The sequence below is a fragment of the Orcinus orca genome, chromosome 6 (genome assembly GCF_937001465.1).
Source record: "Orcinus orca chromosome 6, mOrcOrc1.1, whole genome shotgun sequence".
In the NCBI taxonomy this organism is placed as follows: Eukaryota; Metazoa; Chordata; class Mammalia; order Artiodactyla; family Delphinidae; genus Orcinus; species Orcinus orca.
In genome coordinates, this window is record NC_064564.1 from 31,334,704 (window position 1) to 31,459,809 (window position 125,106).

The window sequence follows — 125,106 nt, forward strand, 5'->3', positions numbered from 1 at the left end:
GCAGAAGGAAGGAAATAATAAAGGTTAGAGCAGAAATATAAGAAATAGAAAATAAAATAGAGAAAATCATTGAAACAAGAAATTGGTTCTTTTAAATGACCAGCAAAATAGATGAACGCTTAGACTAAGAAAAAACAGAAAGAAAAATCATATTACTAAAATCAGAAATGAAAGAGGGGATATTACTGCCAATCTTAGAGAAGTAAAAAAGATTATAAAGGCATACTATGAACAATTGTACACCAACACATTGGATAACCTGGAAGAGATGGACCAATTCCTAGAAAGACACCAAACTGACTCAAGGAGAAATAGGAAATCTGAATAGACCCCTGACAAATAGAGAGATTGAATCAGTAATCAAACCCATCCACGTAGAAAAGCCCTGGACCTAATGGTTTCACTGGTGACTTCTACCAAAAATTTAAAGAATTAACACTAATTCCTCACAAACCCTTCAAAAATTAGAACATGAGGGAACAATTCCCATTTCATTCTGTGAGGCCAGAATTACTCTGATACCAAAACCAGAAAAAACTATCACAAGAAAACAGAACTACAGACCAACATCTCTTATGAATATACAGTCATCCTTCAGTATCCTTGGGGTATTAGTTCTAGGACACACTCCCTCCAGCCCCCCAACCCCCATGGATACCAAAATCTGAGGATGCTTCAGTCCTGTATATAAAATGGTATAGTATTTGTATATAACTTACACACATCCTTCTGTACACTTTAAATCATCTCTAGATTACTTATAATACCTTATACAGTGTAAAGGCTATGTAAATAGTTGCTGGTGCAGCAAATTCAAGTTTTGCTTTTCAGAATTTTCTGGAATTTTTTTCAAATATTTCCCATCCTCGTTTGTTTGAATCCACTGATTCAAACCCTAAGATATGGTGGGCCAACTATAGATTCAAAAATTCCTCAGTAAAAAACCTCATAAACAGAATCCAGCAGCACATTTAAAGGATTCTACACCATGACCAAGTTAGACCTATCATAGGAATGCAGGTTGGTTTAATATACAAAAATCAATCAATGTACAGTCAATCCTCATTATTCATGGATGCCATATTTGCATATCCACTTGCTTGTTAAAATTTATGGGTAACTCCAAAATCAACACTTGCTGTGCTTTTGTGGTCATTCACAGAAATGTGCCGAGCAGCTGACATCTGAGTGGCCAACACAAATGTTCCCAGCTGAGGTCAAACAAGGGGACACTTTTCCTTCTTATTTCAGCTCTCATACTGTAAACTCCTTTTCGATGTCTATTTAATGCCACATTTTAAGCATTTTTGTGCTTTTTGTTGGTGATTTTACTGTTTAAAGTGGCCCCCAGAGTAGTGCCGAAGGGCTGACTGGTGTTTCTAAGTGCCAAAACACTACGATGTGTCTTGGGGAGAAAATATGTGTGTTATACGAACTTCATTCAGGCATGAGCTATGTTCTGGTGACTGAGAATTCATGAACGAATCAACAGTATAAATTAAATCAGGTGTCTTTAAACAAAAATACATATAAAAAAGACTATGTATGGATTGGTTGATGGAAAAGTGTCATATGAGACTAGTGGGATCCTAACCCTATATTTCTCTTAGGAACAGCAGTTCCGTATTTGCTGATTCGGTGTTTGAGTTGACTTTGTAGAACATAACCAACTGTAAGTAAGCAGAATTTTATGTCTTAGTTTATTCAGGCTGGTGTGCAAAATACCATAGACTGGGTGGCTTCTAAAGAACAGATATTTGGAAATTTCTTATAGTTCTGGAGGCTGGGAAGTCCAAGATGAAGGCACAAGCAGATGTGGTGTCTGGTGAGGGCCTATTTCCTGCTTCAGAGACAGCTATCTTTCACTGTAACCTAACCTGGAGGAAGGGATGAGGAAGCTCTCTAGAGTATCTTGTATAAGAGCACTAATCCCATGAGGACACAGCCCTCATGACCTAATCACCTTCCAAAGGCCTCACCTCCAAGTACCATCATACTGGTTTCAACATATGAATTTCAGTCTACGGCATTTCAGTCTGAGGCATTTAGATGGGAAAGGAAGAAGTGAAACCATCTCTATTTGCAGATGATGTGGTTTTGTATGTAGAAAATTCTGAGAAGCCTACAGAAAATCTTTTAGAACCAATAAACACTATGTTTTTTGGGTTTTGTTTTTTTTTTACTGGAGTATAATTGCTTTACAATATTGTGTTAGTTTCTACTGTACAATGAAGTGAATCAGCTATATGTATACCTATATCCCCTCCATCTTCACCCCCCCTCCCACCCCCCCATCCCACCCATCTAGGTTGTCACAGAGCACTGAGTTGAGCTCCCTGTGCTATACAGCAAGTTCCCACTAGCTATCTATTTTACACATCATAGTATGTTTATGTCAAACCTAATCTCCCAATTCGTCCCACCCTCTCCTTCCACCCCTGTGTCCACATGTCCGTTCTCTACAGCTACATCTCTATTCCTGCCTTGCAAATATGTTCGTCTGTACCATTTTTCTAGATTCCACATATATGCATTAATATACAATATTTGTTTTTCTCTTTCTGGCTTACTTTACTCTGTATGACAGACTCTAGGTCCATTCACATCTCTACAAATGACCCAATTTTGTTCCTTTTTATGATTGAGTAATATTCCATTGTATATATGTACCACATCTTCTTTATCTATTTATCTGTTGTTGGACATTTAGGTTGTTTCCAGAATTAGAACTAAAGATTTTACAATTTGTATGGAAACTCAAAAGACCATGAATAGCCAAAACAATCTTGAGAAAGAAAAACGGAGCTGGAGGAATCAGGCTCCATGACTTCAAACTATACTACAAAGCTACAGTAATCAACACAGTATAGTACTGGCACAGAGATAGAAATATAGATCAATGGAACAGGATAGAAAGCCCAGAGATAAACCCACACATATGGTCACCTAATTTATGACAAAGGAGGCAAGAACATACAATGGGGAAAGGACAGCCTCTTCAATAAGTGGTGCTGTGAAAATTGGACAGCTACATGTAAAAGAATGAAATAAGAACACTCCCTAACACCATACATAAAAATAAACTCAAAATGGATTAAAAACCTAAATATAAGACCGGACACTATAAAACTCTTAGAGGAAAACATAGGAAAAACACTCTTTGACATAAACCACAGCAAGATCTTTTTTGACCCACCTCCTAGAGTAATGAAAATAAAAATAAACAAATGGGACCTAATGAAACTTAAAAGCTTTTACGCAGCAAAGGAAACCATAAACAAGATGAAAAGATAACCCTCAGAATGGGAGAAAATATTTGCAAATGAAACAACGGATAAAGCATTAATCTCCAAAATATACAAACAACTCATGCAGCTCAATATCAAAACAACAAACAACCCAATTAAAAAATGGGTAGAAAACCTAAACAGACATTTCACCGAAGAAGACATACAGATGGCCAAGAGGCACATGAAAAGATGCTCAACGTCACTAATTATTAGAGAAATGCAAATCAAAACACCATGGTTTTTTTAAATAAATTTATTTATTTTATTTATTTATTTTTGGCTTCATTGGGTCTTCGTTGCTGCATGCAGGCTTTCTCTAGTTTTGGTGAGTGGGGGCTACTTTTCGTTGCGGTGCGTGGGCTTCTCATTGCGGCGGCTGCTCTTGTTGCGGAGCACGGGCTCTAGGCACACGGGCTTCAATAGTTGTGGCATGTGGGCTCTAGAACGCAGGCTCAGCAGTTGTGGCGCATGGGCTTAGTTGCTCCACGGCATGTGGGATCTTCCTGGACCAGGGCTCGAACCCGTGTCCCCTGCATTGGCAGGCGGATTCTTAACCACTGCGCAACCAGGGAAGCCCTCACCATGGGTTTTTATACGTCCTTTTCAAAAAACAAGCTTGGTAAGATCCAGTCTTCAGAATGTCCAATGCCCTTACTCTTCTAGACTTTCCAGATATTTCTACAACTTAGAATTTATAGGTGTTCTAAAGGGAAGTTGACTGGGGGTCCCTGGGCCTTTAAGCTTGGGGTTAACCTTAGGACCTGCGGTGCTAAGGCCTTGGTTCTGTGATCCTACAGGGGATTGTGAGAGCATAGTCCCATTTGGGGGCGAACAGTCCCAACCAGGTGGAGTTAAATGCTAGGTCTGGGCACTTCATTAAAATCTGTGTTCAGAGAATTTTCACTTTTTGAAAAGGTAACATGACTCACACAGATATGAAGTGAGCACATGCCAAAGATCTGATCTGAGAATCACAAAGACACTCCAGCCCTCTAGCTCAGGCACCGCCCCACCCTCCACTCCCCTGAAATATCCCAATGGAAATGGTTCAGCAGCATATGTTTAGGCAGTAAGGGGAGCCCAAGTGAATGTACAGATAAGTGCAAAGCCATCTGTCCACGGGGCAAAAATCCATTGCCTTCCACCTGCAAGGTTCATTTGTATTTCTATGGAAAAGGATCGTTTGAATTATTATTAGTTGTCTCCTACATTCACAGTTTTCTACAGTCTTTCCATAGATTTTCCTCACACTTCATCAAAAAGATGAAATAGCATAGATTCTGAAGAAAAATTGTTTGGGGGCAGGAGGGATATTCATTATCCCAGCCCTTTTTGGCCATCTTTGTGAGATTTTCAACATAAACGTGGTGTTGAACTGTGGGTTTGCATTTGGATTTTCCCCCTATTCTATGTTAAATCTAAAAACTTTATACAGACTTTGCCATGATTTAGATTATTTATAATGTTGCATCGCAATTATGTATACCCTGATCAGCTGGTGCTAAGACATTTTATTCAGATGTGTTTACTATTGAAGAGGTGCTGCAGGGGTAGAGCTTTGCTGCTGTTGATTTTCACTGAGAAATCTCAGGGGTGCAGGGTTGGGGGTGCCTGGGTTGAAGGGCAGGGATGTCCTGCCCTTGGCGCACGTTGGCAGGCTAGACCAGTGGCTGGCTGCTGTAGTTACAAATGGCCCTAGTTCATCTGTTTCACCAATCTTTCCTGGCTTGGCTATTGTTAAAAACAAACAAACAACAACAACAAAAACATTTAAAATAATTCAACAGGTATGAAATGAAGAGGAGGTGTGTATGAATTAAATGATTCTGGAGACCTCTTAAGAGTTCTGAGATCATTCATTCCACAAATTGTTTTTTAGACATATTCATGTTTATTTTGCTACGCATTAATAAACATATCATAGCTTAGTATATACAATGAATGAGTCTGCGGGTGTACCTTGCATCTATCAACGTAGGATTTGGTTTCTGAGACAAGTACAAAGCACTTTAGAATAGATAACATCTATCTGATTCCTCCAAAGGATTGGGTTAAGGAATTGGATTAATATTGATTTTTTTTTTTTAAAGAAGATGTTGGGGGTAGGAGTTTATTAATTAATTTATTTATTTTTGCTGTGTTGGGTCTTCGTTTCTGTGCAAGGGCTTTCTCTAGTTGTGGCAAGTGGGGGCCACTCTTCATCGCGGTGCGCGGGCGTCTCACTATCGCGGCCTCTCCCGTTGCGGAGCCCAGGCTCGAGACGCGCAGGCTCAGTAGCTGTGGCTCACGGGCCTAGTTGCTCCGCGGCATGTGGGATCCTCCCAGACCAGGGCTCGAACCTGTGTCGCCTGAATTAGCAGGCAGATTCTCAACCACTGCGCCACCAGGGAAGCCCCAATATTGACTTTTTTTTTTTTTTTTTTTTTGCGGTACGCGGGCCTCTCACTGTTGTGGCCTCTCCCGTTGCGGAGCACAGGCTCCGGACACGCAGGCTCAGTGGCCACGGCTCACGGGCCCAGCCGCTCCACGGCCTGTGGGATCTTCCCGGACCGGGGCATGAACCTGTGTCCCCTGCATCGGCAGGCGGACTCTCAACCACTGCGCCACCAGGGAAGCCCTGATTTTTTATATTAATAAACTTTACAAATTTTTGAGTGACTGCTCTGAGCCCAGTGCTGTTCCGGACCCACTCTCCCCCAGAGAGCCTGTGGAAGCTTTGTAAACAGGCTCCAGGGTCACTCAGAAAAGCAGCCTTACCTCCTTGGGGGTGGGTTTTGTGCAGTTTCTGAGTTTCTGACAACTGAAAATTGGAGTGTTTTCACTTCGGGTTTACTCCTAGATGTATCTGAATGCGAGCTTAGTAATGTTAGGAGTGATGTGAGGTCACATACTTGCTCCAGGGTGCCTAGGATGTGCTGTGGTCTATTTAAATTCAGTTCCAGGTTCAAAGGCGTTGTGATGGTGGCCTGGGGAGATGTTGTTAGGTGCCGTCCAGACAGTCCCAAGGACACCAGCTCCAAGGAGAGATGATATCGTTGTGGCACCAATAAGAGGCGCTGTACTAAACCTTTGCCTGTGCTGCCTCTTTTAATCCTTCCAGTAACCAAAAGAGGTTGGTTCTTTTATTGTTCTTATGATATAGATGAGGAAATGGAGGTTCAGAGAGGGTATCTTGCCCAAGGACACACAGTCCCTAAGCGCTCCATCTTCCTGCCTCTCTAGATGAGATGTGGGCACAAAGAACAGTCAAGAGATAATCACTGCTGTTGGGCATCCACCAGGGTGCCCCAGGGCTCAGACAACAAGGAGTCTTATCCAATGTGTGGGTGGTGGGGCAGGAGGGTGTCCCTGAGGACAGGCCTCTGAGCTGGATGGGTGTGAAGGGTCGAGGAGACAAGGTGTGGCCCTCGACCTTACTTTAACTAGAACAGCTTTCCTCCTAAAGGCCAAACTAAATGCCCGGTTACTAGAAAAAAGAAAATGTGTTTCTGGTCCCAGAGAAGGCTGGAGCCATACTGAGGAGCCTTGAATGCCAGGACTTAAAGAAAAGTTGAAACACTACTACTGAGTTCCCAAGTACACTTCACCCATCTCCCCCTAATACAGACTCTTAATGACCATAGTACAATGATCAAAACAAGCACATTTACCATAGAATGATATTATCAACCAAATGCCAGAACTTTTCTGAATGTTGCCAAACTGCTCACTGACATTTTTTCTTATTTTGGGATCCCACACTACATTCGTTATTTCTCCTGAATCTCCCCCAGGTTGTCATGATACCTGGGGCTTTCCTTGCCTTTCTGATCTGGATTAAAGATTAAACCGATCTCTGTTTTTACAGAATGTCCCTCAATTTGAGCTTGTCCTCCATTTTCTCATGGTTGGAGTGAGATTATGCATTTTGGCAAAATATCACAGTCACGATGTTGTGTCCTTCTCAGTGCATCCTATTAGGCTGTGTTCACACAGCCAACCCCAGTCCTCTCACTGGGATCTGACCACCGAAGCCTGAGCCTCAGCTCCCAGCCCTCACCCACCCCCGGGCGGTGAGCAGACAAGCCTCTCGGGCTGGTGAGGTGAGTGCCGGTCGGCACCGATCCTCCGTGCGGGAATCTCTCAGCTTTGCCCTCTCTGCACCCCTGTTGCTGCGCTGTCCTCCATGGCTCTGAAGCTTCCCCCCTCCTCCACCCGCAGTCTCCGCCCGCGAAGGGGCTTCTAGTGTGTGGAAACCTTTCTTCCTTCATAGCTCCCTCCCACTGGTGCAGGTCCTGTCCCTATTCTTTTGTCTCTGTTTTTTCTTTTTTCTTTTGCCCTACCCAGGTACATGGGGATTTTCTTGCCTTTTGGGAAGTCTGAGGTCTTCTCCCAGCATTCAGTAGGTGTTCTGTAGGAACTGTTCCACATGTAGATGTAGTTTTGATGTATTTATGGGGAGGAAGGTGATCTCCATGTCTTACTCCTCCGCCATCTTGAAGGTCCCTTAGTGCATCCTATTAGGGCATCTGTGACTCAGCATATCCCTGGCAGCATATCCCTGGTTACAGTAGCTTGATCACTTGGTTAAGTTGGTTAAATTTCTCTGCTGTAATGTTCCTCCCTTGCCTTTGTAGTTGATGAGTATATTGGGGGAGACGGTGCACATCCTGTTTCTCTTCACATTTTCCCCATTGCCTTTTGCCTCCACTGGGACATTTTGTCTACAGCATTTGTTCCTAGTGTTTGCCTGATGGGGATTCTCGTGTCCCTCTTCCCATCTCCATTTGTTGCTTGAAATTCTAGAAGGAAGATCTGTCTCTTCTCCCGCATTTGTTTATCGACTTCCTCAGTTTTTAGTATCAGTACAGATTCATGGATATTTATTTTATTCTGGGGGTTGAAATCTGACACCGTCATTAATTTTGTTGCTCGAATTATTCCAGCTTTGGCAAGTAGGAGCTCCTCCAGGTCAAGTCCTGAATTCTATTGACAAGCCCCATCTTGTTTGTTTGTTTGAGCTCAGGTGGTCTGCACTGGGCTGAGATGCACTGGGCTGCAGGGTGAAAGGCTGGCAGCTGGAGGCCAGGTGGGATTGGCTGCCCTCAGGTTCAAGCCCCCAGCCCCCCTGCAGGTACACATGGAATCTGAAGCTTGGGGACATCAGGGAAGGGTCTAAATGGGCTTCTTTGTCCACTGGTGCTCTTCTTGGCTAAGTGAAGGAAGTGTCCAAAATCGAGATTTGGAATATGCTGTTTTTTCCAAGGAAGAGTTGGTCCGGGTTTTAAACACTATATTCTTAGAGCATTAAACTTCCGTGGCTGAAGTTGCACTTGCCATTGTTTAAGTTCATGGTGAAAACATGTCAGCGGTGGTGGCAGAGGACCCCCAGCCTGGAGCAAACTCTCTGTGTTTCAGCAGCACAGAGAGTAATGAGAGGATCAGAGACCTGGGACGCATCACCCAAGAGCTCGGAGCTGAGGCCAGAGCTGGGAAGGGAGCAGGAGGGCCTGGGGCAGCGAAGCACAGACCTGAACTTCAAAACTCCTGTGAAGGTGTGCATGTCGTTCCCACTGAGGCACTGTCTGGAGCAACGTAGAGTGTCCGTCTTTCCCATGTTATGGATGAGGCCTTAGCAAACATAACAGGCTTCCCTCATCTGGGCTGTGGTGGCCACCTCCATCCATCCATCCATCCTCAGGCCGCAGCACCGTGCTCCAGGGACCACTGTCACCAGATGGAATGTAAGGGCATCAAGGGGAGGGGGTCCAGGCTATCAGGTGTGGGGGCACTCCTGAAGTCACCTGGGGAAGGGCTTCTTACTTAGAGACCCTGGTGTCCCCAGGCTGATGGGTTGAGCAGCTGGGCCTGGGCCTCCCTGGGAGAGAGGGGCTCACCAGGTCCTGCCCACTGGGGACTGGCCAGCCTTAAGTCATGTGGCCCAGGGCAGGAGGGGAGCCAGGCGCTGGCCTCCGGCAGCCGTGCTAGGAGGCTGGCTTCACATCAGGGCTGTTAGGATCAGATGGCACAGGACGTGTCTGTCCTGCTGCTTCTAGGTTTCCTGTGTCAGTTTGGCTTACCGCTTCCTTCCGAGCCTAAAACAGGCCTGGCGCAGTTTGTCTCCTAGTTTCATAGTTACCATCCTTTAGAGAAGTCTGGGTTTGTTGTGGTGGAACCGAGAGATTGAGGAGAGCGCTATGGCACGTGGGGTGGGAGCACACATGTGCGTGTGTGTGCGTGTGTACATGTGTGTGGGTGTGCTTGTGGCTCCTGCTCACCTGCTGTCAGGATAGGACCCAGGTGGGCCAGCCTTGGTGCCCCCGCCGAGGTTGGTGAGACCAGGAACTCAGGAAGGAGGGCTGAACTGTTGAGTCAGGAGGCGCTTACCGCTATCTCACCCAGAACTGCTCTTCCTGAGGCATTTTACACGCTTTGCCACGTCTTCATCTGTGAATGGAATTAATGATGCCCACCTCTCTGGGGGCAAATGATGATATCCTCATGTGAGGGCCTGACACGCACCAAGTGTTCAAAACGACTTATTCATTACGTATTCAGTATGTAAATATTTAGTAAACAGTTTTTATTTAATTTATATTTGATATACAGTAATAGTTTATTCAGAGTTCCTGTGTGTCTGGGTGGTTGATTCAGCATGTCCAAGCGAGGCTGATTTCTGGGCTGTCGGCCCGGCAGGTCTGACACACACCCGATGCTGAAGGTGTGCGTTGTGCTAGCTCATCCCACTAGCACAGGAGTTTGGAATGCACTGGTGCCACCACCTGTTCTTTCTCCTCCAGGATCAGACCCATGGGGTGGGGGCTGGCAGGAGTGGGTACGAGACTGAGTCTGCTGAGTGATAGGAAGCTTTGATTTGTGCTTCTATGAAATGTCAAAAGCTTACAGGCAAACGCTGCAAAGAAAAGAAAGCATGTCAAGGGAAAATGCTTTCTGGGGACAAAGCATTTCTGCCCTTTATTCTCCTGGTTAGCAAAGGAGAAACATTCCATTGACAGGACAGCTGCTTGGATATTTTTAAACCCAGCAGATAAATGCTTGGAATTATGGTATTTCTGCCATTTTTTCTACATGCCACAGGAAAATCACACTGCTCAAACCTTACATAAAAGACACCATTTTTTGCTGAAGTTTTTTTTAACAAAAAAGTCAACCATGTGTCCAGGCCCCTTGGGAATGAGTTATCGGACGACATCTGGACGGGCTTGCATGAGGTCGGCCCTTCTTGGTGGGGTGGGGGGTTCCTCCCAGGGAAAGACTTGGGGTTGAACCCCAGAAATGTTGCAGGGCTGGCCCCCTTTGATATTTTAGATTGCAAAGAAGCCCTTCTCTGAGAGACATCTGGGTGCTAGCTTTGGGTGAAAAGACCTGGATTTGTATGATTAAATGAAGCCACCTGTGGAAAGCACGTCAAACATAATTCCTGCTCAGGAAACAGAGGAAATTCCCTTCTTTCCTGGTTTTTGTTTATTACGTAGTTTTCATCACAACAGCATGAGAAAAAAGACCATTTTTGTACAATCCACTGTTGCTTCGTCCCCTCCTCATTTGCAAAAGTTGGTTTTACAAAGTGGTAATTCAGTTTCTACGACTCTGCCTTTTTCCCCATACTGCTACACAACCCTCCTAATTATTTTAATGGCTACACAATTGTGCATCAGCACTTCAGGAGCAAATGAGCATTTAGTGAAACAATGGCATTTTTCCTAGCTCACAAGTCTGTGTTTTTATTTGTGGATATTCCGGGCACAGTAAAGACCACATTGGGACATTTGGAGCTGTCTCCAGGGGATGAGACAAGAAGAGCCGTGTTACCTCCTGTCCCTGACACTGCATGCATGTCACTCACATGTGAGCACACGTGTGTGTGCATGTCCCTCACTGACAGTGACAGTGGCCCCAGGAGGCTGGCATTCTGGGTCACAGGCATCATGGAATTGGAGCGAAGAATGCCTGCCACGCTGCCTGTCCTTTTCCAACATGAGAACTGAGAGCACACCAGAAACGTGGGACTGCAGGGAAGCCCAACCTGACAGACTTAGACTGTGGGCGTGTGATGAACCATGAGATCCAGAGGGTTTTAGGCCTCCATAGTCTGGACAGCAAGTGTTATCCTGACTTCAGAGTAATCTCTCCATCCATGTGAGCATGTAAAATGGGTCATTGTTCGTGGTGTTATGAAAGCAATTAAGGCTGGGTGCGTTCTGTGGTTCAGGGCTAGGGGAGAGAGAGGTGCCCATCAGAGAAGGAGAAATCGCTTGATTGCTAGTTTCCACCCATTTCCACCCTGTGTCGGGCTGAAGGGGCAGAGGGTGGAGAAGCAGCAGGAGAGAAGCTCTCCATCGCTCTCCACCAACTCAGCCCAGGGGAAGCAGCGCTGGCTGGGGCAGAAAGAATCACATGGCTATAGGAGAGTATTTACAAATAGGGGTACGTTTGCAATATACTGTGGGGTGAGGGAACCACTTTCTAAAACAAGATATTGTAGATTCTGGTTGGAAAATAAAAAAACACACGTAAACGCTGGCATGCTGGCATTAACTGGGTAATTGCTGTGAGCTGGGCCCTGCACTGAAGTGTGATGCATCAGCACCCCATGGAATCCTCCGGCAACTCTGGAGTGCGCCCCACTAGCAAGATCTCCGCTTTACAGATGAGAAGATGGGGTCACTGGTCAGACAAGGGGCGAGCTGAGACTTGAACCTGGGTTTCATCTGCACTCAGGGCATCTTTTTCCTTTAAAAGGTTTTCTCTTCATTGCACTTATTTATAATTTCGTAAGTAACATATTAGCACATTCTCTTTGCAAGGTGTTGTAATGCTACTGCACGTGTATATGTATAGATAAATTCACAGGGTGAGAAGTGAAGACTTTGGGGTTTCAGACCCTCTGTGTCCTGCCAGGTGCCTTGCCAAGGGGACCTCAGTGGGCATTTGAAGGCCTTGGACATTGAATTACGAAGATATTTAGTGAGATCGCAGGCATGGGGGGTGAAGGACAGACCTGGTGGGAAGCTGAGGCACAGCTGCTCAAGGCTTCAGGTACCAGGCCAGGAACGATGGCTGGCCTGGGCCGGGCTGCCTGCTTCACGCCCACGCCCTATGTCTGCTCAGTGCTTGCTGGTCGTGGTTTCGGCACTTACAACAGTGTGTGACGTGGCCATTCAGTCCAGGCTTGTCACTTACAGAGGGAATGACCTCAGGGGGGCACTTATCTCCTTGGCTTGCTTGGCAGAAAACTCCGTGATAACAGTACTCATCTTACAGGTTTGCAACAGGAAATAAACAAGTCTGTGTCACATTCACAGACAGGGCTCAGGGGAGCTGACATGCCCTAAGGATCAAAGTTTCAGTTAGCATCCCCCAAACTGACAGGTGCAGGCAAGTGTGAGGGTAAAATGTGAGGGTGGAGGTAAGCCTGAGTGTGGGACACACACACACACACACACACAGACACACACACGCACACACACCCCCATGGTCTCCAAAGAACTCTTTAAGCAGATGCATATTCCCTGTATGCTTACCTAGGCATGTATTAAGTGTCCACACACTACAAAAGGGGGTTCATTGTGGTGATGAAACATTTTAAATGCCCTGTTGCCTCAGAACTTTCTAAAAAGTCTGCAAGAGGGAGGGTGGTGGTTCAGAACAAGAAACAAGGCCCCTCCCAACCTGCCGGGGCCCCCTCCTTAGCCCATGACTGTATGGACTCCCTGGCCCTACAGGTCCCACTAGCCTGTCGCCCACCCCCCCACACACCCTTCCTTGTTGCCATGGTGACAGTGGGCATCCCAGGCTGCGGGCTGCGGGCTGCACTCCCCTCACCCCTCCTGCTGGCTCTGGAGGAGCAGGCGGGCTTTGTCAGGGCTCAGCGTCTCCCTGCAGCTGCAAGACGGAGAAGAAAAGAGGCTGCCGTGGGTGCCACTGAGGCCCCTTGAGGGTCGAAACCGGCAGGCAGGGCCACTCCAGACCACCAGCCCCGAGTTTGTGGGGTCCCTGCCAGCCTCACCCTGGACTGACTGCCCACAGCACAGCGTGCCCAGAGGGAGGAGGCCAGCCCCACCCCAGTGTGGGAACCTGGGGCGGTGTCCTGCTTCTTGGTGATCTGCCTGGGGTCCCCTCCTGCAAGCTGTCCCAGGCAGAAGTGGCTGATGGCGCTGCACAGGCCTGTGGAGAACCCCTGGCTCTGCTTGTTTCCGTGTTTCTTGGTTTTCCTCCTCAAGGGAAGGTGGTGAGTAGACGGGTGTCTGAAAAGGGGAGACTTTTTCTCTTTTCGGGTGGTGAAGTCCTAGGTGGGTCACTTCTCTGGGTTCCTTGGGTGCTCCTTCTTCTCCAGGGCTGTAGGGCTGGGGGATGGAACACTGCTGCCGCGTGAGTTGAGGAGGGGGTCCCCCTGCATCTCAGCACACTGGGTCTAGGCTGACGACCCGGGCTGGCTTTGCTAAAGGGTCCCTGGCTCTTGAATGGAATTGTCCAGAATATTTTTTAAACAAATGCAAGATGTTGGATTCTGTAATGGGATGTGGTCTAATTCTGGATTTCCCTCAGTCTTCTCCTTTCTTTTTAAATGGATGGGAAAGGAATAGAGTGTGTGCTTTAGAAATACCACTTCCTGAGGTTGCCATGATAACAGGGACCCCATTTCAGATGTCAGGATTGTCTTTTAAAAAAACATAGATTTTATTTTTTTTAGAGTCGTTTTATGTTCACAGCAAAATTGAGGGGAAGGTACAGAGATTTCTGATATACTCCCCTGCCCCTGCTCCCTGCCTCCCCCATTATCGTCATCCCCCACCAGAGTGGTGTATTTGTTACAACTGATGAACCTACACTGACACATCATAATCACCCAGAGTCCACAGTTTACATTAGGGTTCACTCTTGGTGTGTACATTCTATGGGCTTGGACAAATGTATCATAGCAGGTATCCACCTTTATAATATTGTACAGAGTAGTTTCACTGCTCTAAAAATCCTTTGTACGCCACTTATTCATCCCTCCTGCCTTAACCCCTGGCAAGTCCTGAACTCCAGTAGTTTTTCTGAAATGTCACACAGTTGGAATCATACAGTTTGTAGCCTTTTCAGATTGGCTTCTCTCACCTAGTAATATGCATTTTAGGTTCCACGGTTGTCTTCTTTTTATTTCTCTTACTTACTTACTTTCTTTTACATGAGGAAAACCAGCCGTTCAGATAAATGTGGGCAAGGGGACTTTTTCTTTAAAGAGGCTGTAAGGTGCTCATTCCCAGGTCCTTGGTGACCCCAGGCTGTCCCTGGCTCTTTGGTGATGTGTTTCCTGCTCTATATCTGTGAATCGGGACAGTGAGAACTTCTTTACTGTTGTTGTGGATTTCTAGGGTGACTGGGTTGAATCAGCTTGCTTGAAACAGCTTGAAGTGAAAAGAATGCTTATGTGTGTTGTGTCTGTGCACACATGTACACAGACTCAATTCAAATGACAGCACACCCCAGCTCCAGAAAGGTTGTTTACGAGAGGTTACATTGTGCAGAAAAGTTAAACGTGTCTTGGCAGGTGTGGCTTTTCCTTCCAGGCCCCTGTGTCTAGCCAGTTGGTCAGCTGAAGGCCAGCTGGCTTTGGACGCAGGGTCTGCTCTGTGTAGGCGAGGGTCTAAGCCTAGTCGGATTGGGCTGGATCCTGACAGAGACCCCATGAAGAAGAGCTTGGGCTGGGCCTCGGTTTCCTCATCTGCACTTCAGGGGGTCTTGACAGTTGGTCCTCAGGCCCTTAGTGGCTCACTTGGTGACCTCAGCTGGGGCTGTGGGGGGCCTGGCCCTGCTCTAGGCACTGGGAACAGACCAGCTCACACAGGTCTGGGGGGCTCAGAGCAGGACACGTCTGCCTGCCAAGCGAGTTGGTGGGGGGGCACACAACCAGGTGATGGTGGCCCCTGCCACCGCATGACCTTAGGCTAGTGCTTCAGTTCCCCCAGCTGTCCAGTGGGGCTTGCTGTGTGTAAAAGGAGCTGAGGGGTACAGTCTACGGCAGGTGGAGTCTGTCTGACTGAAGTACCTGCCAGGGCTGAGGGGACACCCAACCCAAGCTCCTGGGCTCCAGTTCTGCTTCAGTCCAGTAGCTTCGGGCCAGCTTTGGGGGTATCCACCTTCTCCAGGACACCCAGAGGAGGGGTTCCCCAGAACCAGGTTTGTAGTTCGGCCATAGCTCACTACTCCCAACCCACCCAGGGCCGCCAGATGTCTGCGTGGGCCAACTGTGTCCAGTGAGCGGTGAGGCACCAGTGTTTGCAGCAATCTTCCCGGGAAGAACCGAGAAGCCATCCCTTCTGAGCCAGCACCCTCCCCGTGTGCACTGCTGCGCCCTCACCCTCTGTGTGCTGCCAAGGGGTGTAGTCCCCCCTGCCCTCCCTCTACTCTCCCTGAGAGGCTCTCAGCCATCCTCTGTCCCAGAGCCACAGGCAAGATCCCTGTTAGGGTTTGACTAACTGACCAGCCAGCTACTACCCAACCACTAACCAGCTAGCTGACCTCCCTCCTTCTCATTTCTTTCCCTTTTCCTCCCTTCTTTCCCTCCCTCTTTCCCTCCCTCTCCCCCTCTTCCTCCCTCTCTCTCGTCCTCCCTTTCTCCCTTCCTTCCTTCCCATCTTGTTCCAGAAAGGATTTGGTTTAGCCTAAAGTATTCAGGATAAAGAGAAGCAGGTCGGGGCTTCCCTGGTGGTGCAGTGGTTGAGAGTCCACCTGCCGATGCAGGGGACACCGGTTCGTGCCCTGGTCCGGGAAGATCCCACATGCCGCAGAGCGGCTGGGCCTGTGGGCCATGGCCGCTGAGCCTGCGCATCCGGAGCCTGTGCTCCGCAACGGGAGAGGCCACAACAGTGAGAGGCCCGCGTACTGAAAAAAAAAAAAAAAAAGAGAGAGAAGCAGGTGAATACAGTGTAAGAGCTGGTTGTATTTGCAGACAGAACTTGTGCGGCGGGGGCGAGGGGCGCGTGAAGCCCCATGACCGAGTTCTGTGGGAGTTCTGGACTTGAGCCTAGCCATCTGAGAGCCCGGGTGTTGGAAGAAGGCAGGGGAGAGAGAAGGCTCTGTACCTGTGAGTTCAGTGTTGGCCAGTTTACTCCGAGCCTCCTCCCCACTTCCAGGTCAGGCCCTTGTGAGCTATCAGAGCTTGTGAACATTCTTCAGTCTAAAGAATGGAACCCAGAAACAGACCCAAGGAGCCCACTCAGAGGGGGTCTGAGGAGTGGGAGCCCCTAAATGACCATCCTCCTGGCTGTCCCTCCCAGCACTCTGTCCCCTGTCCCCTGCAAGAACAAGGGAGAGGGGACACCGTGGGGGTGGACGACTCGCTCCCCCTTGGCCTGGCTGGGAGATAAAGGCTAAGTTGAGAGTGTTTAGAGGGAATTCCAACTGGCTTTCTAGAGATCCACCTGGGGCTTTTAAAATGAAAAGTTACTAGTGATATATGCTTGAATGGATAAGTGAGGAAGGCCTGTGTTCTCCTAGTACATAATTTTGCATCTCAGAATATTTCACGTGGACTAAGCTGGATGAGGCTAGAATTTTTTGCTGAATGCATCTTACACTGAACTTATAGCATCCTAAAAGAAACTGCTGTCCCATGCAGATGTGGGATTATATCTGTCGACTCCCATGTTCTTAACATCGTGTCTAAAGGACCCCTCATAGCTGGTGCTCAGGCTGCAAATTGGATAAAACCGCTGACCTCTGAGATGTAAGCTTCCTGGTCAACAGGCTGTGACTTTTCAGCAGCCTGTGCTGCTTCTCCGGCGTGGGTCCAGGAGAGTGTGGCTGTCGCTTTTTTGTCCTAGGTGATTGGTCAGGGAACCCTGGTGTAGGTGGGAGCCTGGCCTGTGTCCAACTGTGCGTGTGCATCGTTCGCAGGGAGTGTCTGCAGGAAACCATTGAAATGGTAACCTTGCTAAGGTCAGGAGCTGCTGCAGAGAAGGTCCTTCCTCCCTTCCCCATTCCCCACGTGTATGGGAGTCTAAGATCTTCCATGGCAAAGCGGGCATCTGTTCTCTATTCTCTCCCTGATCCTTTGTCTTAAACCAAGTTCCAAAAAATTTTGTCTGCAAAATAAACTATGCTGCTTAAGAAATAATCAATTGCAGGGGGGTGGGCAGATGCTCCCAGCCTGCTATCGCTTCCTGACACTATCCCTCAGCTTTAGACCTCTGTTAAGGGACACTCAGGTCCTCTCCCCTTCCCCTCCCTTTCCCTCTCCCCATTCTTCCCTCCCTTCCCTCCTTTCTCACTAGGACAGTGGTGCTGTGAGTAGATTCCAGTTCTCTCTAGTTACCTCCTCCCAGAGTCTCCAGCACAGCAGTGCCCTGAAACAAAGCCCTCTAAATAAGCAGAGCTGTTGATTTCTGAATTGCCTTTGGTTAATCAGGAGCGGAGACTAAGGAGCTGAACAAGAAAGGAAGGGTCCAAGTGACTGTGCAAATGCCACCTGGCTAACTCTAATGTGGGTTGATCTTGAGCACACAGGGGAGACCCCGCACCTCTCTGGGCTCCGCCATGCTCTGGTTGAGGCTGTGCAGTTGCCAGAACAATGTTGGAATCACCCTGTATCCAGACACCTGGACCTGAAGAGTGGGGCAAAGCCACTCTTATTGTCTTACTCCTTTATATAGTTCTCTATTTACACAGTGATATTTTTTTCTTACAGGATTAAAAAAAAAAAAGTACCCTGGACACAGCACTTTCCTTTCAGTGTAGATCATCAGAGCTCTTTGTTAAAGATAAGAGGTTGCTTCCACTTCAGGCTTGAATGTCATTGCAGCCCACACCAGGGCCTCTCTGTAATTATCCTGTGCTGTCTGGAAAGCTCTTAAATGCCACTTCATCCAAGGGTTTGAGGCTGAGATTGCTTCTCCAGTGCAATGCCAAAGGCTCCTCTTGGCTGAGATGGTTAAGTTTCGTCTCAAATATTTTTAGAGCAGTTCTTTTTTTTTTTTTAATAAGAAAGTAAAGCGAATGATGATTAATCAGCTCCTCACTGCCCACCCCGTAGCCCTGTGTTGGTGTGAAGGGGCTCTCCCACTGTCACCTGCCCAGGATGTGGCCTCACAGACTCCAGGTGCTGGCCTGTTCACCCTCCTATCTGCCTGACTGCTGGTGAAGGTGGGTGACGTTCAAGGCAGTGCCCAATGTAGGAAATATTTTAGGCCTTTGAACAAAACACACTTTCAGTTTAGAGCAACATAGAAAATTTTTTGTAAAAATGTGTTTTCAGAAAGCAGAATTACACTCAGAGTCCCTTCTTTTGGGGTTTCTTGACCGCATTTTTCCTAAGAGAGATTTAGGACAGCTAAGTAGAAATTAAAATTTCCATACGTAAACAGACGTGGAGACAGCTGGCTCTGACTATGTAATAGCTGGAGGTTGGGAATATCAAAAGAGCAATGGAGAAGCCTTTATTCTCTTATTTTTAAAGAGGTTGGCTTTTCTCCCAATTGCAAATACAATTAATGTACTTCGTAGAAATTTAGATATTACCGAGAAGCATTAAGAGGAGAATGAAAATTCCTAGAAGCTCACCACCCAAAGATGGCGAGGTTTTTGTGGGTCTGGAAAGATTTCCCTTTTCCTTTCCTGGGTCTTTTCTATTGATAAGTAGAATATTCATTAGGATTTGTCTTGGGGCCTGAAAGCTAAGTTGCCTCCCCATCCAAAGCCTGTTGGATTCTCATCCCAGCCTCCCGCCCGGCGAGTTTATCATTTCTGTGGCTCTCGCCTGCCTTGTGGAAAGGAGAATGACAGTGCTGGACACTTTGTCCTATCCTTGAAGTCTGACAGGTGCCCCCAGTTCCTGCTGCATGTGTACCCCATGTGACCAGTGAGTGGAAGGGGTACGGGCACAGGGCTCACTTGTGCAAGTGTTTGTCTTTCTCTGTCCAAATGATTTCACATAGCATAATACCTTCAAAGTCCAACCATGTTATTGAAAATGGCAAGATTTCATCTTTTTTTATGGCTGAGTAACATTCCATTGTGTGTGTGTGTGCGTGTGTGTATGAAACATCTTCTTTATCCATTCATCTATCAATGGACACTTAGGTTGCTTCCATATCTTGGCTATTGTAGATAACACTGCAATAAACATAGGGGTGTTCAAATTAGTGTTTTTGTTTTCCTCAGAAAAATACTCAGAAGTAGAATTGCTGTACAATATGGTAGTTCTATATTTAATTTTTTGAGGAACCTCCATACTGTTTTCCACAGTGGCTACACCAATTTACTTTCTCACCAGCAGAGCATGAGGGTTCCCTTTTCTCCACATCCTCGCCAACACTTGTTGTTTGTTGTCTTTTTGATAACAGCCATTCTAACAGATGTGAGGTAATATCTCTTTGTGGTTTTGACTTGCATTTCCCTGATGATTAGTAATGTTGAGCATCTTTTCATGTGTCTGTTGACCATCTGTATGTCTTCTTTGGAAAAACTGTCTATTCGGGTCTTGTGCCCATTTTTTTTTTTAAACATCTTTATTAAAGTATAATTGCTTTACAGTGTTGTGTTAGTTTCTGCTGCACAACAAAGTGAATCAGCTATATGCTACGTATATCCCCATATCCCCTCCCTCTTGCGTCTCCCTCCCACCCTCCTTATCCCACCCCTCTAGGTGGTCACAAAGCACGGAGCTGATCTCCCTGTGCCATGCAGCTGCTTCCCACTAGCTAGCTATTTTACATTTGGTAGTGTATATATATCAATGCTACTCTCTTACTTCGTCCCAGCTTACCCTTCCCCCTCCCCGTGTCCTCAAGTCCATTCTCTACATCTGTGTTTTTATTCTTTTCCTGCCCCTAGGTTCATCAGAACCTTTTTTTTTTTTTTAGATTCCATATATATGTGTTAGCGTACGGTATTTGTTGTCAGAATGGCCATCATCAAAAAATCTACAAACAATAAATGCTGGAGAGGGTGTGGAGAAAAGGGAACCCTCTTGCACTGTTGCTGGGAATGTAAATTGGTACAGCCACTATGGAGAACAGTATGGAGGTTCCTTAAAAAACTAAAAATAGAACTACCATATAACCCAGCAATCCCACTACTGGGCATATACCCTGAGAAAACCATAATTCAAAAAGAGTCATATATCACAATGTTCATTGCAGCACTATTTACAATAGCTAAGACATGGAAGCAACCTCAGTGTCTGCCTGTTTTTTAATTGGGTTGATGTTGAGTTGTATGAATTTTTTGTATATTTTGGATATTAACCCCTTATCAGATATATTGTTTGCAAATATCTTCTCTCATTCAGTAGGAGGCCTTTTCATTCTATTGATAGTTTCCTTCACTGTGCAAAAGTTTTTAATTTGATGCAGCTCCTTTTACTTATTTTTGCTTTTGTTTCTCTTGCTTGAGGAGATATATCCAATAAATATTGCTAAGACTGATGTCAAAGAGGGTACAGTCTATGTTTTCTCCTAGGAATTTTATGGTTTCAGGTCTTACATTTAAGTCTTTAAACCATTTTGAGTTTATTTTAGTATATGGTGTGACATAGTTCAGTTTGATTCTTTTGCATGTATCTGTCCAGTTTTCCCAACACCATTTATTGAAGAGGCTATCTTTTCCCCATTGTATATTCTTACCTCCTTTGTCATAGATTAATTGATCATTTAATTGTGGGTTCATTTCTGGGCTCTCTATTCTGTTTCATTGATCTATGTGTCTGTTTTGGTGACTGTAACATACTGTTTTGATTACTGTAGCTAGGTAGTGTAGTTTGAAGTCAGGGAGCTTGATAACTACAGCTCTGTTCTTCTTTCTCAAGGTTGTTTTGGCTATTCGGGGTATTTTGTGTTTCCATACAAACTTTAGAATTATTTTTTCTCGTTCTGTGAAAAATACCATTGGTATTTCGATAGGGATTGCTGTGAAAGTGTAGATTGCCTTGGGTAGAATGGTTATTTTAACAATATTAATTCTTCTAATCCATGAGCACAGTATATCTTTCCACTTGTTTGTGTTGTATTCAATTTCTTTCATCAATGTCTAGAGTTTTTTGAGTACAGGTCTTTTACCTCCTTGTTTAGATTTATTCTTAGGTATTTTTATTCTTTTTAATGCAATTGTAAATGGAATTGTTTTCTTAATTTCTTTTTCTGATAGTTCATTGTGAGTGTATAGAAATGCAACAGATTTCCGTATATTAATTTTGTATCCAGCAAATTTACTGAATTCATTCATTAGTTCCCATAGCTTTTCAGTTGCATCTTTAGGATTTTTTATACAGTAAGTCCCCAACATGCAAACAAGTTCCATTCCAAGAATGCATTCGTAACTCCAATTTGTTCGTAAGTCCAACAAAGTTAGCCTAGGTAACCAACTAACACAATCGGCTATATAGTACTGTACTTTGATAGGTTTATAATACTTTCCACACAAATAATACATAAAAAGCAAACAAAAAAAACAAAGAAAACACTTTTTAATCATACAGTAACTGAAAAGTACAGTACAACAGCTGGCATACAGGGGCTGGCATCAAGTAAACAGGCAAGAAGAGTTACTGACTGGAGGAGGGAGAGGAGGTGGGAGATAGTAGAGCTGAAAGACCATCAGCAATAGGAGACAAAGAGCAAGCTGCAATTTCACTCACACCTGACATTGGTGGAATGCACGTTCTCATCTTTGAAAGTTCGCATCTTGAAGGTTCATATGTAGGGGACTTACTGTATATATCATGTTATCTGCAAACAGTGACATTTTTATGTCTTCCTTTCCAATTTGGATTCCTTTTGTTTCTTTTTCTTGTCTGATTGCTGTGGCTAGGACTTCCAATACTATGTTGAATAAAAGTGGTGAGAGTGGGCATCCTTGTCTTTTTCCTGATCTTAGAGTAAATGGTTTCAGTTTTTCACCAGTGAGTATGATGTAGATTCTTGGAATTTTCTTTGTAGACAATCATGTCATCTGTAAATATGGATGTTTTTATTCCTTCCATCCTGTTCTGTATGCATTTTAGTTCCTTGCCTTGCCTTATTGCACTGGCTAGAGAATCCACTACTCTGATGAATAAGAATGGTGAAAGCAGACATCCTTGCCTTGTTCTCATGCTTAAGGGAGGTTATGGGCTGTATTGTGTCCTGCAAAATTTATATGTTGAAATCCTAATCCTCAGCACCTCAGAAAGTGACTATATTAGGAGATTGAGCCTTTAAAGAGGTAATTAAATTAAAATGAGGTCTTGCAGGTAGACCTTAATCCAATATGACTGGTGTCTTTATAAGAAGAAGAGATTAGGACATAGACACACACAGACAGAAGGAAGACCATGTAAGGACACAGAGAGAAGACTGTCATCTCCAAGCCATGGAGAAAAGCTTCAGGAGAAACCAGCCCTGCTGACACATGAATCTCAGACTTTAGCCTCCAGAATTTTGAGATAATAAATTTTTGTTGTTGTTTCTATGGAATTTTGTTATGGCAGTTCAAGCAAACTAATACCCACCCTCACCACAGAGCCCCAGATAAACCACACTTCAACTTCATAGACGAGTTCTGCCTGTTCTTGAACTTCATCTAAATTAGTCTTTTGTGCTTGGCTTCTTTTGTGATGCATCCGTATCACTGGTATATCAGTAATTCATTCCTTTTAATTCCATATTATGGCTATACCACACTTCACTTATTCATTCTCCAGTTGGTGGCCATTTGGGTTTTTTCCAGTTATGAATTATTATGAATAGGGCTGCTATAGACATTTGTGACCAGGTCTTTGTGTGGACAGATGTTTTCTTTTCTCTTGGGTGGACTCCCCTAGGAGTGGAATTGTTGGGTCACAGGGCAAATGTATGTTTAACTTCATACGAAAATGCCAAGCTGTTTTCCAAAGCAGTTGTACAATTTTATGCTTCCACCAGCACTGTGTGAGTTTTGTTTGCTCAGCATTCTTGTCAACACTTAGTATTGTCAGTATTTTTCATTGTAGCCATTCTGGTAGGGCATGGTGATATCTCATTGTGAATTTAATTTACATTTCCCTGATAAAGGTGATGCTGAGCACCTTCCCATGTGCTTTTTGCCCATTTAGATAACTTTTCTTAGTCAAGTGCTTCATTTAGTCTTTTCCTCAAATTTATTTTTTTGTTAGATCATTTGTCTTTTTTCTTATTGATTTGTAGGGATTCTTTATATATTCTGGACACAAGCCCTTTGTCAGATAGATGTATTACAAATATTTGCTTTCAGTCTGTGGCATGCATTTTCATTTTCTTAATGGGCACAGGTTTTTGATGAGCACAGGTTTTTCATGTTGATGAAGTTCAGTTCGTCAAGTTTTTCTTACATGGCTAGTGCCTTTTATAGCCTAAGAAATCTTTGCTTACCTTGAATGCATGAATGTTTTCAACTATTTATTTTTAGAACCTTTTTAGTTTTATTGTTCACAGTTAAGACTGTGATTCATTTCCAGTTATTTTTATGTGTGTGGTGTGAGTGGAGGGTCAAGGTTCATTCTTCCATGTAGATAACCACTTATTCCAGCTTGTTGAGAGGGTTTTCCTTTCCCATTGACAAGTGTTGGCACTTTCACTGAAAATCAACTTGATCATGTGAATGTGAGTCTATTTCTGGACTCTATTCTGTTCTATTGATCTATTTCTCTATCCCTATGCTAATATCACACTGTCTTGATTTTTTATTTAATTTAATCTTATTATTATAGTAATGATTTTACTTAATAAATTAAATCATTTTATATTTTATAGTAAGACTTGTGCTGTGGTAATCTATTGAACTGGTTCTCTATTGTTGGACATCCAGAACACCTCCAATTTTCCCCTATTACAAATATGACTGTACTGCATGTCCTTGCTCATCTGTGTGAACATGAAGGATTGACACCTGGAGCGGGCAGAGCTGTGTGGAAGGGGGTGACCTGTGTATTGTCATCCTTGTTTTGGTCGAGGCTCCAGACTGCCTCCCACAAGGTGGTGGGGGGTGGGGGAGTGGTGCACCTCAGGCACTACTCTGACCCTTTCCAAGCCAACCTCCAGTGTTTGGTGCCTGTGGAGTGCTATCTCATGTCTTGGCTCTGTGCTTTGTCATAGAGACAGCCATGAGAGGAAGTCGAATCTTTTTGTTTGTTTTAATTATCTTAGTCTTACAAAATGATTAAAATAAAATTAGGTTATATGGTTATATGGCTAAAAAAACAAAAAGCTACAAGAGAAATCTCACTCCCACCCCTATCTTCATTCACCCCTTTCCTCTTGTTCTCTATAGACAACCATTTTAAACTGTTTTTAAACATTTTCAAACTTACAGAAAAATTGTAAGAATTGATTCACCAAGTGTCAATATTTCCCCATATTTGCTGTCTCTCTCTGTATACATAGGCAGACTCCTTTTTGTCAGAACCATTTGAAAAAAAAACCTTTCAGAGCTCACGGATGGAACATTTTGTGGCTAGGTACTTCCCATTGTGTCACTCAGGCTCTGGTCATCTCATTTTAGTGACTAGCTGCATCATCCTTTGAGGTCGCTTTGCCAGATCCCCCCATTGTGTAAATTTCCCTCTGCAGTTAGCAGGTGGCCATGTGATTTATTAGCAAGTCCTCTCTAGGTGGGTCTTTGTTGTTTCCAGACTTGCTCTTACCAACCCCGATGCAGGGAACCACCTGGCACACTGTTGTTGTGTACCTGGGCAACACTGTGTGCCTGCAGAACTGATTTCCGGAGAGTTGAATTCAGGGCATATGTGTCCTTTCACCCTCCCATCCACCATGTGGAAGGAGCCTCTTCCCACAGCCTCACCTCCCCCCTCCTCCAGTCTTTGCCAATCTGACGGGGAGAAAATGTATCTCAGTGTGGCTGTAATCTGTAGTTCTCTCATTATGTGAGAGGCGTTTAAGAACCACTCACATTTCCTTTTCTATGATTATCTATTCCTGCCCTTTGCCCAGAGTTACTGGCTTCTGGATCATTCCACAGTTCCACTCACCACCCCCCACCCCCAACACCCTTATTTGGACTAAATGATGGAGAATGACTCATCTCATGGCAGATCAGCCATCTGAATCTTAAAAAAAAAAACAGAAAAAAAACCTGAACCATTTTGGAATAAAACCAAATTTAGGTTTTGTCAGATTAACTCATCTAACTCCACATGTATAAGTCTGATAAACAGCAAACAAATTACTTTACATCTGGTAGCTGGTTTTATCATCCTTTTGTCCCTCATGCTGCCTCACTGATTGACACATGAGCCAGGAAGTTATTTAGAATGTGAAATGCCATAAGAGACAAGATTTTGTGAGAAAGCCTAACTTGCTCATGGCCTCGCAACAGGACTGTTCCATCTCATTGAAATATCCAGTACTGAATTTATAATCTCTTTATTATGGAGTAATTTTAGATATACAGACAAGCTGCAAAGATAATACAAGTTCCTATACCCTTCACCCAGCTTGCTCCAGCACGGGCATTTACAAAACCAGGTTCCATTTGTCAAGAAATTGGCATTGGTAGAATACCATAAACTGCAGTCTGTAGTCAGGTTTCACAGCATCCAATCTGGGGTACCATATTATATTTAGTGTATTGTATTTAAAAAAATTTTTTTTAAGCTTTTATTTTTTAAGAGTAGTTTTTCTTTCACAGCAACGTTAAGAGGGAAAAGGGATATTCCCATATACCCCTTGTCCCTACACATACATAGCCTTCTCATTAACAACGCCCGCACCTCCCCCAGAGTGGTACCTTTGTTGCAATTGACTAACCTACATTGACAGGTCATAATCATGCAAAGTCCATAGTTTACATTAGGTTTCACTCTTGGAGTATATTGGATTTTAATGTTATACGTGCCCAGAGTTCTACTAAATGATAGAAGAGAGAATTAGGTTCTCTTTGTATAAGTTTTTATACAAGGAAATAAAACACCTTGTCTTAATGTTTCTAATGTCTTGTCACGGCATATTGAATAAATGTTGGTTTTACCATTTTTCATCTTTCTATATTTATAGCAACAGTGAGAGATTTTCAATGTTCTGAAAAACATTTTTAAAGGTCCTGGAAAATGGTAGTTTTCCCCTTTGGTCAGGACCACTTTGCAGGCCATTTTCTTGGTTCCATACTGCTGTGCCGTGAGGACTGCCTGCTGCCTGGCCGGTGAGGAGGGATTTGTTGATGCCTGCTCTGGGTCATTGTGTTGGCACAGGATACGCCATCAGGGACACTGAAGTGGTGTTGGCGTGTGGTTTTGGCCTGATCCCCAAGGACACAGAGAGGACCGTGGGGCAGGGAGTGCATGCAGGGGCCAGCAGCAGTGCTGAGGGGCTCTGATGGGAGACCAGTGGGCTGACAGCTCTTGGAGGACCCAGAAGAGTGGCTGCTCCGTGTGTCTCCCAAGTTGCCCAGTACTGAAGCAGCAATTGCCCAACACCCTTGGTCCAGAGTGTCCACCTGATGGTTCACAAGAGTGTCCTGGGAGAGGTCGCTGGCACCTACAGTACTGAAGGACAGCAAGAGCTAGGTCATCTCAGATCAGCACAGGCAAGAAGACAGGGCTACCCCCAGCCCTGCCACTTCCTGGTGACAAGGAGACTGGAGGCTCTGTTCTCTGCTCTGCTTAGAGACAGAGGATTTGATGGGATCTCTGAGCGTCCACTCAGAATGTACGCAGGTGGGTTAGGCACCCCCTTTTCTAACAGGGGCTTTTCCATTGCTGGCGGCTATGAGTAAACTCTGAATTTGTCCCCATGGGAAAGAGTCTCAAACATCAGAGTCTCATACGGGGCTTAGATATGATCGCAAAGCTCAATGACACATACAGTATAGGTGAGAGGTAACTTTTGCCCAGAGCTAGTGCCTTTGCCGTCCCCTGGCCTCTGTGTCTGCAGGAAAACCTCAGTGAGGCCTGGCCACACATTTGATCCTGCACATTCTGGGGCCATCTGATGTCCACAGCCAGGGACACCCTTGCATGACCGGAGGATGCACCCTGGTGGTTGATCTTATTCTGAGCAGCATTTGGGGTGGGCCTGTGGGTGCCAAGTTACCCCACAAATCCAGCCCAGGAAGAGTCTGGCTCAGGCATGTGCTTACTAAATACCAGCTGGGAAAGAAGGGTCCTACCAGCAGACCAGAACCATGAAGGGGGACTGGTGGAGATACTCGAGGAAGGCTGTGACCCTGCTTCTGGGGCTGGGTTGATGGTGGTTGTTGGGAGATGCGGAGTGGGACAGAGAGAGAGAGGAATGGGGATGAGCTGGAACCTGCTAGCACTCCTGTTTGGGTCTCTCTCATCTAATCACAATGACTTCCAGAAAGGGAGGCACCGTTTCGCTTTCATCTCCCGGATCATGGGCAAATTTCCCTTGTGACCAGCCCTAACTCAGGTCCCCAGGGAGAATGGGTTCTGGGGGACAAAGGTCCAGCTTAGCTCATCGACAGTCTGGGGTCCAGTCCTCTCCATCTGGTGGCTCCTGGCCTGACTTCCATGCATTTGCCTGGCAGATGGGGAAGAGGGAGCTGGAAGATTGTGTGGGCATTTTTTGAGAGGCCAGGCCTGAAGGGGGCATGTCGTTCCCATTGTCCAGTGTTGACAACATGGCCCACCATCAGCCGGGGAGGTCGGGAGTGATAAGATGTGGTCACTTCACTCTCCAGAAGAAAGTGGAGGCGGTACTGTCCTGTACTCCTCACACTCAAGGAAGTGCAAATAAGAAACAACCAGATGTGGCCATTTCATGTTCAATATTTTATACTATAAAAATACTCATTTTCGGGCTTCCCTGGTGGCGCAGTGGTTGGGAGTCCGCCTGCCGATGCAGGGGAGGTGGGTTCGTGCCCCGGTCCGGGAAGATCCCACATGCTGCGGAGCGGCTAGACCCCGTGAGCCATGGGCGCGGAGCCTGCGCATCCGGAGCCTGTGCTCCGCAACGGGAAAGGCCACAACAGTGAGAGGCCCGCGTACCACACACACACAAAAAATACTCATTTTGGATGACCTCTGTTCCTCAAGCTGGGACACAGCACTCTCGGAGTGAATGGAGAACCAGGGAGTTCAGGGTTGGGCAGGAAATTAATGTACAGATGTACAGAGAGACAAACAAATTTATAGAGAGACTCCATAAACCCTGGACTTAACCCCCAAGGCCTCTTTCTTCACGCTTTCCACTGTTCTTCGTACAGACCTGTTTGTTGCAGGGCACAACAGGAAAGTCAGGTAAGAATCACGGGATTGGAGATACACGAAACGTAGCTAACATTCAATTCACGAATCACTCGGTTTTTTGCACACAATCAACACACAACAGAGCTTAGTCAAAGTAGGGAGAAAACAGGAAAGGGGGTAATGAACCACTCCAGGGACAAGTCCCGGAAGGAGGCATCTCAGCACCAGCAGCAGTCTCTGGTCCAGCAACGGGTGTCTTGACAAGTGTGAGTGGAAAGTCGCTTCTGCTCCAACAGAGCCTCCGGCAGGTCCGTCTGGAACAGCTCTCAGCAGCGTGGAGGCGGGTCCTCCAGCAAAGAGCCTTTAAGTCATTTGGTTCAGTGGTCTCAACTTTTAAGAAGTCAGTAAGGTGTCATGGTTACACCCCAGGGAGTTTTGTCTCTATTAGTCACCCCTCTGTTCCTGAAATCTTTCCAAGGATGTTGCCAAACAAGCTCCTTATCTATATTACACTCTCAGTGTATCACGCTCACAGTCCTGTATTGGACATTTCAAAACAACCAGTATGGAAATTCACGTTCACCACTGTGACTCCATCTTGAATTACTTAATGTAGCTTAAATCTTATGCGTTTCACACAAGATGAGTAGGAATCATAACACAAAATAAATCGTATCATAAGACCTTCCAGGGTTCCGCGCCGGCCTGTCCCTTATTCCAAGAGACTGCCCCATACTCTCCTCTGTGAGGGCTGAGAGCTAGGCAGCAGCCCCACCTCGGGATGTGGGCTCTGCCCCATTCAATGTCCCCAAGACCAGTTTCTTATGGCTGGCCTGAGGCACTCTCCCTTTGGATCACCTCTTGAGTGAAATGAGTGAACATTCCCCCTGGTAGAAAGGTCTCTGCTCACCCGTTCTCTCCAGCCTTTGGTTCCACACAAGTCCCTTTTGGTGACTGCTTTCAGGGTTCTTCTGCCTTCCTCAGACCTAGGGCCACCCCCAGGTCCTTGCCAGCTGTCCTGGTAGGTGGGGCTGGGGGTTTCTGGGGCAGAGCAGGGGCTGTAGGGGGAGCCCTCCTGATCAGTGTTGCCCACTGTGCAGTGAGCTGCTTGGGGGAGGAGTGAGCATCCCCTTTGGAGGATGGATGGGCAGAGGGATGACGGTTTGGGGCACTTGGCCTTCCCCTGAAGAGCCTCTGATTTGTGAAGCTATTCAGGGCCATCGAGAGTGAATGACAGAATCTTCACCATTGTTACCAGGGAACCCTTCAGGGTTGAGGAAACAATTTGGACCATTGGGTCACTGATGAAATAATTGGATAGAGAAATAGGAATGTTAATACCCTGTAGTCACCATTAATACCCTGTAGTCACCTCTTCACTTTGGGCTGATGCCCCCTGACCTTAAGGTGATGCCCATTTCCTGATGACCATATTATATCATTGCATAACAGATCTATCTATTATTGCATAACGAAATGCCCAAAACCTTAGTGGCTTAAAAAGACCGTAAACACTTACCAGTTTGGTGGGTCAGCAATTTGGATACAGTTTATCTCTGGCTTGGGGTCTCTTGTGAGTCTGCAGTCTTACCCAGAGACTTGACTCTGGGTAATTCACTCCCTCATGGCAAGTTGGTGCTGGCTGTTGGCTGGGGGCCCAGCTCCTCCACACATGGGGCTCTCCTCAGAGATGCTTGAGCACTATCATGACATGGCAGCTGGCTCCCCCAGAGCAACTGACCCAGGAGAGAAAGGCAGAAGCTGCGATGTGATGGGTGACCTGGCCTCAGAAGTCACCCTCGATATTTCTGCAGTGTCCTATTGGCTGCATTACTGTGTCAACCCTATTCAAAGGGGGCGTGGCTGCAGAAGAGTGGGATCACCAGGAACCATCTTGGGAGCCGACTGCCACAAGCACACTTCTTGTTGGATGGTGTCACCCCCCAGTGGAGACCCCCATCTCAGGGTGAGAGGGTACTTCACCCCAGTTCTGCTTTTTGGCCAAGCCCTGCCACCACATGACCTTTGGGTCATTATACCTGGTCTGATGCTGTGCTGCCAGGGTTCATCTCTGCTTTCTTAGGCCAGTTCTGTACAGCAGAGTCTGGGCTTGGGTCTCCATGTCCTGATGGAGTCCCCCTGCCACTCTCTTGTCTGAGGGATGTCAACAAGGGGAAGGGCTGTGCTGGAGGATGGTGGCAGGCACTGTCCTTCCCAGCCTGGGCTGGAAGCATTCCAGTGATCAATCTGCCACAGGCCAGGCTCTCGTTCCTCACAAAAACTCCAACCACGCATCCTGTATTATCTCCATTTTATGAGAAGAATTGGAGCTCCGAGGGGCTCAGTGATGTGTGGAGGTCACACAACCTGTGAGCCAGGATGTGAAACCAGGTGCCCCTGAAACACAGGCCACCCTGTCTTCTGTCACCTGCTGGCCAGGCTACTCTGAGTCCTCAGCAATGGCTGGGGGCCAGATGGAACTCATCCTCACCTTGGTCTTCAGATTCCTGGAGGGAGATGCACCTAGGTATCCTAGAGCTGGGCCTGGGTCCAGGGTGGCCATACTCCTAGGGTCTGGCGCATGGTGGCTTTCACTGCAATTATTCATGGAAGTGAGTAAGAGCTCATCAGTGTCCTAGCTGTACAATTCTTCAGATCTTTGGTTGAAAGGAAGAGTATCTGGAGGTGAAAGTGGGTAGCATGTCTCAGCCTACCCCCTCCCAAACAACGGGTAAATATTTAGTAGAACTGAGGGCGGAAGCAAGTCCCTTCTCCAGCTGGTGTGGGCATCACTTAGGAACTCATGGAGAAACATGGCTGTGTGCCCTGCCAAGGGAGGTCAGGGTGGGCTGGAGAAATTATCTCATTAACTGGCCCTTTCGATTGTTTCATTCGTTACACTCACATGATCCCTGTGTGTTAGGTACTGCCTCTGAGGGGGGCTCTATGGTGACACCCCTGCAACAACAAGGAAACTAAGGCCCAGAGAAATTGCTTTGTTTTTTAAAAAGCATGTAAGCCTGGATGAAGAATCCATCAATTAAATTAGGTCAGAATTCGTGGTCTAAGCCTTGTAGGAATCCTGTATCTTTATATATTTACTTTCACCCTAGAAGTCATGGAGCCCTTCCTGTGGGTGCTGGGGTGGGGCTGGAGCATCCGTTGTGGAACAGGTCTCCTCAGGAAGTGGCGGGAAGGTCTCCACAGGAAGTGGCGGGAAGGTCTCCACAGGAAGTGGCTTCACCCCGGGAGCATCTTGAAATAATCTGTTTTCAGTGGGACCTCTCAATTTTCCCACCGTCTGTGGCCATTTTCACCGTTCCCACCAAAGAAGACCTGAAGAAGCCTCTGGGGGCCCATTGGGCCCTTTCTTTGATCTAGGGGCCACTGCCTGTGTGGTCTGGGGCCAGCCCCACCGCTCAGGCACTGAACCCACTGACGACCCCTCTCTGAGGGTCTGAACGACAGGCGCCTGGAGGTCTGCTTAGAAAAACCCACAGAGGCAGAGGCAGAATGGCTGCAGCCTCCACGCCCAGAACAACTCAGGGACACCCAAGCAGTCTGTTAAACTTTAAACCAACACAGGCCAGGATGGCCTGGGCCTTGGACAGCGTTCCAGCCGGTTTGGGCTGTATTTTTGCAAATAAGGCAGGGGGAGAACCAGTGAGCTTGGATGTGTGATAGTGCGGAAATGCAAATGCACTGTCGTTTAGTGACCCATATTGCGAAAACCAGCAAAAGGAAGTTGTGTTTTGCTGCTGTCTGAAGTCAGTCCTGGAGGGAAGTGTGTGTGCCGCGGAAGACAGGTGAGTGGTGCTGGCTTTGGGGTCTTCGCCAGCCCTGAGAGCCTGTGCTGGTCCTGTAAGGGGTACTTTCAGGGTCAGGGGAAGTTCAGAGCAGGACCCATTCGGGGTCGGATGTTTTCAAGGCAGGAAGCTGCCGTGGTGGCGCTGAGTGATGTCTTGTGTCCCTTTGTTTTCCTGTGGTGCCTCTGGCATGATTTGTAACAAGTCAGGTTATTGTGGGCATCATCGAACAGCAAACAAGCACACTTGCCAGGACAGTGTTGGGTGTCATCTGCAGTGGCTTAGACTCTAGCAAAGATGAACCTGAGGCCAGGGTCCCTGAGTAGGCTGGGCCTACGGAGGACAGATGAATGGTCCCAAACACGGTCCCTAGGGGTCTAGGCCTTTCCACATGGTGGGGCTCCAGAAGATTCCTCTGCAATCTGCATTTTAGGTACTGACAGACAGGGCCTGTCCATGATAGTGCTACTAGGAAGGAAGGCCAAGCCCATCAGGGGCTCCTCAGAATCCCACACTGTGCCCAGACAGTGCAGGGTGGTGGGCGGACCACCTGTGAGAGGCTCGCGGACTGGGGGAGGCTCATGGGCAGCCATGGGGTACCAGAGGCAGCTGTGTCTGTGCCCGTTGTACAGAGCGGACATGTTCTAGGGCACGACTGCACCCAGAGCACTTGGCTCCCAGGACCCTCTGGGGTTTGTAGTGTGGGAGTCCCTGTTGTTGCTGACCACCAGCCCATTTACAGCTTCTTGCAGTCGGTGAGGTGCTGTGGGGTCCCCTTGGGAGGTGGCAAGTTGGGCCTGGGGTTCTCTGAGACCCCACTGGAGAGGGGAAACTGAGCATGGGGCAGCAGGTGGCTGGTGCCCTGCTGGTGTTCGTGGCCAACTGGGACGTTTGGCTTGCAGCCCCTCCCCCAGCTTGTGACTTTGGGCAGATGCTTCGACCAGTTAGCTTTCCTGTATGTGAACTGGGGTCTGAGTGGTGCCGGGCTCGGAGGTGAGCACAGCCCCCTGGAGGCTGGATGTGCTTGGGGCAGCTCTGCTATTATTCGGATTAGTCCTCAGACAAAGCCCAGGGTGACCTCGCTCCGCCGTTCTTTCAGGAGAGGAAGCTGAAGGTCACAGAGAAACTGAGGCCCACCGTTTGCCCTAGACCATGGACTGCAAGACGCCAAGCCGGGCAAACTCAAACCTTTGGAGCCTGACAGCTTGACTGGCAAGTGGCCCTGGGGCTGGGTGGGGCCGGGTGCGGAGGGGGAGGAAGTGGTTTGTCTCCAGCTGGTTGGGTGCAGGAGGCCAGAGGCCCTGGTTCCGCTCCTCGGGCTGATGTCTGTCTCCGCACAAAACCCAGCACCTCCAAATATGCAGTGCCTCGCAAAGCTGGACAAGACTGTGTGCTCTGCACACACAGAAGCCTGGACTGTGGTAGGTCTGTTGGGGTTAAAGCTGAGATGTGGTAGTGAGGCCCCAGAGGAAGGGTGAGACTTTGCTGCCCGGAGCCCCTTGAGAACCTAGGGTGGCGGGTGTCCCTGGACCCAGAACAGTGACCATGGAAGAGTTGCTGATCCAGTGCCAGGAGCACCTGCCTTGCTGCCTCATTGCCACCTTCTGCAGATGGGCTCTGATGACCCCACTGACAGATGAGGAAACAGGTCCATGAAAAAGTGGGTGAACATAGGGGTAAAAATGTAACCTTGGGGCAGTATTAACCATAGCCGACATGTGAAATCCAAACCTGGATGGGGTGTCACTCACTTGCATGACCCCCTGGCTACCCACAGCTATGAGATCCATCCTGGCTCCAACAACCAGGTCCCATCCCCTCCCTTTCTGGGCTCACCCACCTAGGCACACTGTCAGCTCTTCAGATGGCCTGGCTGACTCTTATTTGCGTTGTGCTCTTCCCTCTGTCTGATGGTATCTGATGCTGTTCCCTCTGTCTGGGACACTGGTCTCTCTGCCTCAGATACTGTTCTTTCTGTCTGAGATAATGTTCCCTCTGCCTGAGATGCTGTTGCCTCTTCCTGGGACACTGTTCCCTCTGTCTGAGACTCTATTCCCTCTGTCTGGGATGCTGTTTCCCCTGTTGGGACATTGTTTCCTCTGTCTGAGATGCTGTTCCCTCTGTCTGCAATGCTGTTCCCTCTGTCTGAGGCTCTGTTCCCTCTGCCTGAGAGGCTGTTTCCTCTGCCTAGGATGCTGTTTCCTCTGTCTGTAATGCTGTTCCGTCTGTCTGGGATACTGTCCCCTCTGTCTGAGCCCCCATGTGTGATGACTGGTCACCTAGGTCCCCAGTGAAGTGGATGGTGGCTGTCCTTACACATCAGCTCTGGGGGTTTTGGTGGGGCCCACTTGGAGCCCCTCGGTGCCCAGGACACAGAGCTCTTGCTGGTGCAGGTGTGTGGCTTTAGGAAGGTGAATCCATTGTCTGGGTGTCCCTTTCGCTGTAATTACCTAACAGGGTCACTGTGAAGTTAGATGAGACGACCGTGGGGCTGTCGAGTGATGGACTGTAGGAGGTGGGATTTGACCTTCTGTAATATTGATTTGCATTTTATATTTTCAAAATTTGGACTCAGCCAGAGGACATTTTTGTATGGTTATGTAAACGTACATATTAGAAGGGAAATAAGACTGCTTGCGATGCCGATTCAAATTCATCTATTCACTTCCTCACCGAACATGCTTACTGAGTCCTGCTGTTTGCCAGGTGGGGCCATGTGAAGGAGGTGAGATTTCCATCTGTGTGGGCTGCAGCCAGTGGGGAGTGGAGGTGGGAGGTGTGGGTGAGCCTGGAGGAGTAGCGGGGATGGAGGAGGGGCGGCCTCATCTGGGGAAGGCCTGTCACAGAGCAGGGAGTGAGTTCAGGGAGCTGCGCCAGGCTGTTCCTCTAGAGGGAGCACCTTGCAAAGGCCCCTGAGGTGGCTCAGTGTGGAAGGAGCGGCAGAGTTACATCTGTGCTCAAGGATTTCAGTGTCAATCGGAAGCTGTTGGAAAGTTCTTATCTGTTTTGTTTCATTACTTTTTTAAATAAAAATTTCAAACATAATCAAAAGTAGAGAGAAGTATGTAGTGAGCCCAGGGTGCCCAATGGAGGAGGTCAGAATGGAACAAGGAGCCCCCCTTGCCCCACCCCAAGTGTGGGCCTGGAGGTCTTGGGTACTGCAGAGATCAACTTTTTTCCCCCAAAGCTTTATTACAAAACATTTCAAACATACAGCAAAGCTCCAAGAATTTTACAATGTCCCCTCCTGAGATTCTATTTGCTTTATCACACATCTACCTGCCTATGCAAGGAAGGATTTATTTTTTATTTCAAAGGTTGTGACTTTATTTTTATAGTTGCTTTTAATGTATGGTAATGTACAGTGTCTGTAGTGTTTATATTTATACTCCTTCTAGATGAAAGTAAAAACAGAAACAAAATATGAAACAGAAATAAGTATAGAAAATTTAAAAATAGGAAATAAGAAAAATATTAAGTAAATACATAAGTAAAAAGATTAAGTAGAAACACTGCAGGGACTTCCCTGGTAGTCCAGGGGTTAAGACTCCATGCTGCTAACGCAGGCGGTATGGGTTGGATCCCTGGTCAGGGAACTAAGATTCCACATGCTACGCAGCGTAGCCAAAAAAAAAAAAGAAAGAAACAGTGCAGTGGTCTGTTTCCCAGGCACAACCACCCTGCGCACAATGCAGCCCTGCATGTAACCCCTCTTGTCATAGCTCCTTACACTGCACCCAGTGCGTTCCCTGAGTTTCTGTCCATCCAGCTCGGGGCACACGTCATCACTACTGGGCTCATTGTGTGATTTCACACAACTCCTACGGCAGCTGAGCAGGCCCTGTGACAGGGGACCTGGGACCTTCAGGCGATGCTAATGGCTGAAGGCCATCACCCTGGTGAGGTGTCCTGCCCATGTTTGTCATTTAGGGCCACTAAAAATGTATGACATGGCCAGTTGAGGGTAGAGTGTTGTGCACTGCCTCAAGCTTTAAGAACCTTTGCAGGACTGTTGTTGGGTCCAATTTTACAGACAAGGAAACTGAGGTTTGGGGAAGTTGAGCTTATCTCTGGTTACCGGGTCAATAAGTGGTAGAAACTGATCACTCTGGATGCAGGGCCTCAGGCCCACTGTGCTGCTGCCTCCCTGGATCCACGCAGGAGGGCCAAAGATGCATCGTGCAATCCATGGGGGCTGTCATGCCCCCACAGGCCCAAGAAGACGGCCTGGGGTCAGAGCAGGGAGGAGTCCAGGCAGGGCCTCCATAGCTGGAGTTGGCTGACCCTCCCTGGGGGGCAGGGGGCTCTAGCCCTCCCACCTCCCTCCCAGTGAGGCACCTGTGGTCTCAGGAGTGTAATCAACCGGGAAATCATCCTGCATTTTCCCCACAATCATGTATTGAGCCTCTAATAATGATGCCCATGTTCTGTGCTGGGCCATGAGCCGTCTCTGAGCCTCACCTCGTCAGGTGGGGGACCAAAAGACGGTCTGGAGGCCGAGGTCAGAGCCGGAGCCACACAGAGCGTGGGCCACAGTCCAACCATCCAACCACCCCCCAGGTCTGTTCGAGGCCCTGCCCTGGGGGCCATGTTTCCTGAGGAGTAGCGTGGGCAGTGCAGGGTGACGATGCATCAGCAGCGGGGTGAGAGGTTTACAGGCAGCTCTTGCTCAGGGCCAGGCCTCGCCACAACCGCACGTCACTGTGGGCCTCGAGGCTTCCGGGTGGGTGAGTGGAGAAAAAGCCTGGGTTTGAGGCCCAGGGTGACAGGAATGCAGGGCAGGGAGTAAGTTTTCAGTGCTTTTGAATCACTGTCACTTTGACCCTAATTTACAGAACTTTCTATGCAAACCTTTCTGAAATGCATTCCTTTTTTTAAAAGCTTTTTTATTTTTTACTGTGGTAAAATACACATAACATAAAATTTACTATTTTAACCACTTTTAGGTGTACAGTCCAGTGGCATTAAGTACATTCACGTTGTTATGCACCATCGCCACCATGCATCTCCAGAACTTCTTTAGCATTCCAAAATGAAAATCTATTCCATTCAGTACTAACTCCCCATTCCCAGTCTCAGCTCCACCATTCTGCTTTCCGTCTCTATGATTTGCCCCCTCCAGGTGCCTCACACAAGCGGAATCTTAATATTTATCCTTTTGTGTCTGGGTTGTTTCACTCAGCACTTCCTCGAGGTTCATTCATGTTGAAGTGGGCTTCCACCTTTTGGCCACTGTGAAAAATGCTGCTCCGAACCTTTGTTCACATGTGAACAGGGGGCAAACATCTGTTTGAGTCTCTGCTTTCAATTCTTCTGGGAGAAATGCGTTCTTGAGGACATAAGGGATTCATGTTGGAATTTGGTGTTGAAACAAATGCAGCTTCTCTAAGAAAAGCTGCAGCACACCTAGGAGCGTTAGGACCCCCACCTACCTCACACCCCCGCTGTCCAGCCCACAGGCCCCTGCCCACTCACCAGTATCCCAGTACTAGAACGGACAGGTAACTTTTGCTTCTTTTTTGTTTTTCCATAATATCTAGGTTTTCTTAAAAAAAAAAAAAATGACCCATCACTCATGAGGTTTAAAAAAATAACAGTAACTTTTTAAAGTGATGGTGTGAACTGTTTGGGGAACATCTGCTCAGGACGTCCCAGCAAGCTGGGATGGTGCTGTGCTGATCCGTTTCCTTTCCTCCCCACTCTGCTGGCCCCATCCCGCCCCGAGGTCCCACTGACCCCAGCGAATTTTGAAGCATGTGGCACCCCACAGTACCTGTGTCCATCTCTGTGTTCTCAGTACACAGGATGGAGAACGCAGACTGTACCAGCTGCAGCCAGAGCGCTTCCCGGGCTGAGGCCCCAAGGCAAGTATTGTGCTTCTGGATCCTGACACTGGAGTGCAGGCACCCCTGGGTCCCTGGGCAGCTTTGCTGACATGTCATTGATTGTTACATCTGGCATGGCCAGCGCAGCCAGACCTTTGTCACTGCTAATACAGCCTTGTGGGTTTCTGCAGCCTTGTCTCCCAGCCTGCAACCTGCGTGCAGGTGTGTGCAGCACAGCAGTTTCTGGTATTGCCCTATGGTGCTTCCAGTATTGTTTGAATTACCTCCTTCACGTAACCAACCACCTGGACACGGTAGGGTAAAGAGCAGCCCCACCAAGGATTGTCATCTCTCATGATTCTGGGGCTCGTGGGGTGCATTCCCATGGCTCTCACTCAGGGTTTCTCTGGGACTGTCGCCAGTGAGGGCTGGAACTGTTTCAAAGTCTTCTTCTCAGGCTCACACATCTGATGGCTGCTGCCAGCTGTCAGCTGGGGCCCCACGTGCCGGGGCCACTAAGCCATGTCAGTGACAAGACAGCCGAGGTCTCTGCCCACGTGGGGCCTCCAGGGTACCAGGTGACAGGCAGCAAGTGAGATGGGCATAATGGTGGTTTTAGTGGGGGTTCCTACACTGTTTCCAAGGTGGGGACGTCCAGCGGCGGGTGGAGCGGACTTGTGGCCCATCTGTAAGACTATCCCTGCCCGTCTCAGGCAGCTACCAAGTGGCTCAGAGACTCCAGGGCAGGCACCACAGCATTCATGCCACCCCATCCAACTGGCTACTGTGGATGGAGTCACTTAACAGTCCACAACGCACTGGAGAGTGGGGCACATTTAATTTCTCTGTACTTCTCCAGTCCCCACACCTCCCCCAGTCCCAGGTTTGGGGCCTTTGATGCTGGGTGGTGGCAGCCTCGGGTGTCAGGGGCCCTGGGTCCTGAGTTCGGCAGCAGGCTCAACTCACCTAGGGTGGGCTCCCTCAGCTCAGGGCTTCTAAAGGGAGAGCTGAGTGGCTGGGAAGACAGAAATGACAAATGCTCCTTGGCTCCTCCGTGATTACACGTCCCTGGCCTTGGGCATGTCAGAATGAGCCCGGAGCCCAGTCCAGGGGGTTCAGAGCAGCATGTCTGGGGGACCCAGCTCCTGGGTGCTGATTACCCCAGGCCAGCATGGCCAGGGTCAGCCTTGGCGTCCTTGTCTGAAACATGGAATGTCACCCACCTTGGTGATTGTGACTGAGCAAGGGTACAAAAGCATTCAGCACATCTCCTGGCACATGGGGTGTGTGGCTGTGTATGTATAATTGGATATATGTTTATAGGTATTTGTGTATGTGTGCATGTGCCTATGTGTATACACGTGTGGAGGCATGTGTGTGTTTATATGTGTGTATGTTGGGCACCTTTGAACATGTGTTTCCTCTCCCCCAACCCTACCTTAGCCCCCGGCTCCTCTGAGCAGTGTGGAGGGGAGGCTGGAACTGGACTGGCCTGCCCTGCACTCACGTTGGCCTTGGACAGGCAGCAGGGAGACCAGTCCTGAGGTAAGCGAGGCTGTGGGCTGTATCCTGTGGCTTCCCAAATCAGATCAGAGGGTCGTCTGATCTTTAGGAAGATTGCTCTGCAACGAGGACCTTCCTCCACCACGTACTCTGCTCCCTGGAGGATGTCTTTATGCTGAGCCCTGGGCTTCCCAGTCTGGCCGAGCATGGTTCAGCTGCCCTTGCACTAAAACCCTTGGAAGATAAGATGGTCATGGCTAAAGGGCCTCCAGAGGAAAGGCACACTTCCTCCCTTTGAAGGGCATCCAGGCAGACCAGCCTCCCCAGCCTCTGGGCCTGCCACACCCCTCACCACCCTCCTCTACATGATTTATTGTCCCTTCTGTAACAAGGAAAATGACACTTGGTGAGTGTCAGCAACTCACCAAGTTTGCACAGCTCGGAGGTATCACCTTCCACAGGGTATAATCAACATACAATTAACTGCATATGTTTAAAATGTACAATTTGACGTTTCAACATACACATATACACCTGTGAAAGCGTCGCCACTGCCAAGATGATGAGCATAGCTGTCAGCCCTTGAAGGCTTCTCTGTGTTCCGTTGTAACCCCCACACCACACCTACCCCTCCTTCCAGGCAACATCCCTGTCTGCTTTCTGGCAGCACCTGTTAGTGTACATTTCCTAGAATTCTATGTAAATGAGAAAAAAGTAGGTGCCTTTTCTTTTGTCTGTCTTCTTTCACCTGGCACGATTATTTCTGGATTCATCCATGTTGTTCAGAAGTATTCTCTTTTCCCCTCAATGGTTGAAAGATTTGTGTAGAATTGGTATCAATTTTGGGCATTATTTTTCTCAAATATTTTTCAAGCTCACTCCTTTTTTGAGACTCCACATATATATTCTGGTTACACAGATATTATGCTGCTTAAAGTTGTTCCACATCTCACAATTCATCCTCGCTCTTTCATTTTAGATAGCTTCTATTGTCTCTCTAAACTCACTAATTTTTCTTCTACAATATCTAATCTGCCATCAATCCCTTCCAGTGGGTCTGATCACACACTTTGTGGTTTTCATCTCTGGAAGTTGGATTTGCATCTTTTTTTTTATTCTTCATGTTTCTACTGACCTTTTAAATATAATGCGGGTAACTGCTGCTGCCTTAATGACCTTGTCTTGTCTGGTAATTCTAACATCTGTAACATATGTGGTTCAATTTCAACTCACTGCCTTTTTCTCCTCACTCTGGGTTGTGTATTCCTGCCCTCTGTGTCTGGTAATTTTTGGTTGGATGCCAGACACTATAAATCTCACCTTACTGGATGCTGAATATGTTTGTGCTCTTATAATTGTCCTTAGGCATTGTTTAGGGAGGCAGTTAAGTCATTTGTAAACAGATGGACTTTCCTGTTAAAATTCATCCGTATTTGTTAGGTGGGACCTGAGCAGAGCTCACCATGGGGCTAATTATGCCCCACACTGAGGCAAGACCCTTCCAAGTTCTCTAACTCCCTGTGGATCTTGGGGTTTCCAGTCTAGCTGGTGGAAACAGGCATAGTCCCTGCCCTGTGTGAGCACCAGGTAATGTTCCCTCTGACCCTCTCAAGTAGATCTTTCTCCAGCATTGCAGTTTCCTCACACATGCACTGAGCCATCTCCGAGGGCCCTTGTCAGCTCTCTGCGCTCTCTCTGTGCAGCTCTCTCTCTAGTGCTCTATCCTCTGACCTCCAGCTGCCTTCGTATTCCTGGACTCCCAGCTCTGTCTCCTTACTCAGGGGTCTACCTGAGATCCCCTTCTCTGGGCAGGAAGCTGGGGTGAGAGAGGGATCACTGCACTTGTACCCACCTCTCAGGAGCACCGCGCTTTGCTGCCTGGTGTAAGGTGTCTGTCAACTGTTGTTTCGTATGTTTTATCCATGATTTGGTTGTTTCCAGTGAGAGAGTATCTCCAGTTTCTGTTATTCCGTCTTGACCAGAAGCAGGAATCCCTGAGGTGTGATTGCAGCAGGCTCCACCTGGCACCAGATGGCTGCACTGGACACACCAAAGCTGAGCGTGGCCTGCATTCCATCTGGCATATTTTGACTGCTGTGTCATGTCTGATTTCCAGAAACTGGAGTTTATCACCTGTGCTATGAGAAAAATGTAGCAAAGCATGCATTTTCTGTTTAGAAATCTTGATATTTCTCCCCATTAAGCTCTTTAAGAATGTGACAGTAGCCAATACTAAATGTGCACCCTGCACTGGTTTTGGTGTCACTTAAAGAAAGGTCAGGGCTTCCCTGGTGGCACAGTGGTTGAGAGTCCGCCTGCCGATGCAGGGGACATGGGTTCGTGTCCCAGTCCGGGAAGATCCCACATGCCGCGGAGCGGCTGGGCCCGTGAGCCATGGCCGCTGAGCATACGCATCTGGAGCCTGTGCTCCGCAACGGGAGAGGCCACAGCAGTGAGAGGCCCACGTACCGCAAAAAAAAAAAAGGTCCACTCAGAAGAAATCTGACTGCACTGGAAGGCAAGAGCGTAGGAGACTATCACAGGGGCTGGAGTTGGTGCTTGACTCCTGGGGCCTCGCCAGCCCTCAAGGCCATGCACGCACAGAGGTGGCTTATGCTCCTCTTCTGAGCACACTCTGACCAGAGGCCCTTCTGCTGCATGGGTGGCCGAGGGTCAGGCTTCAGGACACCTTTTTGGTTGTGTGTGTTGCAGGGAGGGGAAACTGCATCTCCACTGATGGTTCTTTATTTTGTTTAGCAAGGGAGGAGGGGAATGTGTGAAGAAGCCACTGGCAGCAGAGCTGAGTGAGTGCCTGTGTCTGGGAGGGCACGTGTAGATGCCAGCCAGCTCTCCTCAGACACAGTGGGCACTGCACACTCAAGAGGACCCTTTCTCCCTGAGTCACTGCATGACTGGGGACAAGCTCAGTTCTGGCCCCAGTTTTAAGCCAGGGCCTAGAAGCTGCTGCACGGGGGCCAGGGACTCAGCCATGCTCCATCCACCTGCAGACCTCTATGACCTGCCCGGGGGTCTCCTGCACTGGGTGGTGGCATGAAGATGCCCTTCCATGTTCTCCCTTGAGCACTGGGTCTGTCACCCATGCTGCTCCAAGTGCCAGTGGAGAAGGTGGTTTTCATTCTCCTTTCACGTTTTTTTTTTAGAACCTCCTGAACTGCTCCACTTCAAAACTGCTGGGCAAGAAAAAGATTTTCAGCAAATCCTCCCAGCCCTTCAACCCTGTGCAAGGCCTGGGCTGGCCAACTCAAAGGACCCGGAACACAGCCAGCAGGGAGCCTGGCACCCACCCTTCCACCTCAGTGTCCTTGCAGAGTCTGACAACCTCAGGTAACCTACCTATTGCCCAGGAATAAGTGACTGCCGCTCCTGGTCCCTGACCTCCTCTGCAGCTCCACTGGGGGTTCAAGTGGAAGATTTGGGGGAATGTCAATCTCCTCCCAGTCTAGTCTCACCTTTGACCCTCTCTGTGCACCTAGACTGACACTTGAAGGTGCCTTTCCTCCACGAAGGTTTCCAGAAGAGGCACCATGTGAGGGCATGAAGTAGTTCCGGTGCTTAGCAGGAAGAGGAATTGGGAACCAAGATCCAGCCTCCTCAGCCTCCAGGTCTCTGGAAAATGACAGGTTACCTGTCAGACAGAATATCGACAGTGATATTGAGGGAGGGTCTCGATGGGGCTCCTGCCTCACCTCAGAGCTACATGGTAGGATAGAGTGCCACGGACGCCCAAGCACAGTACAGACCAGATTCACTGTGCTCACGGTGGTTATTGCTGTTCGTTTACACATATATTCTGAATTCACTGAGGGGCAGGTAGCTTCACGCTACAGAATTCATTCCTCCCTCTCCTTTTTTTTCTTTCACTCTCTCTTTTTTCTTTCTTTCTTTCCTTCCTTCTTTCCTCCCTTCTTTCCTTCTTCCTTCCTTCCTTCCTTCTTTCTTTCTTTCTTTCTCTCTTTCTTTCTCTCTCTCTTTCTCACTCTCTCCCTCCCTCCTTCCCTCTCTCTCTTCCTTCTTTTTTTAATGAAGAAATTTATTTTTAGAATAAAATGCTTTCCACTTGCCATTGCCCCAAAGCCTGCCTAGTCAGGACCCAGCTGAGGCTGACCAGGGTGTTCACTTCACACTCAGCCCCAGCCCCCCTCCTCCATGTTGATTTTCTCCAGAGGGCCCCACCTGGGGGTTAGTCCATGGCCCAGCTGGCATTGACTATGCTCATTTCTCCCTGACAGGAAGACCCCGGCCAGCCCCTCACAGAGCTCAGAGAACTCAACTTTGAGGATGGAGCCAGGAGGGGTGTCCTCAATGCCCCCAGCCCCCATTGCCACCCGGGGGGAGCCAGATGCTGGGCCTAGCAGTTCCTCCCTGGAGCATCCAAGCACAGACCCGGGGAAGCTCCGAGCGCTCCCTGTTGGGCCTGGAGCCCACTGTGGTGACCCTGCCTCCGGGAGCCCTGGCAGCCAGGCCTCTGCGGGGGACGTGGGCTCTGTGAGTGAGCCCAGCAGCGGCACTAAGATCCCTAACCGGGACAGCGGGATAGACAGCCCCTCCTGCAGCGTGGTCGGCGAGCACTTCTCCTGTGAGGACGGCAGCGAGGCGGGCCCAGGCCCCACCATCAAAGGGCTGCACCTGGAGACAGCCCCAGGTGGCAAGGCCCCACGGGAGGAGGCCGATAGCGATATGGGCGAGGGCAGCAGTGAGGAGCCAGACCCCGAGAATAGCCCCTTGAGGGCTGACGCGGATCCAGCCAAGGTAGGCCACCTTCCCGTCCCAGGTGTCAGGGGCTGCAGAGCTCTCCTCTGAGGGTATTTGAGGTTTACAGTGCCATCACCCAGGCCTGGTGCCAGTAGCAGGGTGTACACTCAGACACCATGCTCAGAGAAGCCCCTGCTATGGGTTGATGGGCAGGCTCTGGGGAAGGACCACACAGGCAGGGATCTCCCTGACATATCAGACAATGATCTCACTCCCAAGCCCTAGTTCCATGGTCCCACGGTGGACAGGGACCCCACCCCAGGGTGGCTGTGGCGGTCCAACTTAGCGGAAACAGTGCTGCCACCACTCTTTGCCAGTGCTTGCTGCCTGCCTTGCAGAGCCCCCATGAGGAAGACAGCATGCTTGTCACCTTATTTTATGAATGGGGAAACCCCAGGGTTTCCCATGGTGTGTGGCAGAGGCAGGAAGGGAGCCCAGGCACGCGAGGGGAGCCCCGTGCAGATGGCTCCGGGAAGCAGGTGTGCCCACCTGTGGGGGCTCGGTCTTGCAAGAAAGCTCATCTGTGTCCCTTTAGCGTTTTGGGCTCTGGGCTCTACACTGGGTCTTGTGGGGACATGGAAGTAAAGCCGACAGCCCCGGCTTAGAGAGACCACCTGTGCATGGGAGGAGAACAGCGTAGGTAAGCTGCGAGTGACTGGGTCCCAAGACAAGCACAAGTGGCATTTGGCCAGGGTCGGACCTGCTGGCTCCTGGTAGAGATGGTATGGACTAACACGGCCGCATCAAGAGGCGGGCTTCGTGGGCAAAGGGCAGCCACAGGCCTGCACTGTTGAAAGCCAAATTGTCAGCGAGTGGGCTGGGGGCATGTTTTAAGCTAAGTTTTATTATTATTCAGGAATGGTGAAGCCCACAAATCAGGAGATGACTGCCATTTAAAGACAGTTTATTACTCATAGTTCCCGAGAGGAGGGGGCACACCACACCATGGGGAACCAGAGGGAAAAGCACCAGGGTAGGGCAGGAGGCAGAGGGAGTGGAAATTGTGAGCAAGAGTCTTTTTTTAATCATGTAATGATTTTATTCTTTTAATTGAAATATAGTTGATGTACAAATACTATGTAAGTTACAGTAGAGTCTTTATTGTGGTTTCTGAGGAAAGGGATGGGTGAGACAGGGTAAGCAGGCTTAAGATTGGCCAGTTTGAATAATTTCAGTGGGTTCTGTGCACAGGGGCTGTCCCTGGATAGCTCGCGTAATTAGGGCAGGGGAATAGGGGAAAGCAAGTATAAAGAAGGTGGTTAGGTGTGGGCTCTGGATGGGCTGGTTTGCACTTGAAAAACATTCTTGCCAGCGAATCCTTTACATCTCTAGGAATCCGCGAACCCCTGGGAGGGAGAGTCCCTCCAGGGTCAACAAGGCCCCAAAGTTTTGGTATCAGGATAATGCTGGTCTCATGGAATGAGTTAGGAAGTGTTCCTTATTCTTTAATTTTCTGGGAAAAATTTGAGAACAATTGGTATTAATTTCCCAGTGAAGCTATCTGTTTCTGGGCTTTTCTTTGTTGGGAAGACTTTTATTGCTTATTGAACCTCCTTACTTGTTATCGGTCTGTGCAAATTTTCTATTTCTTCGCGACTCAGTCTTGGTAGGTTGTGTGTTTCTAGGAATTTATCTATTTCTTTTAGCTTATCCAATTGTTGGCATTTAATTGTTCAGAGCCGTCTCTTCTGATCCCTTGTATTCAACTGTAGTATCAGTTATAATATTTCCTCTTTCATTTTATTTATTTGAGTTCTCTCTCATTTTTTTGGTAAGTCTAGCTAAAGGTTTGTTAATTTTGTTTATCTTTTCAAAAAACAACTTAGTTTTGTTGGTTTTTTCCCATTGTTTTTCTACCCTCTGTTTCATTTATCTCTGTTCTAATCTCTATTATTGACTCCTGTTTAAGTGCGTATTGTCTAATTTCTACAAATCTGTGGATTTTCCAGTTTTCTCTGTGCTGTTGATTTCTAGTTTCATTCTGTTGTGATTGGAAAAGATATTTTATATGATTTCAATCTTCTTGAATTTGTTAATACTTGTTTTGTGGCCTAACACGTGGTTTGACCTGGAGAACGCTCTGTGTGCACTTGAGAAGAATGTATGTTCTGCCGTTGTTATATGGAGTGTTCTGCATATGTTTGTTAGGTTCATTTGTTCTACAGTATTATTCAAATCCCCTGCTTCCTTATTGATGTTTTGCATGTCCTATCCAGTATTGAAAGTAGAGTACTGACATCTCCTACGATTCTTCTGTTGTTATCTGTTTCTTGCTTCAATTCTGCCAAAGTTTGCTTCATATATTTAGGAGCTCTGAGGTTTGATGAATAAATATTTATAACTGTTATATCTTCTTGGTGAATTGGTCCTTTTAACATTATATAATGTCTTTCTTTGTATTGTGTAATGGTTTTTTTATTTAAAGTTCATTTGTCTGGGGCTTCCCTGGTGGCGCAGTGGTTGACAGTCCGCCTGCCGATGCAGGGGACACGGGTTTGTGCCCCGGTCCGAGAAGATCCCACATGCACGGAGCGGCTAGGCCTGTGAGTCATGGCTGCTGAGCCTGTGCGTCTGGAGCCTGTGCTCTGCAATGGGAGAGGCCACAACAGTGAGAGGCCCGCGTACCGCAAAAAAAAAAAAAAAAAAAAAAAAAGGTCATAAAGTCCATTTGTCTGATGTAAATATGGCCACTCATGATCTCTTTTGTTTACCATTTTCATGAAATATCTTTTTCCATCTTTCACTTTCAGCCTATGTATGTCCTTAAATCTAAAGTGAGTTTCTTGTGGGTAGCATATAATTGGATTTTATTTTTAACCTGTTCAATCAATCCGTGTCTTTTGATTGGGGAGTTTAATTCATTTACATTTAAAGTAATTACTGGTAGGGAAGGACTTACTATTGCCTTTTTCATTGTTTTCTGTATGTTTTGTAGCTTTTTTGTCCCTCTCTTACTGCTTTCCTTTTTTAAGTTTAATTGATTTTTTTGTAATAATATGTTTTGTGTCCCTTCTCATTGCCTCTTGTGTATATTCTATACATTTTTTCTATTGCAATTACATAAAATAGTTATAGTATTTTATTTTTTTAAAGATCTTCCATCTGCTTTTTATTTTTTATTGGGGTATAATTGCTTTACAATGTTATGTTGGTTTCTGCTGTACAACAAAGTAAATTAGCTATATGTATACATATATCCCCTCCCTCTTGCACCTCTCTCCCACCCACCCCCATCCCACGCATCTAGGTCATCACAGAGCACTGAGCAGAGCTCCCTGTGCTATACCACATGTTTCCACTAGCTATCTATTTTATACATGGTAGTGTATTTATGTCAAACCTAATCTCCCAATTCATCCCACCCTCCCCTTCCCCTCCCCCATGTCCACACGTCCATTCTCTACACCTGTATCTCTATTCCTGCCCTGCAAATAGGTTCATCTGTACCATTTTTCTAGATTCCACGTATATGCGGTAATATTTGATATTAGTTTTTCTCTTTCTGACTTACTCCACTATGTATGACAGACTCTAGGTCCATCCACATCTCTACAAATGACCCAATTTGTTCTTTTTTATGGCTAATATTCCATTGTATAAATATGCCACATCTTCTTTATCCATTCTTCTGTCGAAGGACATTTAGGCTGTTTCCATGTCCTGGCTATTGTAAATAGTGCCGCAATGAACATTGGGGTACATGTGTCTTTTTGAACTATGGTTTTCTCAGGGTATAAGCCCAGTAGTGGGATTGCTGGGTCATACGGTAATTCTATTTTTAGTTTTCTAAGGACACTCCATTCTATTCCCCACAGTGGAGGTATCAATTTACATTCCCACCAACAGGGCAAGAGGGCTCCCTTTTCTCCACACCCTCTCCAGCATTTAGTTTTTGTGACTTTTTGCTGATGGCCATTCTGACTGGTGTGAGGTAATACCTCATTGTAGTTTTGATTTGCATTTTTCTAATAATTAGTGATGTTGAGCATCTTTTCATCTGTATAACATTTTATTTTAAGCTGAACAAAACTTAATTTCAATGATACACAAAAACTGTACTCCTTTACAGCTCCCCCTCCCAGACACTCTATGTTATTGATGTCACAAATTATGTATTTATATATATAGTATGCACTTTCACATAGATTTATAGTTTTTAAATGTTTTTGTCAAAATTATGATAGTACAGGTTACTATACTTGTTCATGCATTTACCTTTATTGAAGAACCTTATATTTTTATACAGCTTCATGTTGCTATCTACCAAAATTATGATAGTACAGGTTACTGTACTGCCAAAATTATGATAGTACAGGTTACTATATTTGTTCATGCATTTACCTTTATTGAAGAACCTTATATTTTTGTACAGCTTCATGTTGCTGTCTACCATCTTTTCACAACTTGAAGGACTTACTTTAGCATTTCTTGTATGGCAGGTCTAGTGGTAATGAACTCTTTATCTTCTATTTATTTGGGGAAGTCTTAATTTCTTCTTCATTTAAAAATTTTTTATTATTTTTTTATTTTATTTTATGAATTGGAGTATAGTTGCTTTACAACATTGTGTTAGTTTATGCTGTACAGCAAAGTGAATCAGCTATATAGATACATATATCCCCTCTTTTTTGGATTTCCTTCTCATTTAGGTCACCACAGAGCACTGAGTAGAGTTCCTTGAGCTATACAGTAGGTTCTCATTAGTTGTCTATTTTATACATAATATCAATAGTGTTTATATGTTAATCACAGTCTCCCAGTTCATCCCATCCCCTCCTTCCCCCTTGGAATCCATACGTTTGTTCTGTACATCTGTGTCTCTATTTCTGCTTTGTAAATAAGATCGTCTATACCAATTTTTTCAGATTCCACATACATGCATTAATATACGATACTTGTTTTTCTCTTTCTGACTTACTTCGCTCTGTATGACAGTCCCTAGGTCCATCCATGTCTCTACAAATGACCCAATTTTGCTCCTTTTTATGGCTGAGTAATATTCCATTGCACCACATCTTCTTTATCCATTCATCTGTCCATGGACATTTAGGTTGCTTCCATGTCCTGGCTATTGTAAATAGTGCTGCAATGAACATTGGGGAGCATGTATCTTTTTGAATTATGGTTTTCTCTGGGTATGTGCCCAGTAGTGGGATTGCTGGGTCATATGGTAGTTCTAGTTTTAGTTTTTAAAGGAATCTCCATACTGTTCTCCATACTGGCTGCATCAATTTACATTGCCACCAACAGTGCAAGAGGGTTCCCTTTTCTCCACACCCTCTCCAGCATTTATTGTCTGTAGTTTTTTTATTCTTCTTCTTTTTGGCTGCTTTGGATCTTCGTTGCTGTGCACAGGCTTTCTCTAGTTGCGGCAAGCAGGGGCTACTCTTCATTGAGGTGTGTGGGCTTCTCACTGTGGTGGCTTCTCTTGCTGTGGAGCATGGACTCTAAGTGCACAGGCTTCAGTAGTTGTGGCTCACGGGCTCTAGAGTGCAGGTTCAGTAGTTGTGGTGCACGGGCTTAGTTGCTCTGCGGCACATGGGATCTTCCTGGACCAGGGCTCGAACCCATGTCCCCTGCATTGGCAGGTGGATTCTTAACCACTGCCCTACCAAGGAAGTCCTATTGTTTGTAGATTTTTTGATGATAGCCATTCTGACCAGTGTGAGGTGATACCTCATTGTACTTTTGACTTGCATTTTTCTAATAATTAGTGATGTTGAGCATCGTTTCATGTGTTTGTTGGCCATCTGTATATCTTCTTTGGAGAAATGTCTATTTAGATCTTCCACCCGTTTTTGGACTGGGTTGTTTGCTTTTTTGATATTGAGCTGCATGAGCTGCTTGTATATTTTGGAGATCCATCCTTTGTCAGTTGCTTCATTTGCAGATATTTTCTCCCATTCTGAGGGTTGTCTTTTCGTCTTGTTTATGGTTTCCTTTGCTGTGCAAAAGGTTTAAGTTTCATTAGGTCCCATTTGTCTATTTTTGTTTTTGTTCTCATTACTCTAGGACATGGGTCAAAAAAGGTCTTGCTGCAATTTATGTCAAAGAGTGTTCTTCTTATGTTTTCCTCCAAGAGTTTTATACAGTCTGGCCTTACATTTAGGTCTTTAATCCATTTTGAGTTTATTTTTGTGTATGTTAGGGAGTGTTCTAATTTCATTCTTTTACATGTAGCTGTCCAGTTTTCCCAGCATCACTTATTGAAGAGGCTATCTTTGCTCCATTGTATATTCTGGCCCCCTTTGTCATAGATTAGGTGACCATAGGTGCATGGGTTTATCTCTGGGCTTTTGACCCTGTTCCATTGATCTATATTTCTGTTTTTGTGCCAGTACCATCTGTTTTGATTACTGTAGCTTTGTAGTATAGTCTGAAGTCAGGGAGCCTGATTCCTTCAGCTCCAATTTTGTTTCTCAAGATTGCTTTTTCTATTTGAGGTCTTTTGGGTTTCCAAACAAATTGTAAAATTTGTGAAAAATGCCCTTGGTAATTTGATAGGGATTGCATTGAATCTGTAGATTGCTTTGGGTAGTATAGTCATTTTCACAGTGTGGATTCTTTCAATCCGAGAACATGGTATATCTCTCCATCTTTTTGTGTCATCTTTGATTTCTTTCACCAGTATCTTATCGTTTTCTATGTACAGGTCTTTTACCTCCTTAGGTAGGTTTTTTCCTAGGTATTTTATTCTTTTTGTTGCAATGATAAATGGGATTGTTTCCTTAGTTTCTCTTTCTGATCTTTCATTGTTAGTGTATAGGAATGCAAGAGATTTCTGTGAATTAATTTTGTATCCTGCAACTTTATCAAATTCATTGATTAGGTCTAGTAATTTTCTGGTGGCATCTTTAAGATTTTCTGTGTATAGTATCATGTCATCTGCAAACAGTGACAGTTTTACTTCTTCTTTACCAATTAGGATTCCTTTTATTTCTTTTTCTTCTCTGATTGCCATGGCTAGGACTTCCAAAACTATGTTTAATAATGTTGGCGAGGGTGGGCACCCTTGTCTTGTTCCTGATTTTAGAGGAAATGCTTTCAGTTTTTCACCATTAAGAATAATATTTGCTGTACATTTGTCATATATGGTCTTTATTATGTTGAGGTAGGTTCCCTCTATGCCCACTTTCTGGAGAGTTTTTATCATAAATGGGTGTTGAATTTTGTCAAAAGCTTTTTCTGCATCTGTTGAGGTGATCATATGGTTTTTATTCTTCAATTTGTTAATATGTGTATCACATTAATTGATTTGTGTATATTGAAGAATCCTTGCATCCCTGGGATAAATCCCATTTGATCATGGTGTATGATCTTTTTAATGTGTTGTTTGATTCGGTTTGCTAGTATTTAGTTGAGGATTTTTGCATGTATGTTTGTCAGTGATATTGGCCTGTAATTTTCTTTTTTTTTGTGATATGTTTATCTGGTTTTGGTATCATCTTCTTCATTTTTGAAAGATGGCTTTGCTGGATACATATTCTTGGTTGACAGTTTTATTTTTCTTTCAGCACTTTAAATATATCATCCCATTCTTCCCACCCCCCCCCTTTTTTTTTATTATAATGTGTCCCAGTGTGGTTCTTTGGATTTATCCCATTTGGAGTTCTGTGAGCTTCTTGAATTCATATATCCATTTCTTTCCTCATATTTGGGACATTTTCAGCCACTAATTCTTCAAGTATGCTGTACTTGACTCCCAAAATGCATATATTGGTCCCTTGGGTAGTATCCCATAAGTTTCTTAGGCTCTCTTTGCTTTCTTCATTGTTTTTTTTCTTTTTGTTTCTCTGATTTATGATTTCAAATGACCTAGCTTTAACTTTTCAGTCTAGTTATTGCAATTTTCAGTTCTAGAGTTTCTGTTTGGCTCTTTTTTTTAAAATAGTTTGTATCTCTTTATTGATATTCTGTTCATGCATCACTTTCCTGATTTCACTTAGTTGTCTGTGTTCTTTTTTAGTTCATTGAGCATCTATATGACAGGTATTTAATATTTTTTACAGGCAGCTCATAGGGCTATGTTTCTTTAGGTTTGGTTTCTGGAATTTTATTTTATTCCTTTAATCACACTATGTTTCCCTGTTTCTTTGTAATTTTTTGCTGGAATTTGGGCATCTGAAAAACAACCATCTCTCCAGTCTTTGCATGCTGGCTTTGTGCAGGGAAAACCTTAGCCAATCAGGCTGGAATTTCTAAGACCTATTAAAATTTTTCTGATCTCTTGCTCCCCTGGCATCTGCCTGCAGAACATCAGCTCTAACATGCTGCTTGCCTGTTTTCAAACTCTGGCGCTGGTCATGACAGCATTCCAAATCAGGCAAGACAGAAACCAGTCCCTCAGGCAGCTTCCAGATGAGCCAAAATTTTGGATGCACAGTTCACTCCTTTGTTTCCATCCTGAGGGAGGAGCCCTAGTTGGGGGGAGGGGCGGTTCTTCCCAGTTGTGCTGTGCTATGCTGCATGGGGGAGGAACACAAAAGGGTGTTCCAAACATGCCAATTTTCATTCTCTATTTGATAGAATCTCTTCTTAGTTTTACAATGCCTTGGAAGCTGTAGCTTCTCAGCTGGTCTCTAAAGTTTCCACAGAGGTATTCTTGTTTGTATATTGTTAACTCATGTGTGGGGGAAGGAGGGCCTATAACTTTCTTTTTTTTTTTTTAATATATTTTCTTGAAGTATAGTTTATTTACAATGCTGTGTTAATTTCTACTGCACAGCAAAGTGATTCAGTTATATATATACATATATATATTTTTTAAAATATTCTTTTCCATTATGGTTTATCACAAGATATTGAATATAGTTCCCTGTGCTATACACTAGGACCTTGTTGTTTATCCATTCTATATATAGTAGTTTGCATTTGCTTATCCCAAACTCCCAATTCATCCCTTCCCCCCCCTTTGGCAACCACAGGTCTGTTCTCTATGTCTGTGAGTCTGTTTCTGTTTCATAGATAAGTTCATTTGTGTCATATTTTAGATTCCACATATAAGTGATATCATATGGTCTTTCTCTGTCTGGCTTACTTCACTTAGTGTGATAATCTCTAGCCCATGTTGCTACAAATGGCATTATTTCATTCTTTTTAATGGCTGAGTAATATTCCATTGTATATATGTACCGCATCTTCTTTATCCATTAATCTTTTGATGGACATTTAGGTTGTTTCCATGTCTTGGCTATTGTAAATAGTGCTGCAATGAACATTGGGGTGCATGTATCTTTTTGAATTATAGTTTTGTCTGAACGTATGCCCAGGAGTGGGATTGCAAAATCATATAGCAACTCTATTTTTAGTTTTTTGAGGGACCTCCATAGTGGCTGCACAAATTTACATTCCCAGTGTAGAAGGTTTCCCTTTTCTCCGCACCCTCTCTAGCATTTCTTATTTGTAGACTTTCTAATGATGGCCATTCTGACCAGTGTGAGGTGGTACCTCATTATAGTTTTGATTTGTATTTCTCTAATAATTAGCAATGTGGAGCATCTTTTCATGTGCCTGTTGGGAGGGCCTGTAGCTTTCTAATCTGCCACCTTGCTGATGTCACTCCACGATATATTTTGATGTGGCTATTGCAGCTCCTTTGTAGTTAAAGCCCTGGGAAGATAGAGTTCTCTCTGGGCTGCAGAAGGTTTGGGGGGGGTTGGTAGAAACTATTATGTCTTCCCCAGAAACCTCCCTGGAAATTCCATCTGTGAGAACTGAGCCCCACATCCCAGTCCCAGCAGCCTCCTCTGGTCTTTTGGGGCCCCTGGTCATCCCTGGCATACAGCGGGTAGCCTTTGTCATATCATGCCTCCCCAAAACTCATCTTCCCTAGGTGAGCTATGGCTCTTCTCTTCACAGTGCGCTGAGCCCCAGAAGCTGCTCCACATTGCCCAGGAGCTGCTGCATACTGAGGAGACCTACGTGAAGCGTCTACACCTGCTAGACCAGGTAGCCCTCCTGGCTTGGGCCTGCCTTTGTCCACTTCCAGAGTTTCAGTGGACAGTTTCAGAGGCAAACTTTCTCTCTTAGCATTGGCTAGGGCTTGCAGTTGGAGTATGACTGACATGAATACTAAAACTTGGACAAATTTAAGTCTCCTCCAGAAAGTCTTAGTTTTTGCTTTCAGAACTTGTGGCTTTGGGGCAATTGTCTCATCCAGTCACCTTGGGGTTTTTTTCTTCTTGGCAGTTAAATTATCTGAGCATGTAAATGGCCTCTGGACATCTTTCTGCATAAATAGTTGGGAAAGTGGGTGGCACTCTCCCTGTCCACCTGGCAACGTAGGGTTTATGAGCACAGGAAGTAAAACTGCAACAGAAACTGGGTTTTGACAGGTGCTTCTTCTGTTTGTAGCTCACAAAGCAAAGAAAGGAAATCAGGACCATCCACTTCCCTTGATGGGCAGATGGAAGAAAGATGGCCTGTCCCCATCTAGAGGGGACTGTCCCTGCCTCACCCCCAATTCTTAGCCATAAGTTAGCTTGCTTTAAGACCATAAGGTTCTTTGAGCCAGTTTGATGAAGTGGAAGGTTCACTAAGAAAACATAAGGCAATGGCAGCCTCTCTTGAGCTCCCATACCTGCAGCAGAAGCATGATCGTAACCATCTGCAGTGACCCACACTCAGTGACCACTGCATGGGCTTCTCTGTGCCCAGGTTTTCTGCACCCGACTGATGGAAGCAGGGATCCCTTCGGAAGTCACCACAGGCATCTTCTCTAACATCTCCTCCATCTATTGCTTCCACGGGAAGTTCCTCCTTCCTGAGCTGCAGACACGGATCACGAATGAGTGGTAAGTGCAGCTCATGGTGCCTGGGAAGTGTAGGGGCTGGCATCTCCCAGGGAGTTTGGCTCCAATGCCCTTGGTGGTTGAGGGTCATGGTGACACTATTGCAGTGGTTTTGTTGAATACTCTCTGCCAAGCAGCCTCTAAATCTGGGGTTTGTATGCCCAAAAGCCAGGAGACACCTGGGGAGCCTGTCTCATAGTGCCCTGGGCTCTCTTTCGGTAGGGTCCTGGGCCAACCCTGACCCCAAGCCCTCTCAGTGTCTTAGCTTCTTCATCTGCAAATTAAAAGGACTTTAATACCTGCTCAGGGCTTTGTGGAATTTAAATGAGGTTTGCCATCTGCAAACACCAGTGAATAGACAGTGCTTATTGGTTTATTTTCCCTCCTAGTGTATATTGCACCTCTGCTTTAAAAAATGAGATGTTTTTCTTCCTCAGCAGTGTCCCCAGAGGGCTGTCCCTCTGTCCCTCTGCCGCTTCCGTTCATTTGTAGCAGAGGGACTGCCCAGCTGTAAGAAATGATAATAAAACATTACAGGCATGGCCCCCAGCTTGCCATTCTCCAAATTATGTGCTTCCCCCTCTGTTCTGGGTGCTGCTGCAGCTTTGCTTTGGGGTCTCTGCTGTCTCCCCTCTTCACTGGCCTGGCTTGAGCCAGTGTGTGGTTCTGTGGTAAGAGAAGAGGTCATTTCCAAGCTGCAGCCAGGCCAGGGAGAACACAGAGGCCAGGGGGCTTGATTGGGGGTTGTCCCTGCACCTGCAAGGCTCAGCAGGGGTCCAGGGCAATTCGTAAATATTTAGAAAGACATGCTCCACCTGCAGAGCAGGTTATACTGTGTCCAAGGCCATGAGGTTAAAGCGCAGGGCTAGATTGGCTTTCTGGCTGATGCAGTGCACACCTGCTAGATATAAGTTTTCTCCTCAAGGCCCTGGAGAGACTGTCAGCACACAGACACCCCTTGTATAATAAGGGTGAGAGAGTCCAGCAGCTTGCCCATCCGTCTTCACAGGTGGTGGGCCTTTGAGTGCATGTTCCTAGTAATGCTGCAGAGGATGACTTTATGCATATGCCTTTTTTTCTTCTTTTTGATTATTTCTTTAGGATAAATCCCCCACAGTTCTAAGGTCAAAGGTTATTAATATATTTTCTGCTCCTTGAAATTTATTTCCAAATCCCTGTCCAAACCATTCATTATTACACAGTGCTGCTTTCCCGTGACACTGCCAGAGTTAGATTGCCCCATTGTTCCTAATCTTCGCTCGTACAGAAGAAGTATAATGGGGTTTTCTTGATTCTTTTTGATAACTGTGGCTCATCATTAAAGTGATTCCATTATTACTAACAACTCCTGGTTTTGAGCAATCGTTCTATGACTGCATGGTTGAAGTACTTTACATGATCCTCTAGGTAACACACTATTTTCCATCCCATGTGATACAGGGAAGGAAAGTTAAGGCTTAGGGAAGGTGACCAGTTTGCCCACCATCACACAGAGCTGGGAGTCAGGCCATTGTCCCATAGCTCCCTGGTGAAGTCCCTGTCTCACCCTGGCACTTCAGTGGAGCTGTTTGCCTGACGATCTCACTCACTCCCCCACAAAGGGACACAAACCCCCGGCTTGGAGACATCCTGCAGAAGCTGGCCCCATTCCTCAAGATGTATGGTGAATATGTCAAGAACTTTGACCGGGCCGTGGAGCTGGTGAGCACCTGGACCCAGCGCTCACCGGTATTTAAGGACATTGTCCAAGGCATCCAGGTAGGGCGGTCCCACCTCTGCTTCACGGGCACAGTGCTGGCTTTGTGTTTCAACATGGAGAAAATCAGTAAAATTGTGGGATGTGTCCAGATGCTCTATTGATGCTTTGATCCTTAAGATAACTTCCAGGGACAAATCATCATTCTCATTTCATGGGTGAGGAAATCGTGGCTCAAAAAGTTTGTGCGGGGCTTCCCTGGTGGCACAGTGGTTGAGAGTCCGCCTGCCGATTCAGGGGACACGGGTTCGTGCCCCGGTCCGGGAAGATCCCACGTGCCGTGGAGCGGCTGGGCCCGTGAGCCATGGCCGCTGAGCCTGCGCGTCCGGAGCCGGTGCTCCGCAACAGGAGAGGCCACAACAGTGAGAGGCTCACGTACCGCAAAAAAAAAAAAAAAAAAAAAGTTTGTGCGATCTATGTCATCAGAAACTATTATTCAATAGGACCTGGATCCAAACATGCTGGTCTCCCTCCACAGCATCTCTCAATGGCTAGTGGAAGCACTTAGGAAAATGTTGCATTGATCTTTTCTTTCTCTTTTTCTGCAAACAGCCTGTTCACACCTCTGGTTGCTGTTGTCTACTGCCATGTTGGTCTTTTTCTTACTGATTCATGAGGTTTTTGTATGTTAAGAATGTCAGCTGTTAACTGTCAAATGTGTTGCAAATTATTTTTCTCCATTGATGTTTTATTTTTTAACTTTATGTATGATTTTGTTTTCCATACAAAATTTTGGGGTTTTAATTAGCCACATTCACCAATTTTAAATAAAGTAATTCTTTAAAAAATATTTCAAGTATGTGCCACATGCACATACATGCATACATGTGCACACGTAATACATAGGCACATGTGCACATGTGTACATACATATGTGTTCACACATGCATACGTGCACCTACATTCCTCACTGTACCCTGAAGGGTTAATGGGCACAGAGTCCCTCTGTGCTGAGGGTTTGGAGGCCAGGCTCGGATTTGGGGTGGCCCCTTGATAACTTTCTGTGTTTTCCCCAGATCCCACTGTAATCAGGTCACCCATGATTTCTCAGCGTAGGGTCCTAGATCCCCCTGCATGTCTCAGCATCCCTGTCCCTCCCCAGAGAGGATAGCTCTGATACTATCAGAGTGTTTCCTTCTCCCCTTTTGCCTGCACTCCTTGCACGCTCACCCCTCCCAGCTGTTCCCACAGAACAGCCTCCAATGAGGATGTGTATAGAAAGGCCAGCGCTGGGTCTAGAGCAGGCCTGCCTGGGGTCCAGCTCCTTACTCCATCCTTCAACCTCTCCAAACTTCAGTTTCCTCTGCTGTAAGATGTGGTCTGCAGTCAGTTGGGTACAGTACTCCAGGCAGCCTCCTGGGGGATACACATGTGTGTCCATGGCTGCCCCACACTGCCTCTATCTCCCCCACAGAAGCAGGAGATGTGCGGAAACCTGACGCTGCAGCACCATATGCTGGAGCCCGTGCAGAGGGTCCCCCGCTATGAGCTGCTGCTCAAGGACTATCTGAAGAGGCTCCCAGAGGATGCCCCAGACTGGAAGGATGCAGAGAGTGAGCCAAGCCGGCCACAGGCTGAGGGGCTCCTGGGCAGTGGGAGCTGGGGCCCCTGCTGAAAACCCACATTGAGAGAGACAGAGAGTCAGGGACAGAAAGAGAGAGACAAAGAGATAGAGAGAGACAGAGACAGAGAGACGGAGAGAGCTCCAAGTGACCCCTAAACAAGGAGGTGACTGAGAGTCTGAGTGTAAGGGAAAACTGCCCCTGCCCCCATTGCAGTGCGAGGGGTGGATGATGGTTCTGTGGAGGGGGCTGCTAAGTGTTGGCAGAGCTTAGCCCTCACGGAGGACCTTATGGGGCTGGCAAGGCTGCTCCTGGTGCATGGGGAGCAGCTGGCAGGCAGCATGGGGCAAGGTCTGCACAGGGGAGTGGCATGCCAGCCCCAGCGGACCCCCAGCAAATGGGATGCATCTGCAGGGTCACACCTCCACACCCAGGGCCAGGTCTCATGAGCAGCCTGGTACAACCGTGGGAAAGGGCAGGAGCAGGGCAGAACCTGACACTAAGCCTCGTGGGGCGAGGAGCCACCAGGCGCCCTGCAGCTTGACTCTGCCTTCTCCCTGCAGGGTCCTTGGAGCTCATCTCCACAGCTGCCAACCACTCCAACGCTGCCATTCGGAAAATGGTGAGTGTGGGCGACCCTGGAAGATGCCCAAGGGACCAGTAGTTTGGGGCAGGGAGGGCACAGGGTGGGCCAGGTACTGTCAGCATGCATACTCACCCACCTGTCCCCCAGGAAGACAGAGACTCCACTGAGAGCCAGACAGGCCTGTCCCTTACTAGCTTGGTGATTGCTGGTAAGTTATATAGCGCTCCATGCCTCAGTTTCCCCATCTGTAAAATGAGGTCACTGACAGAATCTGTCTCATTGGGCTGTTGTGGGGATTAAATCACTCTACGTGAAGTGCTCAGAACAGGACCTGGCATAACTTAGTGTTAGCTCTTGGCGTTAGCATCATTCATTTGTTCGTTCATTCACTCACTGAAGCTCTGTCAGCTGGGGCTGCTCTAACAAAGTATTGTAGACTGGACAGCTTAAACAGCAGACATTCACTCTCACCGTTCCGGAGGCTGGAAGTTCAAGACCAAGGTGCTGGCGGATTTGGTTCCTGGCTTGTAGACAGCCACCTTCTCGCTGTGCCCTCACATGGCAAAAAAAGAGAGCAAGCTCTCTGGTGTCTCTCTTAATAGGGCTCTAATCTCATCATGCCCCACCCCTCCCCCACCCCATGACCATGACCTCATCTAAACTTAATCACCTACCAAAGGCCCCACCTCCAAATACAGCCTGAAGGTGGAGGAGATGGTGTCCTCTTGTTGATCTAACGCCCCCAAGTAATAGGCTCTGCCGATGGGGAGGCCTACTGGCCCATACCAATGCCTTTTGACTCAGTGGGCCCTGTCTTCAGAGGCCCTTGTTTGGCCTGCACACTGCCTGGACATGGTGTAAGAATTTCTAAATCCTTGCCCAGAATTAGAGATCAGGTCATTTCACAGGAGAATCCAAATTCCTGGCTTTACTGGAAAACTCTGAAAACCCCAGGCCCACACTAAAACCTGGGACGAGGCGAGGTGCCCCCTAAGTGGGCCGGCTCTCCAGGCCGCCACAGTCCCTACCCAGCCCTGGTTGCCTCAGTCCTGAGACCTATTCACTTTCACATGGGCACTGCTGTTGTTTGAGAGGAAAAAGAAAGTGAAATATTTCTTTGACCCCACATCTCTCAAAAAGGAGAAATGAGAGACGGGCCGCCTGTTTTGGGGCAGCTCTTGCTATGTGTGGTCCACGTCCTGTGTCCTCATTACCTGCCTGTCCCCGGGATTGGGTCTGGAGCCCCCAGACCAGATGCGCCTGAGGTCAGGCCCACAGTGGGGCACCCATGGCAACCTAAACAGGTGACATTTCACTCTAGATACTTTTTATCTAATCTCCCCTTTTCTTCCTCCCCAAGACTAAATCTAATGGAGGAGAAAGAGCTGCTTCATGGAACTCTGTGGTCATGAGCTCACACAGAGCCCATGGAGGAGCCCCCATGGGCCTACATCTCTGAGGGGCTTGGGGTGGACTCCTGTCCCACAATAGCATGTCCACTGTGTGGCAGTTCTCGCTCCAAGTCTGGTGAGGCCTCTGTGACCGGCAGGGGGCTCTGGTCAGGTGTGGGGGAAGGCTTATCAATGTGTGCTCATGGGACCCTCTTCATGCTTCCACCTGTCCATCCCTAATCCCCTCAACCTGGACCAACCCCCCAACCTCCCCACCACCAATCTCCCTGGTCTCCGGTCCGTACTTCTCTACTAAGAGCTTTCTATGGGTTGCTTATTTTGTCACTCCCTGTCCAGAAGCCTCCTGGCCTGCCACTGCCTCACAGGTACACACATTAGCTCTCCTACATGTCCACTGCACGCCCAGCCCCCAGTACACACAAGGCCCTTTGGCCCTGCCTAGCCTGCTCTTCCTCACTCTCCATGCTGGCTCCCCCTCCTGCTCCCATGCCCACATCTACCACCTGTTTCCATGCCAGAGGCAGAAGAGCTACCAAATCAGCCTGCTTCCAGGGAGTGCAGGCTAAGATTGGTCAGGTCCAAGGGCAGTGGTGCTGTAGCATGGTGGATCCATGCTCCTTGTTGCTGGGTTAAGGTTCCTGTAGGCTCAGCTCTGCCTTTTGCTGAGTTCACTCCTTCACTCTTGGCTCAAGCCCCTGGTCAGGGCCTATGGCCTCTTGGCCCAGAGCTGGAGCAATGAGCTGCCTACCCTCTCCCCTCACACCACAAGGGTGCTGGTTGGCCATATGACCACACAACCAGTCTCGAGAACAGAGGGCGATGACCTGCGGGTAGGCAGAGGTCTGGTCTCATCATGGCCCTGGGCCATCTGAGGGTGGAGCAGGAAACCAGGTAAGGCTACCACAAGAAGGGATGACTGTCCAGGGCAAAAGTTGCAGCTGCCCAACGTATCTCCTCTGACCCAATGCCCTTCACTGTGGAGGCTAAGAGAGCCAGTCCCAGTTCTCTAGCTGAAACATCTCCAGCAACTCACTTGATTTTCCTGTGCCTCGGTTTCTCTGTCTATAGATTGAGGATAGTAATGGCATCTGCCTCTTAAGGCCGGTGCTAGAATTAAATTAATTAATACCCACATTGTGTTTAGAACAGGGTGTGGCACATAGCAATGGTGCTAACTGTTGTTATTATTTATTACTCTCTGCAAGGTGAACCTCTGTTCTACAAGGCCCGTGTTTTCCCTCCCACCGTTGTCAGCAGGATCGTGGTCCCTCCTTGGTTCTGGACCACACTTGCAGGGCAGGGTTCCACACACCTCTGGGTCCCCAGCCCTGGCAGGCCTCCAATCCCTGTGGTTGTGCAGCTGCCTGAGCCCCGTGTCTCTCTCAGGAGAAAATGCACAAGCTCTTGGAGGTATACGAGAGACTGGGTGGGGAGGAGGACATCGTCAACCCTGCGAACGAGCTGATCAAGGAGGGCCACATCCAGAAGCTATCAGCCAAGAATGGCACGACCCAGGACCGCCACCTCTTCCTGGTGAGCCCCCAACCGGTCACACCCAGCCCTGCCCAGTCCTGCCCAGCCCAGCTGCAGAACCACGCCCCTGCCACGCCACACCCAGCCCAGCGGCAGAGCCTGGGCCTACCCAGCCACTCAGCCACACCCTCACCCAACCCAGGCCCAACCAGCTGCAGAGCCCCGCCCCACCACTAAGCCACTCCCCCAGTCCAACCCCCAGCATGCCCTCACCACTCCCACATTCAGCCCAGCCCCGCCTAGCCCGGCCCACTCTTGCCAGAGCCACGCCCCACCTCCTCCTTGGGGTGCTCCTCTGTGGAGTCAACCGCCCCTCACCCCATACGTGCCCGTCACTATCGCAGTTCAACAGCATGATCCTTTACTGCGTGCCCAAACTGCGGCTCATGGGCCAGAAGTTCAGTGTCCGGGAGAAGATGGACATTTCCGACCTCCAGGTGGGTGAGCCCCTCCCACCGATCTGTTCCCCTGAGAAAGCACAGAGCAGGTGTAGGGACACAGCGCTTTAGCCACCAAAGTACTCACTGCTGTGCAACTGGTTGCCTGACTACTTCTCTGAGCCTTACTTCTATCCTGACCCAGGCATGGGGGAACATCTCTGAGGGCGCCTTGGCCTAGCATCCTGGGCTGAATGGGCAGGATCCCCTGTCCCTCCACTTGGCCTACCTGACAGTGCGCTGCCGGCTTCATGTTGGCAGGATGAAGGGCAATGCCAGGACCTGGGCCATCTCCTGTCCCCTGTGAAGTCAGCCCTAAGGGCCCCACTTACAGACTCTAAGGGAAACTTGGGGTGAATGCAGATGGGGTGCCCATCCTGCCTGTTCCCTGGTCCTTGGTCCATGCTCTCTCCACTCCTGCACCAATTTGGAGCCCAGATGAGGTTCTGCAGGCACTTGTACCCAAGGTCCAGATGACCTGTTGTCCCTGCTGTCCCTATTCCTTGCCTCCATTGATGTCTCGTGCTGTGGGGCTGCTGGAGCTGGAGTCAGTCCCCCTCTTCTGTGGGAGAGTGCTTTGAATTAACGGGCACTCCAAAAATACTGGCTAAAGCAAAGTATTTCTTTATTCTAAAAAGTGAAGGGTTGCATTAGTGATGCAAAAACAATCCCTTCTGACAGTGGCCAGCCTGTGGGCCACATCTACTCCCAAGGGCTGTGGGAGTAGAGTGTTGAGGGGATGAGGGAAGGCTCCCTGTTGCAGACACCTGCAGATAGAAGGTACCTGCCCATGGGGCCTCAGAAACCCCGGCAGAGTAGTGGAGATCCTCCTGGCTCTTCTCCTAAGATTCCCATCCCTGTGTCGGGAGTGCCTGTGGGTACCTTTGTGGGGAAAGGCACTGGGGCTGACTTCCTGGGAAGCCCTGAGAGCAGGCAGATTTGGCCGGCAGTTCCAAGAACAGTGAATGAGTGGTCCCAGCCCTGCCTGAGCAGGTCGGTGGTCCACCCTCCACCATGGACTGACTCACGGAGTGGCCCGCAGCAACCATGACCCTAAGCTGAGCACTCCCCTGCAGACTCACTGGGTCACCTCTGCCCCCCCTTCTCAGGGAAAGGCCTCCAAGTCTCAGAGTGTGAGTCCACAGTTCAGGACCTGCTAAAAGTGACCTACTGTTTTTGTTTTGTCCTTTGTTGTATGCCTTCAGGTGCAGGATGTCGTCAAGTCAAATGCAGCCTACACATTCATCATAACTGGAAAGAAAAGGTCCCTGGAGCTACAAACTCGGTAGGTTTCAGCTGCCTGGGTGTCTGCCGCTGTGTGAATATGTTTGACCTGAAATTTTAGCAGATGGCTTCCTTTTCTAAACTGCATAAATTTTCGATGTGTTTGTGTTCATTTTACTCGCTTATTTGTGGTTTAAAATGTAACAGTACTAAGGGGAAGTCAATGAAAATTAAGCCTCTGCCCACCCCCTGTTCCCCACCCCCAGCAGACATTCTTAACCATCTCTGAAGTATCCTTCCGGAATTTCTGTCCCCATACATATGTATCTATTTTTAATTTTATTTATTTATTTTTAAAAATAAATTTATTTATTTATTTTTGGCTGTGTTGGGTCTTTGTTGCTGTGCGCAGGCTTTCTCTAGTTGCAGCGAGCAAGGGCTACTCTTCGTTGTGGTGCGCAGGCTTCTCATTGGGGTGGCTTCTCTTGTTGCAGAGCACGGGCTCTAGGGCGCATGGGCTTCAGTAGTTGTGGCACGCGGGCTCTAGAATGCAGGCTCAGTAGTTGTGGCGCATGGGCTTAGCTGCTCCACGGCATGTGGGATCTTCCCAGACCAGGGCTCGAACCCTTGTCTCCTGCATTGGCAGGTGGATTGTTAACCACTGTGCCACCAGAGAAGCCCTGTATCTATTTTTTAAATCACAGATGACCATTTTCTATCTAGTCTGTTCTGCATCTTGCTTTTTTCATTTAATTTATCAGAAATCATCCCATATATGAGCACCATTTTCTAAAGCAGCATAATTTTCCAATATGATCGTTGGCTGGTTCCCATTGACGGGCACCTAGGTCCTCTGGGGTCTTGCTGTCGCAAATGGTGCTGCAAGCAGTGTCCATGAACCAAGTTTTGTACATATATGTCGTTACGTCCATCTGGTAGATTCCTGAAGTAAAATTGCTGGCCAAAGGGTAGCATGTCCACTTTAAATTTTGGTGGCTGTTGTCACACTACCCTTTAAGATGGTGCATGACTTGTGGCGGGGCTTGGGAGAGCCCATCTCTCACTTCCGCCAATGACGTGAGATCTTTGCAATGACCCATTGTGGCCCACCGAAGTGTTGGTTTACATCCACTGCAGAGGGCTCTGCATATCAAGCTTACCACATCTAGCCACATCTGACTTCATCTGGTCACACCTGACCCCACCTGCACCCACAAGGCCACACTTAACTCCACCTGGCCACACTTGACCTCGCCTGACTGCACCTGGTGATGCTGGCCACAGTGTTCCAGAGCCTTCGGGGCCACTCTCCCAAGCCGTGAGTTGCACTTCCAGGCAGTGAGCAGCACAGGCATGTACTTCAGGGCTGAGAGGAATCAGGTGGTTTAGAGTCAGTATCCAAGACTAAATGAATAAAATACTCTTTTGGCTTTTATAGGACAGAAGAGGAAAAGAAAGAATGGATTCAGGTGAAGCTCCTAAAGTTTTAAAGTAACCAAATGACCAAATTCTTGAGTGGTATGGCCATTTCATGTTGGAGCAAGGGATGGGATGGCCCCGTGTCCCCCCCAGGTATTACCCACCCATCTATCCACCTTGAAGTGATGGGGTGACCAAGTTTATAAGCACCTTCAGACTCCACAAACCTTTGAATCCATTCTCTTATTTGGGGCTCCCCAGTAAACAAAGAAACATAAAGGCCTGGAGGTGGACATGCGGGGAGGTGCCCTCACCCTGGGGAGGATCTCCACTGTCTGGCAGCTCCAAGGTGGGTCCGTGTTGTCCTTCCCTCCATGGCTGGCAGGAGCGGTGGGTCTTGCAGGACGAGGAGCTTGACTTCCAGGACGGAGCCTGTGCTTCCAAAGACAGGCCAGGCAGTGTCCTGGGGCAGCCAGAGCAGGCTCAGCTCAGAACCAGCCATGGTAGGGACACAGGTCAGGAGGGCCACGTCAGAGCGGAGGCCAAGGCAGTGACTGGGGTTGGCAGACCACCACCAGGCCAAACGCTAACCATTAGTGATGGTTAGCCACCATTCGTGGCTCCCAAAATTCATAAGACAGAAATCTGAGTGAGAAGAGAAAAAGGAAATTCAAACAGATATTAGATGGGAATGCTGTTGCAGGAATGGAAACGTGGCCTCGAATCCATATAAACTGTTCCAAGAGCATCTGCCCTTGGCTTGGAGAACTGCATGTGGGGTGGCACTGGGAGCCATGGAGATTGGAGTGGGGACCCGGTCAGTCACTGATCACATCCCTGAGCCTTGTTTCCTCATCTCAGAGGACATGTGAGGCTGTTGGTCAGGGGAGAACGCAATGACCACGGGACCCTTGTCCTCACCCTCCTGGAATGCTCTCTGAGGGCCCTTGTTCTCTGTGGTTTTGTTTCAGGTCATTGAGGCCACCATTGAGAAGCACAAGCAGAACAGCCAGACTTTCAAGGCCTTCAGTGGCTCCTTCGGCCAGGATGAGAATTCCTCCCTCACTCCAGACCCGCCTGTGAGTGCCAGTGTCCCTGGGGCAACCCAGGCCCTTTGCACAAGGACTGGTGCTTGGGGGGGAAGCTGGTCCCCATGCTCTCCTCATGCCCACCTTTATTGGGCAGCCATGTGGGGACGCCTGTACCTTATAGCTGGGGTGGTCAGCGCTTGGACAGGAGGGAGGGAAGGACAGGCCTGGATACAGCTGCTACATGAGGCATTGTCCTATCACATGCACCTAGGGGCTGTGATCTTATCAGCAGGGGTAGCTTGCTCCCCATGGGAAGCTGTCCCCAGGCCTGGGGGGAGCCAGGAAGCAGGATCCCCACCCAGGGCCAGATGGGTCCACCCTAGGCCTTGGCCATCCCCTCTGTCTAGGTACAACCAAACATGACTTCACAGTGAGGGTCCCTCACTCCATGCCTCAGGGACATCCCTGAAGCTAAGAGATACCCAGCCCAGCCTGGTTGAGCAGCCCTGAGTCCCAGACACCAGGCCGGGTTGGCCCTCCCTGTGGTCTCACTGGTCTGTGGGCCACAGGCCACCTCATTATCCACTTAATATTTGCATCAAATCTCCATTTTGTCTGCTTTCTGGACTATTTTAGAAGAAAACTTTGTGTTGTCCCCGGGCAGGGAAAGTACTGTCCCCTACCTTGAAAAGAGGTGACCTGGAAACAGAACCCCCCCACCCCACCCCATACCTGCCGTTAAAGTTGGTGCAGAGACAGAGCCTGACCGTAGAAGGCAGGGCACCGAGCTCTCCACAGATGCCTGAGGACAGCTAGAGGCCAGGGCCACCTCACATGGTGTGATGCAGCTGGTTAGGCCGGGTGGGCCTCAAGGAGGTTCATACCTGCCCACCGCCCTCCACCCCAGCTGGGAAATGATAACTCTTCTGAGATGCCTTCAGGCCAGGGAGGACAGATTCCCAAAGTCATAGCAAACACCAGGCCCCGACAGTCTTCCTCCTGACCCTGTGACCAGACAGAAGGAATGGTGGCATTCCAGCACTGCCTTGGATGTCAGCATGTGGCCACAGACCTCTGCTCATGCCAGCTGTCTTGTCCCCTCCAGATGGTGAGCGCCAGCTCAGAGGTGCCTGCAGCGGTAGCCACTGGTGGAGGGGGTGCTGCAGGGGTGAGTGACCCCCCCCAGCTTTGACAGGGGTGGGAGGTGGAAGTTGGGGTCAGACCAGGGTGACCTGAGGGTGAGGGTTTAGCCTCCCCCTTCCGTGTGACCTGGGTCCTCACAGTGATGGCCTCTGGGGCCTGTTGGTGGAGGGCTGGGGCAAGCCCGCTGGGACCCAAATGTCCATTTCCTTGGGTGGGTGAAGGTTACACAGCTGAGTTCTTCTGAAGACTTGTGCTCTTTACCACAGGTAAAGTATGCCTGGATGAAATGTGGATCAAGGCGGTACCTGGCCCTCAGGAGGCTCAGTCAATGTGGGCGGAGAAGGCGTGGTCCGGGGTCAGATAGCCTGTGTGCATGTCCCCACCCCGACAGGGCCAGGCCATGGGACTATGCCCGAGTCCCTCCTGCTCTGTCAGTTTGGGAGATTAGTAACAGGGTAAATGTGTGCGCCTCGCATGCAGTGAGTATCCAGTACAGGGAAGCATCATTATTAACCACTGGGCCTAATAGTCGTGAAGTCTGATGACAGTTATAAGCCTAGACTACCAAGGAGGTGCTGTACCCTGCATCCTGAGAGGGGATTCTCCTGGGCATCTTCGCTTTGCCCTATCCCTCAGTTTTCCGGGCTCAGAAGGAATGAGTGGAGGCCTGAGCCCCAGCCTGACCCCTAACAGGGGCTTTGCTCCTAAAGCGGAACTTCTTCCATGGGTAGGTTGGTCCAGCCCCCACATTCTCTCCACTGGGCCTGCCTCTCCTTCCCTCCCCCTGACTTCTCTTTCTCACATCCCTCATCTGGGCCAGCACTCCCTTGGTGGCAGGTGCTCCCCAGTTGGACAGCAAAGTCTGCCTGAATTTCGCACCAACTTGCAGAGCTCCTTCTTTTCTGGCTACGAGGGCCACCCTGCTGGTCATCACAGCCATTCTGGGTTGGCACTCGTTAGGGTCAACCCATTTTAGGAACAGGCTTGATAGGTGAGGAGACCTGGCCTTTGCCTCAAAGGCCTTGTGGTGGGACTTGACTTTCCTGGGACAGCAGCAGAGGGAGGGACGGATGTCTAGCTCCTCACGGGGAGTAAATGTTCCTGTCCTGGCTTAGATTTTTAGTAAGAAAACGAGTCCCCTCCTCCCACACAATCCTTGCTGCTGGGTAGCATTGGGCCCCAGCTGAGGCCCCAGAACAGGTGTGCCCAGATGCTCCAGTCCCCTGCTCTGTTACAAGAGCAGAAGCTTTGCCAGGTCACCACACGACCCCTGACCCGACGTGTCTCTGACTGCCAGGCACTGGGAAAACCTTGAGGAGTTTTTGGGCTCCCATGGAGGGATGGAGCATTTCTAGGGCATGATGGGCTTCAGAGACCAAGTGAGAGGAGGGAACCCCCTTATCTGAGTGCTACTGCTGCCACAGGGTGGCACTGCGAGAACCAGAGGGAGCCTGTGCTAATTTGTTTGAACTCAGTCAGGAAATCTGAAAGCAGCATTATCAGCAGGGGAGAGATGGTATTGTCACAGCCCCTCAAACTCCCTGAGGGGCTTCCTGCATTGTGGCTCTGTCTGGCCCTGCCTTCCTTCCAGCCCACCCTCCCCCACCATGCCCTGGCCTACCTCACCTGGCCATGTCCCAGGGCCTTTGCACCTGCTATCCCCTCTGTGCAGAATGCCTCAATTATGCCTGCTGTGCCCCAAGGCCTCATCTGTGAAGCCCTCGCAGCTGACCCCAGAGTCACTGACAAGTGTTTCTCACATGAAGCAACCCACCATCAGCTTTCTGAATCACCAAACTGTGCGTGTGAGGCTGGCAGTATGCTATTGGGCTCCTTTCTGGAACGTCTAGGAACATCATGAAAAGCAGCTTGCACACTCAAGCTTCATCTGTGTAACTAACTGCCCAGAGAAAAATGACACATGGGGCCTCTTCAGCTTTCCAATCAGCTCCAGGGTCCCTTGGCCAGGGTCTCTGACAACCTCCATGATGGCCCTTTGCATGAAGTACTGCTGCTCCCTGTCTCTGCAGGGGAGCTGAGCTGGACCCCCTGCAGGGCCCTCTGCTATCCGACCCTTGGCCTGGGGCATGCCGGAAGGCATCAAGGGCCATGAGCAACCCCCACTCTTTGTAGGGTGAGTCCACGGGCAGGCCTCAGTCCGTGGGTGCGGGGTAAAGTAGAAGTGGCTGTGGGCTGTGTGGTCAGGGAGACAGGGCTGAGGAAGATCCAGTGCCAGGGCAGAGACAGAGGAGCGGGAGGTGGGGCTGGCACACACGACAGGCAGTGCCCATCGGAGAATGTTCTAGCTGGAAGGGACCTGAAGGTCCCATGTTTAATGTTTTAACACGTGGAGTGGGTCCTGACATGAGGCCTTGGGCAACTCCTCCCCCTCTGCCCTCGCCTTCCCTTGGGTGGGGAGAAAAGAGAGAGAAACCGTGTCAGGGGTCTGTTGGCCACTCGGGTGCCCCTCCGATGGGTTGCCCAACTCCTTTGACAGGTGAAAAGGTAGCTGAGAGTCCCTGAGGCTCAGGGCCTCAGCACGGTCCAGGGGTCTGCCCAGGCCAGGCCGCAGACTTGCTGCGCATCGATGGCGACGCCCAGCCAGTGGATATGCGGGCCACCCCACCTTCTTCTACCCAGGGGCTCAGCCTTCCGAGGGCTCTGCAGCACCATTGACTTGCCGGTTGCTTGGGATCACAATTCAAGTTCAGGCCTCCTTGTCCCAGTCCCTTTATCCACCCCAAGCCAGGCCCAGGCCCTACAACAGACAAACGCTCATCAGCAACAGACTTGCAGCTCCGGCCCCAGCACACGTGGCCCGGCCATGGTTTTTCTCATTTGTGTTTCTGATGAGCACAGGTTTTGGTGGACCCAGGAGGGCAGCTCAGTGAAGCTCCTGCCATACAGGGCGAGTCCGAGATGTGCTCAGTGGATATTTGTGGAAAGTACCCCAAAGTGGGTTTTAATTCTGGCACTAGAAAGAGTGATCTTTGCTACAACATGCCAGATGTAAGCTTTTGGAGAGGAAATGTAAACTCACTCTTGGTGTGCTCATTTGATTTCCTGGTGTTGTCCTCAGACGCACAGTTCCCACTAGGCCCTCTTTCCTAAGAAAAGCTAAACCCAAACCAGGAAGTTTTGCAAGGGAGTCTTGCAGAATACAAAGACTTCCCCGTTCTGCAAAAGTTGCGTCTCTCTTCACGGAAGCACAGAACTGTCAAGGCCTCCCTGGGCTCCAGAGCCACCATGGCAACATATGGACCCTTCCACGATGTCGTGAAAGGCCCCATCCCTGCCACCCGTCGTTCAGCATGCACAAACTTAGTGCCGCCCTTCCACCCCAAGCCCAGGACAGGGCTGCCTGTGAAGGGCAGAGGGCCTGGGCTGCACCCACCACAGGGCCAGGCCTAAGACCCGGGCCTATGTCCACACCCTTTAGGACCGATGATAACTGTGGCTCCATCTTCTGACGCTGGTTGGCAGGGCCACTGTTTGGGACCCAATTCTTACCTGAATTTTCCTCCTGCTTCCCTGCTTTGTAAGTGAATCTGCTGAAGAGAAGACGTTGAGTAAAACAGGCCCTCGGCACAGACCTCCCACGCCCACGCTTGTGCATTTGGAGCGCTTTGGGTGAAGTCGCTTGGCTGTTACTAGGGAAGCCACGGTTCCACACCTCCCTGGTTAGACTTGGCCCAGGCCTTTCCAATGTCTCCACATCCAAAAAGAAAATCTGAGCCCCTCCCTTTGGTTGACTTATTCTATATCCTCATCCAAAAAGGAAGTATGGTTGGCCAGGAAGACCTGTCCTCAACGATGCAGGTGGGCTCACCTCAGCCACCTGGTCACCAGCCCTCGGTGTCGGGAACTGCCTGGGGGAGCCGCATCAAGCATGGGCCATGGTGGCTTACGGTCTTCAGCACCGAGGAAGCTGGTACCCAGCCAAGAAAGCTGGTACTCAGACCCTGTCTGATCACCGAACTGCAGCCTAAAAAAAGGAAGCCAGGATGGGTCGCTCTTCCAAGCCCCAGCCCCAAGATGCCCGGCTCTAGGAACTGTCCTCTGGTCCCTCTGGCCAGGACGGGGTCCCTGCTGACCTTCAGCACCTGAGCTCTTGGCCACATACCCCTGACCCGCTACAGCCTCTCCTCCATCTTGTGGGCAGCCCTGCCCCTCAGGGATGCCCCAATAGCCCCCATGGCCTCCCTGTGTTCTCAGCAGTTGTGCAGCGCTGTTCGCAGGGTCTGGAGAGCCCAGGTTCTGCAGCACATGTAAGTGCTTGAAGGCAAGACGCAGATCCAGCCACCTGCCACTGACCACTCCCACCTCCAGTGCCCTTGGTGTCCTCACCTGGAAAACAGGCATGGCAGGGTCACCATGAAGGTTGGTAGAGGGCTGAGGCTCCTGGGCCACAGCAGACCCAGGGATGGCCCCTCCTCTCTCTTCTCATGTCTGAGCCCCAGCAGTCCTGAGAGATGGTCTCAAGGGAAGGAGCCCTGAGTGGGGCAGACAGATGTGCCTCAGGGCTAGAGTGTGGCTGGCAGCCAAGGCCGGGTGACAGGGGTGGCCTCCAGTAAGGCATGTGGCTGTGGGGAGCGTCAGTATTGCTTGTCGGGTCTGTGCCACCCATTTTCCACCCACAGGGCTCTGTGGTCCTGAGCTGCATGGAATAAACTGAGAGGGGGCCCAAGGTTTTCTTACACCCAGTGTCCATGGGGTCAGGGGTCATGAGATGGAGGAGGAGGGTGATGGGGTCTTGGGCAGAGCAAGCGTCCCTATCACCCTCAGAGGCACCAGCTGGTCCCAGGGCTCCTCGTACCAGGGGTCCAGCACTGGCCTCACAGTGGTGGGGCCCGCAGTGGGGTCTATGAGCAGAGGCAGCAGAGCTTGGAAGCATAGGCCAGAATTAGCGTGCTCAGGCTACTTAACAAAGTGCCACAGACACTTATTCTCTAACAGTTCTGAAGGCTGGAAGTCCAGGATCAAGGTGTTGGTAGGGCTGGTTTCTCCTGAGGCCTGTCGACTTAAAGAAAAACACTCAACTTAGAGTTGGGTTTAAGTTTTACTCAGGATCTTACTGAGGACTATAGCCTGGGAGACAGCTCTGAGGAACTGCTTGTAAGAGGGAGGGGAGGAGCCAGTATATGTACGAATTTTTTGGCTAGGAAATACATGTAGTCAAGCATACATTTTGGTAAAAGATTCCTGCTATATCACAAAGAACAGATATCTTAAGTTAATACTTTTAAGTGATTTTCTCTGCATGGGAAGATGCAAGAATCTGGGGTCACTGAAATTCTTTCTGAGATGTGCCTCTATCTTGGGGCCTGTTTCTCCAACACACAGAATGCCTCATCTTGTTTTTTTCATCCTGAATTCCCTCCCGGGTGCACTGTCGTGGGTGACTGCAGTGGGTGCATCTTAACCCTTATATAACTGGATGATGAGTGGCACTCTTTGTTCTTTTTTTGTTCACAGACCTCTCTCCTTGGCATGTAGATAGCCATCTTCTCCCTGTGTCCTCACATAGTCTTGCCTCTGTGTGTGACCATGTCCTAATCTCCTCTTCTTATAAGGACACCAGTTATATTGGATTAAGCCCCACCCTAGTGACCTCATTTTACCTTAATCACCTCTTTAAAGGCCCTCTCTCCAAATACAGTCACCGTCTGAGGTGCTGGGGGTTAGAACTGCAAGCTATGACTTTTGGGGGACACAATTCAGCCCGTAACAGCCTCCAATGCCCAAGCCCCTCCCTTCTGTCTCCCTCACCCCCAACCAGTGCATCTCTTTCTCCTTAAACTTGCAGAGTTTATATTAAACATATTTTTAGCTTATTTTGTTCAAATTTTTATTAGGGAAGCTTTGGACACACACAAGTAGAACTAACAGACAGCGAGACCCCCACACCAGCCTGGAGCAACTTCAGCTTTGTGCTGTTCCTGTTTTATCTGTCTTTCCACCCCTATCCTCACCCCACCCCCACATACTCTTCCTTCTTCTGGAATATTTTAAAACAAATCTCAGACGTCATTTTATTCTGCTCAGAAACACTAATGTTAAACTTATTTTAAGTGTTTCTCTTTTAAACAGAAAAAGTGTCTCTGGGCCTCAGTTTCCCCATCTGTGCAAGGGAGAGGTTAAGACAAGCACTTCCAGTAGCCATTCTAGTTCTGACATCCTGGGGAATTTGATACATATCTGTGACATTTCTTAAAATCTTAAGTTTGTGGTGAATTGACTGTGTTTTCTGCTGGGACCCCAGCGCCCCCTACCCACACAGAGAGGAAATGCTAAGGGGCTGGGACGGGGCATTTCCTGAGAGCCATGGTAACATAAGGGCGATCAGCAAAACCAGTCAGGATTCTTGTGCTGTGACGGGGTTCAGGGCCAGGGGCGGTTCCTCACCCCACTTTACAGATGAGGAAACCAAGCTTGGAGAGGAGAAGTGACTCGTGCAGGGTCTCATGGCTGATGAGGGGCAGGGCAAGGGCCTGGGAGCTGTCCCCCAAATTGCACCACTCCTAATCATATGGGGAAACCTAATCAGACAGCGCTACTGAGCCCCCACGCCAGCCTCACCCTGCATGGTCGGTGCCCACTCCCACCTTCACTCCCTCCTGCCTCCTGCTCACCTCCCAAGCCCTTGCATCTGGTGGGGCTGGGGTCCTGGACACGACTGATGTCACTAGGGCCAGGGGTAGGCAGTCAGAGTGGACCACATAGGTTCCCTCACTCAGCTCTCAAACCGCTGTCCACAGTGCAGAGGGAACACAGTCCTCAATGGGAATGTGAGGCAGGAGGTGGGGGGGTTAGGGGGGCTGGTCAGTGAGTGGCTGGTTTGCTTTTCTACGTGTCTATTGGTTTTCTTCCTCTTTCACAAGCTGTTCTCGGTGAACACTTGAGAAAATCCAGATAAGAGAGTCAGGTAAGAGTTACTCTACCCCAAACAGCCAATAAGATCATCAGGTGTGCTTCCTTCCAGTCTTTTTTTCATGCGCGGACTCTTTTTGGCATAAACACTATGCGCTACTGTACATTATTTTGCAACTTACTTGTTTCCCTTAGCAATATAACTCGACACCTTTAAACAGTCTTCCGACATGTCGCCTTGACATCTACCTCCCGTGCATGATTTATATACCTGTTCCTTAGTTTTAGACTGCATTAGATTTTTTAAAATTTGTAAATATGTTTAACTAAAAAAGGAATAAACACTTTTTTTTAAAAAAAAAGTGAAGTGATAGAATAAAATGAGAACCTCTCTCCCACCGCTGCCTGCCACTCTCCAATTCCTCTTTGCTCCAAGGAGTTTGATGTGGTTCTTGTAAAACTTTTTGAGAAATCTTACACAAAACAGCTTGTTTAAACGTACAAGAAAACAAACAAACAAACAAAAAAGAAGTAAAAGCATTTCATAGTGTGTTTTTGTGACTAGTCTTAAAGATCTTCTAACCTCTCTGAACACACACCATGTTTCATGACTTCCCGTTGTCTTGCTGAAAGGACTCATCACTGCCCTCTTTTGTGGGAAATTCAGGCAGCATCGGAGGAGATAGAGAAGGGAGTCCAGCCCCTGACCCTGCTCCCACCCCTGGAGAGTGCTCTCACACGTGTTGGGCGGGCAACTGCACACCTCTGAGTGCCTGGCATGGAGCAGGGACCATGCTCTGGGGTCCAATAAAGGGCAGAGCATGGAAGCAAGGGCCACCTGGCTGGATGCTGGGTGCAGACACCCCAGTCCTTGGCGTCTGGGCTCCTGTGCAGAGCAGCCACCGTTTCCCCCAGTGTGGGTTCCGGTGGTTATCTTTGCAGACACGCAAAGTCACTGACCTCCGTGGTGGGACAAGTCATTCCAAGCATAGAGTTCCTGTTCCCCTTGGGATCTCACCCCGTGTGACAGCAGGGCAGCTTCTGGGGAGTGAGGCTGGGCAGGGGGCCATGGCCAGTGTGGCTCCTGCTTAATTCCCTTCTGCACATCTGGCTTTCTTGCCCTGCGTGTGCGTTGCCTGTGTATCGCACAGCTGCCACTCCACATGCGCTGGGAAGCTGACTGCAGCCGTTTGCCTCCCACAGCTTGAGCCCAGGAGAGGGTCCTCTAAGACCAGACGTGACAAGGAGAAGCAGGGCTGCAGCAGCTGCGGCGAGACCTTCAACTCCATCACCAAAAGGAAGCGCCACTGCAAGCTGTGCGGGGCGGTGAGTCCAGGTGGAAGGAGGCCAGCTGCTGGGACCTCCATGTGCTTAGTTCCTCCTCCAAATCTTCTTTCCATGCACACAGACCCCTGGATCCTGGAACTTCTGAGCAAGAAGGCAGGCTCTGGAGGCCCAGCAGGGGCCAGACTTGGGGTCTCTGCCCTGTGGACAAGGCTCCCGACTCCCATGTCTCACAGACAAGCCCTTCCCCTCCACATGCCGTTACACCTCTCCTTCCAGCCTCCTTCTGGATAGTCTTCTGTCCCTGGGCATTGGGGTCACAGGTGCCCTTGTCTTGCAGGTCATCTGTGGGAAGTGCTCCGAGTTCAAGGCTGAGAACGGCAGGCAGAGCCGTGTCTGCGGAGAGTGTTTCCTGACCCAGCCGGTGGCCCCCTCGAGCCCCAGCCTCGAGGAGCCCTTGGAGCCCAAGCAGAGCACAGAGGTGGGTGGGCTGGGTGAGCCTTCCAGACACAAGACCCCAGAAACCTTGACAGACTGTGCTCCTAGTGCTGTCGCCTTCCCTGGGACCAGGACTGGTAGGGCTCAGTTGGGTCCATAGGCCACTGAGAGCAGCTAGCAGCTGAATGCCAAATGTCACGTGTGTGCGTGTTGGGCTCTTAGGATCCAGTCATGGCCGAGAGCTTGGGAACCGTTTGCACTCAGGAGTTAGATGGTGCATTAGTCAGCTCAGGCTGTATAACAAATACCACAGGATGGACAGCTTAAACAACAGAAACTTATTTCTTCCTAGTCCTGGAGGATGTGAATGTGTGTGGTGTGTGTGATGTTACGTGTGAGAGGTGTGTGTGTGTACAGGGAAATCATCAACAGCCGCCACATTCTGGTTCCCTGCTGTTCCATTTTTTCCTACCTTATCTTTATTTCTGTCCTGACCCTTCTTGTGGTCTCACTGCCTAGAAAGTCCAGCCCAATCCCAAGTGGCCTTGCAGTGACCCTGGGGAAGCTCAGGCTGGCCCAGGCCTTGTCCAGTCTGTCTCCCCCTCCTCTCTCCCCCCAGAGCTTCAGCCTTGGTGCTTCCTGGGGAGTGGCTCTTACAAGGGAGACTCCACCTGACTTGTCCTCTGTGTCCCCAGAAGCCAGCCACTGTGGACCCCCCGCCCAGCCTGCTCTGTGGCCCCCTGCTGGTGTCGGATGGCGGCACAGCCTGGAGCAAGGTGTGGGCTGCCATCTCTGAGTCGGACTCCCTGGAGTTGGTGCTGCACCTTCGAGGAGGCAGCCAGGTGTGTCCTCTGTCCGCTGGGCCACACTGGGGGTGGGGGTCCACCCTGCTCCGGCAGCCCACAGCCTCAAGCCCGCGGCGCCCAGATAGGCCTGGGCCATGCAGCCTGGGCCCAACCCCACGTGGTGGGTGGCTCATGTGACCCTAGGGCCTCAGTTTCCCCGGCTGTCCAGAATCACCCTTCTGCTGCCCACTTGTGGGAGATGGTATTTAGTGATGCCAGGACTCCAGAGGCCGGGGTGCTGACGCTCCTCTCCTTTCCTGCAGGATGGCCAGCTGCTGCATGCCATCCCCCTCTCTGGCTGCAGGGTGAGTGTGCCAGAGCCCGCAGAGAGGCTGGATGCTGGACACATGTGGCAGCTGCAGCAGGCCCAGCAGTCTTTGTACCTGAGTGCCCCGTCCGCCGAGCTGCAGCAGCAGTGGTTGGAGGCCCTGAGCTCAGCAGCCCACGGGCACCTGGCCCAGGCCAGCCCAGGGGCCCAGCAGCCCCAGGCCCCAGCTGCCCCATGAGCTGAGTCTCTGCCGTGTCTCCTAGCTGTACAGCCACCGTGGCAGGGCCTGTACTCATCTGAGAGGTGGCATCAGGCCACATGCAGGCATGAAGGGAGCCTGGATTGCTGAGGGACCAACAGGCCACATAGCACTTGGCCCTGGAGGGTTCCTCCATGTCAGAGAGGAGAAAAATGAGGCCCAAACAGGGGCAGCCAATTGCCCAGGGTCACCCAGCACGTCCCTCAAAGACCCGGGCCTCTGCCTGCAGGCCCAGCAGTGTGGCCCAGAGCGGGGCGTGGGGTGACTGTCAAGAAAACTCCATCTGAGTGGGCAGTGAGGGGTCATCTGCGCCAGAAGACAGAAGGAGCTCATGGGTGGTGCCCAGGACACCTGGTGGATGTCTGCAGTCATGCCACCCCTCCTGATGGTTGCCCACCCATCTATACCATCTACATCCATGTGAGCTGAACCATACTGGCCCCCCGGACTCCACCTCTCTCCTCTTTCCTCTCCCGGGGACTGGGCACACCCTGTGCCACCTCGTAGCTCGCCACCCCATTTGGAGATGCCTAAGGGAGCGAGTGGTGGGTTCCTGAATAGCCATGCTGCGAAACTACAGGGGGACCACACAGGCGTCGTGATCTGTGGCCTGAGATTTGTGCCTGCCTCCCCTGGTTGGTGGTGGACAGTGCTTATCTACATAAATAAATGCTGGCAGCCAACAGGTGGACACAGCCTTGGGGCAGGGTCTCGCCACAGTGGGCCTGGTTGGCTGGAGAATGAGGGTAACAGATGGGCACAGCCGGTAATGACGCCCTGGACCCCAATCCAGGCCTGCAGGGTGCAAGTAACACCCCTGTGGTTGCCCCAGGATGCAGCGGCATTAGACAGCGGGGCCTCAGACAAGGTACCATGCCTGGAGACCTGCTCTGTGTCCCTGGTCATGCTAGTGAGGTAGACAGGGCCATTTGCCCCTGTAGCAAGTGGAGCCAGACTTAGATACGGGATCGTGGGAGTGCTGGCTACTCACAAAGATGTCGGGAAGGTCTATTTGCACCAGAGCCCCGAGGGCCTTGAAGGAGAGCAGAGGGACCTAGGAACTGATGACTGAGGGGTGTCCAGTCCCTTGGGACCCCCATCCCTCTAACGTCCGCAAGGCACCCTGCGGGGATGCCTGTCACTGCCCAGCCATGGGCAGACTTGCAGGGCACATACCTGTGGGCTGAGAGGGTCATTGTGGGAGCCAGAAATGGATGACTGGTCATGGGTGAGGCAGGGGTGGGGCCCAGGCAAGGAGTGACAGGGCACAGGGGAGGTGCTCAGGGCACAGGTGAGCTGGGACCCAGGTGAAGTGGGCAGGGCCCAGGTGAGGTGGTCAGGGTCCAGGTGAAGTAGGACAGGACACGGGTAAAGTAGAGACCCAGGTGAGGTGGGCAGGGCACAGGTGAGCTTAGGCGTGAGTCAGCGCTGTCTCCCACATACCCACCCTGCTATGCTTGGATGCTGCTGCAGCTGTATACCTGCTGCATACCTGGGCCTCAATCCTGCACCTGTGAGAGCTCACCACCTGCAGTGGGTGTTCTGAAGCTGCTTGATACCGGCAACTTGCCCACTGGGAAGGGGAGGCCAGGCCCTTCCAACTGTGCTCTTACTCAAGAAAATACAGCAAAGTCCCTGCCCATGGAGCCAAGGCAGGGACAGCAGATGGCAGAGGCATTGAAGGGACCTGGATCCCAGCCGGCCTCTTCCCGCTGGTCCTGCCCCTTCTCCCTCGGAGCTCTGCTCTCTGCCTCATGCACTGACTGAGCATGGGCCTAGTGGGGCTCCTTCTCAGGGTCAACTCTGTAATACTCCAGTCTCACCTAAACCCCAGGATGTTCCCACTTGACAGTTGAGGAAACAGTCACAGAAAGGATGCCCCCAAGAGTCCCACAGTTCCAGACCTAGTGGGCAGCTGGAGTTGACCTGCTGGACATGGTGCCACTCTGCTGGGGTCTGAGGGGGCAAGACTGGGCCCCCCATCCAGGGTCCTCACCCGCGGCCCCCACTGTGGGTTCCCGCCCAGGGTCCCCGTGGCCGGTTCCCAGTGAGCTCTCTGTGCCCCAGGGCAGACCTGAGCCCTATCCTCTCCCAGCCAACAGCCTGGGGGGCCCGGCACGCAAGCTTCCACAGTAATTTCAGGAGGGTCCTGTCCTCAGTCAGCACATCGGAAGGCTGGCGAGGTGGGCATTCTGTCCCTAGCAGCTCGGGGTACACCAGGACATTATATTCCATCACAGTCCATATGTCCTGGGGCCAGCTACAAGGGTGAAAACAGGAGGCGTCCCAAAGGCTGTGGCTGCAGCAGGACCCAGAAAAATGTCCTCGCTGTCCATTTTGGACAGTGCTGGGCCCTGAGAACACAGAGGAAAGGAAATCCCTCTGTTTGGAGTGGCTATTCCCACTGAGACATTGAGAAGGTGTGCAGCCACAGGGGAGGAACAGAAGCAGGGAAGGGGAGTGGGCATGGCAGGGGGTGTGGCAGGAGTTCCCTAGGAGCCCCACTCCCAGCCAGGACACCCTGGGGGAGGGGTTGCAGGAAGGGTGCCTAAGTTGAGTGCAGGGCCACCAAGGCCTGGAGGAGCCAGTGACACACAGCAAGGAGCAGAGGGAGCATGGGGGAGACAAGGCCTGGTCATGGGGTCTCCACGGGGTCTCATTTGGTGATGCTCCAGGAGGCAAGAGCCACGGGGCAGGCTTGGGGGTCTTAACAGATCCAGTTGGCTGCGATGGGGGCAACCAGGGCAGAGCTGGAGACAGGGCCTTGTGTCTCCAGCAAGTCTCAACACAGACCCCCATGACGGGCATGCTGGAGGCCAGCAGGCATGGTGATATAGGGGAGCCTCTGCCAGCTGTCCCCACGCAGGCATGGACCTGTGTGGCCAGAGCTTCCAGCTTTTCAGGAGATGAAAGAAACTCAGGTGTTCGTGTGAAATATCCTGATAAATGTTAATAACTATTGTGGAGTCTGAAGTCATGGGGTGGGTGGCCGGTGCATGGCCCCAGAAGGCAGGTCTGTCCCCAGGGACCCTTCCGGCTGGGGCATCTGGCCTGGCCCTCTGGATGCCCCAGTAAGGACTTGAGAAGCAGGCTGCCTGCCTGGAGTCTCCACACCATGTGTTTGGGTGACCCTTGGGCCTGGGCTTCTTCCTACCTGCACATTGCCCACCTCTGTCTACCTTCATCTTGCTCCCATAGCCTGAGGCCTGGGCACTCTGCACTGCCCACCCACAGAGGGTGGAGGCTGGACGCACACTGGCTTTCAGCCTCTCCACTGACCTTCCTTTTCTGTCCCTCCTCCTCCTCCTCCCCAAGTCCAGCCCCCAACCCTGCAGGACAGGAGGCCATCCCTTGAACAGAGGGAGAAGGGAGGCCAGTGGGCGGAGCAGGAGGTGGGCCCTGGGGCCTCTGGGGTTCTAAAGAATGCCAGACGGGGCAGGAAAAGGGTCTGAAGTACCCAACTGTCACAGGAGTCAAAGGCCTGAGCTGAGGGTCTTCTGTGCCCCCAGGGGCTGCTCCTCTTCAGCCTGGGGAACACACATTCCCCACTAGGCCCAGGGGGGATGCTGGCCGTGTCCCTCACAGTCCTGGGAAGAGGAAGGAGCCAACATACACAAGGGTCTGCTGCAGCCAGGCACCCAGCCCAGCCATTCGCTGAAAATAATGACAACTCAGGGTGTCTTAGTAGCAGTGAAACTAAGCCCCAGGGAGGGAAATACACTTGCCCAAGGTCACACAGTGAGTTAGGGACCCAGCCAGGAGTCACTCATTCACTCTTTGTCCATTTCTTCATGCAGCAGGCACTGCTGGCATACCTCCTGTGTGCCGGCCACTTGGATTTCTGGGACTCAGGGGTTGGACTCAGGCCCTGTAGCCTCTGGCCCTGTCACACTTCCAGCCTCATTTTCTCCTGTCCGGCGCCCCCGCACTGCTCCTTTCCCACCCCAGGTCACCAGGCTCCAGCCACTGGACCTTCAGAACACACCAGTCTCCTTCCCATCTCAGGGACTTTGCACATGCTGTTCTGTCTGTCTGGGGTTTCTTCCTGCAGGACTTTGCAAGAGTCTGCTCCGTGAACCTCAACAACGAGCCCTTGCCCCAGTCTTTCTACTTTTTGTTGGGGTATTTGCTCTCTTGTTTAACCTTTGTCTCCTCATCTAGAACAGAAGTTCTGAGAGCAGAATGAAGTACCTACAATAGTGCCTGGCACAGAGTATGTGCTCAGTTAATATTTGCCAACAGCTTGGGTGAAAGCTCAGAGACTTTGTTCTTGCCATGCAGCCCCAGAGCACTTTGGGTCTGGAATCTTCTTTTAACAGATGGGGAAATCGAGGCTCAGAGAGAGACAGAGGCTGTCTGAGATCATAAAGGCCCAGTGCTCTCCTGCCTCCTCTGAGGTCCCCAGGTCTCCAGGACATACAGCCAATTCCTCCTCAGATGTCTGGTCCCGTTGCAGAAACCAGCACACAAGACCCAAAGGGGCTGCCATGCCCCAGGAAATCAGCAGAGGGGCATTTGGACCCAGGTGGGTCCGCCGTACACCTGTGCCCATCCGTCACCACCCTCCAAGGGGACAGCGGACCACTGTGCACATGGAAGGGGCAGGATCAGCCCCTGAAGTCCCTGCTTACCCTAAACCTCAGAGCCCAGGCCTTGGGGGGCTCTAGCCCTCATACCCCAGATGCTCAAAGGGCCTCCCCACCTCCTGGGGTCTGACAGGGCCCTAGAACCCAAGCCCCTGTGAGCAGCTAGTCCAGGTGCTTGGCATCTAGGAAAGAGGGTGGGCTCACCTCCCCAAGAGCCACTGCAATGTTTCTACAGACGAGCTCTCTCTGAATGATCCTTCTGGGAGGCCCAGCTGGCAACAGAGGGTGGCTGCACTATGGACCCCCCACCGCCCATTCCTTTCAGTCACCTCCCCCTCCTCGCGGGGTCTCCAAGGGGCTCTTCGTGGTCCCAGAGGGCTCCAGGTGGTCACAAGGTGTTCCAGGTGGTCTTGAGGGCCCCAGGTGGTCCTGAGGGGTTCCAGGTGTTTCTGAGGGCCCCAGGGATCCTTAAAGGTCTCCGGTTTGTCTCAGGGGGCCCCGGATGGTCGCCAGGGGCTCCAGATGGTCCTTGTGAGGCTCCAGGTGTCCCCTGGGGGCTCCAGGTATTCCTAAGTCCTCCAAGTGATCTGAGGAGCTCCAGATGGTCCCAAGGCAACCAGCTGTGACAAGAGGCCAGGCTGCTCCCTGGTCACATACCCTCCCACACCCACCACTGCCCCCCATTTACAAGAGAGAAAACAGAGAGAAAAAGGGCCAGAGAAATAACTGGGGCTAGGGCAGGCCATGGGGGAGCAGCCAGGTTCCCACCCTACATTCTGCACATTCCGTCCTAGAAAGCTGGCCTCCCCCGCCCTCCTGGCCACAAGGCCCACCAGGCCTGGTCTTGCTGACCCAACAAATTTCTGGGCTTGGTGCCCTGCTCACAGGTGCAAAGCTCTGATGGAGGTCCTTGCAGCCCCAGGAAGCCATTGTCCCATGGCACCCGCGCCATCTCCCTCAAAGCCCAGGTGTGCTCAAGCCGCTGTCTGCTGGGCCTCAGTGGCCCCCCCACTGATGGGAGCATACCAGGGATCCCTGAGGATAGTGGCACACCCACATTGCTCTCTCAGCCTTGTCTTACCTTCCTGATGGCCCCTCTGTGCTGTCCCCAAACTGGACTTGGTCCTCTCTGACCAGCAGGATGGCAAATACCAGGTAGTGCCTAGGGAATTTCCTGCCAAGGAGAAGAGCTGGTGGCTTGGGTGGGCCATCTGGCCCCAAGATCCTAGAAAGTGAAGGTTACAGGGGAAGGATTCCAGCTAGCCCTCCTGTGGCACAGGCTCACTGACCAGCTCTCCCGCTCCCTCTGCTGGGGTTGGTCCAAGATGGCCATGTGACCTAAGATAGTCCCCCGCTTGAGGGTGGAGGGGGCCATCCTGGAATGGGATGGAAGGGCCTCCCGGGGAGCCCAAACCAGGATGGGAGAACAGAGGCAGGAAGAAACCCACCTCTGACTTCACCTGAAGCAGCCATGAGAGAATACAGTTCTTTTGGAGTCTGATTTCTTCTATGGCCCTGCCCCACCCCGCAGACCCCATCTGCAGGGACCAGCCTGCACCCTCCAAAAAGTCCTGCCTTGACCCTCTCTCCCCAGCAGAATCCAGGCTGGCAGTATCCCTGAGAGGGACAAAAATCTTCCATTTCCTGCCAGGGCCAGGCCTGCCCCGGGAGCCTGGTCCTAAGCACTCCAGTTCTGCCCGCTCACAATGCACATGCCACCATCCCATGAATCTCCATCTTGGAGAGGGAGCTCCACTTCCTTGTGCTCTATCAGAACTCAGAAAGCACATTATAGCCCCCCAGAACGACATCTGCCCCCAAGGGGCACTGGAAAACTGACAAAAGAGTAGCCCATCCACTGCAAGGAAAAATATTGGGGTCATTCCCAAAGCACCCCGCTTCCCAGAAGTAGGGAGTGGCCATTCCCTGTGTGTGGTCCTAAACCCAGAGCCCTACGGCATTCTCTCCTCTGTGCTCCCGAAACCTCAGAGGAAAGGGCCATTATCTTCACTCCACTCACAGAGGGGGACATTGTAGCTCAGCACCAGGAGTTATGTCTTAAATGGGTTGCCAGTAGCTCACAGGGTGGGGGCGGGCATGTCTTAGGTGGGTCCCCATTGGCTCACAGCAGGGGGCCCTGTGTCTTCGGTAGTTTTCTGCCAGTAGCAGATCCTGCTACACGGATTGAATGCAAGGAGTTTATTTGGGAGGCAACACAGGAAGAATAGGAGGGGAATGGAGAATAAGGCAGAGAAGGGAAAAAGCCCACACAAGTTGGCGTCCTGGGTTGAATGGTATCCCCCACCCTAAATCTATGTCCACCTGGACCCTCAGACTGTGATTTTATTTGCAAATAAGTTCTTTGCCGATGTAGTTAGTTAAGATGAGAATAGAGTGGGCTCTAAGTCCTATGACTGGTGTCCTTATAAGAAGAGGAGGGGACACACGGGGAAGGCCTTGTGATGATGGAGGCAGAGATGGGCACGCTGCAGCTATGAACCAAGGAACACCAAAGTTCACCCAGAGTGGCCAGCAGCTGGAAGACGCATGGAAGGATCCTCTCCTAGAGCTTCCGGAGGGTGCACAGCCCTGACAACATCTTGATTTCAGGGCCCTGGCCTCCAAAACTTTGAAAGGATAAATTTCTGTTGTTTTAACCCACGAAATTTGGAAATGTGTACAACAACTCTAGAAAACTAACACAGATTTTGTACCAGGAAGGGAGATGCTTCTATAACAGATACCTAAAAATGTGGCTGTGGAATTGGGTAATGTATACATGCTGGACGAGTTTTGAGGCACATGATAGAAAATGCCTAGATTTCCTTGAAGAGATTGTTGGTAGAAATATGGACAATAAAGGCAATTCTGGGGAGAGAGAGGTTAAAATGAAGTGAGGACTCCTGGGCATATAGCTGGAGAAAACCATAATTTGAAAAGATACATGCACCTCAATGTTCATTGCAGCACTATTTACAATAGCCAAGACATGGAAGCAACCTACATGCCCATCGACAGATGAATGGATAAAGAAGACGTGATCTATACACACACACACACACACACACACACACACACACACAATGGAATATTAGTCAGCCATAAAAAAGAACGAAATAATGTCATTTGCAGCAACATGGATGGACCTAGAGATTGTCATACTGAGTGAAGTAAGTTAGACAGAGAAAGACACATATCATATGTTAACGCTTATATGTGGAATCTAGAAAAAATGATACAAATGAACCTATATACAAAACAGAAATAGACCTACAGACATAGAAAACAAATTTATGGTTACCAAAGGGGAAAGTGGGAGAGAGGGATAAATGAGGAGTTTGGGGTTAACATATACACACTACTATATATAAAATAGATAAACAAAAAGGACCTACTGTATAGCACAGGGAATTATACTCAATATTTTGTAGTAACCTATAAGGGAAAATAATCTGAAAAAAATAGATATATACGTATGTATAATTGAATCACTTTGCTGTATACCTGAAACTAATGCAACATTGTAAATCAACTATACGTCAATTAAAAAAAAAAAAAGAACCTCCAAAAAAGAAAAGAAAGAAGTGAGGAGAATGTAGAGAAAGTTTCTATTGTCTCAGAGAATACATGTATGGTCATGAACATAATGTTGGTATTAAGTATGAACATGAAAGGTGCTTCTGGTGAGGTCTCAGATGGAAATGAAGAGCCAATTATTGGAAACCGGAGGACAGGCCATAAAGCAGCAGAAACTTGGTTGAATTGTATTCTAGGGTTGAGTGGAAAGTAGAAATTGTAAGGAATGAACTTGGATATTTAGCTGAGGAAATTTCTAAGCAAAATATGAATGATATGGCCTGGTTTCTCCTTGCTGCTTGTAGTAAAATCTGAGAGGAAAGATATAAATTGCAGAAGGAACTGTTAAGCAAAAGGAACCAGCACTTGATGATTTGGGAAGTCCTCAGCCTGTTAAAATTAGGAAATTCACTGTTCAGAAAGTGTGGTCTAAAGACAGCACCAAAGATGTTGTGGGAGAACCTAGTGTTGAAGAGATTAAATCTGTGACTTGCGGGTATACTCCACCATCCCAGCGGAATGCAGGAAGAGAGATGGGGCTATTCAGGAAAGATCTGTGGAGCCTCTTACCTGATGGTGTAGCTCCCTGTGAATTACGCAGAAGACCAACAAGGCTTTTGAGACTGTTACATTAGTGGAAACTCTGCCAGTCTAGATTGAGAGGCCCAGAGATGAAATGAAGTGAAGAAAGAATGGCTTGGAGGGCAGAGCCATGAATGCAGAGGCAGAGACCAGAGAAGGTGGGATGCGGCTGCTGCCAAAGCGCCAGAGAGCAGGGCCACCTTCATGCACCCAAAGGACAGAGCATCAAGCCACAAAGCGTTATTTGCCGGCCTTGAAATCTACTGGAATGTGCATGCTGGGCTTCAGACTTGCTTTGGACCAGTGACTCCTTCGTTCCTTCCTTTTTCTCCCTTTAGGAATGGGTTAAGACTTTGGGAGATGTTGGGATGGGGTGGATATATTTTGAAAGTGGGACCAAAGTGACTTTTGAGGGGGTCAAAGGGTAGATTATGATGGGTTAAATGGTGTCCCCCACCAAAATTCATGTTGACCTGGAATGTCAGAATGTGACCAAGACAGAAGGTCTTTGCAGATGTAATTAGTTAAGATGAGGTCCTACTGCATTAGGGTGGTCCCTAAATCCAATCACTGGTGTCCTTATAGGAAGAGGGAAAGACTTGCTAAATCTTTCTCTATTATTTTGGAGGTATAATATTTCCAGATTATTTTTTCAAGACAGAAGCAGGAAAATTGCAAAATAATTTAATGATTTACTTAACTGATTTATTGGTGTATAATTAATGCACAATAAACTACATATATTTAAGGTGTGTACTATAAAAAAAGAAAAAGAAAAAAAAGAAGAGGAAAAGGACACACAGAAATGTGATGGTGGAGGCGGAATTGCAGTGGTGCAGCTACAAGCGAAGGAAGGCCAAAGATTCCTTCGTTGTTTTAAGCTTCCTGATCTGTGATACTTTGTTGTAGTGGCCCCAGGACACTGCTACACAGAGTGTGGCATCAAGCAACTTAGGTCTGGAGGCAACTGAAGTTTGGTTGTAGGGGAAGCCTGTGTGCCACTCACCCTGTCCCAGCAGAGACCCCAGGATGACGCCAGGGTCGTTTAGACCTGCCGTGATGAGGTGAGGTGAAACACTTGCCACGCGAAATCGTAAGGCATCTCGGTGCAATGGTGTTAGGGAGGACTTGAGTAGGGTTGGGGCTCATGTAAGGCAATTTTGAAGAGGTTCAAAGAAGCAGAGCTGGACTGGATGCTGTTAGGAAGTGGGGCTTGTTCTATGTTTGAGTATCAATAAGTTTTATTAGAAAGCATAAGGAATGAAGGCAAGCACGAGTTGTAATTGGTAACAAAGCAGCAGCCACTTATATCACCAGGATAGGTACAGTTGATTGTTTCTTTGTCTCAGAGTGACCTTGTCTGATGTTGATGTTCTGTGACCGTTTATGTTCAACAGGAGAGCCCCAGGGCCCGGCTTTCTCACTGTATAGAACCAGCGCCTCAGAGCTAACCTGCCTGAGGGGCCAGGGGGCTGGGAGCACACTGCACCATGTAGGGCCACACAGGGAAGCACCAGGTTTGCTCAGGAGGCAGAGGGAGAGGGGGACATGTGGTGAGAGCCTTTACTGTGGTTTCCATAGGAAGGAACGAGTCAGCAACGTGAGCAGGCTTAGGATTGGCCAGTTTGAATCATTTTAGTGGACCAGGGCACAGAGGCTAGCTGTCTGGTACCTGGCCCTGGGGTGACTAGGGCGGGTGGACACTGGTCTGGAGTGTGAGGTGCTTGTGGCGTTGGCTCTGGATGTGTTGGTTTGCATATGAAAGATGTGCTCATGGCAACTGCTTTACTCTCTCTAGGACTCGGAGGCCATCCCTCCAGGGTCAGCCTGGCCTGTGTCAAAGCATCAGAACATAGAAAATAAAAGACATGACTAACACAAGACCCCAGAGGGAGACTCAGGTAGCTGGGAGTTGGGCCTAGGGCCCTGAGTGAGCTTAGCAGAGGAGACATGGTGGGCACAGGCAGCATCTGTCACAGACGACCTGCCCAAAGTCACCACAGCAGTGCCAGGGTTTGAGCTTAAGGTCACTGATGCCAAATTCCACAATCTGATCCGCAGCTCAGTTTGGTGAGTGGAGAGAAAGGAACAGCAGGAGTTTGCCCAAGGTGTCACCAACATTTTCTACCTGGACCATCTCTCGTTCTCAGATTCCTCAAACAGTTAGTGACACCTGCCCTGTGCTCAGCCTGTGCTGGGCTCTGGGGCCAAGGAGATGAACAAGGTGTGGTTCCTGCACTCCAGGTACAATCTCTCTATTGGGTGGGAGAGAAGGAGTCGCAAGCCTATGGTCTGCCTCAAGCCAGCCTGGGTAGGCAAGGAGTCCCTCCTGGAAGCAGTGGCACCTGAGTGAATTGTGGAAGCACGAGGAGAGCCACAGGGCTGGGTAGACTGCAAGGAAAGTCAGCTTAACTGAGGGCTTTATTCCTGGGCCCTGTGGACCCAAGAGATCACAGAGGTCAGCAGCATGGGGCACAGAGCGAGGCAGGAGCAGGTATTTGATGACTGGATGGAATAAGAAAGGGAGTCAAGGAAGAGCTGGGCAGGGACCTTTTAACCTAATCACGTTTTGAGTCTGGTTTTAAGAGGTGGTGGCCATCAGCAAGGGAAGGCAGGACCTCTGCACTCACAGTCCTCTGAAGGCTGAAGGGGCATGTTCCCCACAGAGGGTCACAGTGTTCAGTTGACAGACTGTCTGCTGCACAGGGGCCCCGGTGAGCGCAGAGATACAAAGAGATCCAGCCCGTGCAGCACCCTCAGCGTCTTGGCCTTCACCAGATGGGCTAGCCTTGGCCTCCCCCGGCCCTCCTTGAGCCTCTCAAAGGAGCTGAGAACAAGGTGGTCTCCAGGAGGACCGGGACCATGGGGGTACAGAGGACAGGGGAGAAAAGAGTACAGCAATATCCAAGATCTACATGAGCTTGGAACCACCTGGGCCGAGCTGGGTCTCGATGGGAAGGAAGACTCCTGGGCACAATAATCAGGACTCCACACGTGGGTACATGAGAGATGACCTTGTCTCTGGTTATAGGCTCTGCCCGCCTGCCCTCAGATAGCATCGTTACAGCCCAAGGCCAGACGAATAGAGTGTACATTCCTCTGAACAGTTCAGAAAATGTGGACAATCATCAAAAACACACACATTACTTGTATCCCCTGTCAGCACTTAACACCATGCACTAGTGTCCTCCAGTCCTCCTGTGTTTGCAGCTGCTTGTGCGTGTTTTATCAGAACTCAGTAAGGTCACACCTGCTTTTGGGGTCTGAATCTGATCTAAGCTCTCTAATTTGGAATGGCCTGCTAGTGTGCAGGTGCACATCAGACACCCAAGAAGAGTCTGGCCTAGTGCTTGTGGCCCTCAAATTTGCTGAGGATCCTCTCTATGAAAGGTGAGGTCTGTCTCTACTCGTTGGACCTGAGCTCCATGGCTGCTTGATGAATAGAATCCGATAGAAGTGACATTCCAGGCCAAGGCCTGGATAAACAGGCAGTTTCCACTCCCTGTCTTAAGGAATGCTTGCTCCTAGAAGACAGCATCATGCCATGAGGAAGCTACAGCAGCCCTGTGGAGAGGTGCCAGTGCTCTGGGATGCCTTTCCAGTAGAGTCTCACCGTGGATCAGAGCCAAGGTGCTGAGCCCTGCCTGGACTGCAGATTCATGAGCAGAAATGACTGTTGCTGTTGTAAACGGTATCTGTGGTTATGCAGCCACAGGTTCCTGGAACCCTGGCTCATCGAGTGCCTCTGCCTGGCACAGCGATTGGTCCAGGGATGAACCCATGGTCCAGTGCATCTCTGGGACGAGGTGTTGGGATGCTGAAAGAGTTGCTCCCCTGTTCTGGGATCCTGAGCTTCAAGGACTTCCCTCTGAACTCTGAAGCTGCCAGCAGCCATCTCCTCTGGGTTGACGCTGGGTTTCTATCCTTTGCAGCTGACTAAAGCAGCTACTTAGCAAATGTGTGACTCACAGGCCTGAGCCTCAGTTTCTCACCTGTAAAATGGGGACAGCAAAGCGCTCCTGATGATTACTGGAAAAGCACAGCTGTCAGCACAGGGAGTGAGGAGGTGAGAGCAGGTATACAGCCTGTAGGACTCAGAGCAGCCCCTTCCTGCTCTCTGCTGTCCTGACCCTCCTACTAGCCCTGACTATGGGGCTCACATACTTGGACTTGCACTGTACATCTCATCCTTCCTTTGGCCCTGGTATGAGGAGTGCTAACATGCCCATCTTGGGAAAACTGAGAGGCACAGAGAGCCAGAATGTCAGGCCCCAGAGGCTGGGCCTTGGGGATGAGCTGTGTTGCTAGGGACAGACCCTTTCCCCAGGCCTCAGACTCCCCATCTGTGAAATGGGAGCCCTCCAAGCACCTGTCCCAGGCCAGGTCTCTCCAATCTGTCCATGCGGATGGCCTTGGCCAGCCTTCCAGGCCTTGTGAGACACCACCCCCTAGGAGGCCCAGGGGATGCCTTCCCACAAGGCATGTGCCAGGCTGCAAGCCTGGGCCTCTGAGGTGCCCTTGAGCCACAGCCTCGGCAGGTGTGGCTTGGGAGGAGGTGGGAAGGAGACAGGAGCCCAGAGAGGGGGCAGGGCTTACCCAAAGTCAACCAGCAGGCTGCAGAAGTAGCTAAAATGCCCTGAGCCTGAGGGGCTGATGAGGGCCGAGAGGCCACAGGGTCTGTGTTAGGCAGGGGGAGGCAGGCTCTCATACTTCTGTGACTGGGGACTCAGGCTCCCGCCAAGCTGGCTGCGCAGGTGCATGGCATCAAAGAAGCTTAACTGGCTCATAACCACTAAGCCTCTGGATTGCCCTGGACCCGCCTATGTAGTTCTTACCCCAGGCTTACCTAGGAAAACTTCTGGCTGTGAAAACATACCCCTGCCCCGACCTGGCAGGGGCGGGGGCACAGCCAAACCCTATCATTATGAGTGAGCCCTCAGACCACAGTCATGAGGCATCCTCCTAGCTGGCAAATGGCCTTAGATAGGACAGTTCCACTTCTCTGAGCCTCAGCTTCCCCATCTGCTAATGAGGGGCCAGTCCATATCTGTACTGACAGGTAGAATTCAGAACTGTCCTGTGAATGTGTGTTATCATTTACATGTATCCCACCCTTAAAATCTTTATGAGTTTCCTGCTTTCTGGTGAGAGAATAGATTCGTGCTTATTGTAAACGATTCAGACAACTCAGAGAAGAGTCAAGAGGCAGGAAAAACTGACCCATAGTCTGGCTGCCCAGAGGTGGAGGAGGAGCCCTGGAAGCAGCCCATCAGCCTTTGCCCCTCCTGTGTCCTGGCTGCTGAGCAGGCCTGGCATTCAGGAGGGCCTGGTCCTATCTGTTCTGTGAATCCACCACCTGCTTTTGCCCCCCTAGGAAAGCGTATAGCCCATAGGCCTGCCTCCTTCCAGCTTCCTTGCTACATGTCTCCAAGCCATCACTGTGAACCTGTGGGTGGTGGCTTGATGTCACCTAGGGTGATTCACCTGTCTCCCTCCTGAAAGCCAAGGAAAGCCTCACTTGTACAGACCTAGGGCCAGGGAGGACATCCCAGTGGTCAGAGCCTGGGCCCTGGTGGGGAGTGGGTTTCCAGCCAGGGGTTCCCTACAGAAGAGGATCAGCTCTTGCTTTCCTGTGGAGCAGCCAGAGGACTAGTGTGTATGGAGGATGCCAAACAGCCTGGCAGAAAATATTTTGGGGAAAATTCCCTCCCCAAATACCCAGCTCGTTGGAGCTACAAGTTTAGATTACTTTTTAAAATAATCGCTCTTAATTTAAAAACATAATTTTTTAAAAAAAGAGGCAAAGCCCATGAGACCACCCTGCTTCCCTGACTCTTGTTTTGGGATGGAATTTTCTGGATTTGGTCCTTTATGAGAGGTTTTTAGGATAAAAATCTTATTTTTATATTGAGTGGTGGAAAAAATGAGGAACATTTAAAGAAAAACAAAAAGCATTTTACATTTCTAAAGTGATTATCCAATGTGAGGGAAACACACCAATGACCAACGCCTCCCCCCCCACCCCGCCACCATGGCCTGTGGATGCTGTGTCAGGACAATCAAGTTGAGGAAGGCTCTCTGGGACAGGCTAAGCCTTGAGGGAAGAGGAGACCCCCAAGCCAGATCTTCATCATCCCCTCAAAGTCCCTGGTAGCATGTGTGTAAGCCCATTTTATAGAGCAGAACACCAAGACCTAGAGCTTCCAGACCCCTCCCCCTTCACGAACCTCCCTGGTTCCTTCCTGCCAGTTCATTTATTCAACAAATGTTTGTTTGTGCTCCCAGATACCAACGCAGATGGGGAAGAGGTAATGGGGTAGGGGCTGGACCCCCAAATGCAGAGAGGCCAAGGCTTCGGTCAGTTCCTCAAGTGTCTCTGCTAGTGCTTCTTGCCTCTTCGCCATTGCCTCCACCAGGGAGCCCTATGTCCTGTCTGCTTCACAGGCCTGAGGTCATGCAGCATGGAATGGCTTTGTCCAGGAAGGGCATTAGGGAGGGCTCCCTTGAGTAGGTGGCCAAGGCCTGAGGGCCAGGAGACACCAGCCTGGCATAGCACAGGCACTGCTCCCAGTCTGGGCCAGGACTTGGAGAGCTGCGGGGCAGATAGGGATGGCAGCAAGTCCAAACACTGGCAGGGCCTGTGTAACCCAGCTTTCAGGAGATGCTCCATCCTTGACCATGTCACAGTCTCCCTCACCTTGGGAGGGTGGCAGGATCTTTTCTATCCCTCAGATGAGAATACTAACGTTCAGGCACGGGATGCTTGTCAGAACCACGATCCCTGACATGGATGGGGGGCGAGGTGGCGGCCCAAGCGGTCTGAGTCTCTGGTAGACTAGTGCCTTCGCCTCCCCGGCCTCAGTTTCCCTCCCTACCCATGGTAGGTGTTGCTGGTGCTCTCCAGGAGCACGCTGTTCCAAGAAGTCCCAGAAAAGGTAGATGGGGTGGTCCAGATCAAGGTTCATAACGACTGAGGTTCCACCTCCAGAACCAAACCCAGTGCCTACCACTGCTTCTGAAGATGTCTTTGACACAAGTGGGTGTTCTGAGGTAGAACGAGGTGTAGAGTTTCCTGTAGCGTGTGACAGAAGTCTCAGGCCACCACCAGTTCCCTAACGGTACAAACGGAGGCCAGCGCCCCATGCTTGAATACCCAGAACGTGTAACCATGCCACAGATGGCCAAGAAAACATGTTGTCTCGTTCTTGTTATGTTATAGGCTGTTATGGGCTGAAATTTGCCCTCCCCAAAATTCAAGTGATTAAGTCCTAACCCCCAGTACCTCAGAACATGACCTTATTTTGAAATAGGGTCTTTATAGAGGCAATCAAGTTAAAGTGAGGTCATTAGGGTGGCCCTATTCCAATAGGACTGGCGTTCCTATAAAAAGGGGAAATTTGGACACAGAGACAGATATGCACAAAGGGACGAAACAGCTGTATGAAAATTGCCAAGAAACTATCAGAAGCTGGGGAGAGGCATGGAGAAGACCCTTTCTAGTGCCTTCAGGGGGAGCATAGCCCTGCTAGCACCTTGATCTCAGACTTCTGACCTCCAGAACCCTGAGATTACACATTTTTGTAGTCCTAAAGTACCAGTCTGTGGTACCTCGTTACAGCAGCCCCAGGATGCATACACATACCAGGCCTGGGCCAGCGTGTGGTGTTGTAGGCAGCCCGCAGGCAGCTTCCACCAGCTCTATCCTGTAGTTTCAAGGGCGACACCAGACCTCCCCTCCCAGCCCTGCTCATGCACCTATACAGGCAGCTGTCCTGGGTACAGTGGTGTGCACAAAAGACCAGAGCCAATGAGCAGGTCACAAGACCCCAGAGGTAGGCACGGGGCCATGTGGTAGGGAATTCTGGGGTCCCATGTCCCTGAGTGTGGTCTGAAGGGGGCAGATCACAGTGGGCCCTGTGGATTCACCCGGCTTCCTGATGTGGCAGATGGGACATACATGCTTGGTTCACATCAAGGGAAATGAAGAAAGTCATTATGTGTGACCCACAAGTCTGAAGTGGGAATTAGATATTATGGGTTGAAACAACTCTGACCCAGGAAAGGGCAGGGCCCTTATGTATCGCACTGAACATCAGCTTCTACCAGGCTACGAAAGCAAAGGTGGGGAGGGGCTGGCCTGCTGGAACCCTGCTCTATTGTCCCACAAGACACCTACCTCTTCGCTGCCACCTGCCAGGCACTCCAGAGCCAGGCCTGTCCAGCTGGGCCACCTCACAGACTTGCAGGGGTGAGCACACTGGACTTCTGGCTATACCTCAAGCTTCCAAAGAATTAAGATCTCAAGGCCTTGCATCAGTTGTTCTCTCTGTCACTAACCGCCTAATGGTGGACCCCTGGATTTATCTTGGTATTCACTCCTAGTCTAATGTTTGATCCCTGGGTCTATCTTGGTTTGTACTGCTAGTCTAATAGTGGATCCTTGTGTCTAGGTTGGTCTCCACTATTTAGCCCATTGTTGGATCCCTGGATCTATCTTGGTCTCTACTACCTAGTCCAATGGAGGGTCCCAGGGTCTACCTTGGTCTCCATTCCTAGTCGAATGATGCATTCCTGGATCTATCTTAGCCTGCCTGCACTCCTAATCTAATGGTGGATCCCTGTGTCTATATCGGTCTCCACTACTTAGTAATGGAGGATCCCTGGGTCTACCTATGCTAATGGTGCACCCCTGGATCTATCATGGTCTCCACTACCTAGTCTAATGGAGGATCCCTGTATCTATCTTGGTCTGTACTCAAATGTTGGATCCATGTGTCTCTCTTGTTCTCCACTACCTATTCTGAGGATGGATCCCTGGATTTATCTTGGTCTGCACTCCTAGTCTAATGATGGAGCCATATGTCTATCTTGGTCACCACTACCTAGTCTAATGGTGGATAAACTCAGTGATCCACCATTAATCTAGAAGTGCAGACCAAGACAGACCCAGGGAGTCTCCATTATACTAGGTAGTGGAGATCAAGATAGATCCAGGGATCCACCATTAGAATAGATAGTGTAGACCAAGATAGACGTAAGGATCCATTATTAGACTAGGATTGCAAACGAAGATAGACCCAGGAATCCTCCACTTACGTTCCCTCAGCTCTACCGGGCTGGTCATCTGATCAGGAGCTGCCCTGAGATGCCCTGGCCGGGGAGTGGGGGGGAGGGGGGGCGTCTATTGAGTCTGTTGTCTGAGAGCTCCCTCAGTGGTTGCCTGGGCCTGGGCGGGGTGCTGCGCCTGGGCTGGGTGGGGTCCTAGGAAGAGGAAGGGGCGGGCCGCAGCTCTGAGCCTAGCCAGGGGCCCCTTCAGAGGGAGCTGGGTAGGAGGAGCAAGGAGAGGGCAGGCCCTCCGGGTGTGTAAGGCCAGGGCCAGACCCTGGAGGTCTGAATCCTGACCCCCACGACTCGGAGGTCCCTCACTAGGACCTACAATATCGACACCCACCACAGAGGGCCTAACCCACAGTGACGCAGATGGGGTTCACATGTGCTACTCACCGAGAACACCTGGTCTGTGGGGGGCCCTGGTGGTCGGAGGCGCAGGGGCAGAGGTTAACACCTACGCAAAGCCCTGGAGCGAGACTTCCCGGTCTGCTGGCTTCGCCCCTCGGGGATTTGGGTTCCTGCGGGGTCGGCCCCGCCCTCAACCCTGGATGGGCGTGACCGGGCGGCCCCGCCCCCGCTGGCCCCTGTGCGGCAGGCTGGCCGAACGCCGCGGAGCGCGCAGGGATGCGCGAGGAGGCTACGACCCTCAGCCGCAGGGCGAGGCCTGGGGGGCGCATGGGGGACGCCACGCCCGCCCCGGGGAACTGCACAGGTGAGGGCCGAGGCCGCAGACCTCGAGCGGGGCTCTGCGCCCATTTCTCAGACGGGGAAGCTGAGGCGCGGGGGGCACAGCCCTGCGCGGGGGCGGTGGGTGCGGCACTGCCGCGGTGAGGCGCACAGTCGGAGGACAAACCTCCCCGACGCTCTCCGTCCGCCCAGCAGGCGCCCCAGCGGAGCCGAAGCCCAGCGGCAAGCGGCCAGAAACCAGGCGGCGGCGTCCAGCTGCCCGCCAACCCAGGTGCGCGCCTTTTCCCAGTGGGGGCCGCCTCAGTGCGGGGGATGTCGGTGTGACGGACGTGGGGAAATCGAAACTGGCCTCACCTAGGGAGGTGTTCTGGATCCTCAGCTAGCTCCCCAGCCCCACTTCACAGGCGGGGAAACTGAACCTGGGAGAGGGGAGTGACTGCTCAAGGTCCCGCTGCAGCCGAGCCTGTGGTGAGGCTCCGGGGTCTCCGGAAGGAGGGGTGGGCTGGCTGTTATCTTCAGTGTTTGATTTCGAGATTGTTTTGTAGGGGGTTCACCTTCCTGCCTTGCTCGGATAGGGGGATTGCAGCTGAAGCCCCGGATTCGAATGTCGGCCTTGCTCCATGAATGTGTCTAAAATCTAACCCTTTTAGAAACAAAGATAAAGCCGGACCTTGAGCCGCAGATGTTCCTGGAGACTCACGTTAGGGCACACTGTCTGCTCCCCTTTAAACCTCAGGGTCTTTGCACACCCGTGCCCCAGGCCAGGCGCTGAATTGCACAAGTGGAAGCTGGGCCTGAAAGAGCAGGCTGGCACAGGTCACACACACACACACACACACACACCCGGGATGCAGCCAGTCATGCTTAAAACAGTGACACCTGCCACCTTGGGGGGAATGCTGGCTTCCTCTCAGATGGGGAAACAGGCCCAGGGAAGTAAGTCACAAAGCAGAGGCATGTGGCTTGGTGGTGTGGAAGCTAAGACCTGATACTGCCCCTGGTGTGGTGGGGTCGGTTTATTTTCTTTGACTCCCTCGGGCAGCCTGATGCCCAATCCTGAATTTGGTGTTTTGCCCCGTGTGTGAAGAGGACAATGTGTGTGCAAGTTGTGCAGCACTGCCTGGGGAGGTGAGTGTCCACTGTGAGGTGGAGGGACTTGCCCAAGGTCAGCCAAGGACAGGGAAGGGGAGGCCCTGACTACATACAAAAGGCTGTTTGCAGAGGACTCTCCTGGGGGAAAGAGGGTCTCAGAATCCAGTTCCTGCCCTCTGGCCTGCCAAGCCTGGCCCCAGCCCTACTTCTGACCGGCTGCTGTTCAGCCTCCTCCCAGATGTGAGCCCTGTGGGTCCCAGCCTGTGAGTCCTTCCCAGGAACTTAGGGTTGGACCCCCACACACACAATGACCTGCGGTGCGTCTCTTTATCTCTGTGCCTCAGTTTCTCCATGTGCTAAGTGGTGGGCCCTGTATACCTGCCCCAGGCTTGTGGACAGGCCAGGGGGAGCCAGGGAGGGCCCAGTGCACCCACCCTTGCATGGTTCTGCTCCAAGGTAATGCTGACTCATCCACTCCTCTGCCCCATGGCCCCAGTCTCTTGGGCTCTGAAATGTGCACCCACCTCTCCTTGTGGGGCAGTGAAGTGATGGGTGTGGGGGTCTTTAGAGACAGTTTGGCACTGTGTAAAACACAGCAATGGGGTGGGTGTTTTTCCTGCAGTCTGTAAAATGGGCACATTATTCTGCTTTTCCTAGAGGAGGTATGAGAGTCCAGTCAGACACAGAGTCCTAGGATTCTCCCCTCATCTCCCGTGCACGATGACCGGGGAGAGGCAGGTGGGGGAAGGCCGGCTCAGAGCAAGGCCTTAAATTTTTATGGCCTTGCTCTGAATGGCTGACTGGGAGGCCACCCTCCCACTGCCCTTAGGCCCCTGGCCTGTCCCTGGCCCTGTTCCCAGGGCAGCTCCAGCACTCCCTGATGGAGGAGATTGTCCAGGAACACGGCCCTGCCAGAGGAAGACCAGTGGCCAGAGGTGACCCTCCCCCATGCCCCTGAAAGGGGGCAGCAGGAGGACTGCTGGGTGGGTGAGGACGTGCTCTGTGGACAGCCTCTTCGCTTCACTCCTGCCGCCCAGCCACTGGGCCAGCCCTGGGCCCATTTCATGGAGGAGACCAAAGCCCAGAGGGTGTAGGTGGGAATCTAAATGTGGCTTATGTGCCCCTAAGGCCCAGCTCTGGCCTCCCACCATGGTACAGGCAGAGCTGCTGGATGAACGAGGCTCCTTGGAGCCTCGATGTTCTCCCCTGAGAGATTTGGGGGGAATGGGGAAGTGCGCTCTTCCTGGTTTGGTTTGGAATTTACCTGGTTATGTTCTGGAGGAGAATATATATTCTGGGTGTGTGAGCTGACCTGCTGTCAGGGAAGTGCCTGGGAGACCCGGGTCTCCCAAGGGCCAGGCTTGCAGTAGCTCTGAACCCTGCACCTGCCTCAGGACACACGACCTGGGCATGGGCCTTCTGCATGTGGCTGTCCCCACTGCTGCGGTCTTGGGGGGTCCCACTCTCCATAGAGTACCTCTGTACACGTCACTCTTTAGTTTCTCTTTGAGAAATTCCTCCTGCGGTTTCCTCTTTCCACTTGGGGAAACTGAGACTCAGAACTGAGACTCAGAAGCGACTTTCTAGTCCCACAGGGACCCAGGCCCATAGTGGGCTGGTCCAGTGGCCTGCTTCCCCCCATCTCCCCACTGTACCTATTGTCCACAGTCACAGCCAGCATAAAAGGTAACTTATTTACCTGGTCTCAGCGGGTGAGGTCAGGGTTTGGGGGCCATGTTGGCTCCAGAAAGGAGGATGGGAGGGATGGTCCTGTGGTCCAAGGTTCCAGATAAAAGATTAACAAGCAAGGATTGTTCTCACCCACACTGGCCAGGCAGGCTGGGGGAGGCATGGGCTGGGAGGACAGGCTGTCTAGGTCAGGCCATGCACCCCCTGTGTGTTAGAGGTGGGAGAGAGCATTGCCTGGGGCTGGGGAGTGAGCTGGGAGTGTTGGGCGAACACTGATGGGCAGGTCTGCCTCTCTACTGTCCAGTGAGCCTATAGGGTTTGCTTTTGTTTTGTATCTTGCTTGCATCAAATCCATTCCCTTTGTTTTTTCTGTTGTTTTTCCTCTCCTCTGAGATTTATTTGTACATAGTAAAAAAGATAGTATCATGCAGGGTGCAGAGAAAAAAAATGCACCAGAGGTTGAGGGGTGCAGGGGTCCAGCCAAAGGAAGGCTGGGGAAGTGTAGCATCCAGTGTCTGAGGCGGGCCGCAAGTGGACGGGGCCAGGCAACAGGGCTGGAAGGAAAGGATAGCTGGGGTGGTCCCCTTTGGGGACCAGTCCTAGGAAGGGTATACAGGGGTAACTGGGTGTCTGTGAGGGTTTTCAGCAGGGTATGGAGGGGGTAGGATTTGCCTCTTAGACACCAAGTGTGGGGAGGGACTGTTGGGGGCCCAGCTAGGGGGTGCAGGGGTCTCCAGGCTGTGGAGGGTGCAGTGAGGAGTGTGAGCAGAGGCTGAGTTTGCAGTGGTTAGGGGATGTGGTCTCTGGAGCCAGCTGGTGGTTTCATGGAATACCCTTAGAAGATGGGTAGACTGAAGCCCTTGTAGTCCCTTGATGCTGTGCCACCTTCCTGCCCCATCTGGGCTACGTGTCACAAGTCCTGTAGAAAGGTCTGGTGGGGGCCCTGCCAGTGTACACCTGGGGCCTTCAAAAGTCTGTGGGCCTCAGTTTCCTCATCTGGAAAATGGGCCCAGCCCAAAGTGTTTGCTGGCCTTCCAGGCCCAGAGAAGGGATGCAGGCCATCCTGTTGGAGTCTGGCGGGTGGCGGGTAGGGGTGGCAGGTGCAGGTATCCTGGGTGCTGTGGACTTGGGGTGGGGGGTAGGATGAGGTATTGAGCCTCCTCCTAGGCGGCGTTCCTGAGCTCCCAGGCACAGGCTTAAGAGCTCCATCAGGTGGTCCCACTCCTGTCACCCCGGGGGGCAGGTCACCCTATTTTGCAGGCTGGGAAGATGAGTCTGAGCAAGGCAAGGACCAGGTCCAGGAACTGAGGCTAGAGGTGGTGGAGCAGAGTCAGACTTGGTGGAGAGGGGCTGGGTGGGGTTTGGGTTCCTAGCAGACCAGGCCCACTTGGCTTCTCTGCCTTCTCTCTGAGCCTGGTTGGGCTCTTGGATTACTGGGGGTTGAGCTCCTTGCCTCCCAGGTAGGGGAAAGGTCACTGCAAGGAGGGGGCCATGGGCAAGACTCATCCTCCCTCTACCCTTCCTTACCAGAGTTATTTCCTCTGACCTTTCATTTTCATTTTTAAAAGAAGAACCGTTCAAACAATACACTTATGCTAGGAGCAGGGGCTCCCTGCCTCTGATGGGCGTGAGACCCCTGTATTGGCTGGCTGGAAACGCAGAGTACGAGGCCTGGGGAGAGAGGCCATGACTGCATTTAAAGCCCTCCATTCCGAGTCTCTCAGAGGCCCCTCCTGTCCCTGGCCATGCAGAGTGCATAGTTAATGGGGCAGCGGCATTTTCGTTGGGCCTGTGCTTCAAATTTTCTTGTACCTTTCTCTTCAGTCTTCAGTTTGATGCACACCATGCAGGCATCTGCAGGTCAGTCTTGTTTCCTTTCTGTGGTGTCACCTCTCACCCTCCCACCTTGACGAGGCTCCAGGAGACAGGACAGGCTCTGGGCCTCTTGGGGTGAGGGGTTAGTTCTGTCTTTTAAGATGTGTGACCCCCTTGGGTGGTGAAATAGCCTGCAGTGCTGTGTCACGATGGGCACCCTTAACCATAGCGGAACCCAGCAGCAGCACAGGATGTGGCTGTTGACAGGCGAGCCCTTTCCCTACGACAGTGGTGGTTTCCTGGCTGGAGCTGGAGCTGCACATCATCTCAGTCAGCCCCTGTCCTGCCCTCTGCAGCATTTACCGGTGGGTCAGAGGACCAGACTGGTGACCCGGTTACCCAGCTGGATAAATGTGGTTTACACCCAGACATGTTTGGCTGCAGAACCAGCCTGCTGCCTCTGTTTCTGGAGCTTTTTCTCCTGTCTGTGACTCTCCATGTCAGGACCATTAGGTAGTGCAGGGTCTAGGCTGTGCTCTGGTTAGGGAGCTGGACAGCCACCCCTCATGGCTTGGCAGGCCAGCTGGGGCATATCAGGCAACCAGCAGTGACGCTTGAGGCGTTCTCCCCACATTAAAAATTTTTTCAAACATACCACAGAGTTGAAAGAATTTATAACCACACACCCCCCAGCTCTAGCCTACCCATAACTTTTCAGTAGGCCTGCTTCATCATATCTCTTGCCATCTCTTTGTCCCTCCCTCAGGCATCTTACTTTTTTGATAAAGTCCTAGTTGCATCTTTAAAAGATGAATACAAGTTTATCCCTTCCTCCTTTCATTCGCCAGGCACTGGTGCAGGTGCTGGGCAGACAAGTGTCCACAAAGCTGTCACCCTTGCTGATCCCCCCACAGGGGCCTCCCTTCTCTGAGGGCCATATGGGGCCCGGGAGAAAGAAGATGCTTAGCCATGGAAGAATGGAGAAGTAGCAGCTCTAAATTGGGGACTGGGAAGTGTTGGTTGCCCGGTGACCCTGGGGAAGGGGCCACGTGGCTGGCCTGTGGCTGCCCTGCTGTGTCTACCCAGTTCCAAAACCCCAGTCTGCTTCCTTGGTTGGAAGAACGGCACGTGTCCAAGTCCACGGATCCTGAAAAAGAAAAGAGGTTCTTCCTGGGGGAGTGTTGATCACAGCTTTCAACTGTTAGTTTGTTCATGCATTCATTCATGCATGCATTCATTCATTCCTGCTTTGGCACCTGTGGAGACAAAGCGTGGTGATGAATTAAGGGCCTATACTCTGGAATCAAAGTTGGCATCCCTCTGTACTACTGAGTACTAGGGGACCCAAGACCAGTGAAGGTAATCAGGAAATGTCCGATTGGAGGCTCAGGGTGGGTGCTGTGCCCTCCTTGCCCTGTCTCCCTGGGGCTCCCAGCTCAGGCTCCCCACCCCTTCCTGCCTGCAAGCACCTGCCTGTCCTCTGCTACAGGGCAGGACAGCCTCTCAGGTCCTCCCTGCTGTGCCCTCTGCCCCAGGGGTTATGCACCCCTTTCCCCACACCCTCACCAACCTGGTGGCCTGGTCTTTGTGATCTTGACCAAGCTAAGAAGCCAAAAGTAATAACTTAGGTTTCAAATCTGCATTTCTTTAATTGAAATAAATATTTCCCCTGAATTTTTTTTTTTTTTTTTTTTTTTACTGTTTGTCATTCTTTTAATGATGTTTCAGAACAAAGAAAATGTCACGCAGTTACGTGGGGTTTTTGTTTTAGTATAGGGCACAAGAAACATTAATGAACAGAAAATATTTTTACAGCCCCAAAATAGATCACTTAAAATATTTGCCAAGTTCATTCTTATGGGATTCATGTAGTTTTGTACTTAATATAACAGTTTACAGAGATGAAAAATTAAAATAGAGCTTTTTTATTAGAAAGACAATAGTACATAATTTAGCCCTTGCTAAAGGTATTCAAGAAGAAAGTGGAGATATTTTTATTTCCAGGTAATTGTCACATACAAGTCTCTATTCTCTACTTCTCCATTCTCTTTGCATCACTCTAGTGTGCCTGTCTCCTGATAATGCTCTGTGCATTTTCCCTCCTCTGTGTCTATCTGTGCCATGGCTTCTGGTGTCATTTCTTCTGTCCCACTCTTCACTGGGACTTCGCCGTGGCCGTCTTCTTATTTCTCTTGGCTTGTAACCACCATGACTTCTGCTTCGGCTTCTCCTACTCCTCTCATCCCTGCTCTGGCTCCTGCTGCCTCTCTCATTTCTTCCAGATCCTCTCTCCTCTGGACTCTGGTTATGGCTTCTGGGCTTTCTGTCAGAATCAGAATGCCTCCATTTGCTCTTCTCCCCAGAACTCTCTTGTTTTAAAAACCTAGGCTTTTCCTTGTTACTGTGACTGCTAGAACGTTCTTCATCAAGTTTTCTCTTCTTAGACTTGTCCGTCTCTCCAGAACCACTGTTGTAATTCCCTGAATGCTTGTTTTTCTTTCTTTTCTTCTTCTGTTTTTTTTCTTTTTTTGGTGTTACGCGGGCCTCTCACTGTTGTGGCCTCTCCCGTTGCGGAGCACAGGCTCCGGACGCGCAGGCTCAGCGGCCATGGCTCACGGGCCCAGCTGCTCCGCGGCGTGTGGGATCTTCCCAGATTGGGGAATGAACCCGTGTCCCCTGCATCAGCAGGCGGGACTGTCAACCACTGTGCCAGGAGGGAAGCCCTCTGTATTTTTTTTTTTTCCTTTGTTGTCACTCTCACTGCTGCTTTCTGAAGTGCCACCAGAGGAGGAAGAGGAAGAGGAGGAGGATTTGTTTTTATGTTTTTTGTGTTTACTTCTGCTCTTCTGAAGCTTTTTCTCTTTTCTGCCTTTTCTCTTTTTCTTTTCTTTTCTTCTCAAGTCGATCCAATTTCCTGAGAAGTTTCTGTTTTTGTTTGGTTGCGAGTGACTTTAAAAATTCGACTTCTGGATCTTCTTCACCCTCACTTGCAACATATTCCTGTGATGGATCATTTGCGGTCAAGTTTCTCCCCAGTACGTTTCGTTTCAGTGCAAACCCACTGTTTCTCATCTCCGCTTAGCTCCAAGGGGTGCATCGATGGTCCTGAGCCATCAATGGGAACTGAACTTGCATTAATTCCCGAAAGACCAAACAAAGGACATTCTCGATCTGGATTGACATGACCCCATTTGTGACATTTAATGCACCTCACATTTCGAACCTGAATACCAAAGGGCTGATCTCTGACGTTCATGTCATCTTTGGCATATTTTTCTCGTGGGGCCCCTTTTTGCCATTCAAATTTGTATTCAGTCTCTCCTTCTGTTTCTTCTTCCTCTTTGTTTTCTTTTTTAGCCCCTGGTGGAGCCTCATACATGAAATTAAGGCCATTCTTCACACATTCATCTCCCATAAGCAATCTATTATCATATGATTCTTGTTCTTTAAGATATTGTTGCGTTAATTCTTCTTGTTTCTTCTTATCATATGATATTTTCTGTTCTGCCATCCATACTTTTTTGATGTTGGATTTGGAGGCAGGATGAAAGTCCTTCTTGCACATGAAATTGGCGAAGGATTTTCCCATTTTGGAGCCTGAGCTGGGGAAGGCAGCCGCTAGATCTCTCCCCTGAATCTTTTAACAGCTTTATTGAGGTATAATTCATGTGCCATACAATTCACACCTTTAAATTGTACATTTAAAGTGTACAATTTGATGTATATTCACAATTTTTAGTATATTCACAGATACGTGCAACCATCACCACACTCAATTTTAGGACATTTTCATCACCCCAGAAGGAAGCCCTGCATCCCTTAGACCCTTCGAGGTCACCTCCCAAGTCCCCCTCTCCCTGATCTGCTTTCTGTCTCTGGATTTGCCTATTGTAGACATTTCATATGAGTGGAATCATACAATATGTGGTTTTCTGGTAGCTGGCTTCATTCACTGAGCATAGTGTTTTGAAGGTTCATCCATGTAGCATGTCAGTTCTTCACTCCTTTTTATTTCCAGAAGTAGTCCATTGTATGGGTGGACCATATCTTATTTATCCATTTATCAGTTGATGGACATTTAGGTGGGTTCTACTTTTTGGCTATTATGAATATTGTTGCTGTGAACATTTGTGTACAAGTTTTCATGTAGATGTGTTTTCCTTTCCCTTGGGTATATTGCTAGGAGGGGCATTGCTGCATCATTTGGAAATACTCTGCGAAACTGTTGGAGAAACTGCAAAACGGCTGCCCCTTTTACATTCCCAGCTGCAGTGTGTGAGGGCTCCAGTTTCTCCACATTCTTGGTACACCAGTTATCATCTGTTTTGGTTTTTTTTAATGTCTTTTTCATGGCGGATGTGAAAAAGTACCTCCCTGTGCATTTAATTTGCATTTCCCTGAAGCTAATGACGTTGAGCATCTTTTCATGTGCTTATTGGTGGCCATTGGTATATCTTTAGAGAAGTGTCTGTTCATATCTTTTGCCCATTTATAAATTGGGTTGTCTTTTTATAATTCAGTATAATAATTTATACATTCTAAATACAGTCCCTTATCCGATAGATGATTTGTAGATATTTTCTCCCACTCTGTAGGTTGTCTTTTCACTTTCTTGATAGTATCCTTTGAAACACAAATTTTTTCATTTTAATGGAGTCCAGTTTATCTGTTTCTTTTGTTGTTTGTCTTTTGGTATCATTGAGAAACCATTGCCTAATCCAAGGTCAGGAAGATTTACTTCTATGTTTTCTTCTAAGAGTTTTTTTAATAGTTTTATCTGTTATATTGAGGTCTTTGACTCATTTTAAGTTAATTTTGGTATATGATGTAAGGAGAGCTCCAACTTTCTTCTTTTGCATGTAAGTATTGTTTTCCTGGCACCAATTGTTGAAAAACTATTCTCTTCCCATTCAGTTGTCTTGGCACCCTTGTTGAAAATCAGTTGATTGTAAATATGAGTTTATTTCTGGAGTCTAAAGCCTTGCATTGGACTATATGTCTCTCTTTATGCCAGTGCCGCTGTTGTCATCACTGTAGCTTTGTGGTAGAATTTGAAATAAGGAAGTACAAGTCCTCCAACTTTGTTCTTCTTTTTCAAGATTGCTGTTTGGGCTATTCTAGGTCTTTTTGCATTTCCTTATGAACTGTAGGATCAGCTTGTAAATTTCTTCACAGGTAGCAGCTAGGATCTGTTAGGGGTCATGTTGAATCTGTAGATGAGCAGAGGAGCATTGCCATCTTAAACCATGTTAAGTCTTCTGACCCATGAGTATGTGATGTATTTCCATTTATTTAGGTCTTCTTTAATTTCTCTCAACAATGCTTTGTAGTTTTCAGAGTTTAAGTTTTGCACTTCTTTTGTTAAATTTATTCCTAAGTAATTTATTCTTTTTGATGCTCTTGTAAATGGAATTGTCTTATTAATTGCATTTTTAGTTTGCTCATTGCCACTGTACTGAAATAACAATGGATTTTTGTGTGTTGATCTTGTATCCTGCCAGCTCGCTGCGCTCATTTATTAGTTCCTGTAGATTTTTAGCAGATTCCTAGGGATTTTCTCGATACAGGATCATGTCATTTAATAGAGAAGTTTTGCTGCTTCCTTTCTGATGCGGATGCTGTTTAATTTTCTTAATTAATTGCTCTGCCCCCTGGTTTGGGGCTATTTCCATATTTTTCTTTTCTAACTTAACCATTTTTTGTGTTGTGATTTTTGTCATGTCTTACGTAAGTGCTGTTTATGTAGGAAAGATGCTCTGTTACATGTATGTTGCAAATACCCACACTCCCTTGTTCTGCTGTTAATTAGGAATCTTAAGCTCTGCGTCAGTCCTGTCTGCGGGTGCCCTCTCTATCTGTGGGTGTTGAGCAGGTCAGCCACCACTCCAGGCTTGGTTGCTCATGTTAAAATGACGATAATAACAATTTCTTCCCTGCTGTCCTCTGCAGATGATTGAGTGCTGCGTGAGGTCAGGAACTGGGGTCCTTCTTAACCAGATGTTTCTATCGGACCTGCGTTGCCGTTGTTAGTGTGACACTAATGATGGACATCTGCAGACAGGGAAGCCTGAATCCTCCCAGATGTGCAGTTTACATGGCAGCCGTGGCCCAGCACACTTCCACCCCACCACCCTCAGCGTGTCATCCAGCCTTGCTCTGCGTCAGTTTCCCCATCTGTGAGATGGAGGTGGATGGTCTTCCTCATATGGCTGAAATACAGTGAAGTATCCATGAGGTGCCCAGCGTTGTCTGTGCTGTTCGAATGTCAGCCCCCCATCTCTGCTAGGTACACAAACCACAAGGACCACCCAGGCTCACACCCCTCCCCCCAGCATTTCAGCCTGGTGAGGCACCCCCCAGGTTCTTGGTAGGGCAGAGCTGGGGGGGCTTGGCCAATCTCAGCCAAACGCTGTCCCTCAGTGTCACCGCCCACAGCGAGGGTCCAGGAGCCTTAGCCTCCAAGGGCAGAATGCAAGACTGAGGCTGAAGCCTGGCTCTGCCACTGCCCTGTTAACACCCTCACCCTAAGTGGGGTAGGGCCAATGGGGCCATGCAAGGGGTGGCTCGACCTCATTGAGCCTCAGTTTCCCCTCTGGGCAGGGCTGGCTGTGCACAGACATGTGAAGCACTATCACGGGGTGTGTGAGTGCATGTGTGTGGCCCTCCTGAGTGACAGCTGCTGCCCTTGGGCAGTTCCGGGTGTCCTCTGTCCCCACAGCCTATGTGAAATGGGGTACCATGCATTCCACAGTGCATCCCCCTCATGGGTGCTTCCAGGTGGATGTGGATTTTGGAGGACTCTCCAGCCCACTACAGATATTCTGGGTATATATTTTGAAAACAGAGCCCACACAGTTTGCTGGTGAATTGGTTGTGGATTGAGAAAAAGAATCCAGGTAGGTTCCGAGTTTGGGGGCTGGAGCAAGTAAAGGATGGAGGGCATAGTGGCTAACATCAAAGTTAGAATGGGGCAGGCCAGGTGATGAGCAGGTTGGCCAGTGCAGGAGCTTGGCTGGATGTGGCAGGCCGAGTGGGCTTTTGGACATCCGTGCCTGGTGCCCAGGGGACAGTCCTAGCTGGAGGTATCCCGTGGAGGACAGGGGAAGGGTTGTCTTGGGTTGGTGTGGAATAATGGGGTCCTTAGCCTGGGCAGTGCCAGCCTCTGTCCGAATCCCCACCACTGCTCCCACCTAGGCCTCGGATGTGTGGAGGGAGTTGGACACAGACGCTGCCTCTGGTCAGTCTCCCTTTTGTCTGAGACTCACTGCTTTATACACTAGTAGTATACAGTGCTAAAAATCAGAAAGTTCCAGAAAAGCAGGAGGAAGAGCCTCTTGCACTCAGGCACCAGGAGGTGTGCTCCAGAACATCGGTAGCAGCTTCATTCCGTATTCTTGAACACCGGAAACAACTCACACACCCATCAGCAGGAACAGGGAAGCAAACAAGGGCATCCATGCAACGGGACTCAGCTCCACCATAAATATGGACAGCTGCCAACACACGCAGCACGGCACCTCTCCCGTCATTGTGCTAAGCAAGGGAAGCCAGACACAAGGGACACGTGATGTATCTGTCACACGCGTGTGTGGAGACGGTAGGCCCAGAGCCTCCTTGTGTGGTTCCACATCTCTACCCTACAACATAGGAGCTGTGTGACTTCAGGAAGTGATTAAACCACCCTGTACCTCAGTTTGCTTTCCTGTCAAGTGGGGAGGTATTTTGTGGATTGATGAGTTAATGCACGTACAGCGTTTGGAACAGCGTCCAGCACAGTAAATTCTACGTGCCAGCTGTTGGCATTGTTACAATTTTATTAAAATGCTTGTGATTCCCACGTTATCCAGAGTGCCTCTGTGTCCTTATATAAGGACATCATTGTAACACTTTAGGATAGCATTGCTGGCATTCATGTCAGATGTACTTTGATTAACTGTACTGATCCCCACAGCTGGAGATGTGGGTGTAGACAAACATCCTGGTATAGAAATCCTGGCAGCAGATGCATAACTACTTCTTTGGCTCAATTCTCAGATGTATACACAGCATAAAGCTCTTAATACACTTTACCAGACTCTGTCCAGAAAGGTTTGGATCTGTGCCCCCACCAGCAAGTCTGAGGGGAGTGGCTCCCAGGCCCTTGCTAACTTCACACGTTTTTTTTTTTTTTCTCCTTTTTGCCAAGTGGAGGAGTGAAAGATTAGCTCTCATTTGAATTAGTGTTTCTTCAGTTACTATGAGGGCAAGCATTTTCTCATGTCTGTTGGCTACTTGTATCTCGTGATTTGCTTGTTCACACACCAGTCCATTCTGCTTTACTTGGATGTTCAACTTTTATTGACGTGTAAGATCTCTTTATAAATTAAGGGTGTTGAACCTTTGCCCTATGTTTTCCAAATACCTTTTCCTAATTTTTTCATCTGAGTTTGTTTGTTTTTCAGTTATTAGGGAGTAACAAAAGTTTTTGTGTTTTACTTTTAATGAAACCACATCTGTTGATCTCTCTCCTTTTTTTCCCCCTTGATTCTGCCTTTTGAGCTGCACTTGGGTAATAATTGTCCTTTTGCTTTTATTGTCTTTAGATGTGTGTTTCTTTTATCAACACCATGGTCTTCAGAGCATCTAGATTTCACTTAATGTAGGGATTAGCTCCACTTCTGTTCCCAAGCCACTAGTCACACGGACGCCACTTCCAATTGTCTGGGTGGCTGTGTGAGCTTCTCCAGAGCATCGTGTGGTCATTGGGTCAATGATGCCTGTCCCAGGTGAGGGCTCCTGCCAAGCCCCTGCCCTCCAGGGTGAGGTCCTCACTCTGTCTCTCCTCTCTTCTCTCCTAGGCATGTGTGTGCAAGTGCAGCCACCCCTGCAGGGCACCTTCCAAGTACTTCGTGGGAACGGTACTTCTGTGGGGACTGTCATCGTGTTCCACTGCCCCTCGGGCCACCAGATGGTGGGGTCTGGCCTCCTCACCTGTGTCTGGAAGGGGAGCATTGCTGAGTGGTCTTCAGAGACCCCCATGTGCAAGAGTGAGGCCCATTCCCTCTGAGCCGCACCCAGCTCAGCAGCGACCCCTGGTGGGGGGTTGCTGATTTTGTCACATGGATGGTGTGGGTGTCCACAGAGAAAGTTCCATGGGCGTCTGTGTAGGGTCCTGTTCCCAGTGCTGGTGGTCCCTTGGGGCTCCATGTCAGCAGTGTAGACTCAAATCCTAGCAGCTGCTCCAAATTCTAGCTCTGCCACTGACTCGGCCTGTCATCTCCAAGAGGTTACTTGTGCTGTCTGAGCTAGTACTTCATCTGTTAAGAAGAAAACTACGTTCTTTCAAACACACATGCAGCAAACATTAATAGGATGTTTCGTGCGCCAAGAATTCTAGAACTGGGGAATAGGATTGCTTGGCCATGGGGCCCCAGTCTGGGGGAGGAGATGGTTTTCTAGTTGTATTTGTTATACAGGATGTTAAAGGATAATACCCAGCACAGCATTTTCCAAAGTGAGGATACATATATTGTGTTAATGTGTATTGTGCATTGAAAAGGGCTCTATAGTCAATATAATTTGGAAAAGCCCGGGTTAATAGACTGCAGGACTTCTCAGAGCCTTTAAAATACTCATGTGGTGGTTGAATCTCTGAGAAGGAGAGTGTCTGTTAGGATTAGACTCCAAGAGATAGAAAACCCAAGATAATGGGGGCTATGAGAGCTTTCTCTTGCCCATGGCCCTCAGGATGGGCAGTCCTAGCCTTGTATGGTACCCCATGGTGGGGACCCAAGTCCTTCCCATTTTATGGCTCTGTTAGGCATGATCTCAACTGCATGATCCAGGCAGTTGTTACAGGATGAGTTGCAGGGCAAGGAAGGCTCTTAGAAGTTGTCCCACACTCCTCCACCCTGTTCACCACTGGCCAGAGTATGGTCATGTGACCACATGTAGCTGCAAGGGAAGCTGTGAGATGTAGTCTTCAGTCTGGACGGCCAGTGTCCAGCTAGGGCTGGGGGACTAGGGACTGGGGAGCGTGATCAGTGTCCACTACAGGGGAGAGTATGCAGTGTTGTTCAAATTAGCATCCTGGGCCTTGATTCCCAAGAACATCATTTAGAACCTGATAGAAGTAGTTCTTGGTACATAGCTAGTTCTTGGTCACACAGCTGATAATGTGCCAAAGGCCCTTTGACCCCAAACACTGGCATTTTTCTTGCTTTTGCACCTTCCTGGAAAGTGACCCGAGAAAGCACCTAGGCCCCCGTAGGTTTTTACCCACTTGAGGCATTGTGAAAATAGACTGTGTGTTGTCTGCTGTCCTCTGGTCTCAGGGGCCCAGTCTGCAGTGGGTGGGAGCCAAGGGGACTATCATCACTGAACTCGCTGTCAGAGCTTCCCCCAGTGTGCCAGCAAAAACTCCTACACACCCTCCAAAACCCTGCTCAAACACCCCCTTCTTGGGGGGCAATCTTGCCTGATAGCCCCACTCCCTACAACAATTTGCACAGACCTTCACCTCAGCTGCCAGCGCCTCCCTGCCTCCCCCATGGAACAGGGCTCCCTGAGGGCAGGCTGGGCCCAAGAGCTGGACTTGTCTCACTCGCAGCTGTGCCTCCCTATGAAACCTTCGGCTTCAAGGTGGCCGTGATCTCCTCCATCGTCAGCTGTGCCGTCATCATGCTCATGTCCATGGCCTTCCTCACCTGCTGCCTCATGAAGTGTGTGAAGAGGAGTGAGCAGCGGCGATCCAACAGGTACAGTGACCTGGCACTGCCGCAGGGCACCTGCAAGTCACTCTGAGGCTCCTGGGCGTGTCAGGGAGCGGGGCTGCTGGGATCTTGGCATCTTGCTGTTCACAGAGCATTGAGGCCGTGGAGGGCACATGGCTCACTCGCTTGGTCTTCCATAAGACAGGTGACAGGTACACAGGGGATTGTCTCATTCTGCAGACTGTGCACACACGCAGTATATGCTCTGCTCTGTGTGGACATGAAGGGCTGACTACACGACGGTTAACTAGGGCCTGCAGGTGGAGTCTGGCCCACCTCTACTTTCCTTCACGGAAACCTATCCTTTTATTCTTTTTGCTATTTTTAAAATTGTGGTAAAATATTTACAATATAAAAGTTACCATTTTAACCATCTTTAAGTGCACAATTCAGGATCATTAGTTACACTCACAGTGTTGTGCCACCATCAGCTTGATTCATCTCAAGAACTTTCCACTGCCTGTCTTTGTAAGTATAGTTTTCCTGACATTTACTCATCATCCATGACTGCTCTCTCCCTACAGCAGCAGAGCTGAGTAATTGCTCAGGAACTGTATGGCCCTAAAGTACTATCGGCCTTGCAGAGGCTTGCAGGTGGTGTCCTGGACACACGTGCACCTGAATGTCCTTCCCCCATCTCTCTCCAGGGCGGCCCAGCTGTGGTTCCAGCTGAGAGACGAGGACTTAGAGACAGTACAGGCCGCCTGCCTCGGCCTCAAGGGCCTCAACAACAAACGCAGCATCAGTGGCGAGTCCAGGATCCAGCCCATCCAGGCTCACGACAACCACAGCTTCACCACGTGGGCATGGGCAGAGCAACGGGGCGGTGGGGCAGTGGTGAGGGCAGGGAGGCCCCAGCATGCTGCGAGCCCAGGCTCACCAGGGCCTCAACTCCCATCCCTAAGACAGGGGCTGATGGTCCTTCTAGTACCCGTGTCTGACCCTGCACCCTAGTGCCTAAAGTTGCCCTCCACCCTGTTTCTTTATCTTGTCACCCCTTGTCTAGAGAAGGAAGCTTCTGGACACGAGTATTACCCTTCACCAGGACCCACGGTGCCCTGTCAGCTTGGTCTCTCCTCCCATCTCCCTCCCTGCTCCTCTGTCTCTCAGTTTCTGTCTCTTCTTGTCTCTCTTTAAAAACACACACACACACTTTTTATGAACCAATACAAGGACATTTCTTACATACTTCCTTTTGACTCAAGGAGTCTAATCTTGGCTGAACACGGACTGCAGATAGAACATCTCCCAGGGTTGTTGCTAGCTTTGAGTGAGCACCCTCTGACCCCAGGATCCCAGGGCTGCCCGGTTTCTGGGCTCCTTAAATGGGGCAGGATATTTGTCTTGGGCAGCATTGCCTTTTGCGGACTCTAGGCCAGTGGTCTCCTACAGACACCGTGTTCTGGACTGTCTTGACATTCCCTCATGACTGCACTCGGGCAGCGTTTCTCACGTGGGTGCCCCATGGGCAGTGCTGGTGTGAATCACAGGTATGGGTCAGGCTGTCGCCCTGCAGGCACGAGGACTGGGCGCTCTTGACTGAGATGAGTCCATTGTCAGGAGATGAAGAAGGGACCCTGCTAAGGGTCACTCTGCTGCCCCCATGACGTCTGACCTGTGGCCTTAGCATCCAGCCAGAATCGGTTTTGGGCCCTGAGGTTTACAGAATAATGATTTTAATTCTGTTGCGATTCTGTTATTCCCTCTATGAGGAATGAAAATGAGTTCTGTTTTTTCCTTCCTTTCCTTCTCATTTTGTTTTGTTGTTTTGGTATCACTCTGAACTCATAGGTAATCTTTTCTCAAACTTTATTATGGGGAAATTTCACGAATACACGAAGCAGAGAGAATAGTGTAACAGGTTTCTTGTCCCCGTCTGCTAACCTCAGGGGTCACCGTTCCCCTGCGTCATCTGGACCTATGCTTCCTATGGGCTCCAGTCCTTTCTTGGTTGGAGCCCTGTTGTGCTGCGTCCTGATCATGCCCTTTATTCTCCAAGTGCCTCCTCTCTGCACAGATGTTCTGGCCCATTTAGTGCTTTCTCTGCCCCGCCCTGGCGTTGCAGAGGCAGTCTGCTCATTTCCTCAGCCTGTCCCCACAGGAACCTCCCAGGGAACCAAGTGCTTGCCCCTGGCCTGACGCCTCACTGTGTGACAACTGCTCATGCCTCGTTTTCCTCCCTTGTACAGTGAGGATTATGGCAGGGCTCACTTCCTGGCCCTGTTGAGGTGATACAAGTCAATGGCCTTGACTGGGCCCAGAGTACAGATTCAGTGAGTGCCAGCCATTGTTGTTAATTCTGCTCTTGATCCTGGTGTGCACGTGAGGAAACTGAGGCGCTGGAGGTGGTGGCCTGTGCAGGCGTGGCGAGGGTCTGTCTGGTCCCATGTCCACACTCAATGTACCGGGCCTAGCTGACTCCTGGAGTGGCGAGGCCTGTGGGAAGGAATTGGTTTCCTACCTCCTTCCCTTGAGCTTTTGACACACATTAGGCCTAGGTCATGATGGCCATGGCAGAAATGCCGCCTTGCGCCCTTTCCACCTGCCTTGACTTGTCATTGTGTTGCCATGGTGGTCTGAGGCCCCTGGAGCTATGCTCCAGATACCTCACCTGCTGTGCTCAGGTTTGGGTAAATGCTTGTGCTTAGAGCTGTTTTTCTTTTTTGAGATGACATTTTGGGGCAATCCTAGGAACAGACTGTTTAGGCCAAGTAGTCCGAATATTTTTATTACCAAATTCTTTCTCCAGGAACCTGGCGCTAGTTGAGCCATTTTTACACCTATACTGTCACTGAGTGTTAATGATTTGTTTTCCATCGCTTACTTAGCAGGGGTGAGTTACATAGGTGGTTTTCATCAGCATTTCTTTAACATTGAGAAAGAGTGTTTTCTCCATACCTTTGCTTAGCAGTTGCATTGCTGGTTTTAGTCACTTTCACTTTGCTCTGCTGAATCTCCTGCTGATGTCTTTTCTCATAAATAGTGGAAGCTCTGTGTACATTATGGAAGAGACCCTTACCTGTCAGTTGGCTGCAAGCACTTTCCTTTTTGTTTCAGTTGTGTTGGGGTTGTCTTGCTAGCGCACATCCTTTTCATATAGTCACGTTTCCTTGGCAGGTTTGGAATTTTCTGCATTGCCCGCTGCCCTGTGGCACCCTCTCCCCATTATAGACCTGTGACACACTGTCTTGTGTCTCAGTTGGGAAACCCCAATGGAATAGGGGAAGGAATTGCTGCCTCTCAGGATGTGCCATCCTAGGCAAGGCCCAGATACCCCAGGTCTCCCACTGATTGGTGGTGAAATCGTCTTTAGTAAGGTGAGGTTTGCCCCTTGACCTTACTTTTATTTCATAAACACTTCCCAGCACTCACATTATGCCAGGCACTGTTCTTAGCTTTTCCAAATATTACCTGTTCTAACCATGGGAGTGGACACTATTTTTATCCCATTTTAAGAAACTTGTCTAGAATCACATAACTACTAAGCATGAAGCTAGGTTTGAACTCAGGCTCTGTGGCTCCAAAGTCCATGGACTTGCTCACTAAGCTGACTTTCCTCTCCACTAATTAATTGATTCATTCACATATTCATTGAACCAACAGATAATTTAAGTCCTACTACTGCCTAGAGCTTTTCTGAGAACTAGGTGTGGGTGGCAACATAGATCTGGGAAAGCTTCCTGGAAGAAGTGATGCCTGAGGTGAACAGATTAGGAGAGCCTATACTGGGGGGGAAGGAGAGAGACAGCATCTTAAGGGGAGGAAGCAGCCAGGCAGCCTCAGGAAGTAAAGTCCAGTGTAAACGGGAGATGGGAGCAGGGCCAGGTGGACAACGGTGGGGCCAGGGTTTTCTCAGCCTGGAGAATGGGTGGGTTTGTGGCTTGGGGGCTAGGGGAGGCCACTAGGGAACTGAAGATATGGAAGGTGGGAGATCTGGTCCCAGACTCAGAGGAGAGCCTGGCAAGTGCGAGGGTGTCCTCCAGAATGTTCCTGGGGCCCCAGTGTCCCTTCTCTGCCTAGGGCATCCTGGTGCATATAGTTTACACACACTCTGAATAAGCTCCCTTCCTCTACAAAGCCCCAGGAAGCCCCTTCCCACCCTTGGAAGGTGGGTGTGATGCTCCTTGAGTCATCCCCCTTGTATGAGTGAGGGGCCTGAGGCCCAGGGAGGGGCACCGATGGAGGGGCCTCCTTGGGTGCAAGGCAAGAGGAAACGGGGGCCCTCATCTAGGGGCAGCAGTCTATCCCAGGCCTGCTGAAGATCAGGGCCAGGGTACCCTGCATGGTGGCAGAGTTGGGGTTAAATAGGGCCCCCGCTCTGCCCCCAGGCTCACACCTCCTCTTCCTGCAGAGACCTTGGCGAGGGGACCAGAGAGCTGGCCAGCATGGCCCGAGGCATTGACAAGGACCCCTGGACCCCCAGTGGTCCCACCAGCTCACCACGTGCCCAGGTGATGGTGCATACAGCGAACCCAGGGCAGATGCTGCCTGCCTCCAGGCCAACCGTGGGAATGCTCAGACAGCCTGCAGCCTATGTCCCGGGGTGACTAAGGTGGAGGCCAGAGCCCACAGTGGGAGGGCCAGGCTGACCCCACCAGCCGGCCACTGCATCTCAACATGTGTCCAGCTCAAGACTGGTCAGTGAAATCAGCTTCCGGGTTTAGGGATTCCCTCAGGGCACTGAGCTGGGGACCCTATTTGGGGGGTGTCTGTCCCAGGGGAGCCCAGCTGTAGTGGTTTTTATAGATAGGCTTCCTTGAAACCACTGCTGAGGTTCGCAGAACCAGCTGCAGCCTCCCTCTAGTCAGGTTCCTTTGAAGAGACCGGGGGACATTTTAAGCACGTCTAGTTTTGCATAGCAGAGTGGGAAGGTGGCAGCAGGTTTCTCAACAATTACAGCTGGCTGCTTTGTATCTATAAGCAGGGACCCAGCTGGGGTGCTGCATCTATTATCTGTAAAGTTGTGGTAAGGGGTATGAAATAAACAATACTTTGAAAAACAGCAAGGGTAAAAATCACTGTCTCAATTTTCAGTCCCTGCATAATGAAAACCTCAAGTGTAGTAGCATAAAACTATAGTTCCTTCTTATTACAGCTCGGGGTTCCAGGTTTGCCGGGCTCTACTGGGCAGTGCTCACTGGGGCTTCTCCCATGTGGTTGTGGGCAGCTGGTGGCACGCACTGGGTCATATCCAAGGCTGGCTGGGTTGCTGCCAGATGTCAGCCGAGACCTCATGGGGTGGTGGCCGCCTCAAGTGGCCTGGACCTCCTCACATCATGGCATTCCACAGTGAGAGTCCCGAGTGCAAATCTTACCTGTCAGGGCCTCAGAAGTCACCCTGGGTCACTACTGCTGCATTCCATTGAACGAGGGGAGGCAGCTGGACTCCACTTCTCTCCTGGGCCAGTTGAAATCTGACTTCCAGCCTTCTGAGATTTGGGGTGTGATCTCTGGCCATTGAGAAACCTCACTGATGTTTGCCCTCTGAACTTTCCTGCTTCCTGGAGGCCCTGCAGCCACGTTGGGGCCATGAGGGGTGGAGCCTGACAAAGAAGAGCTGGTGGTCCTCGGGAGCCTGTGCTACCCTGAAGCCACGTTTGTCATGGTTTCCATCACTAACAAATACATCTTGATACAGGCCACACAGGACAGTCCATCTGTCCTCTGATTCACTTGGGAAGCCCCCAGCAGGGGGCGCTTGGGTGGTTTCACATTTTCAGCTGCCACACTGGTACCAACATCCTTTCTGTTCTGGGATACTTTTCCATCAGGTGGGTTCCACAGTGGAACTGTGAGGCCAGAGGGAGTGTGTGGTGCTCCGGTCGGTGGTGGGGAGGTCACGTGTGCGGACACTGGGTGGGTAAGCTCAGACCCAGCCCTCAACCAGACAATGCAGCATTCACGCTGTGGGGGTCCCTGGTAGACTCAGGCCCTCTCCAGCTTTTCTGGGAGTGGCAAGCAGTGGCCCTCAACTATATGCCTCCAAGGGGCCTGTGGGCTCAACTTTATGGGGCCAGGCAGGGGTGGAAGGTTCACCCCGATCCTGCAGGGTGTGATCTTGATGCGTGTGGATGCTGTCAGAAACCGCTAGGCTCCTTACGGGGCTTCAGCAACACTGGGCAAGATTCTGAGTTCCTGTCATAAGTGCTAACTCCACCAGGCCCTCTCCATGCCCTTATCAGAATGAGGTGATGGGAGGCTTGCCATGAGGGTTTGGGGGTGCCTTCAACAGGAGGTGTGTGTTTTGTCCCAGGTACCTAACCTTGGGCTACTGGAGCAGAGGACAGGAGGATTGGGGTGAAGTGGTGCAAAGGGGATGGCCCCATCCTGCTCCAACTCCCAATAGCTGAGAGTTACAGGGATAGGTGTCCAGATGGCCACAAGGTGCTACAGGGGCAGGAAGGAAGGGACATGGTGCCCAGCTGGAAAGGGTGCAGGCTGGACATCAAAGCCATTGCTCAGGAGAGCTGTGGGGCATGAGGCCTCTGTGGTGCAGCATGCTGGGCCCTGACCCCATCTATACCATGGCCAGGAGTCTCAGCTGGACTGGGAGACATGCCTGCCAAGGAGCAGGAAGAGAGCTACGTTCTCTCACAGGCATTTCAGAGCAGAGGGACTTCACTCAGCACCAGAGGAGAAGGGGGAGGGGGAGCCAGCCCCAAATCTCCCCTAAAACCAATTCTAGCTTGTACTAGGAAGAGAGAGGAGTGAACACCTTTTCTTGCTGTTTCTCAAAATGCCAAGCTTACCCCCACCGATGGGCCTTAGCACCTGCTGTGCCCCCTCCCTTGCAGGCCACATGACTCACTCCCACACTTGCCTTCTTAGCTCAAGAAACATTAACCACTGTTGTTATATCATTCAGGATAGGCGAGGCTGTGCTGCTGAAACAAACAACTCCTGTTTCAGTCAGCTCAGGCAGCTGTAACAAATAGCACAGGCTGGGCAATGTAAACAATAGAGATTTATATCACAGTTCTGGAGGCTGGAAGTCCTAGATCAAAGTGCTGGCTGATTTGTTTTCTGGTGAGGGCTTTCTTACTGGCTTGCAGATGGCCACCTTCTTGCTATGTCCTCACATGGTCTTGGAGCATGTACAGAGAGAGGGAGAGGGAAAGAGTGCTCTCTGGTGTCTCTTCTTAGGAGGACACTAATCCTATGGGATCAGAACCCCACCCTTAGGACCTCATTTTACTCTAACTACCTCCTTAAATGCCCATCTCCGAATATAGCCAACACTGGAAGTTAGGGCTTCCAGTCCATAGCAACCCCCTAAGTCTCAGGGGCTCAGACAACATCATTTATTCCTTGTTCACATTGTGTGTCCAGTTCAATCAGCAGGGGCTCTGCTCAGTGGAGTCGTAGTGCCTCACCGGTGGAGCAGCCCCTTTCCAACTTGCACCTCCACAGTCTCCAGGAAGGGGAGGGGATGCTGGAGCCTCTTCGACCAGCAATGCAATCCTCTGGCCTGGAGGGGACACACCTCACTTCTGTGCAAGACACATCAACAAGACTGACCTCAGGGGCCAGGAGAGTGACTCTCCTGAGTGTGCAGAAGGAGAGGGAACAGGCAGGTGAGAACAACACCAGGACTACCATATCATCCCGCATCAGCTCTTTCACATACAGTGCTGGTGAGTCCCATGGTTTTCAATTGCTATGACAGCTAATTTATCAGAGAAATACCAATCAGACCTAAATATTGGAACAGTGCCATTCTTGCCCCCAGAAGTAGCTGTGCAGAATCAGCCTAAGATGTCACAAGGGAGACTTCATTACCCAGCAGTTGGGGCACAGCATTTGGGAAAAAATTGTACCTCATGTGTCATTTCCTCAACAATGTGGTTACCTATGTGTCCCATTTATCCACTGCTGGATAGTGAGTCATCCCAACACTCAGTGGCTTTAAACTGTGGCCACCATGTTGTCATCTCTCCTGGTTCTGTGGGTTCTTGCGGGCATGCCTCCCCCACAGCTGCAGTTAGCAGAGTCCAGGGCTGGAATCTTCTAGAGGTGACCACTCACACAGCTAATAGTTGAAACTAGTTGTTTGGGACCTCAGCTGGGGCTCTAGATGGAAACACCACATGTAGCCTGAGTATTCTTCAAGCGTGGTGGCTGGGATTCAAGGGTAGACATCCCAGAAACAGGAAGTAGGGGCTGTTGGTTTCCTATGGCCTGGGCCCAGACTATTGCCATGCAGTCCAAGATTTAGATATGCTCACACTTCTTGAAGTCAGTGTGCCAGAGAAGAACTCTCCATTCTACCTCTCTCCCTCGCCTTCCCCTGGCCCAAAACCCCAGCCCCACCTTCTCTCAGATCCCATAACCAATCCTGCAGCAGTTCTTTTGGTTCAGCCTCCAAATTCAACAGGAACACACCCCATCTCCAACCTCCACAACCACCACTCTGGTTCTAGCCTCCTCCTCTCACCTGAACCATTCCAGTAGTCTCCTCCTGGTTGCCCCTTGGTCTCCCTTCCTCCATTCAAGCCCCATCCTCCTGGCCCCAGAGTCAGTTCCCATACAGCTACCAGAGGGTTACTTTTATTTTTTTTAATTGTGGTAAAAAATACATAACATAAAATTTACTATCTTAGCCTTTTTTTTTTTTTTTTTTTTTGAGGTACGCTAGCCTCTTACTGCTGTGGCCTCTCCCGTTGCGGAGCACAGGCTCCGGACGCGCAGGCTCAGCGGCCATGGCTCACGGGCCCAGCCGCTCCGTGGCATGTGGGATCCTCCCAGACCGGGGCACGAACCCGTGTCCCCTGTATCGGCAGGCGGACTCTCAACCACTGCGCCACCAGGGAAGCCCCTATCTTAGCCATTTTTAAGTGTAAAGTTCAGTGGCATTAAGCACATTCACGTTGTTGTGCTACTATCACCACCATCCATACCCAGACCTTTTTCATCTTCCCAAACAGAAACTCTGTTCCCATTAAACACTAACTCCTCCACCCCTCCCTCAACCCCTGGCACCCACCGTTCGACTACTCTAGGTACCCCATATAAGTGGAATCACATATTATTTGTCCTTTTGTGACTAGCTTATTTTGAGGTAGGAGGTGGACAGCCCCTGGGCTGAGCAGCTGGGGTTTGTCAAGTGGAGTAAACTGGAGCTTTGTTTTCCTTGACACTCCAAGGACAAAGTTAATGGCAGGAGCTGGGCTCTGCTGAGTAAAGAGATAAGATAACCACATGTATCACTCCTGAGGGCAAGGAAACCTCCCCAACTGCACCTGCACAGGAAGGCTCCTTGAGGGTTAAAAAGGGAGGGGGCGTTATCCAATAATAGGTGTTGTCAAACCTTCCTTTAGCCTTTGCGCTGGAATCCATCTTGGCAAAAAGATGTGCATGCATGTCAGGAAGGTCCCCAAGGTCAGATGTGGTAAAAGAAGCGAGATAATTGGCCAGAGGAGAAAAAGACCCAGAAGAACTGCCCCCATATAAATGATTTAACCACTTCTTTACTTTGCTCCTCCTCATTAGGGGGGATGCCCACCCCCTTTTTCTCCAGGTGTGTATTTCTGCTTTGCTTCTGTCTAAATAAACTGCTTCTGTGTCAGCAGACACATCACTGCTGTCTCTCTGAGAACAATTTCATTCAGTCTTTTGTGTTCTGAGTGAAACCAAGAAGTACCCTGTGGGGCTCCTGGGCATAGAAGCCTTTTTGTCCCCCATTTCTTGTAGGCAAGACCCCAGCCTCCATTACCTTTCCTGAGTTCCAAAGGGCAGATTCAAACAGTTGCTAATCAAAGAAGGAGCAGCCAACAAACCACCTGAGGCAAGACTAGACCAGAGAAACCCTACAAGATTTAGGAGTTCTAGGGCTTCCCTGGTGGCGCAGTGGTTGAGAGTCCGCCTGCCGATGCAGGGGACACGGGTTCGTGCCCCGGTCCGGGAAGATCCCACATGCAGCGGAGCGGCTGGGCCCGTGAGCCATGGCTGCTGAGCCCGCGCGTCCAGAGCCTGTGCTCCACAACGGGAGAGGCCACAACAGTGAGAGGCCCACGTACCGCAAAAAAAAAAAAAAAAAAAAAAAAAAAAGATTAAGGAGATGTACCACCTGAGATGAGATTAAGGGAGTGCAAGCCCTGCACACACCCTATTCTTGTCCAGCAACCCCACCCTTGAACTATTACTATAAAACCCTTCATCAAATCCTCCCGGGTTGGGACACATAGTTTTTTGAGGCAGGAGCCCCTTTGTCCCTCTTTGCCTGGCAAAGCAATAAAGCTATTCTTTTCTACTTCACCCAAAACTCTGTCTCCGAGATTTGATTCAGCACTGGTGCAGAGAGGCCAAGCTTTCGGCATCATGAGCACCCAGTTTCCAATGTGGTAGGGTGTTTCCCCACACATCCAACAAGCAATTCTCCAGACACTGAAACAAGAGGGAAGGGGGCAGGGCACAACCTTTGAAAGAATGACATAGCTCAAGAACATGACAAACTGAATAGAACCAAATGGGTCCAAGATGGTGGTTAAGTCGACTTCCACTAGACCTTGAGCCTCAGTATATGCTCACTGTAACACATCAGCAAGCTAAATGACACACCCACAGGGGCCATGACAGTTCCAAGATCGACCATAAGGATCAAAAAGTGGGCAGTGGCCCAATTCCTGGAAATCCCCACCCCTTCCCCAAAATAGCTGGAATACTCCTCCCACTCATTAGCCTATGAAATTACCCACCCCTATAAAAACTGAGAGCCCCATACCCTGGTGCCTTTCTCACCTTCTGAGATGGCCCACACTCTGTGGAGTATGTTTCTCTCTAAATAAATCTACTTCTTACCTAACACTTTGTCTCTCACTGAATTCTTTCTGCCATGAGATATCAAGAACCTGAGCTTCATTAAGTCCTGAAACCAGGTGTGTGATATTGGTTGGAAGACCGAGGGTTTTGGCCGGGTTCGAGCCCCAGCCACGTGGGTTCAAGTCCCAATCTGAGGTGCACGGTTTCAACACCAGCTGGGTTTTCTACAATTCAACTCAATTCTGACATTATCTACCCAGAGATAGCATCAGATTCCACAGGTTAAGGGCTGTCCCACAAGACTGCCCCCCCCTTAAGATGCCAATCACAAATCCTGGCTGTCACCTGTGCTTCTGACCAATTGGCTATAGTTCAGAGGTTCCAATGACCTCCTCCTTGGGTTCACTTAATTTGCTAGAGTAACAGAACTCAGAGAAACATTTTACTTACTAGTTTACCAGTTTATTATAAAAGGACATAACTCAGGAACAGCCAGTTGGAAAAGATGCATAGGGCAAGGTATGAGGAAAGTGGTGTGGAGCTTCTGTCCCCTCTCTGGATGCACTACTCTTCCCACACCTCGATGAGTTCACCAACATGGAAGCTCTCTAGACCCCATCCTTTTGGGGTTTTTAGGAGGCTTCATTACGTAGGCAAGATTGATTAAATCATTGGCCATTGGTTATTGATTCTACCTCTAGCCCCTCTGCCAGTCCAGGTAAGGGGGTGGGACTGAAAGTTCCAACCCTCTAATCACAATATTAGTTCCCCTGGCCATCAACCTTCATCCTCAGGTGACCTAGGGACTTTCCAAACTTGCCTCATTAACATAACAAAAGACACATTTTTCTCTCTTATTGAAACCAAGCAGGACCCTGTGGGGCTCCTGGGCATAAAAGTCCTTCTATGCCCCCCACTTCTTGCTTACAGGAAATAGGTTTCATTCAGCCTCCATGACCTTCCCTGAGTTCCAAAGGGCAGGTTCAAACAGTTGCTAATCAGGGAAAGGAGGGGATGTGGAGACAAGGGAGGAGCAGTCAAGAAACAGTGGTCCTGGTTCCCCTCTAGGGATATACATAACAATATCTTTGAGCTGCTTTACAGGTACTGAAACCCCCATCACGTGGGAGAAGTTAACTGTATGCTGCCCACAAGCAGGTAGACCCCAGGCCAGTTAGAACCAGAAGGTATGATGCTGACTCCCAACTGCCTCACCACCAACCAATTGGAAGAATGTCCACAAGATGATCCCGCTCTCCTCTTTGAACCATTACTATAAAACTCACTATCCCCTCCAGGTTGGGACACAGTTTTGAGGGCATTAGCCTGCTGTGGCCCCGTTTTCGTGGCAAAACAATAAAGCTATTCTTTTTCTTTTTTTTTAACATCTTTATTGGAGTATAATTGCTTTACAATGGTGTGTTAGTTGCTGCTGTATAACAAAGTGAATCAGCTATACGTATACATGTATCCCCATATCCCCTCCCTCTTGTGTCTCCCTCCCATTCTCCCTATCCCACCCCTCTAGGTGGTCACAAAGCACTGAGCTAATCTCCCTTTGCTATGCGGCTGCTTCCCACTAGCTATTTTATATTTGGTAGTGTATATATGTCCATGCCACTCTCTCACTTCGTCCCAGCTTACCCTTCCCCCTCCCCGTGTCTTCAAGTCCATTCTCTACGTCTGCGTCTTTATTCCTGTCCTGCCCCTAGGTTCTTCAGAAGCATTTTTTTTTTTTAGATTCCATATGTATGTGTTAGCATACGGTATTTGTTTTTCTCTTTCTGACTTACTTCACTCTGTATGACAGACTCTAGGTGCATCTACCTCACTACAAACTACTCAATTTCATTTCTTTTTATGGCTGAGCAATATTCCATTGTATATATGTGGCACATCTTCTTTATCCATTCATCTGTCGATGGACACTTAGGTTGCTTCCATGTCCTGGCTATTGTAAATAGTGCTGCAATGAACATTGTGGTACATGTATTTTTTGAATTATGGTTTTCTCAGGGTATATGCCCCGTAGTGGGATTGCTGGGTCGTATGGTAGTTCTATTTTTAGTTTTTTAAGGAACCTCCATACTGTTCTCCATAGTGGCTGTATCAATTTACATTCCCACCAACAAGCTATTCTTTTCTAATTCACCCAAAACTCTGTTTCTGCGATTCAATTCGGTACCAGGGTACAGAGACCGAATTTTGGCTACCTTACCACTTAGGAAATATTAAGCATTTTAGAAACTGTGCTAGAAACTGGAATGAAGACCAAGTATATATTTCTCATTATAAATTGTAATATCACACTTAGGATAATGTATTTAAGGTTCATCCATGTTGTAGCATGTGTCAGAAGTTCCTTCCTTTCTAAGGCTGGATAGTATTCCATTTTATGTATATGCCACATTTGGTTATCTATCTATCCCTCGATGGACACTTGGGTTGCTTCCACCTTTTGGCTACAGTGAATAATGCTGCTTTGAACAGGGGTGTGCAAACATCTCTTTGAGACCCTGCTTTCAATACTTTTGTGTGTACAGGGGGTTATTTTTAGAACATATAAATCACAGCAGATCTCCATTCCCCGACCCCGCCTCCCCAGCTCATAACCCTCATGTTGTCAGCTCCCAGCTGCCTGGCCTCTATTACCCTGTGTGACCTGCCTGTCACCACCTGACCTCACCCTTCTGCTCGAAACAATAATCATCATTTATTATCTCTCACAGTTTCAGGTGAGGCTTGGCAGGGTGGCTGTGTCTCTGGATCTCTCTTGAGGCTGCTGTCAGATGTTGGACAGGCTTTCTGCTGAAGGCTTGACTGGAGCCAGGGACTCCCTCATGGCAAGTTGATGCTGGCTGTTGGCTGGGGGTCCAGCTCCTCCCTATACTCCTCAGCACTGCTTGGGCATCCTCATGACATGGTAGCTTGCTCCCCCAGAGACAGTGATCCAGGAGAGAAAGGCAGGAACCACAGTCCCCTTTACGACCCAGCCAAAGAAGTCACACACCATCACCTCTGCCACATTTCACCAGTCACAAAGACTGGCCTGATTTGCTGCGGAGGAGACTGCACAGGGGTGTGACCCAGTATGTTGCAGCAGCTCTTTTGCCCCTTTTCCATTTGTTCACCCCTGTTTTCCTCAGACCTTAATCAGAAAGATGAGCTCACTAGGCAACATGTAACACAGCTCCTGAGTTTTGCTTTACTGGATGTACACAATGCCTAGTCTAATGGGTTCATTCCTGGATTAAAAGGAGTAAG

The 125,106-nt window shown here is 49.6% G+C and overlaps 3 protein-coding genes and 1 long non-coding RNA gene across 25 annotated transcripts; 2 read left to right on the forward strand and 2 right to left on the reverse strand.

Moving 5' to 3' along the window:
- The first annotated feature begins 39,482 nt into the window (after positions 1-39,482).
- FGD3 (FYVE, RhoGEF and PH domain containing 3) lies at positions 39,483-77,890 on the forward strand. Of its 6 annotated transcripts, none has more exons than XM_012538349.3 (19): positions 39,483-39,607; positions 42,727-42,910; positions 43,060-43,188; positions 43,816-44,335; positions 54,197-54,286; positions 54,995-55,131; positions 56,730-56,886; positions 58,299-58,437; positions 59,010-59,068; positions 61,831-61,977; positions 62,322-62,414; positions 63,620-63,699; positions 65,077-65,107; positions 66,029-66,136; positions 67,194-67,256; positions 75,305-75,427; positions 75,726-75,866; positions 76,522-76,665; positions 76,932-77,890. In XM_012538349.3, the coding sequence occupies exons 4-19, from the start codon at positions 43,865-43,867 to the stop codon at positions 77,172-77,174; spliced, it is 2,226 nt and encodes a 741-aa protein (XP_012393803.2). In that variant the 5' UTR covers positions 39,483-39,607; positions 42,727-42,910; positions 43,060-43,188; positions 43,816-43,864; the 3' UTR covers positions 77,175-77,890. The 6 variants fall into 6 exon arrangements, with proteins under 6 accessions (XP_012393803.2, XP_049567462.1, XP_033269483.2 ...); XM_033413588.2 differs by having other exon boundaries at positions 39,486-39,607; positions 76,519-76,665; XM_033413590.2 differs by having other exon boundaries at positions 39,486-39,607; positions 43,093-43,188; positions 76,519-76,665.
- A 2,618-nt stretch (positions 77,891-80,508) lies between these two features.
- Positions 80,509-95,539, reverse strand: LOC117198212 (uncharacterized). The gene is made up of 3 exons (XR_004479268.2): positions 95,444-95,539; positions 82,863-83,006; positions 80,509-82,401 (listed from the first exon to the last, which is right to left on the reverse strand). It is a non-coding gene; the product is annotated as an uncharacterized LOC117198212 (long non-coding RNA).
- Positions 95,540-95,596: 57 nt separating this feature from the next.
- On the forward strand, positions 95,597-121,140 carry SUSD3 (sushi domain containing 3). 17 transcript variants are annotated; one of them, XM_033413595.2, is made up of 6 exons: positions 95,664-95,762; positions 95,933-96,008; positions 109,171-109,359; positions 110,922-111,069; positions 111,732-111,884; positions 115,436-121,140. In XM_033413595.2, the coding sequence occupies exons 3-6, from the start codon at positions 109,173-109,175 to the stop codon at positions 115,629-115,631; spliced, it is 684 nt and encodes a 227-aa protein (XP_033269486.1). In that variant the 5' UTR covers positions 95,664-95,762; positions 95,933-96,008; positions 109,171-109,172; the 3' UTR covers positions 115,632-121,140. The 17 variants fall into 17 exon arrangements, with proteins under 17 accessions (XP_049567489.1, XP_012393804.1, XP_012393812.1 ...); XM_049711531.1 differs by having other exon boundaries at positions 95,669-95,762; positions 95,930-96,008; XM_049711529.1 differs by lacking the exon at positions 95,933-96,008 and adding an exon at positions 106,283-106,552 and having other exon boundaries at positions 95,680-95,762.
- LOC117198211 (corepressor interacting with RBPJ 1-like) lies at positions 102,008-103,976 on the reverse strand. Its single transcript, XM_049711543.1, is given in 4 exon segments — positions 102,008-102,855; positions 103,056-103,218; positions 103,220-103,412; positions 103,414-103,976. Coding segments are annotated over 4 exon segments (1,362 nt in total). The 5' UTR covers positions 103,923-103,976; the 3' UTR covers positions 102,008-102,358.
- Positions 121,141-125,106: the final 3,966 nt, after the last annotated feature.

Coding starts and splice junctions, on each gene's coding strand:
- SUSD3 (XM_012538350.3), top strand. CDS start 95,675: ATGCGCGAGGAGGCTACGACCCTCAGCCGCAGGGCGAGGCCTGGGGGG. Junction 109,360..110,921: donor AGAGACCCCCATGTGCAAGA/GTGAGGCCCATT, acceptor TCTCACTCGCAG/CTGTGCCTCCCTATGAAACC. Junction 111,070..111,731: donor GAGCAGCGGCGATCCAACAG/GTACAGTGACCT, acceptor ATCTCTCTCCAG/GGCGGCCCAGCTGTGGTTCC.
- FGD3 (XM_033413588.2), top strand. CDS start 43,865: ATGGAGCCAGGAGGGGTGTCCTCAATGCCCCCAGCCCCCATTGCCACC. Junction 63,700..65,076: donor TCCCTGGAGCTACAAACTCG/GTAGGTTTCAGC, acceptor TGGCTTTTATAG/GACAGAAGAGGAAAAGAAAG. Junction 75,428..75,725: donor ACTGCAAGCTGTGCGGGGCG/GTGAGTCCAGGT, acceptor CTTGTCTTGCAG/GTCATCTGTGGGAAGTGCTC.